This window comes from Megalops cyprinoides, chromosome 3, assembly GCF_013368585.1.
Source record: "Megalops cyprinoides isolate fMegCyp1 chromosome 3, fMegCyp1.pri, whole genome shotgun sequence".
Taxonomy (NCBI): Eukaryota; Metazoa; Chordata; class Actinopteri; order Elopiformes; family Megalopidae; genus Megalops; species Megalops cyprinoides.
In genome coordinates this window covers 25580931-25709838 of record NC_050585.1, presented here as the reverse complement: position 1 = coordinate 25709838, position 128908 = coordinate 25580931, and the positions used below count along the sequence as shown (strand labels likewise).

At 38.5% G+C, this 128908-nt stretch overlaps 2 protein-coding genes across 2 annotated transcripts; one reads left to right on the top strand and one right to left on the bottom strand.

Annotated features, from left to right (window-relative positions):
• Positions 1 to 9735: 9735 nt before the first annotated feature.
• Positions 9736 to 46921, bottom strand: gab3 (GRB2 associated binding protein 3). The gene is given in 11 exon segments (XM_036525317.1): positions 9736 to 10121; positions 13384 to 13503; positions 17179 to 17263; positions 18845 to 18935; positions 20740 to 21001; positions 21337 to 21392; positions 22227 to 22386; positions 22388 to 22682; positions 23991 to 24192; positions 37339 to 37642; positions 46712 to 46921. Coding segments are annotated over 11 exon segments (1764 nt in total). The 5' UTR covers positions 46784 to 46921; the 3' UTR covers positions 9736 to 10004.
• Positions 46922 to 54619: 7698 nt separating this feature from the next.
• Positions 54620 to 72744, top strand: smarca1 (SWI/SNF related, matrix associated, actin dependent regulator of chromatin, subfamily a, member 1). The gene is made up of 24 exons (XM_036523699.1): positions 54620 to 54785; positions 56143 to 56232; positions 56777 to 56943; positions 57210 to 57310; positions 60105 to 60205; positions 60361 to 60540; positions 61405 to 61560; positions 63561 to 63692; positions 64290 to 64358; positions 64559 to 64668; positions 64772 to 64998; positions 65590 to 65711; positions 66716 to 66868; positions 66957 to 67089; positions 67650 to 67798; positions 67894 to 68022; positions 68704 to 68814; positions 68923 to 69036; positions 70065 to 70187; positions 70662 to 70794; positions 70927 to 71045; positions 71238 to 71450; positions 72088 to 72198; positions 72358 to 72744. The coding sequence occupies exons 1-24, from the start codon at positions 54729 to 54731 to the stop codon at positions 72424 to 72426; spliced, it is 3069 nt and encodes a 1022-aa protein (XP_036379592.1). The 5' UTR covers positions 54620 to 54728; the 3' UTR covers positions 72427 to 72744.
• Positions 72745 to 128908: the final 56164 nt, after the last annotated feature.

Genomic DNA, 128908 nt, shown 5'->3' with positions numbered 1-128908 from the left:
CCATATTTGAAAGACAGTGTTGTATAGCAAAGAATTCAGTAGCTTATAAAAAAGTGAGCACGTTGTTTTTGTGAAAAGAAAAAATGGACTTCTTCAAATGTTTGATTGTGTCCACAAATTTGAACATATTGTCTCATGTAAGCATTAATTCTAGATTAGGGGGGGAAACTGTTGGATTTTTTTTTTTTTTAAGATTATGTAATTGAGATGGGGTGGTGTGTGTGTGTATGTGTGTGCAAATGTGTGTGTGTACTTGTGTAGTGGGAACAAGGGGGTATTGATGTAACCTCAGGGAGGTTATCAGTGTGAAACAAAGCACATACAATTTTGCTGGTATTTACATGCAAAATGCCTAAAAACTTTTTGTGAATACAGGCTACCTACTGTAATATTCCATTCTCCTGTCCAGGTATAGAAAAAAATGTGGAGTGGGACAGAAACCTCAGCCCCTCTCACAGGGTCAGGTCATCAGCTCATTTGACTGGTCCCTTGAACCTTGTATGAACATGAAGAAGGTTTGTCTTTTCTTAATGTATGTTTAAACTCCAATATTGCACATCAGAGAACTCATGCTAACTTAGAGTTCCTTTCTAGGATCAGTGGGACAGGTATGGGGTCAGAATGTGCGTGTGTGTATGTGTGTACATGGGGGGAGGGGGTAAGCATTTCTGTTAGCACTCCAGTTTGTTCCGATTTGTGCTCTGTTCTTTGTTCGGCTCACTGCTCTGGTCCTCAGGCTTAGAAAGGTTGTTTTTGTAATTTTTTTTTTTTTTTTTTTTTTTTGTCAGGCACAGTTTGTGAACACTCAAGCTTAGATGTCTATCTACTGTATGCAAGCAATCAATAATTACATTTTCTTTCATTTTTAACTGCACCTCTGCTGCATATGATTTTTGTGTAAATATGGAATAATTTCAGTGTTCATTTTAGTGGTCTAGATTTTCTGAAGTGGTTTCCAGGTATGTGTGCATCCTATCCTGTGAGTTGCAATTCAAGTTTGTTTTGTTTTGTACATGTATTTAAATCATTGCATTTACAATAAATTCTTAGAGCTATTTGAATCAATGTCTTGTACGTCAACTGTCTGCCACCTTCCAGCACAGATGTGTCATGTATGATGTTTATGTCTACACAGAATCATCTCCAGGAGTGAAACAGTTTGAACCACAGTGAAACACAGTGCTATTCCACCTATTCCTCATTCTTCACCTTGCATACCCCACGATGCCAAAATATACTTTTATTAAAGAAAATCTGAATGGCCCAGTCAGAAATGGTCAGCGACAAATTAGCAGTTAAGTGTGGAAAATTTGAAGAATAAGAATAAATATTATTCCAGAAGAACACTGTAACTTATAAAAATATATGTAGATCATCAAAAAGTTAGAAGCACAGATGCAGACATGAGAGTACTATTTTGCTTATTCTGTCAATCAATATTTCGCTGGGTGTAAGTGAACATCTGCACTTTAAACTATCTGTCGAAAGATACATTGCATAGACAGCTGTATTAATGACAGAAATGTACAATGGATGGGGATATTCCTGTTATGCTGTTATACCTCTGTCACAGAGGGCCAGGTGTGGTCACTCTGTAGGCAGGCTAGAAGACAAACAAGACCAGGCAAGGTGATTCCGCTGCAATTCCTGACTTCCTGAAGTCCACTAGACCAACCAAAAAAATATCAAATACAAAATAACTCTCCACATGAACATCAGCCTGTCTATACTTAAATCCTCCTCTTCAAAGCCATGGGAGCTGCCTTTATGTAGGCCCCCTGATAAGGCAACAGGCAGCAGCTGTGATGAGTGTTGATGAACTGCAGCTACTGCAATTGCTGTAAGTAGGGCTGGCGCTATCCATGGTCCTGCTGCACTCCTGGGGTCAGTTGCAAAAGCTATGCATAAGTTCATCTGCAACCTAATTGTAGTGCAAGCATTTAGTAAGTTCAAATTTACACATTACAGAATTAAAAATGTTGTATGATATGAGATGCAAGATGCTAAAAAGTTACACCAACAACTAAGGTGGTGGAGCAAAGGACTGTCAGTATTATGCAAAAGGCATGTTTTTCCAGTATGAAATGATAATCACAACAAGAATATCAACAATAACAAGGATATTTTGTTATAAAGAGAGCACCATGTCATAGAAAACGTTTATTAATTATTATGAATTCAGTTATCTCTAGTACCTAACTTGTCAGCTAGCTAATTAGAATATAGGCAACAAAGCTTGCTAAGTGGATTTAGTGTAGCTAGCTGGCTTGATAGATAGCCATGGCTTCATAGCTAGCTAGCTAACTATCTTCCAGTAACTACATTACAAAGATAGACATCACATCAACTTTACATGTACTGTGTAGCCAGAAACTATACTATGGCTTGTAAGTGATGGGTAGCTACTTATGGGTTAACCCAAATTACCAAAATTTCGTATATTAAACTAAGTACAATGGTAGCCCGTTAGCTAACTGGCAACATCTGCCAAACTGTATGCATAGTTATTACTTACCATAGACTATTTTAACATTTTACATATATAAATGCCAAACATTAAACCATTATGGCTAATTTTATGTAGAGGTACTGGTAGAGGTAGTGTTTTCCTAGTTAACTAAATTTACAGTACTTTCTAAACATGAGTGTTTATTACTCAACTGGATTTGAGGCGATGAACAGGGACCATGCCTACCCACTAGGACTGTGTGAAGTGACAGTATTCATAGGGCACATAGCTATTCTCGTAAGATACAGCTGTGTCTCTGCTGAATTGCACCTTAAAGTCTGAGTCTCCCCGTGTCCATACACCTCATGGCTATATCCCTCAATAACACACACAACACAAGTTCTCTCGTGGGTTAATTAATTTTCATTTATTTATGTACACATTGTGTACTGGTGCACTGATTAATATTACTATCTCTGTTTTCCAGGAGAGATACTTCGTTACAGTCATTGTTACAATGTCATACTATTGTGATTTTTGTGGAACACCAAAGGGGACAATGGATGCTTAGCTCCTGATTGATAAGACAAGATCTTTGGTTGATCATCTTGTTGCCTCTCAGGGATGCTAGCAGCCTAAGCAGCAACTGTCTTTTGGGAGCATTTTGGACCTCTTAGTGGATGGAACCCCCAGAGCATGCCCCACTAGCAATTACAGGCAGCCTGGTCTCTTGGGATATACCAGATAGATTACAGGGCCCAGTCAATCATGTAGAAGAATGACAACCATTGCAGACATGACCTACAAATACCAGCCCTCTCTTTTGGCCTGTCACTGGCACTGTGGACCTTTACCAAATGCATGGATGAAGCCCTTGCCCCATTGATGGCCAGGGTCTGCAAGTCCTATATCATTTAGTTGATTGGTTGCTGTGGTCACCATCTCAAGAGAGGATTCTGGAGTACATGAAGAAATTTCTCAAATACATAACCAAAACAGATCTCACTCTAAATGCGAGTCAGCTCAGCCCCTCTCAAGTAGTGACCTTAGCAGGGATGCACAAAGACTTAACTTGCATGGTCACACAGCTTCCCCAGGAGAGTGTAAGGAAAATCCTATGCTTCTTGAGCTAATCCATATTTGGCAACGTGGCATCTGTACTAAAATGCAAGCAGTTACTCTGCTGTCTTATAGCAGCTTCCTTAATGATGCCATTAGGTCACTTACACCTCCATCCGCTGCAGACGTGGTTCAACATCTACAGACTGTATGCAAAGTTAAACAAGCATCAAAAGGGTGTGAGCTGCAGCCCCGAGGAGGTGGTGTTTACCAGTTTTTTTTTTTTGTTTTTTTTTACAAGGGGAGCACAGCTGGCACAGTGCTAAGGGACTGGGAAGCCATCATATACTTGGGGACTCTTGGGGATGATATACTACTATTGTAGTACACTTGGTATCTGTCAGATTTCACAAGTTAACTTAGGATTGGGCTTGAATACTGTTATGCTCACACTCACTGGTCTGGGAGTGTTGTTAGCCTGGACTGACACTGTTGCTTATTGAAATGGGATGGATACACTCATGCTCTATTGCTGGAAATTGCTCTGGATAAAAGTGTCTGCTAAATGCATGTAATGTAATGTAATGAGGACAGACACCACCACACATCAACCACCATGGAAGGCTTGGTTCCCTGCATCTCCACACAACAATGGCTTGGGAACTTCTGTTATTGGCCCAAGACTGATTAGCTGCTGTAAAGGCTATGCATATTCCAGGAGTGCTGAATACAGCACTCAAAAACACAAAACAAAAACACCACAGCTAAGGGGCGGAGCACTGACACTAAAGTATAACAGTATATAAAAAAAATCAGTGCGCTGAAAAGCCTCAGTAGAACAGAGACCTAGTTTAGAGAAGTAATTTCAAGAGTTTGTGGCTTTTGTCAGCATTAAACTATGATTTAAAAGTAGCTTTTTGTTAATGAATAACTACAAGATGAGTAGGGTTTTGCACAGTAATTAATTGCAATGTATCCATGTAGGTAAATTTCTGACAACTGAAAGACTGAATTACAATCAGCTAATTCAATAATTTCATTACAATGGAACTGCATACCACTTGAACATGTGTCATTATGTCAGAATGTTACACTGTGGAACCACAATATCAGTACACCATTTTACATTGTTATTCACATGCACATTCTTATCTCCCAAACCTCAAATTATACTGTAGACCCTGAACAAAGCACACTTACAGTGCATAGCAAAGATACAGTTCAAATGATGAATGTAATCACAGTGTAATTACACAAATATGGGGATTACCTTATTTCTCATATTGACCCGAGTAAGTGGGACATTAGCACTCAGCTGCACCTAGGATGCCTGTCTCCTCCTGTGTCACAGCAACGGTCCTCGCTATGTAAGTGAGCAGCCAAGAGGGCTGTCACAGGGGGAGGTTTAAAATAGAAACAAAAGCCTCTCTGACTGACAGGAGCTGCCTCGGCAGGGAGATGGGTCGAGCTACTCTCTTTCAAGCCCTTGCCAGGAGATGGAGAAGCAAATCAGCCAGGGCTTTGATGACTCACAGTCCGTGTGTCTCTGCAGACATGAGTGCAAAAGAACAATGCAGCGCAAAATAAACCCATTATCACAAAGCTCTTACTCATGCCTGCTGTATGTTCGGCTCCATTTTTCACAGAGTGAACACAAAAGTGCATGAGGTAATTTTTTCTTTTTTTTTCCATTTGATCTCGTCCTTCATTTGAAGCCAAAGGATGTGAGTGTTAAGTAACTATATTAACTTCAGACAACTGTGCTTTGACATTAGATGAAATGTCTTTATTATGCAAAGGGGAATATTACTGGTTCTTAGACACATAGACATATAAATTCTTCCTGTTAGCTGGATTATTAAATCATTTATTGGGTCTACTGCTTGATTTTTTCCCTTCCTTTTTCAATCAGTGTTTTAGAATTGCTAATTGTACATTAGGCTCACCTCTTTGCACACCCTCTGATCGAAGGATGGGCAGATCCACCTGACATTACTGAGGTACTCTGCAAGCACCCCATGAGCCATCAGAGGCCACAGCGGCATAGAGACAGGGGAACCCTGATGACATACTCACATCTACCCCTGGTGAAACAAAGCGGACTTGCTCCATCATTGTGGGTTCCCAGTCACTGACAGCTGATAACATACCAGGATCAAACCTGGGCCATAGGGTTCAACCTGCACTTAGAACAGGAGCTTTAGGCAACTGAGCCACTAGTAAGCTTGCTAGCCAGCTAGCTCTTGGAATATTAGAGCCAATTACCTGGAATTGGTAGCCTAGCCATCTGGAAAGACTAATCCAGTTTACTGTTACTTTTTTATTATGAATAACATTTCATTTTGCTTGAAATCAAGAATTTTTTGTTTGCTGACATTAAGTTGATTAAGGCTACATTAAGAATTTGGCTAAAGACAGTTAAGTAATTAAATAAGAGAATTTTACTTAAAGCATCAATCTCCATTATATCCTTTCTTTATATCCTTTCATTTCTAATTCCACTATTCAGGTGCTTATCAGAATGAAATTGTTCTGGAAGGATATGATTCTAAGTGGAGTGCATGGTATTATATATATATAATACTTTGGAGAAGTCTGTAAGTCAACATTTGCTGCTGCTTCAACATTCAGAGAGCATCAATTTATTACCATCTTTATGAGCTCTTTGCCACCGCTGAAAATGTTTATAATGAAATGCCATAATTTATCATAATTTCAGTGTTCTGTGAAAGGAAGATGGATTTGACCAATAATTCACATCAACAGTCTAATTGAAAGAATCTTAAAATATTTTGCATTCAAAATATTAGTTTATAATGTACAGAATATCTTAATTATCATATTTTCTTTCAATAGAAAAAATGCATACCAATTATCAACACACAGTGATAATAATACCAATAAACAAGGCTAAGCCTTCTGGAAAGTAATAACTATTTAGATGCTGAAAAAAGATTGAGTTTGTTCACTCCTGACTTCCTGAGATTTAGGAACATTTTGCTCCTGTTCTTTGTCAAAAAGAAAAAAAAGAAAACATTATCCATTAAAATGAGTTAGTGAATGTTGACAACTGACTGGAAAGCAATCTCTTAATGCATTTAAGTTCTGAGTATTTACGTATTTAAGCCAGTGTTACATTGTTTTTCAATCTGTATAACACTGTATTGCATTAATATGATGGGGGCAACAGGACCAAAGGCTCTGTCACATCAAATAAACACACTCTCACTTATCTGATATGCCTTATTATTAATTATACTTGCAACAAGGGAACTGAGTATGTGGTATGTTGTGCATAAAGTCTCAATCTGCAAAATGTGGCAGAATCAAACTTTCTTTATTGTTACGCAAGTAACTAGTGATAAAATTCAAGAACCCATTGTCTGTAGGCTAAAATATGGAAAAAAAAATAATGTACACAGTTTATCAGATACTTTTATTATTATATAATGATTTAAACAAAAACAAAGTCCTGAGGTGATCACAATCTTATCAGCCATCTGTAATGCTCAGGATAAATTGCTCAACATTGCACAAAAAATTAACTTCTGTAAATTAATGACAAATATGATACAGTGCTTGATCAGCACAGTGCATTGATTTAGGTGTGTTTAATGCAAGTTTACACAAACTGAAATGGTATCACTGAGAGATGCCTTCACATTATAGATAGCTGGGACACATGAGAGGGATGGTATGTATTCGTTATGCCTAGCAATCCACAGTGAAGTGAAAAATAAACATAAACACAATTTCTATAAGCAACACTGACCCTTGCTGGCAAGTGTGCCTTAGCAGGGAGTTTCAATTATGAAACATAAATAAAGGACATCAAATAGCATGCATTTACAAATGCTAGGGCTAATCAGTTAGAAATAGTAGGCACAGTGTATTTATCATTATGCTTTGCATAATGCTCATCTCTGTAACCACTGAACCCATAATGTCTAATACAGTGAGTGACAGTGAAATAATGCTTACTTGAATTTGTTGGTCACAGTTAAGGATGAGTCAGTAAAGCTAAATACCCCTAAAGGTTTTGGTTGATATCATGTGCTAGCTCCTGACCTTCAAGGATATTTTCAAAAATGCAGTATGTAAGTCAAGCAAAGTTCAATTATCCAGTTTGAATACTCCAAAAATAATACTGTGTTACATACAGATGGGAAAGCAAAGCTTGCATACACAAGATGTTTCTGTGTGGTTACAACCATCACCCTTTGCTTCATGACAAAAAAAAAAGACCTTTAAACACTGCAGTCTTCAATGGCTTCCTGGATGTGGTAACTAATCATTAAAAGATCATTTATAAAAGCAAGACTTAGTTTTCTTCACATTTGAACAACATAAATTGCCTCATTCGTTTTATATGCACATAATTAATTAATAAGTAGATGTTTAGAAACTACATTTTGCATGTAGCTCACGTAAAAGTCAGGGTGCAGAATAGAAGTAACAAAAACAAAGTGGAGAGAAATGTTTATGCATAATATGTTTTCTTCAATATATCGAACAGATGTTTTTAGCAATGGCACATGTGTTAGTCCAGCATCTCCTACCTTTATCACACAGTTGTAGTTGTTCATCTATTTAAAATAGTAAATTCAGACTTTTTTATTCCCACCTCTCTGATATTTATTGCATGTATCACTGCACATATTTATGAAATAAATAAATTGTTCTCCATATTCAGTGGCAGTTTTGTAAGTATCAAATACCCTTCAAACATGATAAACCTGCCCCCAAGGCTAAACTAGAGAAGACTTGTGTGCTTCTCCATTAAGGACTTGTGCTGACACTAATAATGGGCTCGACTATGCTTAAAGTGTGACGTTACATATCATGTATAATGGACAAAAATGAAGGCTACAGTAGTGGTTCCACAGTATGGTGTAAGGACTACATGTAATAGTCCTATTATAACCATTTGAACAAAACATTTCCTGTTAAATAAATTAAAAATCTCACTGATTTACACAGGATGTGTATAGTAAAGTCAATAAATAAAAAATTATACTGCTATTGTTTTACAAAATAGTGCTTGCAGTGGCAAAGACATTTTATCTAATAATAATAATAATAATAATCATCATCATCATCATCATTCTGTGTTACTACAATTGAATATGTCCTCCCATTGAAATATTTTATGCATTCTTACAAATATGATAAAAACTGAGTTTTTGCAGGTTCCTCACAAGGTGTGCTATAGCATAGAGCTGTCACATTGAATGTGGCCAGTGAAGAACAAAAAAAAAATGGTCTAAACAGTCATCTGGAAAAATTTAATGCAGCAAACTGGATGAACTGTCCCTTCAGAGAGTCCATTGCTAGTTATCTAAATATTGTGCAAGATACAGATTTGCTATGCCTATAAGTACATAATGATAGTTTGCTTTCTGCTTGTTGTGGCCTGAGCTATTGATTGTTATTAGACCAGTGGCTGTCTGGATTTAGTTAGATCTTTATTCCCCTGAAGGAGGTCATTTTAGGAAGCATTATCTCTGTGTCTCAGATGTTTGTTATTCAGTGAGGAAATCGTGGGAAATACACATCTCTATTTAAACAGTACAGCACAGGTATATTAATATAAAATGCCACTGCAACCCTCGAAGCAAATGTTGCCAAACATTTTGTTGGTGATAACTAATCACACTGAATAGAAATGGCCATTTTGACAGGGAAAATGTTATTTCTCCCTGTGGATGGAAGGATCTAAAACCAACTGTTTCTCCACAGTTAAGTACATTAATCTAATCTTTTAATTTCTGGCAGCTCCTTGCCCACAGAGGTATAATGGGGGTGGATTATACTGAGCTAAAGCAGATCTGTGTTGAGAGACTTCCAATAATGCTGGATATGGAAGTGGCTGACGCCAGTTCCCAGATTCTTGTGCACTGTTCTCTTCCAAAATGCCCTTCACAGGGTTTCCCACACATTTACTATCCTAAATCATCCCTGTTTTAGGAAGAAATTGGATACTAAAATAACTGAATTAAACTACACTATGAAGTGAATCACCAATGTAACATATATGGCATCCTAGAATTTTCTCTGTGTTTCTTATTTCTTTGATATGAAATTGTAATGTGACTTTTTATACCCCAAAAACAATTAGCTAACATTGGCTTCAATATCTCATTAAAATATATGGCCAATGCATTTCAAAGTGCAATGAGTTGAAAACACAACTTATTGATCATGTCATTAAAATCACCTGTGGCATATGTTCTCCTGTAATACAATACTGAATGCAACTTAAATATTCAAATGCTTTGTATTTTTAGTGCAATTATCTCTGCATATCTCTGACTTTAGGGAAGTTGTTTTGTTGTTGTACCATAGTAATATTGTGAGAAAAATCGAAGAGTGGCACCTAAAACAGTGAATGGTTTATCGCTCTTAAAAATTTCCGAAATACAGCCTCATGCTGGTTATTTTTAGTGGGCTGTGTGGTCCAGTGATATTTTTTCCCTTCTGTGTTTCCCAGCATGCTCTACACTTTGGATTGACGGACATCCTTCCATTCCATTTTAGTGTTCTGCAAGGCCTGAGTCTTCTTTTCATCCACCTGCACATAGTCCACTCTGTGCTCATCAGCAAGAAAAGGTTTCTGAAACAAATCAGAAAATGTGCAATTTACTGTAGACTGCAAGAACCAAGCCAGGGAAATCTTAAACAAAGAGAAACACAGTTGTGTTTATTTAACAAGCATTGCATCCCAGGTGTGGCTATTGCATACCAGTTGTGGATGTCAAGATCAAGGGTGCATTTGATACACTCCATAAAATTGTTACAGTTTTAACTCTGAATAGGTGGTTGGCAATGAAATTGGTTTCTGAAAATCCATGTTATGAGTTTCATTGTTTCATTCTCTGTTGGAAATTTAATAAAATGCAATTCTCTAATTCCTTCTGATAATAGTTAGTCAGTTTTACATTTCTTGTAGTTTAATACTTTAATGTACTTGCCTCTGTGTGAAGAAAGTTACTTAAGATGAAACAAAGCATTGCATATCAATTCAATATTTTCAGAATTGTCTAAATAAAGATGCTTAATCCTAATAATATAGCTATGGACATTGATGTAGTATTTCCTGAACTGACAGTAACTATACTACAAATGCACTGTACTGCTACAGTATGTATAGAATATTCTCTCATTTGATACATGGGTGAGAAATGCCAGTGGTAGAAAAAAACTGGGATAACTTTAGGTACCATGTAGACAGAGTGCTCTGTGGAATGTAAGGATAACCAAAAAAGCATAATTAAGCACTGTTAATTTGTATACTATGATGCTCCTCAGGTGAGGCATTGGTTTCATCAATTTAATATTTATCTGTCTAACCACTTTAAGGTGATTGATAAACTTTTTTAAATTATTGTATGTGAAACTTATATTGGTTTATAAGGCAACACTTTGCAGTAACCTTTTGCATCTGTGCTATACATTTGAACATGTAGCTTTCCAATTCTTTTATATTCTATGAATTCAATATAATTTACAAAACTGGGGGAAACTGTCATATAAGGATCGTCCATGACTAACCAAAAATGATATGAACTTACTGTATTACGGAGATAATATTTAATATTAATACAACGTTAATGATAGATTGTCTTAAAATCATATCAAGAATATATCTGTTTATGGCTGTCCCCTCTGTCTCAATCCATGGTATCTGGCCCCTCTGTATCAATCCAGTATGTTTGTAGAACACAATATATTGTATTAATATAACATTAATAGTATGGTGATCACAATTAATCATAATGTAGCATTATCATCATTAATGTAGCATTAAAAATATTTGCTGCTGTAGTAGGCCCTTTTGTATGTATCCCATGCCAATATATCAATACTCTACCCAAGTAAATAACAATAAAACTTCAGATTCATCACCAGCACAGATATAAACTTCTACTTATAAACAGGTATTTGGTGTGTAGTTTCAGTGCTTCAGACTGGAGAACTCAATTGGTATTCTTGGCAGTGCATCTTCCTCCTGCCACTTTCACGTAAGCTGTCACACACACAGTGAGCTGCTGACAGCTCTGCCATGCAAGGGGTTCTGCTGTTTGATTCATTATAATGGAAATGGTCACTGCACTGCAATGTCCATTGTATTTGCTCATAAATAAGTGGAACTCAAAAATTGAATATGAAAGGCATACAAATGGCAGACATTTGAGCTCACCATCATAACTGCAATATCAATGTGTCTTCAAGCAAGAAATGATTTATTTCATGCAATATTAAGCATTTCTGCAATCAAAAGCCAGAAGCATTTACAGTGGCAAAACACCATGCAAATATTCGGAAAAGTATTAAAAACTGAGTACTTTGCAAGAAGGTTTCATAATTTCATCTTTAAAGGAGGTTAGTAGAAGTAATATGGCATGAAGTATTTAATTGGTAAAATTTCAAGTACATTCCTCGCAAACATCAAATGCATGGATTTTTCAACTGTGGAACGGTAGCATGCAGCACAAAACACACTATCGACTGATGCTGTCACATGTTATATATATATATATATATATATGTACAACACATGCCAGTGGCACTCCATTATGAGAGGGAATGCATGAACACTGATTAATTTGGTGAGGTGTGCCATTCAAAGTCAACCTCAGGAGCGTCTACGAGTGAGCCAGGCGGGTGAATGACTCTGCATAATAACTGTGATGTAGGAGGGATTGCATAAGGGCCACTGCGGGAGAATGTCACACGGGCGAGCCGGCTGACTCTCAGAGAGCAGTTGCCTGGATACGGCAGCAGCACACACATGAAAACCGGCTTCTCCTCTAATTTGATTACGTGGGAAAGGGATGAGGCACTGCGCTGCATGCGGTTGGACATAAATTGTGCAAAGGGTGACATTTTTATGAGTCTCTGCGTTTATGAAACAGATTTTTTTTTTTTTTTTTCATAAAAGGGTCATCCAGTAAATGTTTTGTAAGAAAATCTTATTTAATGAGGAATAACTGCGAGGAAGACCCATTAACCCATTTTCAGAGCTCTGAGGTTAATATTAACCAAAGGAATAGAAGAGTAGTTTTGTTCATGCAAAGACCAGCATGCAGGTGTATACTGAGATTGATAAGGTATGTAAACTGAGATTCATAAGATATGGAATGAATGGAAAAGTCATGCTGTTTTAATTCCTTTAAAACAAATTTTCCACTGTAGACCTTTGATAAGCCACCTTCATATATGAAACCATTAAGTGTATTTTTGTTGTGAAAAGAACAACACAGTTAACATCAAAAGTTTGATAAATATATCTCTTCTTTCAACATTTCAACAGTTTATGTGGGTTTTTTTTCCTGTAAAAGCATTAAAACACCTGATTGAAATGTTAATGGCATTGATTGACCCAGTTTAGCTTCTCTCTCTAATTCTAAGGTTGTATCTTAAATAGACCTCAAGGTCCGTTAGATTGCGACCCTTCGGGTGTTGAGCAGCCCTTGCTTAAGTAATGGATCGTGAGGTTTATTCTGATTGGAAGACATCCATAAGGTGTCATCACCCATCCTGCTTTAGTCCTTGTAGGGAAAAAAAATTATGACCTAATTATTTTGGTCTCATGGGTATTCTGTATTTGTATTTGCATTCACATTTATGTTCCCATGGATGAATGAAGACAATTTCAGTTGAATTAGATGGGGAAGCGCTCTGCTGGAACAAAAGCCCACAGACACTGCATTCCTGTAGGACCAGGGTCATGTGACCAGGCTGTAATACGAGATGCCCCAACATTGTTCAACAGTGTTAGGTCATATTGTGACAGAGGTGCTGCTCATGGTGAATTTGCTGGAAAGAAAGTACTTGAATTCTACCTGACCTGGCCTCTTGTTTTCTACACTCACCTTCTGCACAGGCGAAGGGGATGCCGAATTGAAGTCCAGTGAAAGGTAGTCAAGGTTCGATCTCCGAGGCCAGGGAAAGGCAGCACTCCCGTTTGCAGGGAAGAACAGCTGCCTGGACTCCTGTGATTAACGAAGACAAACTTAATTACAAATGGCCTATTCCTCCACTTGCATCGAAGAGCATGAATGATCTCAGACAAGGGTCTGATGTGTCTGTCAATGGCTGCACTTTGCTGAGTGGCTAAACCTAATTTTCCCGAGGTTAAACTCGCATAGACTGCGGCACATTCTGTCCTTCTTTCAGAGGAAGGTAAGAGCCAGCATGTTTAATCATTCATAAGGGCTCTGGGAAATTATTCCAAATCGGCTGTGTTCTCTGCATTCATGAATTTTACATTTCTGTCATGTTCAATTTAATAGAGGGTTTTACACCAGATGAGACTGACATGACAAATATTGGAAATATGAGGAAAAACAGAGCACTAACAATGTCTCTGACTTTTTTCTCCATTTTGCAGTGGTGCAATTTGCTGTGCAGGTCATTTAAAGGGGCACCAAGCACTGTCCTCTTTAGCAGCCGCAACATTGATCGGGCTCTTTTTAAGCTGAAGAGAGCCGTATTTGGCACTGGTCTTGCAACTCCTAGACAGGACATGATTTGTGAAGTGATGTTTTTGTATTTGTTTGACGTGCTTATGGGGGTTGTTCTTGGACTATATAATAAGGTGTGGCCAGAATTATTCTCCCCGGATAAAGGAACCTTGTGGTGATTGTGCCTATTTCTACATCAGGTAAACATTCAAGATCACCACACTCCTAGTGCAATATGCAGTCATTGCAGAGGGGATTTGGAAGACCAGCCCACTCATGCCAGCCGGAAAGCAACCAGAACCCAGAGGGAATGCCTGCTTTTTGAAATAGGCTCATTCAGGAGCTCTGTATTATAGCAGATACAATCAGTTCATCCACAGATCTACATACTTTGGTTTGGTCTAGAAAAGCGTCAAGCACACAAACTGGTCACAGCGGTTAGCAAACCTATCTGAGATGAAGGGAGGAGGATGGAACACAGATAGGTATATCGATTAGTTTATGATTAAGGGAAACAATACCTTTGTCAAGAAGGTGGAGTACCTTAGAACTAAGCCTGTACATTCTGGCTTTAGCCTGAAAACAGTCCACATAGGCAGACAAGGCATGCAACTCACAGACTGGCTTGACAGATGTAATCAACATAAGCAATGCATAGATAACCATTTAAGGTCAGCCTCATTAAAAATATGTTCAACCTCAAGATATGTCTGAGAGTGAGTCATTGATACTATGTCTAACTTTCAGATCGAGATCCACAGACTACTCAGTGGGTAAACATGTCATACTCTTAAGAAATAGTTTAGTTAAACATTGTTCTCCAGAAGACTACTCCACTTTTGGCTGACCTACTGAAACAACAACCGGAAAACATTTAAAAGTTGTAGGTGACAAGAAGTCACAGAGACATTCCTGCAGGAAGAATTGGCACCACAGGCATGAGACAACACATGGGGTTGCCTTGCCAAGCAGGGTATCAAAACACAAAGGCACTAAATCTGCACATGCACAAACATGACTCCATGTCTCATCCTACAAAGTCTTCCTCTTGCACATTAGGTGAGATATACTATGGCATGTACATCTTCAAAAGCATTGTAAAAAAATGAGTTAACCTGACTGAGGCTGTTGCTTATGCATCTTTCAGGATATTTTACTTCTTCATTTAAAAATGTCAGCCTCTACCTTGAGTGCAATCTTCTGGCATCTCTCAGACCGTATTCACTGATTACAGCAAAAGACAGACATGTTGGTTTCTGGGTCTCCTCTCTCACATTCTCTCTGCCGTGGTCTCAGCAAGGGTTGTTTTCCTTCCACTACAACTCATCTTCAGTCTATTGGGACTCTTGCTCTGTTGTTTGTCGCTCTGGTTTTTCAAGCGAGCCTCTTGAGCTGCCAGGAGGCATGTTGCTCCTTATGTCTTAGTTGCTTCCGAGCTGGCTAGCAAATTTATCACAAGGCTCCTCTAGCTGGTTTTGTTGCAGACTGTGGCTAACTAGGTTGGTAAAGCTACCTTAACATCAGCAGGCGCCTTAGCACATGGCACACAGGACAATAGGGGGACAGAAGGATGGCCATTCAAATCAAGTTGCTTCACACTTCACACTTGTTCTGTTACTGCTTGCTAGCTATCATAAACATAGTCAAAATTATGGTAGATAGCAGAATCTAGCTAGTCAGCTAAATAATAGCTGATTTCACAATCAGAATTCACCAGTCACAGAGATTTATCCCTCCATTTATACTAAGCATACTACAGTAAATGTTAAGGTCTAGTCAGTGCCTTTTAGCTAGGGGTCTGTGCAAAAACACTGCTTCACATATTACCATGGTTCAATGGAACTGAGGAACATGTTCACACTCCTGTATGGGATGCATGACATACAATTATGAATGTGAATACATATGCAAGATAGTATGCCTTCAAAAATTCTCTTTCGCTGAGGCAGCATCACTGTACTTTGTTGTCCAGTGGCTAGCTTTCATCCAGAGTAAAAGGTTATTTAGGTAATCTTATGTTACATCATCCAGAGAAATAGTCAGCATTGAGAGCACTGTTACACTGCAGGGGGAAATATCCCACAAGAGTGTCCCACGTGTATGGTGACCAAAAACTGTGGAGTGTGTTCTGTGTGTGAGGTTTATAATGGTTGGTGTGGAACTTTTGAAGAATGCCTCAGTTTGCTAAATGGACGTGCATGACTGGGGTAATCGCACAGGACTACAGGGACGTTTACAAATGGTTGTTGAGATTTTTGTGTTTCCTGGGGGTGGGGAATGGGCTCTGATCTTTATTTTCTGAGCCTAACTCCAACACAGTTAGTGGCAGCATGCACATTTGAGACACGTTGTGACCTTCCATTAAAGACTCCAGAGAGACATGACATTCATTTTACCTACTGCCAAAGATTCCTGCTAATTTCCATCACATAATTTGGCACCAGGAGCCCAATCTTATTCCATATGCCTTACTCTTCTTCAATTCCTCAGACTTAAATTTAAACGGTGGTGGTGTGTAATCTCAGAATAGAGGGGGCAGAAATGGGACGTTTGCTTAATTTCTCCCAATCTGTTTTAGTTTGTTTGGCTTGATTACCAATTAACCAATTATTTAACTGAATAATCAGAATAAATTGGCAGGTAATTCCCTTTCTCTAAATTGTATCTAATTGTTGTTGTTGTTTTTCTTTTGTTGTTAAATCCCGTCTCTGTTTGAATATCTAGATAAATTATATACTTAGACAGATTTATACTTTGTTCTCAATACCCACAAGCAGGCATACTGATAACTTAGAGACTAGTTAATATTATTACATGTATTTTGCAGTCTAAATGCTACTAGGAAATGGGAATTATTTGACAATGGGTTATTTGGCTAATTGACAAGTTTATTAATCAAGCATAACAAAAGCTGTTTGTAAGACATGATCAGTTTAGAAGCAAGATTTCTGCCTCCACTATTTCAAGCACACAAACTGAAATTTTGATTCTATTGCATTAAAAAATCATCCACTGGCTACACCAATTTCCCCTGTGTTTAAACAAATACAATCTCAGTCAACAGTTAGCTGGTTGAGATAATTAATGGTTCAGACAGTTATGGTAACTAAATTCACTGCAGATGCAGAAATTTTGATTATTCCACATAGATTTAATTGGAAAGAAAATGATTTGTGAGGTTAATTTCAAAACAAGTCCCTTTACCATTGGAATGCTGCTGTCATCTGGATCTCCTGGAATTCCCCCCATCACACGTCTTCTGTCCAATGGGGTACAATGAATCAGGCGGCTATGAATTTCAAACATACACACATGCATGTGCGCGCGTTTACACACACACACACACACACACACAGGGACACAGAGTAAAAAAAAACATACTCAAATAGGAATAAATTACATTATTATATCAGGTCAAAATAACTGGTAGGGGCAGGGGGGTTGGTTAAATTTGAAATAGAACAGTCAAGTAATAAATAAAAATAAATCTATGGTGCCAAGTATACTATATGGACACTTTCTGCTAAGTCTAACCAGCTGATCTGCATCAGCCTACTGTGGATCAGTGATCATGCTACCCTGACTTCTTTTGGCACAAACTTGATTAAATCTCATGTTCACCCCCTTCTGGAAAGTGGAAATGTAGCATAGTGGTTAAGGAGCAGGACTCATAACTGAAAGGTTGCAGGTTGCAACCTTTGCCCCACTGGGCATTGCTGTTGTACTCTTGGGCAAGGTACTCAACCAAAACTTGCCTTAGTGAATATCCAGCTGTACTGTATAAATGGATAACATTATAAAAACTGTAATTGATATAAGTTGTTCTGGAAAAGAGTGTCTGCTAAATGCCAATAATGTCTTGTAAATTACATGGCATCATATACCTATCACCTTGTATTCTCAAAGTCACCAATATCAGCATCCCAATTTAATGCAAGGTTAAGCATTTTTTGTTCCTTGAGGAATGGAGGACTTTCTGTACCTTTGTACACTTTAGATTTAATTGATTTAATCAGTCATTCTTTATGCACAACATTAAATTGCCTATTACACTAAGCCTCATGCCTAGAGCACTCAGTTTTTCTTGACTTAATTTCTTGCATGAACTTCAGTCCTCCAACCCCAAGAAGTTGATACAGTCTGTTGTCTAGCCACTTTTAAACAATTACTCAACTGCACCTCCCCACGCATCTAAGTTGAGGAATTAGTTAGCAACAGTTAAGGAGAAATGACAGCCATGTTTACATCTGACTCTGTCGCACATTGAATTTATTCAGACTATTTAGAACCACAGACAATGAGTGTGAAATGTTGTGCTACATGCCTCAGAGGATATCATTATATGCCTTTCACGTATTGGTCGCATTATTAAAATCAGCCTCAAAATCTTGCAAGCACTTCTTGATACCATTTGCAACTGAGGAATGATTCACAGGGGTGAGGTGCTGAGGTGCACTGTGTCAGCAAGGATGGCTTTCAGATTGTGAGGGATGGATTCTCCTTGTACAACAAATAAAATATGTGAAACATAATGGTCTTTCCTATCAGTTTATTCATCCACAACGATAGATATGCAGCCAGAAGTTTCAATCGCATGAAATACTGTATATTTGCTTTGGTGCAAGTAAGAGGATGTCCGCGGAAAATAATTCTGTTGCAGTTGGTTGGCCGATGCAGTTGCTCTGCCTTTTATTACATACTGTTCCAAAAGGAATCAGAGTTTATGAAACTTCTCACCTGCTTCAATTACAGACAGGGCTGAAAATTTCAGGAATTGTGTGGAGACAGAAGAAATGGCTCTGCTGGTCTGCTCTGAACCCACCATCTGAGTGTTTGAGATGGAGAAAGGCAATTCATGAGTTGGACTCACCCTGGTTCCGTCAGGGTCCTTGTCAGGGGGAGATGGGGGGGGCATTCCCGGATTGTGGACAGACCCCGCAGGTCAAGAGGTGGGGGTCTCGCTGCAAACACAGAAAAAGTTATTGTACATAATAATCAATTAGCAAAGCAAAGCACATAGTGCCATTTTCCATTTCCCACATTTTCCTCTCTGTGTAGATTTTTGCTTAGTATATGAACAATATGTATATATGGAATATATAATGAACAATAATAATAGAAAGGATGAAGGCTACCTTACTGTACGCAGCTGCCATGACCTTGAGGCTCCCAAAAAACACTGTGCCACAGTGCTGAACTATGGCATCTTCTGTTTCACATGTTTTTTTTAATGCATTAAAGTGATCAATTCACCTGATAAATCTGCAATGCATAATGTATGTGTAATGCATTTGCTGCCCACAATTTATGCATGAATTACATTGGAGGGCCAAGGTTGCCATGACCATAAACGTGTTCCACATGCTCAAAAGCGAAGGAAGCTTTCTAAAAATCAGTGTCTGTCTTAACAATGGGTTGTGGATGGGATTAAAATTTGATTTACAAGATCTAAAAACCACAGGAGGTTTTTATGTTTTTTACCACTGGAGGTTTACATGTTAACACATATTGGAACTGTTACAAAAAACACACATATTTAGGTAACCTATATGTGTGCATTACCCAGAATGTGTAATTTTAACATACATGAAGGCAGGAGTTTTCTGTACTATATCAGTACAATACTATAACTGTTATAATTCATTTTAAACTGAATATCATTCTATATGTATTCTGGTTGCCAAGCTGGCAGAATTAGTGGGGTGGGGCTGAAATGCTGCCATCTCCTGGCCACATGCAGCCTTCTCTTGTCCTCTGTGAAGGAAAAGGCTGCCTCGCCCAATCAGCCCAGTATAAAAGGAGCACTCTAACTGCACCTGAGCAAAAGGCACCAGAAGATGCCAGAAGACACCATAAAAGAAGAAGTCATCCTGTTAAGTTGACAACCAACCAGCTTAAAAGGAGAAAGAGTAGGTGTAAATGGCAAGCTGCCCATACACTGAAGTGTTGTTTAAACTCTGGGAAGTAAGGTTGTTTTCCCCTTTTTTGTGGTGGTAATTTTTTAATTTCAGCCTTTTCCCAAGTAAAAACTGTGCGGCTGTCTCTTGGGTTGCACTACCATGTTACCCATCCCTGCCATGGGTTATGTTGCAATACAACATGCATTTATCACTTGGTTTTAATACACCTTTACACAATAAATAAACAAATGATTGTGGTCATGTTGAATGCTTTCATTTAGATAATTTATCATTTTCAATATTTCTACTGTACACAGACATCTCTAACATGGCTCAATGTTTATGTGGTTGTGGTGGGGGTTTAATAGATTAATAGTCTGATGGTGTGAGTGGCATGTATTTGATATGTAACATGTATTTAGCCTGATTTCACCAGTACAGATATCATTGTGATTTCACACGAGTATGTGCATGTTTAAAACTGTCTACCTGCCTTTGACAGAAATCACCCTAACATGCTATTTAGACAAACCCAAGCCCTGTTCCATTTGCACAATCAAAGAAATGTTTGTCCCAAAACACAGCCTTTTTAATGGCACTTAGCCCGCGACAAATAAGGTCAAGTGCTTGTAGTGAAGGATGTCACAAGCTTTGAGTGATTGTTGAAACCTTCCTCCCTTATCATTAATGTGAAATCTTATGAGAGAAACAATGTGGTGTTGTTTTTTGCCTTATCTTCCTGATGTGTCTCTGATATATTTATCGGACGAGGACCGTAAAAGACGCAAAGACATCCGACTGCTCTTCAAACACATTTACACCCAACGTCACGCTGACAAGTTGCTGGGCTTTTGCTTGTCCTCACCTCTCCTGCGGGGCTTGAGGTCCCGGTTCACAGGAGGGGGCTCCAGGTCGACTGACAACCCACGCATGGGAGTGGGAGGTGGGGTTGCGTCGGCATTGCCGTTGGACATGAGCAGCTTGGTGGAGTTGGGGCTCATGGGGATGTACCCGTCTGATGCTGGGTCAAAGGTGCCGAGAGGAGTCGAAGCACCAGAGTTCATGGGGACATAGGAGTCTTCATTGGAGTCCGGCCAGCTTGGACTGTGAACAGTGATTGGGCGAGGCTGAATAAAGGAGACAGAATCCCAAACATTAAAAACAAGCGACATGTTCTTTCTGTTCAGGCCTTCTTTAATCCTGAGAAACTGTATACTATACCTGACAATTAAAGTTATGTTCTATCAGACAGACAATAAAGAATATATTCACAGAACATATTGCTAGCTTGACAGATACATAAATATAGAAAACATACAGAAACATATAGATACATAAATACAGAAACACAAACGACAGCTTTTGCCAGTTCTTTAGACAAAGTTATACATCCATTCTTTTCCACTGACATGCATGCAGATGGCATTTTAAGGGGAAAACAGCAATCTTGGCGATTTCTTACCAAATTAAGACTGAGTCTTTTGTTCCAACTTCTCACTGAGCTGCTCTCAAACTCCCCTAGAAATAAAAGCAACAATGGCACGTTTAATGTTTAATTTTCATCTTGATGCAGCACAGCATGCTTGGGTACAACATAAGTGCAACTAGGACCATTACATCTCTAACAAGCTAGAGCGCACAGAGGGGTTTTTAAAATAAAGTTAAAATTTGCATGCGCTTAGAAGCTAACAAATAAACTGTTAAGAACAGACAAACAATGTGTTCATTGTTGATGGTACAGTAAACTGGAGTCATGCCTTCTCTGATTTGCCTACAGTTGTTTAACCTCTCAAACACGTTCCCTGTCTGTACTGGTCCCTCAGTGGTGGGATGAACTCCAACGTGGATCAAGACAGCAGAATCACTGGCCGTCTTCCAATGTAGACTGAAGACTTGTCTCTTCAGACTGCATTTCAGTTCCACCTCAATCCCTTCTCCCTAACACCTGCTACTTGAAGTACTCACTGTTTATTCTATGCGCAGTATTGCACTGTGTTTTGGATTCTGTGATCTAGTGACTGATATATGGTTGTACACTTGGCTTTCCTTGTCTAGTCAGGTTGCACAAGTAAACTTGGGGTAGGGCTTGCATAGTGTTATGCTTACACTCACTGGTCTGGGAGTGTTGTTAGCCTGGTTTGACACTGTTGCTCATTCAACTTTAATGGACACACTTATGTTTTATTGTGCTGGAAGTCACTCTGGATAAGAGTGTCTGCTAATTGAATGTAATGAAATGTAATGTCGCCTGAGAATGCGTCTCTTTAGATTTCTCATTATGCATTTCAATCGTTATGATCTTGTCGGGGGTGGCTGAGACACTGGCCTGCCGGGCACTGTGTTCTGGCATACCTCTTCTGACGTGGTCGAGACCGGCTAGTGAGATCCTCCTCGGGATGGCTGTAGGTTGTCCCGCTAACAGCACCTCGCCGCTCCTCTGCACTGTGCAGCGGCAGCCGTCGTCAGTCCGACGCTCTGAGAAGCGGCTGGGCTTGGGGGGTCGAGGGGGGGGGCGTTTGCCCGTCGGTGCTCCCCTCCAGCGCCGGGGCGGAGAAAGGCTTGTCGAATTGGAAAATGTCCGGGCCGGCGTGGAGGGCGCGAGGGGAGGAGGTGGAGGAGGAGAAGTCGCAGAGCCTGTCCAGGGGCGTGGATGCACAGGGGGCGCTTAGGGGGGGCTCTGACACCCCGGCTGGGAGGAACGGAGAGAAGACGGGATTGGTGCTGAAGGGGGAGGAGAAGACATCCTCAAACGTGTTGTCTGAAGAGGTCTGCTCCAGGGACCTCTCTGAGTTTGAACAGCTGTTGCATCTGAAAGCCAGAAGCACAGATATGGATGCTGTAAGACACACATCAAAGACTGCTCAAGAAAAACAGTGAATTGAAAAACAGTGCTTTAGGTTAACTGACTTACTGGGCATTGCTATTTGAGAATCCATTGAAGATGGGAATGATTTATGCCAGTTTTAGCATATCTCTCATTTTCTGTGTCACAGCATACCTTATGAAGACCAGAGGAGAGACTATTTCATTGACTAAGCTTCTTCCTTTATTTAAATAAAAGAGGCTGATGGATCAATGCATTCTAAAGCTTTAAATGATCAATTTAGGCTTGTCATCTTGACTTTTGATCTGTGTCAGGTTCTGGCTTGCCTACACAAGTGTGATATTGTATATTTTACAGTTTCACAATTAAAGAATATGTGCCTTCTTGTTCAATTAACGATTACACACCAGAGATATCGGTGAATGACTCATGACATCCCTTAGAAAATGTTAACATACAGTACATTACAATTACACTGCATACATGCTCAATGGCAAAGAGGAATTAACAGGGGACAATGTCAGATGAAAATGATATATACTCCTATCAACTGCAAATGAAAGGACATAACCAACATGACACTTCAATGGGCCAGTAACTATTAAAAATGGTGTACATTGTATAATTCATAGCTTGTACCACTTACTAGCACAAACAATACACGACTTTTTTAAAACTACCTCCTGTTCTGGGTTCAAAAATCCCTTTGTAAAAACAAGCAAACTGGCATCTCATAGCTCTTGCTATCATGGTTAGTAAGTCAGGTCATGAACAATCTTTGCACTTCCAAAATAATTTGGCACATGTAACACCAGTACGCTGGTGGTGCCTGCATTTTATTAGTTGCCCAAACAGAAAATAATATATTGAGAATATATTTTTGAGAATAGACCTGTGAGCTCAATGAATAAATTGTAAATATGTAAATTATTGCCATTTTGGTATACTACAATCTATTTCTGCTTTGCATTAATATGTTTTAAATTTATTTGCAGCATATTCTTGGGATGAACAACATATTTCTCAGTATATTAAAATAGATTTCACTTTCATATGGGTGTTCAGTTTATGGCCTTTTTCAGGGGCACTTAGCTAGTTTACATTGCTGAAGGATTGCCTAATGGATTTTAACCTTTCAACCGTATGCTTTCCAAAACCATTGCAGCACACAGCAATTAAGTAAGCAGGAAAATAGAATGAGTATTACATACAAGACCATTAATTGCTTTTTTCACAGTCCCTGAAGATAAAAAAGCAAAGGGCAGTCACCAGCAGGCACTGGTCACACTTGCCTGGTGACGCTGGCCCTCCCGGTCTCGCACTGTGACAGAAAGAGGTAGTCCAGGGGCAGGCTAGACTCGGACTCACTGCGACTCTCTTCTGTCGTGTTGCCATCGGCGGCGAAGTCGTGGCTGGGGATGCGAGAGATATGAGAGGAGATGGCTGGGGAGGGCTGCTGGGGAGACGGGGTGTGAGAAAAGCTGTCCACTGAGTCTGGGAGGGAGGGTGGTAGGGAGGGAGAAAGAGCAAGAGGAGTGAGGAGAGAGAGGGATTATTTCACTTGAGGCATTGGCAGATTAAAGTGAAGCCCTTGTTGCATTGCAGTGTGTATCAAGTGTGTCCTTAAAACGACCGTCCGCGTTTGTCACTCATTTGCAGTCAGCACGTTGCTCATTTAAACTACTTTCTCATCCTCTGCACACACTGATATGCACAGATGCATGTAAACACATGCTTACTCACACACACATACACACACACAAATCCTGCATGCATGCACGCACACACATATGCTCACATATACACGTGGATACACAAACACATAAGCTCCCGCACATGCACATACACATACTTGCACACATGCTCATGCAAATACACACACACACACACACATTCATGTATGCCCATACACACAAAAACTCATACATGCACTCACAAACAAAACTGCGCTCTTGCATATGTGTAAGCTCACACACACACACACACAAACATGCATTCAGACATACACACACACACACACACACACACAGATTACAGACTGACCAGATGAAAAGTGATGGTTGAAAAAACTATGCAAATCTAACTTCAGGCCTGAGAAGCTGACCACTTCAAATGGCAAGGTCTAAATGCATCTGGAAAAGAGGCCAAACTGCTCGCTTTGCTCTCATTTTTTCACCTTCATCAGAAAAACATTTCATCAGTTTCCAGAAGAGGGAGGAAATGTAGGCTTTTGATCTGTATCACACATTCCATGCATCCATTATTCATGTCTGTTTGTAGCCAATTTAATATATTACTTATCCCCAGTAAGGGAACATTCTATTTGTTGTTCCTATAGTTATATTTGTATATAATGACCAGGGGTTATACTGATTATGGAGATAACTCTTAGAACACGATTTAATGCCACAGTGGTTTACAGTATGTTGTTGTATGATCAATAGTAGGGTTAGCAACCTTTTCAATCAGCCATTTGAAATGCTATTACAATAATGCATTTAGACACAACCCTACACAGATAATGTCTCAAAAGCGTACTGCTTTCTCTTAGGAGAGCAAGGGTGCTGGTGAGGTTTAACACCTTGTATGTAATGCTATAAAACATATTTCCCACACAACATAAAAATAACAAATTCAATGATAAATATTGAGATGAGTTGACATGAGTTTGTGACTCATGTAAATAGTGGACAGTAATGTTTATTCACTAATATTTAAATATTCATGAATATTTAGGGAGTAGACATTAGTTAGCTGGGAAATCTAAGGTCAAAAATTAAAAATATGTTTTATGATATTAATTCATACATAGTCTCCAACACAGCTTGCCCATAGAGAAATGTAAAATGGTGTTGACAAAACTGACTTTTTATGGGTAGCTGTCTGCTCATTTAAAGACAGCAAGAATTGTGGGTCTTGTAAGCATATCAATGTGTGGTTTATACAAGGTGACAATTTCATTGCTTGGAAACTGAGTGAAAAGACAGGCTTTACTCATTCACCAAGTCATCTTCTGTTGGAAGTTTGTGGGCATCATCTCTTTTTTCATGTTATTTTTCTTTTAGTTGTCTTACTTTTCAGACTTTTCAAATTTGAGGAACTGGGTGATTCTCAAAGTGGGCTGACCTGAATTTCTGATCAGAAAGTTGTGTTTTGAATAGCTACCAAAGAGCATAGAGATCTCTTAATGTTACAAGTACAAAACATTTTTTTTTACTATAAATATTCTCAAATACATAATTCTGTGTTCTAGAGCAGATGATGTAGTATCATTCTATGTTGTTCCACTCAATCATTGCTTGATTGCTGCAGTATGATGATAAATTGTTCCCATTCCTCATGAATGTGAAAATAATTGAAACAATACATAAATAATACTGTACATTTATTTTACTCTCTGATTCTCATATTAGGTGCAGTCATAGGAATCTTTTAAGTGAAGTTGCATACATTCTCCAGCAGAGGGTGCATAACAGCTCTGTGTAATGAATTTATTTTGTGCCATAGGTACCATGTAAAATCTGGATCATATAATTTAAAAAAATCCACTTAATATCCTTAGCTTTAAGTGCCAATGCAATCATCATAGTAATTTGCAAATGTATTTTGTCCCTTAAAGTGACTACTGTACATAAACACTCGTGACTCATATCAACACCATCACCCCCTCTAACCATGTAATGTAAAATGGCCACACCAGGCCACATCTTATATTACACACCACTTTCTGTTGCACACCTCTGTCTATGTTTCATTACTTCTCGTGACAGAAAACCACCTGTGAACAGTCAACTCTCTGAAACCCCATGAAGCGTTACTCTGAAAGAAGCAGCCTCACCTCTATATCTTGACTAGCAAATGGCATAAAGGCCTTGATAAAACTGGGTACTACCTAGGGAAACACCACTCTGAAAAATCCTTTCTGACATTCACAGACAGAAATGTGAGGGCTTAAAATAAGAAATTAATATATAATAGTGATGTAGGTGGGGGTATATGTGCGTTTTTCCCCCTGTTGTGGGAGTGAGCAGATTAATAAATTATGAACAAGGTAAAAGATCACCGTATTGCTGTAATACTGTAATACTGAAACAGCTATTGGTAGGATATTTGACTAAGAGAAACTGATGATGATGATGATGATGACGACAATTATTGTTATTACTACAGAGAGGGGAAAAAAGCTATATTTTCTCTGTTTCTCTCATTCTTTCAGTGTTACACATGATTCCTCTTGCCAGGCTCAAAGAGTAATGCCATTTTATTAAATCCAAACTGCAGACATGTTAGTGGAATAGACACTGTGGTAAGATTTAACACCTTAGGCCTGTGTTAGTTCTTCCACCTTTACCAGCAGGGACAGAAATCATTATGCTAGTGTGGTGCACTGGAAAATGTAACATCACAGGCTTGAAATCTCAAGGACCTGGGAGGCATTGGCTTTTTCCCTTTGTGGCTAGAAACACTTTCCTACGGTCAAATCATCTGAGTTTGCAACCAGATCCTGATTTTCAAAGTCAGCCATGTTTAATCTGTTTAAACAATCATATGTAATCTGTATTTCCCACTAGTATTAATGTTTTTGACACAGAGCTAATGTAGATCGTATCAATGCTTTGGTACAGATTGACCCACCCTAACCCTCCTCCTTGCTTTTTCAAATGGCACCATTTTAGTATTACATCCTTTCACTCTACTTAGAGACAGTTAATTTGGTAAAATGCTTGGTTTCTAGCCAGTAAAGAAATGCTAGTGAGCCTGAGCATGTCAAATATGTTGTGCAGGGACAGACTTGATATTAAGAGAAGCAGCATGATTTGCTGACCTGTGTGATTTGGTCTTACGGAGGTGTAAAGGTGTTAAGTGCCCTTGCATGTATATAAAAGCATGAACTATCCAATGCCAAGGGAAAATGTACCTATCTTGTTCGAAGTAGAATATACAGTATTTGAGGAAAGTGAATCAGGGGGGCTTCCTCTGGTTCTTATAAGAGCTCAGAAAACTACATATCAAATTACAAGAAAAGACAGTCAATTCACAAAACTGAAATTTTCATATCAAGTTTTGTGTTTAATTATAATTTAAATTTAATTATAAATTAATTGTAATTACAGGTGTGCACCTCCATGTGCACACACAGCTGCGTGTATGCATGTGTGTGCTGTTGTTTACGTGTGTGTGTGTGTGTGTGTAGGTATATGTTTAAAATGAAATAGAAAAACAGTGGGCCAAACTGAAATAAAACTATGCACAGGGAGTGTTCATTAATGTTTCATGGATTTTCTCCATGACCATGACCTGCCGTTAATGGACACTGATTGGATTACTATGCCGGTTCCCCCTGCACTAGGAAAAGCCCATGGGGAAGGCCCCTCACATACACAGAAAGCCATTAGGATCTCATCTGGATGCTGAAAGACAAACTGCGGCATTGCACCACGCTACATGACAATGTGACTGCCAGTCAGTGTTGATAGTGTGGAAAATCCACAGTAGTTTCACTGCAACTAAACGGCGCTGAGTACCCTTCAAATGAGTGACTCACTGTTTGTGGAGGGCTCGAGAGATTTGAAAAGCCGTCAGTAAGGGGGTTGATGAGGGTGGTGATGACTGGATTTGCAATCTCTCTCCCTCATACATAGTTTATGTGACTCGTACCTCCTACTCTTCATCAGCAGTTGCACTGAAGGTAGAATCTCCCACTCGCCTTATTCTAGAGCTATACTGCATTAGAAGAGCCTCTCACTGTCAGCACTGTTAGTAGTATGAAATTCCATTAAATGAAACCATTATGCCACTCATGGCAGTTTCAAAATAACTTATTTCTTTATGAGTGCTGAGACATGGATTTAGTCAAATGACAGTGAGATATTTGCTATCTGTATTGTCCCTATCCCTATTGTGTTAGCTTACTTCTTCTGGACTTCCTGGTCCATCGGCACAAGGCCTCCCTTTACTGTGTGATGACAGGATCCAACGACCAATCAGGAAACTGGGACAGCTGTAACCAGTTATGTTTGTCACTTGCCCCAAATGAGGTACAGATTGGCAACATTTTCAACTGCCCTGCATATGACTTTCTGTCAAGAAATGCTTGGGGGCAGACATAATCCAACCGAAATGCCTTTTTTGTTAACTTTGAGTAAAGAATTTAACCATGCATTGTCTCATTGTCTGTTTAATATTTACATGACATTATGAGCCTGGTTGCTGATTACATTCATGAAACATAGTCTGTAAGGACCAAAAAGGTAAAAATTGCTTAAATGTGTTACTCAGAGTTAAAGACAACAGTTGTTACTTAAAGATAAGATTCCTTTCTTTCGGCCCCCTCGCATTCAATTGCACTCACCTGGCTCTGACAAGACTAGGTTCTCTGGGCAAAAAAAATGGTTTAACTCCAATGTAAATCAAATTTCATGGGTTGCTGACACTGCTGTGAGTACCTCTGTTTATTCAGTTTTGCCCCTTATCAGTCCCCTTAGCATTTTATCTTTTTTGCTCATTTTTATACTTTAATTCTTTAACACAGAACAGTACAAAAGCTCTACATTTTGCATGAAAGGCTAATGTGGGTCACCAGGCTGGTACCCAGGTTAATGTTTATCCTCTGATGTAAATTCAACCCACAGCCACAAGCCACTACAGGATCTATTTTATTCATTTCATACTTGCAGGGCAATATGTGCAGCAATCCAGAAGTTAAAAAATACAAGCACACACCTCTTATTTACTTCTTGTTTTCACTGTTGTTATTGAAATAACAATACAGGGCCCACGGTCCACTCAGTGGGAGGTACTTCCTGTCAAAATGAAAACTGACACCCGAGCGTTCCCAAGTTCAGCCTTTATAACTGTGCCAAATTGATCTGATCATACAGAACATAATCGTGGATGACCAACTTAGCAAAAACGACTTTTAAGTTCAGGAGAAAGATCTATACAGGGACATATGTGGGTACATGCGACAGCTACCTAGATCTCCCATACTGTAGCATACTAGTGTATGAATCAGGGTAAAATGCAAGCAGTGTCACAAAGCAAAGAAAAAAATATTAACAACGTACTTTGCATTTCAATTCCTTTCATACTCTGACTAGACTGAATTATTATTATTATTTTCCCTTTTTCCCATTTACCTTTACCTTCACTTTTCCAGTGATATACAATAGGAAGTAAGAAGTAGACAAGTTTGCCTATTTGAGCTATATGTGATTTTTTGAGCAGACAGAAATAAGATGAAGAAGTCAAAAAAAAGTTATTTTGAAAAATGTTAGCTTTTAAACAACACAAAATGACGACTACACAATATAAACACGTCTGTCCAATTTTTCAGTCATTCAATAATATTTTACTTTTGTGTCATAACATTAGTAATTATTCCATAGAGCACAGAAGCTGTCATGGGAACGTAGACAAACCTGTGATAAAAGGGTGGTAGCACAAGATGTTGTACACAACCCACACAGGACCACAAATACCTGAAAGGCTGCTGTATTGAACCATGAATGTACATAGCATTAGGACCCTGAAATCACTTGCAGTTTTACACAGAAACTTGCAAGGTTTCACTTTCAGAAGCATTGAGGACATCATTCAACAAGTCCTCAACTGTGTGTTTTTTTTTCAAAATTATGTTTGTGACTTCCTTCCCAGCACAAGTAAATGCCATTGTCGGCCTTTTCTAAAGTCAGCATCATTGATATATCTGTCTCCAACCTGTCTGTTAAACAGTGCAATATGTAGAGCACTAGCAAATGTTCAAAAACTGTAAATAAAGGCAGGGATCTGTATGAAGTGGAGACTCAGTGCAGTTTCCTCAGAGAGAGTGTACCTCAAGCAGCCCACAGAAACAAAATAAAGAAGGTCCTCATTTAATTGAATAGGAGCTACATTCAGCCAATATAAATTTTCATAAGAATGTCTCAATTCTTGTGAAAATTTAAAGAACAAAGACATACTATTGAACACTTAAAACGATTATATGCTGCAGGTCATCACAAAAAAAAGTAACAGGGTCCTTCTGTGAACCTTGAGTTGAACCTCCAGTTGATTTTTTATCACTGTTAAGTTCTGTGACTTAGACAGTATCTATCACCACAGTCAATTTCCAAAGTCCAAGTCACCACAAGTCATTTCCTAAATTTGTAGAGATGGCAGTGTGGGTAAAATGGTGCTTACCAGCAGCAAAACAAAGTAGACATCCTTCATCCTTGCAAACCTAACCAGAGACATCAGGGTAATTCTGTATTTAACACAATATTGAGAACACAGGAATGTTCAGTTACATGCGCCGTCAGTAACAAACTGTATGGACTACACTGTTAAAGCTGTTTTAAGATAAGCACATGGATTACTCACTCAATCACTTATGGACCGATTCAGACTTGAGACGTGCATGCGTAAACCCTGCCTAAATCCTTACACGGAGAGTTGTGCACGTTATTACTAGGCACATTCAGATATGGGCTGTCCCCTCCGACCACGCTGACTACCGACCTAGTTAGAGGTCGACAGTGTAAAATACTACAATTGACCATTTTGTGGCGAAATGATCGAGATACTGCTTTCAGAGTTTCAAAGTGAGACATGAAGGAACCCACGGCCTCGTTTATGTGTTGATAGACAGTGTTTCCAGGCCTTTCGGTTGGAGATTCTTCTCTAAAGACGCCCCAAAGCAGTGGCAATCTCTGCGCAGTTAGCTAGTAAATTGCCGAGTGTTCGCCAGCACTTTCCTCCGTATGTGTTATCTTGTTATGCTGTGCGTGCTACGCCATGTCCTACGCTACGTCCTCCATGTAGCCAGCTTATTTTATCTGAAAATGCTCAACTAGCAAGTTAGCATGCAAATACAACTAGCATTAATGTTATTGTAACAGGCATTCATTGCATTTGAATGCTGTTGTGTTTGAAAGGGGTGTGCAGCATGTTGATTCAGTCGCAGTAACATTTGCTGCATTTGAGACAGTAGCTGGCTATCAAGGCTGCTTTGAATACAGACTCATACGAATGCTCATTTCGCGTCGCTCACGTTTTCGCCGCCCATTCGCCTCCTGCCATTGACTTTTCATGCGTTCGTGTGTCGCTCGTAAATTTCGAGTCGCGTTCGAGTAAAACGCAGCTTAACGGTAGGTGATAAATAAAAAGAAAGAAAAACAAAACTGAATCAAGCACACTGTGGAATTTTTCTTTTTGAAACGAAAACATCTGATACTGAAATTTTCAAATTAATTATTGTATGCTGAAGTATTTAAAAAGGCTCATCTCGGTCCCGGAACTGCAGTCTTTTCTGGGAGGTGTTTGCGCAATTTTCACGATTAGAGTGAGTGGTTTACAACAGCATCCTGCAACGAAGAATAGTAACTCGGCGAGAACACTTATCGGGCACCGTGCTTTGGGCGGTACTCTGTGGTTTACCAGGGCGAATTACATTTATTCACTGGGTGCAACTTTGTACCACCCTTAAATTAAATCTGAATACCCAGAAATGAAAAACACATTAGTGAGGTGCAAAAAAAAAAAAAAGCTGATGTTTAACTTTTAGCAATTATCAACAGCTTTTGTCAGTGGTTAAGCCCCCACAAAGATACAGGGACATATATCATAGTCTATGGAATCAGTTGGAGTGTTTACCTTATGTTTGTATAATGTATTGTATTTAGGAATAGGCCTATCTTAAAAACAGACCAGTAATTATTTTTTTTTCATAATTATGATTTCAGAAGTATGACTTGTCTATAGTTGTGTTATTGTATGTCTTAATATTATAGACTGCTATACAGTTGACCTAGATACAAGCCAAATGACCTTTCCATATTCATAACAAGAACCAAAAGAGACCCATAACAAGAACAAGAAAACCAACAACAAACAAGGAGACAATGGCCAGACTGATAAAGGCCATGCATATCCACTGTTTGCCACCCTACTTCAGATGTCAATTTAGGATATTTATGGAGAAGTACTGCAAAGCACTGCATAACTAGAGGGTATTAAATAGTAAATGTGTTCTACTTTTTTGTTATCTGTGTGTAATCTTGACTTTGGACCTAATCATTTATACTGTTTCCCTTCTCTCTTTCTCTGTATGGCATAATCTGCAGACAGCGATGTTTTGAATGTTCCAACCGCTCTTATATCAATATATGTAGCTGTGCTTCATAGACAGAGAACTGGCCAGAGCAGGTTAGGTAGTCTCTCAGTGCCCTGGTCTGACTAGCCAATCACTTTTACTGACTCAAATATGTGTGCCAGTTTGAGAGGTCTTGGGACAGATTTTGCTATGGAAAATGAAATTAATATGGAAAGCAAACTTTGCCACTGAAACAGGGGAGACAAAAATACTTTATATTACTCAGCTGTCTGTTAGTTACTTATTTTAAGTGATAACACTGTGGTAAAAAGATCCTAAAGTATTTGAATGTTGTATTATGAGTTCCACTGCTTCACTGTCTACTAAAGAAACATCATTACTGATAAACATTGTGCTTGTAACCCTATCCAAACACCTACACATTCACACCCATACTGGAACCAGGGGTCCCCCCCTCAACAGACAGAAACAGACACAGACACACACACACACACACACACAGAACTTAATGGTTTACTGCAAATATATGTCAGTTGCTCAACACATGAAAATACTGAGCAGTCATTTATCAGCAATAGTATAAATGTAGCAACAAACAAAGAACTGTCTAGCCTGTATGGAGGGGAAAGCTGGCGTGAACCACATCAATGCAATGCATGCTGGGACATAGACTGTTTTTTATAAACAGGTTCTTGTGGCTCTTGTGGTTGTGCACTGCTAGCTTCTGATTAGAACTTAATGTGTCAGGGGAAGCCACAATCCACACTAATGTTTACAAAAATGGAGAAATTTGTCTGAGCAGAATGAACATTTTACTTGTAAGCTCACAGTAATTCATCTGCAGAAAAAAGCGATAATGTCAATGTTTTTCAAGGTGACCTAGACAACTGCTTTTGGACAATGTTTGCCTGTAAACTATTACTAATATCTATGTGAATCATTATTACAGCATATCCACCTCTGCATAATCACCATAAATTAATCCTGCTGTCACAACACCTCCATCTACTTGATATTATGCAAGGGATAGAGCACTCACACAAGCACTGAGCAGTTCTTAATGTTTGTACATTATATGTGTCCACAAGTCACACCCAAAAGCTACAGAGATTATCTCTTGACAATGCTAGCTGCACTTTGTAATTAAGGTGTGCATTTACACCATTAAAATCTCTGGCCACCATGTCTGGGCTTTCATTTCCACCAGTGCTTTTCAACAACAATAATCAAAATTGTTGAAACAATAGTCAAAATTTTAAGTCCTCTGCATTTATAATACAGTCATATACATAGGTTTTTTGACATAAAATAAAATCAAGCAACCTTCCCTGCATGCTGTTCACCTGACACATGAGTGGACCTGTAAGAGTTAATTTTGAACCATTTAGCTGGAATTACATGACATAATCATTATTAATATACATGGCTACACTGTTTTATTCATTTTTGCTGACAAAGATACACAGCTTTACCGGTGCATGAAATTATCTGCGGTGTTTCTAAAAAGGCTGTAATTTAAAAACAAAACAACAAAAATGTGCTATCATTATTTGGACAGCATCAGGTGGAATTTTCACTCTAAAAATTAAACAACCTGACTCTCAATATTGACTCCATCAATTATAACGCTAGACTTTCCTGGGCATAGCCTCATTGTTCACATTTCAGGTCAGAACAACCTTGTTTGGGTACTTCAGAATGAACTAGCTGCAACAGTCCACCCTGATTGTGACACCAGTGCTCACAACAACAGCGTCTCCAAACACTGTTGCCCAGAATCTCATCGTGAGCCGAGAAGTAGAGTGCAGAGCCAGCAGCACAGGCCACAGCACAACCACACATCCATGTGCCATAACCTTGGGGAGCACAGAGCATTAAACATAGATCAGAGCATTGCACTGTGAAGCTTATTTTCCAGTTTATCTTTAACAAAATTTTTTGCATTAATTGGAGTGATGAGAGAAAAACTAATCAGTTACTCTACCAGAGCATCCCTCAAGTGGCAATATTACTGTGCATTTTGTAATTTTTCTTTTTGAAAATGGTGAATGCACATTAATAAGAAATTGGTGCATGCAAGGGGAAGCTTATATCACTTGCTATGTTCCTATGATTCCTTGCCCAACTATGCAAAGGTATTAACCTGGATTCATTCACTTCAGCACTTAGATTTAAAGAAAAGCTTAACAGTTAGGCCAAGCTGTGGATCCATATGAACAATCCTTTTCACCTTGACATTACAGTCAAGTCACATACGGGCTCACATACAGACGCTTTTGCAATGCAATGCACATTGCTACACCATCTGATGTGTAAGCGATTACATCATACCTGCAGCCCTTTAAACCTTTAGCTCGAGGTTGTTGTACGAATCTCTCCGTGTCCTCATGCCACTTACAGAGGGAGAATTCATTTTTGCCAGTGAAGTTTGATATTCCCATCAGACACACATGCCTAAGGCTGTTTCAGGCCTTCTGCATTCTGTGTAAATTTGAGTTTGGATTTTCATCTGAATTCTGAAAGACTTGTGGGGAATGTTAAAAGCCTGCACGCGCTCAAGAATTGGATAATGTGCTGGGAAAAGTAATACCAGCAAAGATGCATAAATCCATGTTTGCTGTGTCCACCTCTTTAAGCTGAGGTTGAGGACAGTTATAGGTGGTACATAACATACATAACATTTTTAATTTAATACATGTTGGTACATTTTAACTTCTCAATTTTCAAAATGTCTAATATGCCATACAATTAACCTGTTGTAGACAATATTCACTCAATACAGTCTACTTATTTTTCCTTGACCTGATCTTTCAGCACAGCGGGCTGAGATGTGCTTTTTGCTGCCATTCATTTGGCTAGTTAGGCAAATTACTCTGCATCACACTTACAGTCACACGAAACTACATACGGAAAAGGCACTACTATTTTCTGAGTTGCAGATACTCTCCCTCTTATTTTATTTAGAAGTATTTCACTTCTTGCTGTAAATCTATGAATACACTCAATGTGGCTTAAAAATATTAACTTTTACCATTGACCCGAGCAGTGTTTGGTACAGTATGTATTTCCAGGAAGGCTTTGACTATATGCTAATTAGGTGAGAAAATGCTGCCAACATGACCTGCATAGCTGCAACTACTGTATCAAACATAATACTTTTCATTTATACCAAGAAATAAAGTGCCGACAAGAAGATGAATTAACACCGTATGACAACACTTTCATGTTACCATAGAGACCATATCACCCACACTGTAAAATATGCACAGTGTATGGGTCCTTATATGGCAGCCATTATGCTGCTTGTATGTCAGTTTGTTGAATCACGGTTCCCCGTTAGACAGGAAAAGTGCAAAACAGGGAATTTAGAGTTGTATAAATATGTATTTAACATCACTCAAATAAATGGAATCATCAGTAAATGGAAGCATCAACATGCATCATAATTCAGATGATGGGCAACTTATATGTTCATCTTTTGTATCTGAGATACAGACTGGAAATCAGTAAAATTTTAAAAAACCTTTCTAATATTTAACTTTGACACTGTAACCTGAAAATCTATATGGTTCTGAAAAATAGGCATTCAGCTATAATGTCAAGTCTCATCAAACTGTAGTCATAAATGGCAGAGATCGTGAGTGGAAATCACTTGTGTGAAAGAAGGATGACCAATAAACATCATTCCAGTTCTTACTTTGTCATCAGGGCATAAAAAACAATATACTCCAATTGAAATAATTAGCAATATAACAATCAAGCAAAAATATTGACACATGCCTGAACGTAATCTATTTAATACTTATAAATTGAATAAACTGAATGTACCTTGCAATAATGACTGTACGACTGAATATACATAATATTTGGAGAAAAAAAATTGTGGATTGTGTTGCTAAGTGCCTGCAGGGATACAGGACTGGGTATTCCACAGTTTACACTGACTAAAATCCTAAAAGATAGGGAGAGCATCATGAAGAATCAAGGAGACAGATAATGAATGCAAACCAACACAGCAACTATGGCTGAGGTGGCGCTTGTCACACCAGGCAAGTTTCTAATCAAATAGATGAAATAGTGGCTCCCCTATAGAATTATAGTATACATTTCACTGACAACACTCAAAATTGTATTCTAATGTGTATTGTCCATTTTTAATAGTGATGCAACCTTTTCTGGCACAAAACAAACTTCTTTATAAACACACAAAAAAATATTATCTTAGAAATGCCTAAAAAGAGATTATTGATATATGTTATGAAATTAGTTTAGACATCTATTATATCTTATTTAATAAAGAAAAAAACCTATGTTCAGATATGTTTTGTTCTATGTACTTTGTAACTGGAAAAAAAAAACATTTAAAACATGAACATGCAATACTTTTTCATTCATTGGCAACTCGCTTTCATGAATCAATCAGATCTTCTTGAATGGACGTGCTTCTTAATAGCAGGGTGGACCATTTTCATGTAAGTGGAGTGTACTGTGTAAGTGGAAAAAAGACACTAGCAGTGCATTTGGCCGCGCTGTGTGGCTCCTCCTACCTGTTCCGTCATCCAGTGGGCCGAAATGACAGATCTGGCCGATGCTGCGCACCCAGCTGTTCATCTCCTCCTCGGTCTTGGCCACCAGGTAGAAGACACGGGAGGACGTTTTCACCACGAACAGGTGCTGGTTCTGGAACTCGCGTCTGATAAGCCGCACCTCCGTTTGCATCTGGACCTCGCACTCCTTCAGGTCGATGGTGCGGATGGGCTTCTTGGAGCTCTTGCTGCGGTAGTACTCCAGCACATCGGGGTCCCCGCTCATACGACCCCTGCGTAACACAAACCAGCGTTTCCTCCAAGCCTGGGAAAGGGAAAGAACGGGAGGGGAAGAGTCAGGAGCGTTGCCTCTGAAATATATGCACTACATTAGTGTAACAACTGTATTCCCAAACATGTGAGTGTGTGTGTGCACAATGCGTGTGTAATCCTAATCCTGGAAGTTTTTGACTGAACATGTCTGTGCTTCTGTGGTGTAACCGAGGGTAATCCCATTCAATCCAGCCACAGATGACTTTTAGTGACAAATGTGAAAGCAGTACTTTCTAAACTAAGGCAACCTTTTCAGTTAAAGCTTGAAATAAAACAAAAATGTGTCAAAAAGTTGTCCAGTCTTGCATTAATTATTTGAATGGATTTAATCCACCCTGTGTACATTATTAATTAGAATTTTATATTCCAGTCAACACTCATCACATATTATTAGGAGATACAGAAAGCACTTTATGAATACCAAAGTTCTTTTCTTTTTTGTCTTTAATTCAGGAAACAAATTCAAGGCTACACAGCAACATCCTAGTTCAAAGTATAATGTAAAGCCACTGTGATTAGTGAAAAAGAGATCTCAGTTTATAATTCTTCATGAACAGACAAAGATCACTTCATGCATATTTTGGAACAGGCTATCTGTTACTATTCACATCACACTTCCAACACACTCTGTAGCTGCTATGTCATATTGAGGTATGTTCAGATTCTGTGCCCCACCACGGTTTAAAGCGTGCTTCCCATTTTAGGTCAGTTTATGTCGGCAGTGTACCAGGTGCACAGCCAGAGGCATCTGTTTGGCTGGTGTCAAGGTGTGGAGGCAAGATGGGTGTGTGGAGCTGGGAAATGACGTAACATACACCTAGGGCTTTTCTACAGTGGCTTTGTTCTTTTCAAACAGTCCCCTTGGCTTTCATTTGACAAGTAGAGGACTAGAAAAGGTCAGCTAACGAGGCTTGCACTTAACTGACGCCTAACTCTTGTTCAGACCAAAATGAAAACAACAGCAAAGCCACCTTACCTAAAACAAGCTCTCTCTAGATCTGCCTTACCTTATTCCTGCTCCAATATGACACTGAATTTCAAGCTGCGTACCAGTTTAATATGTAACAAAAGCTAAGACAAGAGTGTGAGTATATTATGTATTCATTTTATCAGAATGTATCACTATTTTTATTACCTGCTCCCTGAGATTATTTGCATGCTCCATCTAGCATGCAAACCAATATCATGTTTATATAAGCAGTTCTTCTTATTTAATATGCAAAACAGATTTTTGTTTTGGATGTGTTCACTGGCAAAACTGACAGCATTACCTCCCTGTACATCAGGTATTCACAGAGACCTTTCTCTGGCTTTTGGTAAGGCTATTGTGGGGAACTAACCATATCATTTCCCAGAAGAGTAAAAAAGAGGAAGTTTCACTCAACATAGCACAGCTTGTGTCTGAAACAAAAACCTGTTTCACAAATAAATTGCTTTTCATGAAAGTTACAAAATCCACATTTATTCAGGCTTGTCTTAGCCTATTTATGACCATAAAACATTGCAAAATTGCACAAATCGTTATCTTCTGTATACTGTACACAGTTGTACGGCTACTTTTTCTCATAATGTAAAGCAGTTTTTCTTTAGTTTTTACAATATATGCATTCACAAATTGACATGTGCACAAAAATCATCAGCAGATGCATGAGAGAAAATGGATAGATAGACAGTTTATGCACACTGCTTTTTGCACGCTTCATTGTCCTCCTTTATGTTACAATATCTAAGAGTTTGGTCTTACAGACATTCATCATGCCAGACAAAAGAGCAAGTGTCTAATAAAAGGCTTCAATATATTACAGTTAACTTAAACGCAACAATGATTTATACAAGTGTAAGGCATTACACATACCTTGGTGAATTACATTACTTATACCTTTTTAATTTGTAACTTGACATGAACTCACGAAATCTTACGAAATCTCCATGATCAGATTGTTGTGCATTAGTGTCAGCAGTCACGCTCTTGGATTATTGTGCAATGTCTGAGAAAGCACAAAAACACAGGCCTTCCCCATTTATGTCAGTGTATGCAACTGTGTGCATGTATATGTACTGAGTACTAGAAACAAGTTAAGTATAATGTTAAAGATGATGTAACAATGACCATTAAATCTATTTCCATGCTGTAAAGTATAGTTAACTTTTGACAGAAGATGTGGTTCAATGTTCTGGCTCATGCCCTTAAGAATAACCTTACAATTCTTCTCATATCTAACCCACTGTTTTGGCAACAATCTCTTGTCAAAGTTCATGAGGTGAAAATGTCAATAATGGTGACCAAATTTTTGTATACAATGAGGAAAAGGCCTGCCAGAAGGAACAACATGGTGGCTTCCTCTCTGCCACCTTGTGTGGATTCTGTCCTTCTGGGTGTACTTTATGTCACTTTGAGTATATTCTGTCTGGCTCTGCATCTACTCTGTCATGCTCTGTATTTACTGTTTATTACAGGTGAATTCTGTCCTCACTCTTTGTTCCTCTGCACTTACTCTGAGTTACTCTGTATTTAGCCTGTGTTGCTCTGTGTGTACTCAGATAGGACACAAAAAATCAGGGATCAGCGTTACAAAAGGCACACATATCCATCTTGATATATTTATCAAACGTGACCTTGATTCATACTCATGCCTGTTTTTGCAATTAATTAATTTCTTATCTCCCTTATGCTACTTTTTATCATATCAAGCTTTGAGCTCATCAAAGCAATTCATCAAAATCATTAATATCCACCTCAAATGACCGGAGTGAATACTATGCTGCTTACTCTTCCTTTATATTGCACTCTTCACCATTAGTCCAACCCCCTACCAACATAGAGTCCAGCACTCCTTCACTGATCATCATAAATCTATGGTGGCAACCATACTGTCAGCCAATCTTTCTTTACAGCAGAGAAAAACTTAATTTGAGTGACTAAACTGAGTAAGAGTAATTCCTCCCTGATGCCCTGATGTCATACACCCAACATTTGTGTGCGTATGTGTGTGTTGATTTGCATTTCTTAATGTAATAAACCCTACTCCCACTTTACTAGCAGTTAACATGCATGACAAATGTACAAGTAAAAGGAGAGCTATGAGAGCTATGGCTGAAGTGGTTAAATGTGGGTGGTTTCTGTTTCACTCTTTAACGTGTTAACCGCAACATTGTTCTAACATTATTTTTAGTCTCCTGCTGCCCCGGTACAACTTCTGACAAAATGTGTTTCATAAAGGCCACACTTTGATGGGTTCAAAGACAGCACTTTGCATTACTTTTATTTCTTCATGATTCAATCATATTCATCTCCTGCTCAAATCACACACACACACACACAGGCAGAGAGGGGGGAGAGAGATCCATCCTTGGAATCATTTGCTTGCTCATTTAAGCTGCACTTCTTCTTTTATGCTAATTTCATGCAGCATAATAACTGACAAATCTGACTTATGTGAGCTAAGATATACAGTTGACATACATACCATCACTCACATTGTAGAGCTTTTTGGAAGGTCTTGGTAAGTCTTACACTGAATGGACACCAGAATGCTGTGTGCTTCTATCTTTAGTGCATAAATTTAGCATCCAGGTGTACACATGTATTATTAATCCCCTTCAAAGACTGCACTGGCATGAAAAAGGATGAGCAACATGAGCTATGAAATATAAAACAGCTAAAAAAAAGCTTTTTGTGAAACAGACTAATTATTTTCAATCAGTTGCAAGGTTTGACATTGATTTCCAAATTCTGTTTTCAAGATGGGTTAATAAGTTATGTAGCATTATAACTCTTGACTGGAAATATACCCAATATAGTTATATGTTGCAAAAATGGTTGTTGTTCTGAAAACAAAATAATGTCCACTAAATAGGGAATACTACCACACACACACTTATACACAATAGTGACTGTCTGTCAGTCTGCCTGTATTCTCCAATACCAAGGCAAAAACCATAATTTCACTGCTTACTGTACATTGTACCTTGGTATGTGACAAATAAAATTTTGAACTTTGAACATGCTTGTGAAGAATACTACACAGTAAGCATTGTTTAAGCAATTGTTTGTTTGTAGCATGGAAACTGGAAATTAATGCATAAATTATACATAAAATTCACTTGTGAATTGTTGTGAAGAGCTAACAAAAAGGGATTTTTTGAAACCAACAGAAAAAAACGGACTACCTTGTCTTGTTTTACCCTCAGTTTGCATGGATTCATAGTAAATACAGGCTTTACAACCAACAGTGTACAAAACTAAAGCAAACATTGTTGTTAGCTTATATAATACAGTAGTAAATCTTTCAACATAGATAGCTTTACAGTTACAATTTATAGATGATATTAAATAATATTAAAAAACATTTTTTTCTGTGTTATAATACAGAATATTATGTTCATTCCCCTTCATGCAACTCACTCGGTTGTAACTGTTATATTGTCATTATTATATTTTCTATTATATACTATTATATTTAGAGCAGTTGAATCCCCCCCCCCCCCCCATGAAACGATATATTGAGCTGACCTGGTATGGACAAGCATTTACAGCAAGCATGAAGACAAGACTAGCATAATACAATTTTATGAATTACCATAAGATAGAGTGAATCAGTTCTACAATGTGAGCACATTAAAATATTAGTATATTTTCAGTTATATAAGAAATGTTATAGTTTTAGAGGGGAATGAGAAGAAAATTTATGTTATGGGGTATTTCCAGTACTTAAATATCTATAAATACTATAATGGCAACAAACATCAGTGAAGCAGAAGATAAAAATATGTCTTCGAATACCAGTATATGATAATTAGCAGTAATACATATTCACCGCAATTAAGAAAAGATATCAATGTTCCAAACAAAAAAACAAATGAATACAAATCTATGCACACCTTAGCATTTATAAAACATCAACATTTGGCCAAAAAAAACTGAGAACCGCTCTGGTGTGAGTCAGTGACTTCTCCTGGTGAAACGAAACTCACCTCCTTACTATTTTAAGAATACAAGGATGATAACTAAAACAGCCTGACTGGGATAAGCGTTTTATACAGGCCAGCAATTTTATGACATTTTTTGAATATTAGGATGATATTTATTTAAAGGAATGGCCTTTCCTATTTCTTGGAGGCTTGGTTGAGGTGACTTTCATTGTGAGTCTTTCATTGTACTGTAGGTGTATAGGACTCGTATAAATACAGGAATATTGCGTGAAAGTAGACATTGGTGTTATATCAGCACCCTTTTTGTGAAGAAAAAAAATACAGCTCAGAGGTGACTGGGAGATGTGAGCTGTTTGTATTTGCATTGCAGTCACTACCAATTCCGAGAAACATTTGCATGCTGTCTGGAAGACAGAGGCTCCCCTGAGTCATTGTTTCTGAAGCCAATGTGGTATTAGGGCCTACCTCTAATGGGACAGAAAACATTTGCAATTTTACAGCTTTCAACAGCCAATGAGAGACAAACCAGTGGGAGACACTCAGCCTGACACACCAAATGAGTAAGGTCTCTAAGAGGGGAGACTATGTATAGGCTCTTCCTGCATGCTAAACTGAAGTGGTGAAATCACCATCCCCTACAAGATCGTTATACTGTTTGTATAACATACTACAGATGTCCTTTTTTGAGGTCCTTTGAATGGGTCTTACACCGTGTCTTAATAGAAAATGTCAGATGGCAGAGGCAGATAAAAAAGCATTTGTAACATCAGCAAAAAAAACTGCTTTAGGGTTATCACTGGAAAACTTTCCACATCCGCAAAGCTCGTATACTTAGAAATGTTGTTTCAAGGGAAAAGAGACATCTTAGAAAATGATGAGTTGCTATTACATGGTGGCTTAATATCAGTGATATCAGGGGAAACATGAACATACACACATGCACAAGTGCACATGTGGTGTGACATGACAAGCGGCAGTGTAGCATAGTGCATAAGGAGCAGGACTTGTGACCGAAAGGTCGCTGGCTTGATTCCCCACTGGGGCACCGCTGCTGTACCCTTGGGCAAGGTACTTAACCCGCAATTGCCTCAGTAAAATATCCAGATGTATATGGATAACATTGTAAGTAGCTCTGGATAAGAGCGTCTGCTAAATGCCAAAAAAAAACATGATAAACTTGTCTAAAATTGCTGGTTCTCAAATTGAGCTATTGAACTTGAACTGATGGGGAAGGTGAGGTTGAAGCAGGGACTCAAAGCTGTGGGAATACAGTTGTACAAAAACATAGAGGCCAAATACAGTATACAGGCATTGCAAAGTGTAATCTCAATATTACATGTCTCACATTTTCATATTCTTTCTCATTCAAGTTAGTAAAAATTCCAGTATTATAAAAATGATCATCATTTTAGAGGTCAACCAACTTTAACAACACCCTAATATAACTACTTCATTTACTTTATACATACTTGTAGACAGTACAGTAGTCTAGACTGATAATAACATTAGAGGCCCATACAATTTTGCAATGTAGCTGAGAACTGAAGAGGAGTAACGTTCCAGTCTGATTAATGCACGCTTTCTTCAGAACCTATAACTAACATGACCATGTAGCAGGCACAACCATGACTCATTATGAGGACTCTGTGAATTATTTCATGAAGAATGCAGATTCTTTTACTAAGAATGTGTCTCTGTTTCAGATAACTGCAGGTCACTGAGCCTGTAAACATGTAGCAGGAGTCATTTTGAAACAGTAGTGATTAATTGTGATTTTGTGTCTATCAATGAGATCATTTCTGGTTCAAATGGTCCATACCATTGAATTGATATATTAGAGGTAACAACCAATAAAGCTGAAAAATGTTTTTCTGGTAATTTTAAAACAATACATGATAACAGTAAATAAATGCAAAAATCAAAGGGAAACACTTGTTAATGTAACATGACCTTATAGAGTCTTTGACAGTATAGCTAGCTAGCAATGCTCACAAACAAGACATGCTCATTCATTTTCTAATGATCAATATACTTCCAAAGGTGGCTGGGCAACTTCCTTTCTCTAGACATCATCCCTGCAATTTCATAGCTGAAATCACATAGCTGATAGATCATGCAATCATCTACAGGTCAGACAATCAAAAACAGAAGCCAGGGAATGTTTTAAAATGCTCTTAATTGATCAATGTAAATGAAAAATAAATGGTATCAGAAGAATTTTAGGATATGTGTTAAAGTGAAAATAAAAATGCTTACAGGTCAATTATCATGTCAGCATTTTGATAACAGACAGGTAACATCCTAAGGAAGCAATTGCAAATCAAGCAGCACAGGATGTTTTTTTGATTATTTTCTAATTCAATTTAATGTTTATATATTACAGAGTACTTGTAGCACCTGCAAACTCTAATGCCCATGGGATTTCTGAGAAAACTGTGAGTTCAGTCTTTAGTCACTAAGGTCACTCCAACACTCAGCCTGGATTGACCACAGTGATTTTGGGCTGCTGTTTTTGAAAGCTTCCCAAATATCTAAATCATAACAGGTTTTACAAACCTCCTTGTCCTAGCTCATCAAGAGTACAAACCGTTCTTCAGACACCAGCTGCACATCTGACAGAAGTGAAACCCAAGCTGTGACAAGTAGATTTTTAAACATAGGTATATCATTACGTACACTAATACAGGTAACACAGATTTTTAAATAGATGTGAAAGTGTAGAATAAACTGCAAAAAAAAAATTATTGAAATTTAATTGTTTGTTTAATTTTCTGTTGTACATTCTAAGGCATGCAATTATATGCATAAAAGTGAATTTTATAAAATTATTATTATTATTATTATTATAGTTCCTATTTGGTACTTCAACGTGCTTGTGCTTTACATTATTGTGAAGTTTGGCAGTGTTTCCATTCGAGAGTGATCCTGATAAAAGATACAATAAGGTCTAAGGCCTGTGTACATGCATTTTCAACAGTGCACATTCAACGCAGGCCAGAAACTTCAAATGTGTCATTGGTAGCTGTATGTCCCAGTGACCTGGGAATGCCGGCAGAGTCTGTGACTTTGACCCATGGGTGTGCCTTCTCCTCGCAGCTGACCAGCGTTTCCTTGTGGGAGGGGGTGCCTCAAGCCTTAACTCTGGCACATTTTTTTCCTGACAAGAGCCTGTATCCTCTTGCACTGCAAAACCTTTTGCAAATCCACCCAACCTCCACCCTGTGACCCGTGTTCCATCAAAAAATACTGTCCTCTTAACAGCAAATCAATGCCTACCCCCCCTTTGAGAACTGGCCTTCCTTTTACTACTCTGCTGTTCAGAGGAAATACTAACACTCATCACCGTGTCTGATCGTTTCTGCCTGTAGGGTCATTTCTCAACAGCCTGGCTGTGATAGTGCTTCCTATGTTTTGCAACACACACCCAAATTTCACAGAATAACAGGCTGACAGTAACCGCACACATCGCAGCACACAGGGCCCCTTCCCTCCTTTAACACAGCACATAAACATATTGTGTGTATCTTATTGTGTGTGTGTCCACCCTGTGATTTCTACCCAATGTCACCCAACGCTTAGTAGAATGGAATAACAATGATAAACGTGCAGTGGAACTTGTAGTACGATCACACTAAGCTTACACAGCTGTTTATTTTCCCTGTATATGAATTTGTAACTATAAAATACATCAGACCTGTCTGAATATATAGAGTACAAATCATCTGCTGTGAAAGGAAAAATATATTCCTTTATATTCTGCTTTGATAATGAAAAACCACCACGTTCAGAGTGCACTTGACACAATGTCCCTTCAATGTCCCAGGCTGCCACGAATCAGAGGAGAGACATCAAGCAGGTCACTACACCATTTACTCAAAAAAAAATGAAACAGTAAATGCAACAGAGGTATGTATTTCAGCATTCCCCTGCAAGCTTCAAAAGAAACCGATTATGCTCTGGACAGCAGAGCACGGTTGTAGTGTTGATAGCTCTGAACAGTGAACACATCATTTGGTGCAGGAACTACTACTACTACATCCTGGCCAGAATGCATCACAATGACACATTACATATTTCCAACTCCCCGCCACCCACCCCCCAAACCTCCCTTTCCCGTTTCAGTACTCACATATCTCTTTAATTTCTTCTCAGGGGGAGATTTGATGAGCCAGCCGGTGCAGACCACATCTCCTGCACTCATCTTGTCGGCCGGGTGCCGGAGCAGCGAGAATCCAGCGTGCGTGCTAGATTGTTTCTAATGCTACTGCTGGGAAACTGAGTAGCACCAGTCAATTTCTGTGTTCCAGCGCACGGCCGTGCTAAAGGAGGAAGTCAAGCCATTGATCACACTGACAGAAAAGAGAGAGAGGAAGGGGAGAGAGAGAGAGAGAGAGAGAGAGAGAGAGAGAGAGAGAGAGAGAGAGAGAGAGAGAGAGAGAGAGAGAGAGAGAGAGAAAGAGAGAGAGAGAGAGAGAGAAAGAGAGAGAGAGAAATGCCCCCTCCCACTAATTAAAACACAATGCACTTGCACAGCGAGCACATGACTGGGATGTTTTATAAACAGAGGAACGAGTGAGTAGATGAGCCTCGGCCAAAAAGTGCTGTGGAGGGACTTTTGCGAGCCATCTGCCACTTAAGCCTTTCCTAGCATTGCGCTAGGACTACTACACACTCAACAATTCCAGAGGACTACCTAACTGTTTTTAAAAGCAAACGGCGGTAAGCGGAAAACAGCCAGGGCAAGAGAGAAAAGAAAGCTAGTGACTAATCAGCATTTCAGAGAAGTGGTGACCACAGACAAATGTGGAGAGATTAATCACAAGATGCATTGCACAAGACCTACAGCACTTACTGCTTACTTTACAACGTGAAATATACAGCAAAAACTGAGGGAAGGCCATGCGATTAAAGACAGTTTTCACATAATACAAAGGTTGTTAGTGTTACAGTCAATGCAACTGATTCCAGATAAAAGGTTTGTTTGAATGTTTTTGTAGATACAAGCTGGTATTCATGTTGTGGTAAATATCAAATTTGACACATTAAGAGACAAAGCTAATACCATATTATGTAATACCTAAGTTTAATCTGAATAAAACAAAACAAAACAAATTTGGACTTCACAAATTCCTTTTTAAAAGCTGGAGTAGTATGATGCATAGACAAAAATAAAAATACCCTGCATGATTCTACTTAATTAGGAAATTAATCCTTAATTCCAAATGCATTCCTTCAACACATGTGGTCTTGTCTTTCAGCTGTGAAACAGTTGGAGATTTTGTGGTGTAAATAGGTCGCACAAAGCATGAGCATGTCTGGAGACATTAACCAAACCGCAGAATTGAGAATCAGGTTCTGACTGGAATGAAGACGGAAAGACTTTGTTAAAAATACTAAAACACAAAACAACTGCTTGTGACTGTTGACCTTTTAGTGGTTTATGTATGACATGGGTTTGGCTGCGAACCATAACATTTTAAGTGGCATGCTGTTCTTCGTGACGTGCTACAGATAATTATTTTGGAATTAAAATGCTTGTAAATGCCTTCGAGATGTGCTGATGGCTTCATGAAAGCATAATCTCCCTTCTCTCCACCATCCAGACTGCCCATTTTTTCAAAACACCATGACACAACGGGCTCTGTAGTTGCCTTCACATAATATCATAATAAATCAGAGACAGAAATGCACAGGATCTATCTGGATTGTTATGACGCTTGCTTTTTGTACCAGCTGACTGTCATGGTAGATGCTCCAGGGTTACATTAAACTGCCCCCACCAATCATAGATTTAATTTGTTGTACTGTACTCACTGGGGCCAGGACACCATTGAAGCTTCCTGTTATCTCTGTCTTCCAAAAGATAAATTAAGGCCAGTGTGTCTTTAATTTCCAAATATATGACTTCTTTCCATTAGCAGCACTTGGATACAGCTGGACAACCCAAGCGTATACCTCCTAAAACATAGACTGCATCTCCATTACATTATTAGAGCATCTTCAGGTGCTCTTGGCTCTGGAGAGATATCAGATAGATCATGTTCTCTGCCTATGTGGTGTGGTGAGCCCCTCCTACTCCCACATAGTCAACATCTGGCTGGACATCTTCAATACTTGCTTTGATGTTCTTTTTGGACCAAAGTATGAGAAACATTTGTTTATGGAAATTTATATTGCATAAGGAAATACTAACACTTACCATTGTGTCAGGCTACTTCTGCCTTTGCCATCTGACAGTGTGCCATGAACATGCTTGTTTCTGCAAGACCATGGTCAGGCCACATCAATCACTATGTATCCAACTAAATTTTGAGCTGAAGACATTCAAAGATAGCAGCCAGGTGAAACAGCTCACAAGAAATACTACAATTTCTCTTACCGATGCATGTGTGCGTTTGTATTGTATGTGCATGTTAATGCAAATGTTTTGAGGGGAGCGGTTAGGCTGAGGTTTCAGACTTCAGAGGAAAGAGAAACAGAGTATGCTGACACATGAGCAAAGATGCAAACTTTTGTTGTACCCATTTCTACACCATGAGTCCAAAATACATAGATGGTAAAAAAGGTTTATTGACTATGGGAACACTGTAAAATCCACCTGTACCCAAAATGATGTCAAAACTGAGACTGCATTCTGAATGTGAGTAACAGGACTGTGTGACTATGATACTGAGAGTGTGAGCATTAACATAAACAGATGGGAGAGACAGGGAGCCATGTTCTCCATGAGAGGATTTATGCAGTTGTTCCATCAGTGTTAAAAAAATGTAGAGTTCCAAAATGTAATTTAATTCATATTAAATCTAAAGCTGTGGTGTAAGATAGATCTTGTGAAATCTGGTAAGGCAAAAACCGTGTTATTTTGTGGCTTTCTACAGGCTTAGAGGATGCAGAAACTGCAGCGTTTCAAAGTTAAGTATATATAATGTGATTTAAAGATACAGTATATGCTTTGTGGAGGAAGACAGGCAGAGGGAGAAGGGATGTGATAACCAATCTATGCATTCAAACAAAATCTTTCAGTTACATTCAAATAAATCAAGGGCAGGACTGATAAGAGGTCTGTATACAATTTCCAATTTCCCCACAGTTTACCTCCATGTGGCTAAGTTCAACATATGAAAGTGGAGTTATATTGGATACTCCCAGGGTTTAGTCTAAACAGCAGGAAATAAAACTTAATGAGAGTTTAAATGACAGAGGGTTTAAAAAGACATAAGTAAAGAAAACACACACTTGGATTTGTACATCCAATTTCAGTATGACATAAGCTTTTAGCAAAGTCTTCAGAAAAGAGATCACAAGTTCTCATGGCGGTGTCTGAGAAAAACGTGAAAAACGATGCAAGTGGGAAACTAAACCGATCGAGCTGTAAAAGTCAGAAAAGCTACAACCTTTTCTCTTGCTTGTTTTACTAAAAGCGACGTGTCTTTAATTCAGTAACCAAGTCGCTGCTGCCAAGTTCAAAAACGTCTACCACAGTTTACTGCATCAGCTTATTGCCCCATCAACTGTGAATTGAAACTTGCCCCCAATTTTATCCCAAACTCATCAATCACAAAACATATAAATTGTGAAAGGACTAAAGCAAATACTTTGGTTAAAATGTGCTGGCACTCTGTGCTGGGAATTATGACGTTTTTTGCTCCACCAAATTGTTTCATTCAAATCAGCAGGAAGACCTGTTTCAACAACTCAGTGATTTATTCAGCCAAGAAACGACTGGTAAACTGGTAAAATGTCTTCAGCTAGTTTAATAATTTAATAATGACATAGCTAAAAAAATAAATAAATAAATAAGGTAGTTGAGTGACAATTACGTAAAATTAGCAACTTGCTTCATTAGTGATTAGATAAAAATGTGCTAGTTTTTATTTAATGTTGGAATCTAAGATTTACAGCATTTTTAATGTATCATGGAGTCACCTGCTGGTCAGATAAGGAAATGCACTGAGCAAACAGTATCAGATTAACAGTCATGTATGGAAAGAACTGAACAAACTAAATAAACAGGAGGAACTAAATTAATCAGTAGCAAGCTGGCGAACTGCATCAAACCCACACTGTCACAGACTACAAGAACTGGTTGAACAAATAAACTGTACGCAATGAAAGAATCATTGTACTGGGTACTGATTCACTCAGTGGTTGAGGGCACTTATATTCAGCAACTAGTTCAGTACCTTGATAGCACCATGCCCCAATGTTTCTTCCACCCATGGTCATTTTTGGTTTTGCAGTCTTCTACAGGTTTACATACTGTAGTACATCTGGGGGGTTGCCTGAATGGTGAGTCAAATGAACAAATCTTTTAGACAACTGGACAGATACATACACTCCAACACAAAGATTCATTCAGAAAGATTTGTTTGTTTGTGTACTGCACACTGTATTCTTACTTTAGCATTTATGATCTCAGGCAGATTGTCCCCACATCTCAATCATGTGGAGGATTTGGTTCTTTTAGGCTCTTGATTCTTAAAAGCAGAGTTTCAAATGCATGGACGGAAATTATGTTTATGTATTTTTTTTACTTATACTTAAATGAGAAATTTACTTCATTGAGAAATGTGCTACATACTTCAAACATGGAACAAAAATGTAACACTGTTTCTACAATTCCATGGCAGTTTCAAGGTCCTTGTCTAAATTCAAAAATAAAAGAATAATGTGCCATTCATTTTGAGTATGTCCATAAGGTGTTTCCAATTTGGATTCATATTCCTCAGTTGACATTAATTTTCATTTTCTTGCAAGCGTCTTTTAGAATCTCAAACATTGAAGACTGTGGAATGTCCAATTTCTTTTTTTCCTTTTCGTTTTTGTATATTCACCCAACTTTCTGTTATCACCAATTGTACATTAGGCTCATCTCATAGCAAGCCTCTGCAATTGCTCGCAATGTAACAAGTGCAATATGCCAATATACATACATGCCAACTGTGACTGTCTTTCACACTACAAGTCCCACAGTGCACCAGGCCGCAGGGACTAGCTGTTGGGTGCATCTCTCTAACAGCATCTGAGCAACACATTGGTGCCCAAATAAGTCAAAGGGTGCCAAGAGTGGAGTGACAAGGAGACTTTGGCTGACATAACCACCCCTCCTGCTGTGGTGTGGCTCCCACTCAATGTTGGAAGATGACACAACCCAGTCCATACTGCTCACCCTCCTCTCAAATAACGAATTGTTCAGCCTCAGTCTTGTTCAAAAACCCCCTCAGATGAAAAAGCCTGTTCCAAGTCTGTTCTCCCAGCTTCTCCATGGTATTCACTTTAAGTCCAAATGGATTGGATTTCTTTGTTAGTTCCGATGTGCTGTGTTCAAGTTAACCTATAGATGTTGAACAACAATAAAAAAAGATTTCTCTAGAGTTCCTTGTTGATTAACAATCATACAATTTGTTATATTAAAGTCACTGTTCTGGTATGCAATGCTATTGATTTATCTAGTCTATGATGCTGTTTATTTCCAATCAGAAAATTTATTTTACAAAAAAATATTTTGATGTTGTGATGGTAATATTACAGATCTAACTGGGGTTGCAGTATATCATATTGATAAGGAGTAGGGCTCATAACCAAAAGGTTACTGGTTCCCCACTGGGGCACTACAGCTGTTCCCTTGGACAAGGTATTTAAAATTGTTATTTTGCACATTATCACATCATGCTATCCCTGTCACTTTTGTTTATCACATGTTTCTTAAAACATCCTTCTGTTTGTGAGTTTGATGTTAACTTACTTTCTCTTGGAGAGGACAAGACAAATTGTCTTCAGAAAACATTGCGACTCAATGTTCTTGAAGGATTCATGAAAACATTTCAACAATAAAACTGATTTTAGAACACCATGAACATTCCAGAAACGTTCTTCAGACCCTGAAACTGAAATTCATGGAGCAGCCATAAAACTAAGACAATTAACGTACTGGGGAGCATTTTCCCCAACTTTCAGGGAATGTTCTGGTAGCCAGATATTGTTAGCCAGGGCTTGTCGGCTCTTCTCCACACATACAGTTAGCTGTGTAATTTCTAACTTTAAGTAAAGTCAGAAGAGTTCTTCTTCTGTTTATTTGCCTGGCTAGCTTGCTATGGTCAGCACTATGAGACTAGACAGAAGGGGGGTGCAGAGGGGTGCAACTGCAATCCACAGGGGTGCACAAAAAGTCATAAATACTATGTAGACATTGGGATAAAAGGAGACAGCTGGGGGTGCACTGAGGTCCATCTGGGGGTGCTATGCACCCCTAAACACCTCCATAGCACCGGGCCTGGCCTCACTGTCTACCTTGATAAAAAATGGCTGGGATAGCTAACCTTAGCCATCAATGAATGAGTACATATGTATTTGAACATTGAAGATGTTTTCAGCCACCTGGGGGGTCTAGTTAATTACCAACCAAGTCAAACTGACATTCATACAGAACAGGAATAGCTACCCAGGAAAATCAAGGTTATCAACCACACTATAAAATCAAAAATACTGGGTTTTGCACTGCAGTATTTCTGAATCCTTCTCTTCACGAGCATGGTTTAAAGTTTGTGCTTGGCTGCCTGTTTGCTGCTTTGTTGCTGTAACTATGACAACTCTGTGCGTATCTCAAGAGTACATTACATCTCTCTGTACCCCACTCCACCCTGATAGCTGATAGCCTTACAGTGTTGCACAATGGTTTAACATCTGGTTGAAATTGGCCTAATTATAATTATAAAAGTCCTCAAAAATGTTGTTAGGAAAAATACAGAGCAAATTGCATTCTGTATCATTCAAAAGACCATTCATGTTTTGTATGTTCACACCAGTCAATACTCACCAGCCTCTGAGAGCTGCACAAACACCTACATTCTCACATTTATTTTACTTATTACTTTTAGTGCATATGGGAAAACAAATTGGTAGTCTACAAGCAATGGGACAACTTGTCTTTGTTCTGGACAATCACACTGGGAGAACACTGTATGTATGGTTGCATGGGCATATCCTAAAACGAAAACTTAGTAACATACTTGTAACTGGTTGTAGGCTACCTGCAGTTGCCTTCTTTCTTCACACCAATGTGTTCTGCTCCATTCCCTTTCACTCATTTTTTGAAAATACTAAAAGAGATCCTTTAGATTCAACCGAGGTGAGATGGTACAGTCTCAACTCAGTTCTGTTTTGTAAAATTTGCTTGTGCTTTCTGGCTTTCCCATTTCAAATTCAACTTCTCACATTACATAATGACACTGTCTTGACGAAAATGCAAATTGCATCTTTTTCTTTTTTATTTTTACTGTCACAAAGAAACTACCACATCCAGAGTCACAGCTGTTTCTCATTGGCAGAACCCTTTCACGAAATAAACATAATATCATAGATATCATGATCATCCCTGTAATAACAATGCTGAGCACCTCTGGATGCGTACGTATCAGAAAAACAAAACTTGTAGTATTGTGACATCTACAGGCTATGTCTATATTTGCATGCTCTGGTGCAGTACAATTTAAAAACTCCACATTTTCGTGGCGCAAGTCGCACGAAACTCCGATAAACGAGACTTCCAAAATGTCCTCTGAACCACACAACAACAACAACAACAACAACAACAACAATAATAATAATAATAATAATAATAATAATAAATTAAACATCAAATTCAAAATCAATACTTTTATCAGCTAGCATTCCTGCTAGATTAGCCTGAGTGGCATGGACAGATGTATGAATAGTTGCAGCAAAAATTATGTTCTGACATAACTGGCTCCTAAATCATAAGAGGCCCCTGAACTGTATATGCCTCGAAACAGACCAGGCGTTTCCAAGGTTTCTCAGATTCAAATTCAAACATATGTCTGTACTACAGAAAGAACCAGGACGGTCCAAAAACTACCAAACATTGCTCCAAACATTACCTGTACTGATACCGTTAGCTGCATAAGAGTAGCCTATTCTTTTTTTTTAATTCGAATATTCTGGTTGAACCTTTCTTGAATTCTCGCGGTATTACATTCCCATAATGTCGCGAGATTTGCAATCTAATGTGGAAGGGGGGCGTATGCTAGAAATGTACAGTGTGATAGTGACGTAGCTATCTGTTTTTCTCATTTTTAACTTACAGTATAATCAAAGTGATCCATGATAAAACAGTACATATTGACATAATGTCCGATGAAGAGGTCCCGTCCACCTCCCGGGAGCCTGAACCCGAATCGGAAGAGGTGAGGGATGAGTTTGCGCACTACGTTTTGCAGACAGCCTCCCTGAAAAAAACTATTAGACGGTGCAGAAGTTTGCTGCTTTTTGTTCATTTCGGGGGAATATGGCGGGAAGAAGGCTTGACACATCTGCATACAGATGTTACCTCACGTTATTGACCGTACATTTGGATAGGTTTTTGTGTCTGTAGAATTCTTATACAAATATTACAAGTATTCCAGTCTTAACAATTAACGTTGGCTAATGTTTAAATTAGCTGGCTATCAGAAATATCACCAGAAGTCTTGCAGCTTGTTGGCTATCGTTAGCTAGGCTGGCTAGCTGTTATCTTTAGCTAGCTAGCCAATGCAGCATTATCCACATTGCTGTAGGCATTAGCATGGCTAGCTAACACAGAAATACAGTAGTCTGGTAGCATGCTAGCTTTATGACACTTGTGCACAATGATGCTTGCTTGATCCACTTTATCTGCAAAAATAAGTAGCTGGCTGAAGTGATGTTCCACAAATGTATCCAGACATAAAAAAAGACCTGCCAGTCAGTGTTTTAACCAGCTGTCGTTAGCTGCATGTAGCAGCTAACTTACTACTGTGCACCAAGCAAACATTTTCAGTACATTTTGATAGTTAAACATTCTGTTTAGCAAATATGAGAAAGAACAGGTAACATCAGTCAAGCAAACCTAAAGTTTGGCTGCTGTCGCTTTGAAATGCTGAAGAGCTATGCCGGTAATTATCCAACTGTTACTTGTGCTCAGCTTCGCGCTTTCTCTTCACGTTCATTACGTAGATAGCTAGGTTATCTAGCTACAGTGAAATATCAAGTGTTGGTACACTCGTAAGCTAACGTTGCTGCGTTTGCTGGCTCAGTTTCCTAGCTGCCAACCAATTTTACTGAAAAGTCTGCAGAAATATTCGATAATCATGGCCAACTAAATAGTTTCTCGCTAGTGTCAGCAAAGCCACCAGTTAAACCACAGAAAGTGGTATCGTTATGTCAGTGGTTGGCTAACGGGAATCCCCTACCAACATTTTCGCAGCAAATAAGGTACAGCTATTTAGGTGGTTGTGTTACCTGCTGTAACCATGTGAATAATACTACTGTAACCAAGCAATGACTACAGTATCAGACAGATAGTGCTGTTCGGAATATCTGCAGTCCCTGCAAAACCTCTAGCAAAGAACAATCCGTACCATAACTGATGTCGCTACTTAGGTAGATAGGTGAGCTGTATTGCTTCGCTAAAGAAGGATAGGACGAATCCTCAGTAATAAAAACGACTGCTACTTAACGAGTTTATGCTGCAACAGATGATCATAGCATGAGTTTGAATGGTTGCCACTTGCTATCTGCATGTAGAAAGAGGACCCTCCATTTCTGCTGAAGCCTCCCCCCAAGGCAGCCACCAAGGCGGAGGGAGAAGTCGATCCAGAGTATGAAGAGAAGAGGGTGAGTTTTTTTTCCAGGTTTAAGTACATGCAGTACCCGGATCAGAAACAGATATGTTTTATTACCCCAAAGTTTTTAGGATTTGCTTCATCACCTGCCATCGTAATTTGTTTTGTGGGAAAAGATCATAAAGTGGCAGATTCTCAGACAGTGGGTAAGAGTCAGTTTGATCATAACTAGACGCTTAATTAAAACATTTAAATAACAATATAATGGTTTCAAGTCGCGTGTTTTTATGCTGCTTTGTTGACATTACGGTGGCGATTATAGTGTTGCCTATTGGTAACTCTGAGGTACAATGGAGTCCTTTTTCAGTTGAGGATGTACATTCTTAAGGTAATTTGTTCCTTTCCCTGGGAAATGCAATGTGAAAAGATTTGTGTTTTGGTGATTTTCACTGGAAGTCATCAGTTTGGTAACTATGAATCATGTGTGTTCAGACTACAAAAACACCCTGTAAAAGAAGCCTGTAAGAGAGGAAGTTGTGCATCATGCAGTAATGGTACTATAAGGCTGTCTCTTTTTCTCCTGTCGTCATCCTCAGAAAGCAGATCGGGCAAACAGGTTTGAGTTCCTGTTAAAGCAGACAGAACTCTTTGCCCACTTCATCCAGCCTGCGTCTCAGAAGTCTCCCACATCTCCGCTGAAAGTGAAGCTGGGGAGACCCCGTGTCAAGCAGGATGAGAAACAGAACCTCCTCTCTGTCGGAGAGTAAGTGCTCAAGCTGCGCAGCTCCGTTTGCGTCGCAGTGATGACAAACCCAGTTGGTCTCCCCCCGTTGTTTGCTTTGAGACTGGCTACATCTTCCCTCCCTGCTGGCTCTCGTCCTAACAACAAAGAGTAGTCCTATACTGTGGCACTGGTGTAGCTTTTTCCCATGCAGGAGACTGAGCTCAGAGCTGACTGTAAGAGGTGTGCTGACTGTTGCATAGCACGCTGCTGCTGGTGTGACACGCCAAACCCTCTCCTGCTTTCAGCAACCGCCACCGACGCACAGAGCAGGAGGAGGATGAGGAGCTGCTGTCGGAGAGCAGGAGGGCTGCGAACGTCTTGGTTCGATTTGAAGAATCCCCATCCTGTAAGACACTGCAAAATGCTGTAGCGTTACTGTTACCTGTCAAAACATTTCTCACCAGCCTCTAGAGCACTGGTTCTACAAATGGGGTACCTGCACCCACAGCTGTATTAGGGATATGTCTAGAGAGTGTGTGGGCTGAATTGTTTAATGGTAGATTGTATGGAGCACTACTCATTTTTCTTATTGTTTTTTTAGAACCCAGCAGATGAATCATGCCACATATGGCATTGGCCAGTAATGGAGTTTCATTTAACCGTTAATATTGATATTTTTACCACTGATCATACACCAATATTTTACTAGGCTGTTATAATGGTCATACTTGTAGCGTCAGCTGCTACTATTCTTGCAAACCCCTGATTATCTGGGAATGTAAATTTTTGTGTACTGAGGTTTGGTTTGGTGATTGTTCATTAATACGGCCGGTAGAGGGGGCTCAAAGTGCGTTTAGAGTGATGTGGTGAAAGCACATCGTGTACTCGCAAAAGTATGTAGGGCTAGCCAGTGTGGTGCTTCTTTCAACAGGGTGTGGCCCATTACTGTGTTAGCCTTCTTACAGCTGAGCTAGAAAAATTGGGCTTTATTATATGGTTTTAACATATAGTACTCACCAGTCTTACATTTGTGCCTGAGGGGTGAGTTGGCTTCATTCCATTGTTGTGATTTAGCAGACACTTTTATCCAGAGTGACATACGTAGATAACAGTCTAATCCATTTATACGACTAGATATTTACTGAGGCAATTGTGGGTTATGTACCTTACCCAAGGGTACAGCAGCGTGCCAGCAGGGAATCGAACCAGCAACCTTTCAGTTACAAGCTTTGCTCCACTATGCTACACTGTCACCCCTGGTTTCGTACAGTTGTATCAGCAGGGTACTTGTCTGGGTGCTGAAATTTTATGATTGTTGATCCTTCTCTGTGTGTATTATTGGCCTGCTGTAATTCAGCTGAAAAGGCAACAGCTCTTTACCTTATCATATTAGCACATTCCCTTTGAAAAAATCAAAAGGTGTTTATTCATTTATACTGCTAATGTGACATGTGTCAGGTGTTTTGTTTACCAGCCGTTTGGTCAACATGTGTAGGCCTAGCACTGTGGGCATACATTCCAGAAATATTTATGCAGATTTCCTTAATAATGAAAGTTAACATAATTTTCATATATGAAGTAACCCACCATTACAAGGTTATGTATCCCAGTAAAGTTAAGCAAAAAAAAAAAAACATGCATATATACTGCAGTCTTTGTGTAGTTCCAGATTAGTGTTCATTACAAACATTATTAGGAGTGACACTGACAAGTATCATAATGTGCGCTGTTCGTTGTCTTGTGCATTTGGGAAATCTGAGATGAAATGAATCAGAAGAACAGGAAATGTAAATTATGCCTACCGGAAATGCAGACAAGTGTCAAAAAACATTTCTCTCAAACATCGGAGTTTTAGGAAAGGCTGAACCATTTCTCCCTTTTGTCAATGCACGGTTAGCGGGTGTGAGTCGTAGAAATGCTAGGAGGAGAGCTCAAGCGGTTATTTAGCTTGTTAGATGTGCTCAAAGCTGTATTTTCCTACAGCTAAATGACAAGCTGTTTCATCTGTCTTTGTAAATATGTGGGGGACAGTTTTATTGGAGGGCAATTATGACATGGCTGACTATTGAAAATCAAATGCTTTTAGCCTTTCTGAGGTTGAACGAAAATTATTTTCAATAAAAAATAAATGAGGAGGAATAGTTTATACTGTTTTAGCTATTATGCAGTTTTGCAAATGCCCTGTCATGTTCTCTGACATGATTACCAGTACTACTACAAGCTCCTCTGGTTTTTATTTTTAGTAGTAACACTGATGGTAGTAGTAATGTTACCTAAAGCTTATCTGACAACTAGGGAAGAGCAGAAACACTGAACACTCGTAACACAGGTCGATGCTGCTTACTCAGATTTTTTATTTTTTGTGTGTGTCTGTATATGAAATATAACTTCACCTTAGTTTGGTTTAATTTAAACGTATTTGCTGTAATTGCTGTTTATGTTATTTAATTAATTCATTCATTAATTAATAATTCATGAAATTATTTTATTTCATTGCAGATTGGGAAATTAAAGGTTCAGAGCAGTTAATAAATTTGAAGCCATTCAGATTTGCTCATGTTTTTCCTGCTGCATTTCAGTGGTGCTCATCAAAAGGCAATATCTGCAGATGTATCGTAATCAGACCCAAAAGCGTGGTACCAGCTGTGCACTGGGTTGTTTTGTTTTTCCATAATATGTTTGTAAAATTTGTTAAACTGCTTATTGTCCAATGAACCTAATGAGAGTGCATGTGCGTAGCGCTGACTACACCCTAGCATAGCACCCCCATTCAGCGTTGGATTAAACACCTTATTCAAGTTAATTAGGTATTGCCAACATAAATGGGGTCAGTGCGGGTGCAAAGAACAACAGTTAATCTGGACAGAGTTATTTGTTACATAAAAAAGTTTGAAAGCTACTGCTCTTGAGCATGACATTTTAAAAACCCTATTTTATGCTTTGAAATTCTGTGGTTACTTTGAATCATCATAAGATAAATTCATGCACATGTTTGACTCATATTTTCGAGCAGGGGCCACAAAAGAGATCTTTTAATCATTCAGCAATTATGCACTTTCAGCAGCTGCATTCGGCAGATGGTTTTTAATGCGAGTACCCACCAGTATAATTATCGCACATTTGCAGAACACAGATAATGGCCTTAAATGTTAGGTCTGTATTGTTTTTTTGTAAATTAATGTGTTCTTATTTTGTTGTAGATGTAAAAAATGGAGCACTGAGAGATTACCAAATCCGAGGTCTCAACTGGATGATCTCCCTGTATGAAAATGGCATAAATGGAATTCTGGCTGATGAAATGGTAGGACTGCAAAAGCACTAAATGGCAAAAGTTACATCTTAATGAACTCCATTTGTCTTGTTGTTTTTTGTGTGTATTCTGCAGACATTTCCAGATTGTTCTGTTTAGTCTATGTGCCTTACTTAGTGCTGCTGCCTGTGTGTACCACATTGCAGGGTTTGGGTAAGACTCTTCAAACCATTGCACTCTTGGGATATTTGAAGCACTACAGGAACATTCCAGGACCCCACATGGTCTTGGTGCCCAAATCAACACTACACAACTGGATGAATGAGTTCAAACGCTGGGTGCCATCCCTTAAAGCCGTCTGTCTCATCGGAGATAAGGATGCCAGAGTAAGAGTCCCACCCTGTTCTGTTCTTTTCCCATTTGCTCCTGTGTTTTGTTCACCCTTTCCCCCCCCATCTGGTCTGTTCTTTTCAGCTGCTGCTTATAACTTGGAAGAAAACTTGCCACAAAGATCCCCTGTAAGATCAGAAAGGACATTCACTTAAAAAAAGGGAAAAAAAAGTCAGCAATAGTAAGCAAAAAAAGTCAGAGCAAATAACAAAGCTAATTAAGCTGCACATAAAACAAACATTACAAAATTACAGAAAGTACAGAAGTAAATATGAATAAATTAATCACCCTGTGCCAATCCAACACTGACACTTTGACCCAGGGTTTTCCCTGAGTCTTGAGAAAATCAAGGCAGTTAATGTCAGGAGGAAAAATTGAGTCATTCATCACTGGCCTTGAAATGACCGCTGATTCACTGTTAATTCAATAAACCAATAAAATGCATAGCAAGTTATGTGAAAGCCAGTTTATTGGATATATTAAAAACCTTTGGATGCATAAACATTGTAGTTCCCCCTTTAATGTGGTCATATGACAATGCAGTTCATTTTCTAGCCTACTGTGTCTACTGTATATGCACTGTCTAATTTGTTATGTTTTATTTTACAGAAAGGCTGCTTTACTGTTTTCAATTTAGCAATAACCATGAATGGCAGTTGTTTTTTTAAATGTTGATTTTAATTGTGCATCTGATATCTGAGCTGTATGATCAAAATTCATTTCCATTCTCCTTGAAATCTTTTTTTTTCCTTTTCAGACATTTATCATATAATATTCATTTTAGTTTGCAACATGTTATATTTCTTAATATTTTCTAAGAAAAAGATTGGTCACCAAGTAAAGTTTGGATGACTTTACAGGCCGCTTTCATCCGTGATGTCATGATGCCCGGCGAGTGGGACGTCTGTGTCACGTCATACGAAATGGTGATCAGGGAAAAATCCGTCTTCAAGAAGTTCAACTGGAGATACCTGGTCATAGATGAAGCCCACAGGATCAAAAATGAAAAGTCCAAGGTAGGAGACTGGAAGCAAGCCTGGGTTGTATCCTCTAGTTGAATACACACAATGCTTTTTTCAATTGACCCTCTTGAAGTTTTTGTGACGAGAGCACCAATCATTAATTCTCTTCTAAAATTATATTTGCAGATTGCTCAGTGTCTCGGTTGAAGCAAATGAAAGTTCTTTTGTTTACAGCTAAATAACATCGTTTTTACAAGTTTTATTAAAAAATATATGCTTAGTGTCTGTAGATATCTTTTCATGAGGCAAGCTAGTGCTCAACAGTTTGATGTTGTGTCAGTAGGAGCGTGCTTAAGGAAAAATTGACTAAAAATGATAAAAATTTATCACAAACTGAAATGCAATGAAATTGTTAGACAGCTAATTAAAATGAAAGTCAAAGTCAATAGAAACGGTAACTAGATAAAAGAAATTTCATTAATTTAATTATTCAGTTTGTTTATTATTCAGTTTATTTAATTGCATGTACATTTAATTAGTTAGCCATCAATGACTTATTTTATTTTATTTCCATTAAATTTAATTTGAACTAGGGATATAAATGGTACACATTTCTTACGGTCAATTAGTTCATGGCTCATATTATCCATATGTCAATGCTTTGAAGCTTTTGTTATGATTTTGCTGATATAAATTGCACCAATCTCTTTAATCTTTAACACAGATTGCGAGATGAACAAAAATAACAATATCAACAATAAATACAAACATATGGAGCCTGCTTGACATGTTTTTTTACCAAAACTATTACTTCAGGCTTCTGTGTGCACTTTATAGGTTAAAGTAAGCTCTGTCATTATGTTTCTTCATGACAAACCCCAGCAGAAGCAGTCTAATTGGTTTCAAAATACCGATGAAAAAGAAACTCAATTTATTTAGCTAAATAAGGTGTTTATTTTTGCAGATGCATTCAAACATATAAATATTGCATTATTTTACAAAAACAAGCTGTTTTCACAAAATAATGAATAGGCTTATTAAATAGGCTTTTCAGTATGAAAGGCCTCATAATTAACATAATGTGCATTTTGTCATTTTGCCACTTTAACTAAGTTAAAAACGCTTCACTAAAGTTAGTTAGCTAGCAAATGACGCTTACTGGCTATGCGGTTAGCTAGCTCATAATAGCATGTAACTACACTATTCATATTTGTAGCCAACTTGTTTAACATGATTTGGGTGCTTTAGAATCAGATTGTCTGCGAAAAGGATACTAACATTTCTTCACAGCAAACTCTATTAAACTAACCTAACAAGTTAGTGAGATCTGAAGTTGCTGCTGCCAGTTAAATGATGTGAAAAAAACTTTCCCCCATAACTCTGCTTAATCAGCCCTGGTTGCTTATAAAGGCAATGTGATTTATATTTATACTCTTAGATAGATGCTTTAAACATATTAAGTTCTATATTAAAACAATTTTGCCACTACACAAATTGGACCACATTGCAATATCTTCCTATGTTCTTCTTCTCCTGTGGATCTATTGACCAGGTTCAACCAACTTCAAGGGTACATTACATTAAACACCTAATCTAGCAACAATGAACTGACGTAATTAAATGAATAAGCCTCTCATTATTTCATACAACTTAATCATTTTACAGCAATGCCTGAATTGAATCCAAGTTATTTTTGTGTCAAAGCACTCAATTCTCTGCAGTCAGATGTGGTTACATGTAAAACATGTTGTCCATACAATAGACTACTTGTACACAAGTCTATTTTATATTTTATTATTTGTGTTACTTCCACCCATCATAATTCAGGTCATAATTTAGTGCAGTGTGGTTTTCATTATTCACGTATACAAGGATTAAATTGTGCCACTTAATTTCCATTCCATTATATCAACATACTGTTAGTATAACATTTTGTCAGATGTCCTCAAATATGAATGCAAGCCAGATGTGAAACTAAGCATTATACGCGGTTTACTGTTAAGTAACTTTGAAGTAGCTCTCCTCTAATCTTAGTAATGCTTCTGTTTCCCCAGCTGTCTGAAATTGTACGTGAGTTTAAGACCACCAACCGGCTCCTGCTGACCGGAACCCCACTCCAGAACAACCTCCACGAGCTGTGGTCGCTGCTCAACTTCCTCTTACCAGACGTCTTCAATTCTGCAAACGTATGTCCCAGTACCCACCAATCACCTGCTCAACTCCCACGCAGCTGATTCATTTTGCTGTAGTGTTAGGTAGCCAAACACACAATAAAAGAAATATATTCTTTTAAAGTTTTCTCATATATGAGAAGGTCTTCCCTCTGGCAATTATAACTGCATTTGACTGTTGTTTTTCTATACCTCGGTAGGCCTTCTAGTGTTACTTTGTGGATACTTCTGTTGTTCCTCTTGCTCCCAGAGTTCAGAGAGCCTCCGTCAGCCTTCAGGTGCTGTGATTCTTTTTAGCTCTGCAATAATGCGAAAGCAAGCCCGGAGCTAAGAGTTCCCCCCCTCCAGCACAGTTCTCTTCTCCTTTTGTGTCTTGTGGTTCCTCAGATTAGATAATGGATGCCACCTCTCCCAAGGCTGCCTGCTGATCAGACACATGGCGGGCGCCTTGTATCTCCAGCTCAAATGCTCCCGCACTGTGCTGGGGACCGAATCCCTGCTCACCTCATCAATGCACGGCGCACAGAGCTGAACGCTCGCTGAGAGCAATCGACGCGCTTTAAAACAAAGCACCGCACATTAAAAATGAACAATGTTTCGTTTGCCTCTCAGGACTTCGATTCGTGGTTTGACACAAACAACTGTCTGGGGGACCAGAAACTGGTGGAGCGTCTGCACGCGGTACGTCTCGCTGCATCCATGTGCTCATTTCAATGCTGCTCTTAATTATTAAATGCTGTGAGCTGACAGAAATCTTTTTTGTTTTCTTTTTTTTTTATTAAAGTGAAAGTAACCAAAAAAATCAAACAGTGGCACTGAGGTTTTCCTCTAAATTCCCCATTAAAAATGAAAAATGCCTTGTTTGTTGTGCCCCCGTCAAGGTGCTGCGGCCATTCCTGCTCCGGCGCATAAAAGCAGAAGTGGAGAAAAGTTTGCCGCCCAAAAAAGAAGTGAAAATATACCTCGGGCTGAGCAAGATGCAGAGGGAATGGTGAGTGGCTGGGCGTCCCGTGAGTGGCTGGGCGTCCCGTGAGCAGCGCGCGCGGAAGGAACCGGCCGCTCACGAGCTTTTCTCGCCCTGTTCTTCTGACCAGGTACACGAGGATACTGATGAAGGACATCGATATCCTCAACTCCGCCGGGAAGATGGACAAGATGCGGCTGCTGAACATCCTGATGCAGCTGCGGAAGTGCTGCAACCACCCGTACCTGTTTGACGGGGCGGAGCCCGGCCCGCCGTACACCACCGACACTCACCTCGTCACCAACAGCGGGAAGATGGTCGCCCTTGATAAGCTGCTTCCGAAGGTCAAGGAGCAAGGTGCAGGCCAAGATCTCAGACCAGTTTTCTCCCTTTTTACAATAGTTTTTGACCAGATTCCACCCACACCCGCATTTGCTTAAACAGGATTGTTCTCAGTTGTGTCTATTTCTCAGCAGTATTGCATCATGGCTAGAGCTGGTTGTCTCATACAGAGACAGAGCTTTGACAAAGAAGTGCCTTAATGCTATCCTAGATGTAATGCATAATATATTGGCTCTGAAAAAAAACTCTTAGGAGAAAAAAAAGATGAAAAAAAAAAGTTGGCTTGGAATAAAACCAACTGTCTTTTTAGAGTTAAAACATATGTTACATTTGGGTAATTAAAGAGTGAGGTTGCAGATCTTCATTAAGTTAATGCTTTTGTTGCTCACTGTCGTCCAGCCCCCTTTAAGATAATGCTTATGTAACATGTGGGTTAGTGAAGCTATGAAGACACTTCTGTATAACAGACCGCAATGTCAGTAATTTATCAGCAGTCATAGTCATATCAGCAGTCTCCTCTTCCAAGCTGTAAGTTTTGGCAGGCCTCTGTGGGCCCGTTCTCCATGCTGGCCTAGTGGATTGACTTTGAATTTTCTGTGTTTTTAGGGTCCAGAGTCCTCATATTCAGTCAGATGACCCGAGTCTTGGACATCCTGGAAGACTACTGCATGTGGAGAGGCTATGAATACTGCCGTCTGGACGGGAACACCCCCCACGAGGCTAGAGAGGTGCCGGAACCCATTCGCCTGAATGGAGTTTGATTCTAATGCAGCCAAGGGCCCCCATGGATGTCAACTGACAGTCAGCCACAGACAGACAGATTCTGCTTTATCTTGAAAACATTTTAGTTTACTTTGAAAACAGTTTAGCTAAACAAGTTATTTAATTGCATCACACTTCGCTCCAGTTTACTCTTTAAAACTGTGTTTGTTTGCAAAAATCGAAATTTGCCTTGTGTGGAATTCACTGTATTGGCTTCAAGGTGAGGCGTCATTTTGATTGTGAGTCATTTTGAAGTGAGTGTGTGAGATGATACTAATACAGATTTAAACAGGAGCCTGATGCCAATAAGGTGCAGCATACTGTTCTCTGTGCTGTTTCATGAAGTAAATTGCCTTTTCAAGAAACTTGTAAACCAACAATTACAATATTGTTCAACTCTGAATTAACTGGTTGATGGCAGTGTTTTGTGGATTGCATTTTTGGGCTTTAATTGCATGTTATACTTTTTATTTGTTTACTTGAGTGTGACATGGGGGTAAGCTTCAATAAATTCATATCATATGAATAACAGAAACAAGACAAGATACAAAATAAAATAGAAATACAAAATAATACAATACAAAAACCAGGTACAAAATAAAACAGATTACAAAATGTTCTTAGTGAATGAGAACATCAAGAGAACCATAGAGGTTCTTTGCAGAAGGGGAAAGGAGAAATGTAGAGGTGTACTGTTATTGAAAAATCTTAAGAGAGATGAGGGTGTTTAAATGTGTCTAATTGCCTTGGATTTCACTGCTACAAGTCCCATTCTTTTGAGTTGTTCTTAATTGACTGTTATTGTCCCCCATATAATATTTTTAGCCAGACATCCAATATATATACGGAAGTGCTGATCATGTTCTGTGCAAATGATATTGGAGTTAGTGGAGTGTGTATGTTCCAGCCATGTGACGACTGATTTTTGAAACTTGACTTTTTGTGTTGCATGTTTCTGTAATGTGGACAGCAAGCAATAGAGGCATACAACGCCCCGAACAGCACCAAGTTCATCTTCATGCTGAGCACCAGAGCGGGAGGGCTTGGTATAAACCTGGCGACAGCAGACGTTGTCATCCTCTACGACTCTGACTGGAACCCACAAGTAGACCTGCAGGCGATGGTTGGTAGAATTGCAGTGCACTCACCATTCACACTTTTGAGGGCCCCCAGTTGTGGATGGGGGTGACAAGATGTCTTGTTTTTTCCAGGACCGCGCACACCGAATTGGTCAGAAGAAAACTGTGCGTGTGTTTCGCCTCATTACTGATAACACGGTTGAAGAGAGGATCGTGGAAAGAGCGGAGATGAAACTGAGGCTGGACTCCATTGTGATACAACAAGGTCTTCAGCACTGTCACCTCACAGACTAGCAATAAATAGGTGGTCCATGACTGTGTGAAGACTGCTAATTAAGTTTCTTGCAGAAGCTGTAGAAAAGGAATGTTATGATAGACTGTATAAATAGTTGCACAGCCTTTGACTTCACAATATGGAAGTGTATCATGGAGACATTAAAGCATTTGGCGGTTCTATCCTTAGTCATGCCATGCACACGCCGAGGTTAATTTTTCTGTGAAGCACAGATGCTCCACACTCTAAATGAAAATGTGTTAGAAATATGGATTTTTTTCTTTTCTGTAGTTGTTAGCTATTACGATGATTCATTGTGAATAATCAATGTGCCAAATGAAGCAGAATTATATTCTGAGCTCTCCTGATGAGCAATTGATGCATGAAAATGCTGTCATTTAGTTTTTTTTATCGGAGATGCTGTCATATTGTTGTATTATCAACGTTCAGGGTAAGGGGCAGGTCTAATGTCACAGTAGTAGGTGCTTCCCAATTGTACTGGTATGGGCATGTCATCCATGCCACTTCCTAAAATACCGTGACTTGTCCAGGGAGGCTGATTGACCAACAGTCCAACAAACTGGCGAAGGACGAGATGCTGCAGATGATCCGCCATGGCGCCACGCACGTCTTCGCCTCCAAAGACAGTGAGCTGACGGACGAAGACATCAACACGATCCTGGAGAGGGGAGAAAAGAAGGTGGGCGGGGCTTCAGTATGGGGTGCAGTCGCTGTCTGAGCATGGAAGTCGGAAGGTCTCCTCACCTCTCACCGCTTTGTCTTTTCGCCCCCCAGACAGCAGAGATGAATGAGCGCCTGAAGAAGCTGGGAGAGAGCTCTCTCAGAAACTTCACGGTGGACACCGGGAGTGCAGAAACCAGCCTCTACAATTTCGAAGGGGAGGACTACAGGGAAAAGCAAAAGGTATTTTAGATGACTGAACAGTGTTTGTGCTAACTGGATAGCAATGTGAGTTAGTAGTTAAAGGGCCAGGCTCGTAAACCAGAGGTTGCAGGTTGGGGCCTTTCCATTACAAATGAATTCCTTCTATAAAGCTGTACACATAGGAAGTAAGTAAAAGCATAAGCTATGTAGGTCACCCCGGATGAGGGTTGTCTGATAAAGCAATAAATAACGCAGTGAAAAAACAAACTCCTGACTCACTGTGGTCATTAAACATCTCATGGCTGTTATCTCGCAGAGTAAGGCTGTCGCCCTTGCCAAACTCCTGAACTGGCTCTGGCAATCTGGCCATTATTGATCCCCCAGTTTAAATGGCTGCATGTATCCATACCTGACTACATCATCTGATGTATGCTGAGCTTTTCTGGCACAAAATGGCTCCCAGAGTCACTCAGGCAGATGATACCCATCAGTGTGTCTGCTGAGATGAACTCAATGCTATATGCAGGATGATCCTTGAAAGGGATCCTTGAAAGGTGCAATATAAATAAATATTCAATCATTCATAATGATATGTGCAGTGTATGTAGAAACTACATATTCTGTTTGCATGACATATGTATTTGTATATGAGTGAGGATACGAGTGGGGTTTGTTTTATGTTTGTGTAGAATACTTTATTTCAATTGTTCTGTCTTTCAGCTCAGCATGATGGAGTGGATTGAACCTCCCAAAAGAGAACGGAAAGCCAATTACGCTGTGGATGCGTATTTCAGAGAGGCTCTGAGAGTCAGCGAGCCTCGAGCTCCTAAGGTACGGTTTGTTCATAAATAAATCATACGGTAACTGCATTAGAGGCGCGCACTGGGCTGCCGAAAAGCAGAGAGAAACGTGTCCAAATAACTGTCTGAATTCAATTAGGCCCCACGGCCCCCAAAACAGCCCAACATCCAGGACTTCCAGTTCTTCCCTCCCCGCCTGTTTGAGCTGCTGGAGATGGAGATCCTGCACTACAGGAAGACAATCGGCTACAAGGTGGGTGTCCCAGCCCCCCCCCCCCCAAAACATTCAAGGCCACGGCCCTCATGTCCCCTCTCGCTGGCAGCCTGTAAATCCGAGGGACACCCAGAGTCCTTGGCTCTGGTGGAAAGTGGTGGTCCAAGCGAGCGCACTCCACAGCGGTCCCGTGTGAACGCACCCGCTCACGCTGCGCTGCCAAGGCGGACTGCTAAGCCACCACAGATTGTGTGGCGGTGCCTGGTGGTGCCAGATCGTCAGACACATATCCCCCCACGATGCCGGGTACCGCTGTACATCTGCTAAGACTGATAAATTACAAAGATTTCATACAGCCGTTTCCAGGACAACCAAACAATCCCACTGTTGTTGACTGTTTAACCATTTCAGGGTTATAATTACTTCTGTTATAACAGAGTAAATGAAACTAATTGAGAGGTTCGTTACATCTGTCATACATCATGTCACTTAACTTTACGGCATATTTGGCAGCTATCTAGCAACAGTATCAGTCTAAACCTGATGTTTACTGCCAAGCTACAGTGACTAGCTAGGAATCCAAGGTCCCTGTTGAAATCCTGTACAGAGCAGGTGATGGTAATATACACCAGTCCTTAAAAGTGTGATTCATTTGACTGTGTGATAAACTGAAAAACTGAAGAGGCTTCTTAATAATATTTTTGAAGCCAGACATATAGGGGAAAATAAAAGGCGTTAGTCTTGTCATATTTCACAACACTGTAGCGGACATATTAAGTTGAAATGAGGTTTTTTTTTTTTAAACTCATATGTCAAGTACACCTTTCCTGTGCCTTCTTAATCCTTTAAAGTGATTTTTTTCATTCTGAGTTCTTTGATTTCACAGCTCTGCCTTGATGTGTTTTCATTAGTATTGGTCCCTGACAACTCTGACTCTGTATACCTGATGCTTTTCTGAAATCATTCCACTGATAAGCAAAGTTAGCAGTATCCAGCGTGTTTTCCTTTTTGTTTGAACTGGTAGGTGAATGTCTCCGGGTCTAAAGCCCCCTTTGTTGTTTTGGCAGGTTCCCAGGACTCCAGACATCCCCAACGCGGCACAGGTGCAGAAGGAGGAGCAGAGGAAGATTGACGAGGCCGGGCCCCTCTCCCCTGAGGAGACGGAAGAGAAGGAGAAGCTCCTCACGCAGGTAGGAGTCCTGGGGCAGCAATGTTAAAGGGCACTGGAAATGTCTATCTGAAAAAAATGCGAACCCCGAGAACCCCTCCAACCAAATGCTTTCCCTGAGTCTGAGTTTGGAATGCTTATCGTTTCCTTACAGAAAGCACAACCACGGTTTTTCTCTTTAAATATATGTAGTCATATATCCAGCTGTATAAATGGATAACATTGTAAAGAACTGTAACGTATGTAAGTCGCTTTGGATAAAAGCGTCTGCTAAATGAATAAATGTAAATGTAAATGTAGTCAGCGATAATTATGGCTTTGCTATAGGGGCTATTTGTTTAGTATGGTATTTGTTGATAATGACAAATCTGTAGACCAGAAGTTTTTTCATGAATGCATAGTACTGATTGAGCAATTGCAAACAGTGGACAAATGTGTGAATGCTTTCCAGTCCAAGAAATATACAAAACAAAATATTACTGTTGCTGTTATGAAGGGGTTCACAAGCTGGAACAAGCGTGACTTCAATCAGTTCATCAAAGCGAATGAAAAATACGGACGTGATGACATCGACAACATCGCCCGTGAGGTGGAGGGAAAAAGCCCTGAAGAGGTCATGGAATATTCTGGTAGATTACACATCATTATCAGTTATTTACTATTGTTACTTTTTAATTTGACTTCATGTTTTTGCCATTCTACATTAGTGTGTGCATATGATATTTAACCAGTGTGATGCAGGTTCTTGGTGTGTTTTAAAGCTGTTTTCTGGGAGAGGTGCAATGAGCTCCAGGATATTGAGAAAATCATGGCCCAGATTGAGCGAGGTGAAGCCCGCATCCAGAGGAGAATCAGCATCAAGAAAGCGCTGGATGCTAAGGTACTCTGCCCCGCAGCTATAAGAAGGGAATCTGATTCCACAGATTTTCATCACATAATTTAAAATGACTGCAATGGCTCATCGTTTTCACATACTGTCTCAAGAAAAAGTATTCCATATTTTTTGTGTGTTTACAAGTTGTTAAGTGTTTGTTGTGGGCCATTGTTTTAACAAATGGCATTGCCATTTCAGATCGCAAGGTACAAGGCCCCGTTTCACCAGTTACGAATACAGTACGGCACTAACAAAGGAAAGAACTATACTGAGGAAGAAGACAGGTTCCTGATCTGTATGCTGCACAAGATGGGCTTTGATAAGGAGAATGTGTACGAGGAACTCCGGCAGTGTGTTCGAAATGCACCCCAGTTCCGTTTCGACTGGTTTATCAAGTCCCGCACCGCCATGGTATGCTAAAGGCAAAAAAAATTGTGCTTGTGTGTGTGTCTTGTATATTAACTTCTTAATGGTGTATTTCATGACTGCAACTATAATGTTTTGTGCAGTGGTCTAAATTGACTCCACTTTGTCTGTCTCAACATTATGTATGAGGGTTATTTGCAAGTGGATAAAAAATAATATTTTCCATAAATCATTTCTTGTCATCCTAAAAAAGTGGTTCAGTGGCAAAATAACCACAGGAAAGAGAAATATTAAAAATTCAGTTTTTGACATGTGGAATGGCTAGTGTCATTTTATTTTATTTTGTCTGTGTGTTCTAAAATTTGACATGTCTTAGTCATAAAGATCTCCTTCAACAATACAATTTCACTATGGTGAGAATACATCTTAAACCACCTTAATGGAAGGATTTAAGTATGGAGTCTTATGCTGCCCTGTTATATTGCTTGAACAAATTGTTTGTCTTTATGTCAGTTATTATGTAAATGATATTAGTGATAGATAGTATTAGCTGTCTATAATTAGATAAAAGATAATTGTGTAAGAGGGTAAATTATGCAGCAAAGCAAATACAAAATGTGATGAGCAGAAAAGAAGGGAAGAAACTTGTGCATGAAATTTGGAATGTTTTGTTTCTCTTCAGGAGCTCCAAAGACGGTGTAATACCCTGATTTCCCTGATAGAGAAGGAAAACATGGAGATTGAGGAAAAGGAACGTGCAGAAAAGAAGAAAAGGGCCCCCAAAAGTCAAACTGTAATTCTTTTTTATCAGACCATGATATCATTTTCAATACCTAAACAGCAGTTTTACAGGCAGAATTATCAAGCAATTATTGTGGCAATGGCTGTTATTACCCTTGACCACTGCATGAAGTGTAACTTTGCTGACTTTGTACCTCTTTTTCTTTTTTAGGTGCATAAAAGGAAGGCAGACGGACCTTCGGAGTCCACAGGACGTAAAGACAAAAAAGCAAAAACCTAAAGGCTCCATGTACGGTATCGCTTACACATCCAGTTTTTGTTTGGGGGAAAAAAAAAAACATGTTGCGTTCATTATAGGTGGCAGGTGCAAATTGTTGTGGAAGTGAGTCGCTACTTATGATTCTTACTCCATTTTGTATTCTGGTTGCAATTGTTCAATGCACTTTGAAACTTTACAAATTGTGTTTGTTGAATTGTTAATATTGTCCCATGTCTTGTTAAGTTAGCATGCTAAGAGAAGGGCCTTTGTATGCCTGTGTTTTTACTATTTTTTGACATATCAGAAATTGTTTTGAAGCTATATGCTAGAGGAATTATGCTGAGGGGGTTTATTGATTATCTTTTATTTTGTATATAACCCATTGCTTTTGCACTTACCTTTAGCACTTTCTTCTACTTCCCATTGCATTTTACTGATGCAGTCAAGCTCTTTTCCACATTAGATATAATCTCTAAAATGTGGTCTAGTGTTTCATTTCATTCTTGTTTTAATTATCAGTTCAGTATTATTAAACAAATATAAAACTGAGATGTGGATGATGTCCTATGGCAACACTTGTCTGTTCATTTGATAAAGAAAACATCTATTTGCATTTGTTTAGCTTTCCTGATGCACCTTTTCATGCTCTCTCGAGATGGTAAACATTAAAGAATAGTAAATACGAACATGTTTCTTTAATGGAAGGTGTGTTAATGCAGTACTATAATTATCCTTCATCATCTTTCAAAATTTGTCATTAATATATGTCATTAGCAAAATTAAAAATTAAATTTGCTCAGTTTTTCTCAAGTATGACAATGCCAAATGCAGGTGATTTTTTATGGTAACACTCATACATGTTTAAAAATTTCTGTTACAACAGGGGAAAACAGCAGCAGATCATTACCTCTTTTTTCTGTGTTCAACACCTTGAACAGCAGCGGCTTTATACAGAGGTCATAAGAGAGAGCTGCATACATTAAGCCGATGCTCCCACATCAAGTTTTCAGATAGATCTAAAGCCACTGAGTTTGCAATAGATCTTAGGCTGGCATTTCCTCAAATGCTGTAGCTTGAGCCTTTTGTCAATAGAGACAAAAGTGGTGGCAGAAAGCCTTCATACCTTAAGGGCTGTTCTAAAACATACTTACCTGTGAAGTATTAGTGGTTGCACAGCAGTTTAATAAGTAATTTTGTTGCAAGACAATATGCAGATCCTCAAATGATACATGTTGTGTGCATATGCTACAACATGACAGAAATCAATACCAGTGCATATGTATGCCTACACAATGTAATAAATTAAAGAGGGTTTCAGCAGAAAAAAAAAAAACAAAAAACAAAACACTATATTATGCAGTGGGTTGAATGATTTTCTTAGTGGTATTCTGTTTGCTTGCTATTTGCTATTAAATGTCCCTCTGTATAACCTTTTGATTGCATTTCTGAGCATATCGTAATGAGACTTTACGTCCACTTGGGGGCATTTTAAGACTACTGTAAAGCAGTAAAGGACACATTTGCCCAGCAACCATTTTCATTTGGAAGTGAGCTGATGAGCTCTGTAAATTATGCTTTTGTCTTATAATCAGAACAAGCAAATATTATATTTACAAAAAACAAGCAAAAATGTCACTTCATGGTACAGCAATAATGAGGTGTACTCAAACGAGAGCGTAGAGATTACCAGCTGTTGATGGGACTGCATAATGACCTTGTGACTTGTAAATGGTTTAGAAAAGCAGGACACACAAACAAGTGTGTCCGATAATTAGAGTTACCATTGAGTTTTATAACACGTTTGTGCGCAAGCTGAAATGACTGAAGAACAGTGTATTCCCGCAGTATATAAATTATGAATCCTGGAAATTGTTTAATCGGGGGAATCTGCATTTGCATGTGCTTTTTGGCCACTTTTGAACAAATTGATGTGGACATCATTAAAGTTGCAACATCATCAGGTTGCGCAAATCTCCAGCAAGTCTTATAGACCCAAGCTTTTTTGCTCGATTCAGAATCAATGGCTCTGCTAAGAAAGCAAGGTTGTTTTGGGATCTGTCTGCCACCTTGCATTTAAGTGGTTTTATTGAGGAGCCAAATGATTCTTCCACTTGCATAAAACAGAATAGGTATGAAATTGGCTCACGGTGTTTTGGAGGTTTAGGGATTCATTCAAAATGGGGGATAGTTCCTTTAATGCATATCAGGTTTTTTTGGTGGAGAGCATCATGAGCCCTTGTAATTGATTCTGAAAACATTCTATGAGAAATGGTTTATTATGATCATTATTATAATTGGCTCCATTGCTGGCAGCCTCTGAATGTTTTGCCTCTGTTAACAGTCTCGATTTGCCATTAACGTGTCAAGCCAGCCCTCCACCATCCTAACGGAGAAAAATCCAAGGTGAATTGTAATCTCATAAAAGAGCACCTCCAAAACTAAACAGTGGGAGCCATGCGACTTTACTAGCTTCATAAAACTCCTGTTCCATACTGTCGTTGAACAATGGACTATCTATAATTAAGAAATAATGAGATCCGTGGTGATTACTATCAATTGATTAGAAGGAGAGACAGTTTGAGTCATGACAGGCCTTCTTCTGTCTCCCTCGCAAATGCATGCCCTTGCTTTCCACTTAAAACCTGTGAAAAGATGTTTAGTCATTTTTAACACTCCCAATTTCCTTTTGGGCACTTTCAAAGGGAGAGAGAGAGATGACCTGAATGCTGCTGTAATTAGTGGTGCTGTCGTGTAAGGGCTCTGGGGAATATGTCTAAAGATTGAAGTGCACACGTGAAGATCAAACACGGTTTGGAAAATAAGAAATGTTACCCCTGCTCATACGTTATACCCATCATGTCATGTGTTGTTGAAATGCAGCCTTTCAGCGGAGCACTCATTCTGTGTGCGTTTTTGGATTGGTACAAGTGGGGGGAGGGTGTAGGAAGAGGCTCTGTGCTGTAGAGTGTGTATTTGGCAGACTGACCACTTCCTGAACGATGGGTCATAGCAAGGCCACATTTTTTGTGTTCCAGCTTTCAGAGCCATCCTTCCAGATGTCTCCTTTAAATACAAGACCTCTGGGGACATCCATCCTGTTCTTTGTTAGCCACAATAAAAGTGGTGAAGTAAGACCAATTGGAGGCCATTATTTAAACTTATTAAGTTAAATGAAGCACATCGTCCTGGGCTGAGAGCTGAAATGTCAAATTAACTTTTGAGTTTTGTGCCACTGAATAAGATAAGGGGTCCATAAAGACACGGGCTCACAGTATATCATAAGAATTGCTGCATTAATCACAGTGATAAATGTTTTGGGAGAACCAATACAATAATAAGCGGACCATAAATCTAAGAAAGGATGGAACATGTAACTCCTAAGGATGTTTTACTGGGGATACATTTGAACCTCTACCTTATAACTAGGAGACGCCTATCTTTCTGAATATTTAAAAGGCACTGGGCCCCTTTATGAGTTCTAAAATAACAAACACAAACAGGCAATCTCCAGTGCCAAAAAAAGACCTGAAGCGTTAGAAAAAATGTGACCTGAAGCAATGATTCCGCAGCATTAGAAAAAATTTCCTGCAGGACAGAAGGCCAATAGGGCATTTAGTAAATGAGGACAGAATACTCAACCAGTTCCACATGTGCCAATTCTTATGTGCACCATTGATTTTTAATGACGCCAGTATCTCTCAGCAGCATCTGTATCAACACCGCAATGGCAAGTAGGAGATGTCAGATGGTTTGTGGTGAAATGTTCTCCTTGCATTCTCGGCTGCACACGCTGATGAGTTCTTCACACGTCTGTGCCTCTGAATTTCTGAAGAGGGAAAATACTTTTTTTTCTCTCCCTCCAGTCTTTAAGCATTTTACCTAACTGTGCTTCAGGTCATGTAAACCAGCAGTCTAGAGTATGTCTCAAACTGTGACAGATCATTTAAACCCTCAGTGCTAAGGGTAATAGCACTGCCCCAATGCTTGCAACCCTCATTTTCTCTTATTCATGTGGGTTAATGTGGTTTTGAAGACTTTCTCCTCTTCTTCTGCACCGACCTTCCAGCCCTTTCCAAACAAGTTGCTCCTCTCTTGTGCTGTCACATTTAGTAGAAACCCTACTTCATCAGGAAGAAAGCCCACCTGAAACATCCTTTCTGTTGACACAGGATGTGATGATGCAAATTGAAGTGGGGTGTGTGAATGAATCCAGATGTCAAAACGAACCACAAAATCTGTAGGAAAGTCTTACAAACCTCACTTTGGGTAACGTTATTTTTTCCTTAACACATTTTCATAATTGATATTATTAACATTGAGTTATAAAGAAAAACTTGCTTCATACATTCATTACTTGAAGTTAAGGGCAAAATACATTTCACCTGGAGAAAGAGCAGAGCATCATATACCAACTTGAATGGTCACTGTAATAGAAACTGAAAATTTTGGTTGGTGAAAATGCACTAGGACCTTTTGTGTGATATACCCTCCCGGGCAAAAAAATGGGCCAAACCCAAAATGGCAAAACATTAAGCTTTTAATGGTCTTAATAACAAATAACTTTTCAGGAAATTAGCAACAATTAAACAAATAGATAAAGTAACTTAGTATGGGATAGCTTTCCCCTGTGATTTCTTTAAATGTTGAAGCCTTGAGGGTAAACTTGCAGACAGCTTTTTACAGAAGGAAGAGTCAATATTGTTCCACTCAGCGTTGATGGCTTCAAACACTTGATGAGTAGTTGAAAAACATTTCCTGGCTAGTTTGTGTTTAATGTGAGACCAAATATTCTCCATAGGGTTCAAATCTGGACTCTGGCCAGGCCAAAACATGAGCCTGATGGACTTGTTCTCAAGCCACTTCTTGGTGGTCTTTGAAGTCTGGGCAGGAGCATTGTCTTGCTGAAAAATAATGTCTCACTGTTTCTCTTTAGAAAACAAGCAAGTCTTTCTCCTGTACTCCAAAGCATTAATTGACATTTCACAGTGAAGCAGCTCACCAGTACCAGCAGCTGAAAAGGTTCCCCACACCATTACACTGTGGTAGAGATGCATCTTTGAAGACACCTCTCTGGAGCATCACCATACAACTCAAACCATGATTCATCACTCCACACAACTCTGCTGAACCACTATGAATCAAACTTTCTGCCAAAAACTTCATTCTGTCTTTGATGTTTTTCTCAGACAGCAATGGCTTTTTAACACATCTTTTAGACACAAAACCTGCAATAGACAACCTTCTGGGAATTGTTGTTATCGAAAGATTCTTCTGATAGTTTTTTTTTTTCCTGCTGTTGAGAACTGTACATTTCAGCAGGTGGTCATCCCTGCATGACATGGCTTTGGGCCTTCTAGATCCTTTCTTTCTGGCAACATCACCTGTTGTTTCAAAGTGTTGACCTATTCTCGTAATAGTTGATAGAGAAATAGGGATTTTCTCTGCCTTTAGGGCCTTGTAAATTTCAGAATAACTACAGATGGCTTGATGAAGACCAGCTATGTGATTTCTGACAGCAACCCCTGCATGATATTTTGCTTTTTTTGGAGCAGATTTTCCTTGGGACTCACAACACTGTAATTTCTCTGTTTCCAGCTTTCTCCCAAATTATTCACTACAGCAAAAATTAACAAGCAAATGGCGGCACAGAAGGTCTCAGGAGTGTATTTGTATAATTCTTGCTAATTTCCTGACCAATGATTTGTTATTAAGAGCTTAATGTTTTGCGATTTTGGGCTTGGCCCATTTTTCTTTTTTTTTGCCTATCTAGACATTTCTGGAACACTGGCAAGACATTATTTCATAGATGCATTTCAGATGTGTGGTAAACTAAAATTTCATGGAACTGTGTAAGTTATATAACAGGAACTGTGTGACAAATTTGAAATTGGAATTAATGAAGAGTTCTGGTTGATGCTTGTTTTTTGAGTTGCTACTTATCCCAGGTCTTACAGTGAAAAATTTCTTCTGCAGGCATATTTATATCACTAGGCATATTAGCAAGACTGTCAAGATGCTTTTGTTCACTATAAGATGACTGTAGCACTCACAGGACAATGTTAATGCAAACCGCAGCATCCTCAGTTGTCAAGCAGGACTAGGAAGTTGCTGGTTTTCGCTTTTCAGGCATCGAGTCCTTTTATTTCAACCAATTTCAATCATGGCACAGTCTGGGACTTTTCATTTCTCTCAGTTCGTTGCACAGTGCTACTGGGAGGCATGGCAAAAAATGTAAGTAATTTTTGAGTTCATACTTGCAGATTCCACTTTGGTGAATCTTGTTGTGTGTTGTTGGGAAATAACAACCTTTTTTTTGTTATTATCCTGAAATTGACTTCAAGTCAAGATTTTTTTTTTTAAGGCTCACGTGTGCTAGTGCAGCGCACTGATATGAAAACAAATTGGCCTGATGAGAGCTATACGCGATCAGCTCTGGCTTTTCATCAGCTGTCAGGAGCGAGGCAGGGCGACTCTCTTACACAACTACCCTTGCCTGTTCTCTTTCAAGCCAGTAAACAAAGGAGGCGGAAACAAGGCCCTCCTTGTCCCTTTAATAAGGAAGAGGTACTGCAGACAATTTCAAACTGAATGTGCCTGCTCTGAAGGAAACAGCCAATACAGTAGCTGTAATAGCCGCCGTGATTTTCGCCCACACCTGTGGAGGTGCTTGAATTAACCTCTATGCTCTGCCGCATAGTGATTCCACTACCTTGGGCAGGACATAGCCCAGACTCCTCATTATAAACCAAATTACTCCCAGTACAAGGGCCAGAATAATATTCCCACATATTATGTCTGTTAAATGAGCCATAAATCCAATCTCGCCATGTTATTTTTTTCAGACTGCATCAAAACTCACAAAAATATCCAAGGCCTTGCCATGGACAGAAGGACTGCCTATTATATTGAGAATGCAATTCTTTCTGTGGAGTGTTATTTCAAATGACTAATTGTCTTGAAAATCTACAATCATTAACATGTCATATTTGGGTGCCAGATAATCAATTTGTCTCCCTTTGCACTACATTTGCCACCTCCTTGGTAACTGGTGCCATGAAGTGCAAGATATTAATGCTTTGTAATACTGTGGCAGTGCCCTTTTATCCTCTACCTGCATGATACACAAAACAAGTATTGAGCTTTTTGTCATATTACTTCCTTTAATGGCAAATGACAAATTGTCGGGAAACACTCCCACTGTGAACTTTTCAGACCAGAACTGGATTTTCAATAAACTGTCCGAGTGATAAGTATTAATTGAATAACTGAATGCTGATAAGAGTTACACAGGTCTCTAAGTAGCATTTGCCATACTGGGTGAGGTAAGGCATCTAGAACTGTGACCATCAGCCAGCCCACATCTACAGTCCATGACTGGTATGCCAAATGTGAGATGAGTGACAAGTTATTGTTTTAACAGTGATGATTGGTGTGGCATATGACTTAGGGTGACAAAAATATAAATTTTTATGTATAAACTACTAAAAAGTTGAACCGCATCAAGCAATGCCACGGAAGTGTACAAATGCATGACATTATGATTAAATTATATTTTGTAACCATGTTTGGCATGGTTAGGCATTGAGTCTTAGGAATTACTTTGGACACAAGTGCAGGTCATGCCTTCATGTCAAAGGACTGTAGAAAGTAGCTATACCTAATCTGAGCAAAACTGCTGCAAAAGTTAGTCAAATCTGATAACAGTAAGCAATGGATGACAGTGAAAAGAAAGAACAAAGAAAGAACACCAAAAAATAAACTGTCAACCATTCTTTTTTGAAAACCTGTGAATATATACCTATCATGTGTTTAGACACTCCTACATAAAAACATAATGCCAGCTTCAGGATGTGAGTTCACAAGTAATAACTTATATTTCCTCCTTTACCATATGCTTTTTTCCAAAATATACTGTAGCTGTATCACCTTTTAACTCTGAAGCTTGTGTTAAAAGCATTGTGCTGAAATTAGTTTAAAATGGCTTAAGCTGAGGACAACCATTGTGTGTGTTTTAGAATAAGCCCCTGAAATGTGTGTACATTTTCAAATTTGAAGTCTATGCTACTTGGCCGGAGTTCATTTCCAGCTGGAGATAAGGCTCTGAGAATGTATTATTCCAGTCTGGACCGGCACTGTGCAAGATCCTGCTCTTGCGCACACAACAAGTCATCTGTGACCATCAGTGAGAGTCGGAGGAGAGCCCACGAATTAGTTCTCAGCAGAACACAGCCTGCTGTGTCGAGGAGTGGCCTCGCCAGAATTTACAATTCAGAGAGCCCGGCTCACTCAGATCTTAAAGACCCAATCGCGTCTGTGACAGAGCTACAGCTATGATGTTTGTTAAATGAACCATAAATCCAATCTGCCCATGCTGTTTTGAACTGAATCCAAACAAGGGGCGATGAGACAGCATTGCGCAAGGCAGTGCTCTCTGCTAAAGTTTCTGCGAGCCGCAAGGTACCGAAAGTCTCAGCGGCCCAACTCCGCCTTCTTTTTGACAAAGTGATGGAGCAGAAGGATTATTAACTCAGCTGAGAAAGGAAATATTTACAGCAGGAGGCTACTCCCTCACCGAGTGACAACTATGCTGTTCTCTGTGTGAGTTACAGTGGGGGTAACGATGGATGCTGTGTGAAAATTAAAAATTTAAAATGCATCTCTAAATGTGCTGCATGTACAACCAGCCAAAGTAATTTTGTTTGTTAGACCACAATATGTTTTGGTGATTTGTAAAAATTAATCTGGATTGTTTTGTAGTTGATTATTTAAACCTGGGTCTAGTTTCTTCATAGAGAACCATGTCAAATGTGATGGAGTGGGCATTTCTTAATGGGCTCTCAGCTGCAGAAAATCTACTGGCTGTCAGACACTTGCAAAAGGAAGATGGAATGGTATTTTAATTTAAGAGGTCAGTTTGTGTTTCTGTGTTTTTTGCAAAAACAGTCTACAATAGTTAAATTCTAAAAAGAACATAATTTCTGTAATTGTTGTAAAATGCTAGCTTTTAGTCAGAGAAACCCATACTTTTTAAACTGTGCCCTTTCATAATCCTGCAATACCAGAAGAACAGCTCAGTAGTATAAAATGTATCAATGTATCAAAGGTATTTTATTCTAAGGAACAAAAATACCATGAACAGTTCACTGAGTTGTTGTGCACCAAAACCATCATAATGCACTGCTGTAACTCATTTAATTGAGATAGGATTTTGGAGACCCTCACTGGTGCAAAAAATAGAAGCTTATCAGCATATGCTGCAGTATACTGAAGAAATATCAGAATGTTTAATTACAGCAGCTGCAATTTAAAAGTAAAAAAGACCAGAAACTAAAAATTAACTTAATTACAATTTTCTCTTTTGAGGTTGATTGTGTTAATTTGTATATTTATACCATTTGTTGTGCTGTCACCATCATTATTGTACATGCATTTGACACAGCTATCACAATAACTAGGTAAATAAAATACATTAGCAACAACAAGGGTACACATGTAAGTTCTTCCATGTATTCGGGAGATCACAATGCCCACATCTTAGCATAATTCATACATTTCATCTTGCTGTCGTCCTTACATTAGACCAATTCAGGAGAATATGGCCAAAAATACTACCAAACTTGGTTGACAGCAGGCTATAGAAACCATACAAGAACTTTTTTTTTCCATTTTATTGTGCAATTCACCCATTGGTGCAACATTAAAGACCTTAAACATCTGTTATTTTCCAATATTGTTCTTGTTAGCAGATGCCCTGCACCATTTCTTGTATACTGGCGTATGGACCACTGTGGGTAGCCAGCATTGTCTCTCCCACAATGTCTCTATCCCCCATGGATACTCCAGTGAATGAAACACCTGCTCCCTGTAATGTTGGGAACACCTTGGCTCTGGCTTGTATAATTACTTACCCTTTCTGATGCTTGTTTTCTTTGAAACAGAGGTAGGCTCTTGCTGGCTTCGCTCTTTCTTCCTTGTTCACTTCATTGCATGTGGAGACAGGGCAAAATTTCCTTTCCATTTTTCTGTTAGACTTTAAGGTAAAGCTTTGGTGATGACAAAAAGCCTCTTTTAAAAAGATCTACAGGTCTACAGAGAACACATTCACAGACATAGAAAGGTCAAGATGTTTGAGGCATCCATCACACATACACAAAACTGACTGGTCTTCTTGAATTGGAATAAAGAATATGCCTAAACAGTGTTTGTTGTACTAAGACGCGAGTATAAGAACCCTGCCCAAGTTTACACATAGGTGGAATGTACAATGAATAGCCCTAGGTAATGTTATTCTAAATGCTTTGGATTAAGATGCGTGCTTAGAAATTGCTATGTCAGCTTCAGAATGCTAATAAGTGCTCAGTGTGCAGGTTTGTTGAGTCCCTTACAATCCAAGCCTAAGCCATATCCATGTGACAGATCATGGATGTGTAAAAGACTAATACACCAAATGCCAAACACTGCATATGCAAGGTAGCTGTTAAATAATATCATACAAACTGATGAGTCATCAGGAGTTTGAGTTAAATATAGACAAGGATCAACAATATGGTAACTTTTAAAATCAACACACACACAAAAACATTTTTACACAAACAAAATGATCAAATTATATACTTATATACAGAGAAAATGACCTATAGAACCTATAGAACACAAGGAGACTGAAAAAAATGAAAGTGAAGTAATTACTTTCTTTAGTAGAAGTGCAGTGTTTCCATCTTCTTTACTTGGATAGGAATATTGATTTTTCCAGTGATGGTTATACAGAATGTATGGAAAAAATGATCAATACAGGACTGTATCAAGACAAATGAAATACATTGCACATTGTTATTTCTATGAAAAATTAAAAGTATGGTATTTTCATTTATCTTTGAAGCTGTGGCACAGAAAATGTACTGAGTGCTAATACCCTAATCTGCATAATGTCTCCAAAATGGACAATACAACAGTCTTAGCAAGTACTGCACATACCTTTTTTCTCCTATCTGCTAAATTATACAAGCTTACATACATAGTATACAAACCCTTTTTCACTGTTTATGGCATGTATTGGTTCATTAATTGCAGATCAACATATTTAGATTCTTAAAACTCATTCATTTCAAATTTACAAAGAGTTACATTTTTCAATAATTAATGTTTTTAGATGTTGTCTTTTATCATCAGATTATAATTAATTTGAATACCACTGACTGCTTGCTCCCTCAGCTGAGACACTGAAGAGGTGATTGTCTTTTGAGGATTACCATTTTAGCTGTATTCATTCCAAACTGCAGAAATATTATTATTCTTTGAATCAAAACAGTCCCTAATATTTGTTTTAATTTACCATATGAATTGGCTGTTCAGCTCTAAAGAACAAAACTCTTTGATTGAACTAATTATTTTGAAGTCGGTGGTTATCTCGCAACCATACAGTCAGTCGGCACTGACTCTACTTCAGAAGACATGAAAGAATAAACCTGATGTAAGGCAACTAGTAATTTTGTCACCAGTATGAAAAGTAATTAATTTATCTTTTGGTCATTCTGAGATATTGTATAATAGTTTTGCAGTGGTTGTGCATCATACTTTCATTTGACAACAACGTTACTTGACAAAATTAATGCAGTTGATGGTCTGTGTGTTCTGTTAATATGGAATGTCAGCACACTCATTTCAAAATGTGCTTACATTTACATTTACATTTACATTTACATTGCTTCCATTGTGATTACTGGTTCTGTGTCCTGATAAGACATCTGCACATCTGTTATGTCACAAAGGTGCTGGGTACAGTAATAAGAAATCAATAGAAAAAAATTAACTTGTATGATGTAGTGACACCACGTGCAAAAGCATGACAGTACTGCGTAAAACTGCGTAACAAACAAAAAAGAAAAAGGTCTACCTGAAAAACATCTCTGATTAAACACAGCTACATAAGGATCAATATCTTCGAAACCTTATTAAGAGCTACTATACTGTATAGTGCTAGTACCAGGATTTCTTTCAGCAAAAGTTAGTAACAACAAATATATTTTGTCAGTATCACAAGGAAAGTAAGGCCTTGTGCCAGGTCTTAAGATGGACTCAATCAAAAATGTTATCTCTGCGTGTATGGATGAAATAAGACAAGGTGTAGTGAAAGTCAGAAATCAACAAAGCATTAGGGAACAGGAAAATATGTACAGCTCCTATTACAGATAGGAAGGTATCCATCCTGTATGGCACAAGCACCTGTGTGTGGAGGGTTATATATAAATATTAAGATTCCATATTGTACAGGCATTGTGGTGACCAGACAAAAATAAATAAGTAAATACACATTTCAGGCCTCCATTTTGCAATAAAACCCAATTGGGAGCATTACAGAGTTATGCAGTGTGCGTTTCAGTTTTTTTTTTTCCCTGTTTTGCTTAAAGGCATCGTATTCTAGGAGATGTTTTGTTTACAAGACTGTTTTTCAGCAATAATAAAGCGATTGTCGTTTGTCTTTTCCCCAGTGTAATTTTGAGGCACTCCCGACCATCTCATTTCAAATTAAACGTTATCTGTCTCTGCTGGGTAATGTTGCATTAAACATTTCTCAGTAATAAATGCTAAATAAATAAATAAATAAATAAATCTGCTTCACTGATTTTGTCAGCGGTCGAAGTGCTCAGTCAAGGCTTCATTACAAACTTTGTTTCTTAGCAACAGGTCTTGAAATGGCACAGACTGCGATGTCTAAGGGCTGGCTGGAAGTGAAAACATCATGATATCATTTGTAGGGAAATTTTTTAATTGTGTCTCTATATACTAGGTTACATGTGGAAAACCTGTTAGCCTGAAAAAATATCAGCTTCATACATCACAGCTTCGCTACAGGCGATGTTTAACCATCCAGATGTCTTATTCAGAGCTTTAAACATGCTATATGCATGTCACTTTGAGGATGTCATTGATTCTGTGATGACACCCACATAAACAATATACGATTACCATGCAAGATTGATTACATTTTCAAAGAGGATATTTGTGCCCTTGCAGAATCTTTGATGTCATGGATCCACCAATCACCAAAAAACACAGCAAGCAAGAACTAATCGAACAAATGGACTTGTTTCCATTTTTATGGCAAATCTGTTGTTCTGACCCCAGGCAAAGCTGCAAAAATAGTCCATAACCTCATCCAGAATACCTTTCCACCACATGCAGACATTTAACTTGCAGTTCTCTGAACGCTGCTTTATGAGTCAGTTTTGTGAGTATAAATGTTTGTCTAATTTGAGTCAGACACAATGACGCCAATCTGCATGTTCTCCCCTGGGTGATATTTTAGCACTTCTCAGTGCAGTTGGAATTAACAGGAAAGTAATATAATTGAAGAGAAAAAGTATTATTGTGTAACAAACATGACCTCTGGTGACTTTTTCTTACATAATCTCTCTCTAAAGCTGTCCAGAAAAGCTGCATATTCCTCCTACCAGAAATATTTCATATTTAACCGTCTGGTTTTCTTTCCTGTCCTTCAGTAGAAAGTAGCATTGGATACACATGATCCCCACGTGTTTCTACTCTTCATAGCATTGCAACAATTATGAAAATGCTTAGCGTGGCCACCCACTCCTCACCACTGGCAATATGATAAATTAGTAGGTCCATAATTAGCCGGCTGTCATCGTGACTCTGCAGCTGCACGTCTTCGCCAGGACAGGTGATGTACTATACCGCTTTTTTGCAGCTTTCCCTACACAGAAACACCGCACTGTCTTTACAGGTGCTAAAGCTGCTTCGATATTTATTTCCCTCTTAAGACCTACCAGGAGGCTTTGTGTAATGATAGGGCTTATGCAAACAGTAGGCTATATGACTGTTCTGAATCAAATTAATGGCATCACAGCTGCATATATTTTTTGCCTGAATTGTACCCATAGCAAATTATCCTGATTGCGCATTCCAAAGGAAATAATTAACCGGATCACATTCATGATGTTTATGGCAGCCTTTCTGCATGTGTCAGCAGGTTTTTATCAGATGTTACTGAATAGATATAAAAGCAAATTACTGTGAATTTACATATTTGGACAGAATGAGGGCCACCAGCTGAATAATTCAGCAATAACATAATTTAGATGGGAAACATACACATATACAGACATTAATCAGATCTCTGTCTCTCCCTCTGTCTCTCTCTACAAATGCTGAAATACCTCTTTTTCAAAAGTAAAGGGCTAGAATTCCCACCTTATCTAATTAGAGTACTTACACAGAAGTCCTAATTGGGATAATTACAACCCGTAATCTTCCGTATTTCAGCAAAGACAGTTCCAAGTCATTAAGTACCTGTTATGAAATATGTTGATAAATGAATTGCAAAAAGGAAGATTCTGTCATTGTTCAGACTTATGGATCATTTCTTATTTAAGACTGAAATGAAAGGTGCCGAAGCATTAAAATGCCATACGTAATAAAATCCAAATCATCCTTTTCCCCCGGAGTTTTAATTGATGTAGCACATTTTGAATTTGAGTGCAACTTGCACTAATTTCTGTTCTATTAGTTAGTTAGTTGTCTGTTTTTAAATGACCACTACTGACCAATCAAATGGTAACGTTTCAGTTCAGGGGTCAGTTTTTTCATTAATATTCTTTGTTGGAAAATTTATCATTGGACAGGAAACAAGTCAGCACTTGTACTTAATTAGTCATAATTTTTGGAGAGTGGTGAAAATGGTATGAAAATTGGTCAGTTTTGTTAGGTAGGACCTTTGTGTGGTCACTTATCATTTTTAACTTTGAGAGGCTTTTTTTGAAATGCTGTTTATAGGTGTCACTTCAGTGCTATTTCTGTTCTGCACACTTTACAGGAGGAGTATCCTCTCTTTAAGCGCATCTTCTTTTCACAGAAAAAAGATAAATGACATTGGAGCCATCTCGCTTGATTTCATTTTCCCTCTGGCTTCACTTTAAAATGTGAACGGTAATCGAATAGCGCAGGGTCTGAAAAACAGAAAGCAGAGTGGCAAAAAATAACAAAAGACAAAAAAGCAATAGATAAAAACAAGCAGAGAAAACAAAAGTGGGGTCAGAGAGAGACTCTGGGTGACCACAGCGAGCTGGTGGGTGATGAGGCTTGTCCTGTATTGCCACAAGAGTAAAAACCTCTCAGGCTCTGGGGATGGTTAGTGCTCAGAGACAATGAGGCTGGAATTGGCAAGCAAATTATCCTTGTTCATCCACTTGAGAGCCATTAGGGACCTGTAACTACAGCGTCAGGAGGAAAATAGCATGCATTACAGAACACAAACATGGTGGCGGTGTCATCCTAAGGCTCAGGCGCGACGGTAAAGACTCTGTCTCTTCCTCAAGGGGGCTGTGGGTCTTTCCCAGGCCAATATTCATCATTGCGACCCGTAAATTAGGGCATCACATTAATTTAAGAAAATATTTACACCCAGCCAGAGCTGTGAAGACACGCTGTAGGCGACGTGCCAAGGAACAGCTGGAGGCTGTTGTTGAGAGGCTTCCTCAAGGTTAAATTATTGATGAGCTTTGGCAGTAAAATGGTGGTGGGCCATAAATATCCACAGTGATACTTCTGCAGTGATAAACCGTGACCATTGAGCGCTCCGGCGATAGATCATATCACAATTCACGCCGCTTCTTTGGGGAACCTCAGACCTGCAGTAGAATGCTCCATATATTTTCCTGTGACAATGCCTTCCAGTTCTGCATCATCACTCTCGAAAGGCTGCCTTTGATGCCATTGTGGGTACATTTCGCAGCCTGCAATTCGTTTCTGCTGTTTTACTGATGCTCTCAATGAAAGGTAACCATCTCCAGACCTTTCAAGGTTCTGCTCAATATGAGGAGCAGGGGTCAAGTATTTCAGATAAGAACAAAAAATTACCCTTCTGCAAGAGATGCTTAGCTTTTGTCAAAATATTTACTCTATTATATGTATAAATTACTGCTACTTTGAAATACATTTTAAATTAATGCACATTTTAACTGTTTCATTTATTTATTTATAAGTGTAAATATAGTATGAGTGCATATATCTATTTTAGACACAGTAACCTTTATGATATTAGCAGTTTCATACTTTTTCATAAGGGGTCATTGCACAGTGCATTGGGAAGACATATGCGGGATGTGTGAGATAAATGTAATATGTTAGGAGCCAAGTGTAAGAGTCATAACCTCTAGGTAGAAAATGACCATTGGGCCAGGCATGGTGTTGTGAAAACTTTATGTCTTTATGCAGACCATGAAACAAACACTAAAAACCACAGACCCAGTGTAGCTTTATATTTACACCCTTTTATATCTTTAATTAGTCCACAGTATGTAAAGAAGTGTTGCCATTTTTTCTTGAAACAATTTGATGCATACTACTGAACACATTGTGCAAAGCTTGTATTTCAAATGACATTGTATTGAATAGGACCTTGTGAAACCACATTCACTTTAAAGTGACTGCATATGAGGAATTTAAATTCAGCATCCCACAGTCACTACTGATCAAAGTTCTGAGGTAATATGGACTCATAAAGTTATGCTATTTCTTTGCCAGACAGTAATCTCTGATTCCTTGGGATTTTGTCTTTTTTTCCCGAGCCCACTTTGTCGTGTGGTTAGATAAACACACATTCAGTCACAGAAAAAGCTTCAAGCATGAAGGTTTGGTCCAAAGATGTTTGTTTAGACCAGTGAAATAATCATCAGTGTGTTCTCATCCTGATGAAAAGCCCTAAAGGTTATAACCTTGGTCTTTTCTGTGCTTTCAGGATGTGATTCTGAAGAGGACTGTGTCTGAATAAAAATAAATACAAAACTCAGGTCAGTTTAATGTGCTACTATCTTCTAATACAAAATCTCATATACCTTTTGTAAATGCCTCTTTTGTGTGTATAGGAAGACACTAAAGTTCAGTGTCAGTCAAATAAATGAGTGAAATGACTGAGAGCTATTCATTTCACTTATTTTTGAAATTATTATGCCCATGTTGTCAAATAATGGTATCCAGCACCTTGGAAATGCAGATGGGTTAAACTTTGATGAAGAGCCAGATAAGTAAGCAAAATAACCTTGATATATAACCTATAACCTCGAGTGTTTAATTTCTGGAATTATAATGCACTGAGCACCTGAACATGAGCAAGTCTGCATGAAATCAGTGTGCTTTCAAATTGCAAATAATAAATAATTGATACGTGATAGACGAATTGAACACAGTAAACATATTAACGTGAATTGAGCACAGAAATTTATCACAAAGTATTGACCAGATTTTTTCCAAACATGTCTTCGGTCAAAAAAGGAAATTCCTTAAATTTGACATTTTTTGCCAAAAAAAATATGTCATAGAACATGATAGACATTACACATTTGCTTGGAAAACACTCATACAAAGACCGACTTACACAGCTTACCTTTAAATATGAAGCTGGGTTTTTACTGACACAGGTCAGGTTAATGCACTTCATTTAGTTTATTTAACCTGCAGGCATTATTTTAACAAGACCTGTTCCTTAAATTCTACACCACACTGCCAAACAAAATATTTCGTCCCATTTGGATAAAATTCAGAAATCAACAGGAAACATCAGTGCTACATTTATATGTTTATTAGGGATATGTTTTATTTATGTTGTAAACTGAACATAAAAGAAAACAACATCATACTAAATAAATGAACTGTTATACCCCTGTAATTACACAGTTAAGTGTTTAGAAGGGTAGAACTGCAATATAAGCATCGTGTACACGATGTGTGTATTTGAATTATGTGTTTAGTCTGGGGTTTGGGCTAAGGGTTAGGTATAGTGTAATAGTGTGCAATTACAAAAACGTGTTTTACCTTAATGACAAGGTCACGCACATATGCATGCAAAGCCTCTATTCATCTATACAAATAAGTTCTTACCTTGATGATGAATCAGTGTATGAGAGCCATCTGTTTTGTTGAAGTAATTTCTGTAATTGACTTTCAAACTTACCTCAAGGAAGCAGGCATCCATCAGCTTAATTGTGATGGCTGAATCTATGCCACCACTTTCATTATGTGAAGGTAAATTGGAGTGATACCTTGTCTCCAACACACTCTGAAAGAAAGCTATTTTCCGTTTCACTTTCTGAGATGAGATCTTGAAGAGAAAGTGAAATTTTTGGTTTGGTTCTTTTTTCCAGGATGGCTTTTGAAGCAGCAGTAAAATCATTTTGGTGATTATCATTTCTGCCCCAAAAGAAAGTTTAATGGATTAATGGGACAAAGGAGTAGCAGAAGAAGAAGAAATACAACTGCAACCAGTAATTGACAGAAGCCTTGGCGCGGTACGGCCTCTGACCCAGTGCTTCACGTCGGTGGTTTGTTTGTTTTGTTTGTTTGAACTTTATCAAGAACGTATGTACTCTACCTGTGGAGCCAAAGACAAATTTCTACATTTGTGGACAATAAAGTCATATTATTATTATTATTATTTATTATTATTATTATTATTATTATTAATAGAGAGGTCCCTAATAAAATCTCATTATTATTTGTAAATGTTGTCAAAATGTGATTAGAATGTGGTCAGATTTATTTATTTATTTGTAACATAATTGTGACATAGGATAATTCTAATAATATGATCATTGTTTTCATATCATGGGTTATGTGATGTGATGTGATATTTAGCTGTGCTCATGTGGCCCATGAAGTGTGCATGAAGGGAAACAAAAACACATCAAGATGGGACTTTTCCTGATGGAAAAATTATTGTTGGGTCCTGTGAAGTATGTAAAATACTACTGAAACTCATGCATTGCTGGTAAGAGAGTAGATCTTAAAGTTTAAAGAAAAAAACAAGCTCAAGTTGTTCTTGTTTGCTAATTTATCTAGCCATCTGGGTAGTTTAGGTTTATCTCAGGCAGTAACATAACAATTTAACATTAGGAAGGTTGGCTAGCATGCATGTTCTTATGAAAGTTTCATTAGGGGCTCCTGAGTGGCTCAATCAAAGATCAGCCTCCCAATGTGCATATGTTGGCAGGGGATGCTTGTCTGTCCAATTTCATGCACCCTGTAATTTGTCTGGTGCCTATGGTCACTTAGCTGATGTCAGGAACATGTTCCTGTAATCCATTTGACATCAGTTCTCCTGTTGTACTGTGGGACTTGTAATGTGAAAAATAACTGTAGGCAGTGTGGTATACTAATGAGTGAAACCATGAAACATGGTTTGTAAACCAAAGGTTGCCCTAGTGACCTACTGCTATTGTACCCTTGGGTAAAATACTTAAGGTGAATACCCAGCTGTATACCTGGATAACATTTAAAAAACATGTAAACATGTAGCTTCTGAAAAGTGAAGCAAAGCTTTTGGACAGGGCTGATTTGTTGTCATAATGTCGTTATGGTTCAATGAAAGCCAGACAAAGCATTTCATTGGCTTCAACTGAAATCCATGGGAAGCCCAGTTTCCATATGTTAATTTGGACTGGACAAGAGGGGTCTATTTCCAGCTGTAAACACATGCAATGCAGCTTTATATTTGCATGTTTTTAATTATGTGATAAAAAAGGATCTTAAAGAATATATAAAAGAAAAAACAAAACATTTTTGATTAATTTTTAGAGGAGGCTTGGCTTCTGTTGCCTCCTCTGAGCAGCCGCCACTGGTTATTTTTGAGGTATCTCAGGGTGAGATTTGAGTTGCTAATATGCCGTCTTGGCTGTAGGGGGGCTTGAGGGAGCACTTAGTGGTGAGTTATTGGACTGTGTTTATTGGCTTGGTTGTGAAATGCATGATCTTTTATGGAGCAATATATCCTGCCACCGCAGATTGAAGCACATACAAAGCACATTCGTGAACATGACAATAATAGCATACTTAATGAGATCATAGTTGTTGCTTGTAAGCAGGAACAGACATGATTAATTTCTTCTGGGACATTCATAAAGCTTGTGTTTGTGATAAATAAAATGGATATAATCATCAGTGAAATGTTGTCATGGTTTCCAAGAGTGACTGCGCATATTGAGATGACTTAACAGCAATGGATACTACCTTTTATCTCCCTTTTTCCCATACACCCATTTTAAGATAAAATTTGTGGTACAAGTGATCCTTTCCTAACATCAGGAAATTTGTCCCCTATCATAGATGATGTGGGTCTTTCTAATTCATGAGACACAGGAGACAAAAAGTAAATTCACATCATGAGGGGCAAAATAATTTTTTAAATAATCTAACCATCTGATTTTTGACAGGAAGTAAGTTATTACGCAAATCTACTGAGATCTCACTTAATTAATTTTTTTAGATTATTTATTCAGTCACTGCTAATTGAGACAAGTGTGAAACAGGAATGCATGATTTCTATAGATCTTTTGAGGATTGTTTTCATAATGAATGATGAATTTTCTAATAAATTAATTATAAATCTTATAAATCTTATAATTAATCAAAAATATATCCAAAACTCCAACAACGAAGGCCAGACCAAAATAAAAATAAGTACAGCATTCATGGCCATGCTAACTGAGATGTATTTGATCACTAATTCCTGGTGCTTGAGTGTGGATAATGCATCTGTTTCCTTTGTTCTTTCCAGATCCTTAATTACTTAAATTGATCAATTATGTGAGTAAATTAATGCAGGTGACAGTGTACCCAAGGCGCTGAGTAGCTGATTATTTATGAAGAAACAAAAAATATGTAGGTCTGTGGTTCTACACGAACAAGGAAGCCAACTCCTACCCTAGAGCCAACTGCAGTTTTAATTTCAAATATTTCACACTGTACCTAGGATGCCTAAATTTATTGGCAGCTGATTAAAGTGAACACTGTTCACTTAAAAATGCAGTGACAGAAACTTAGTGAAAGATATTCTAGTTTTGAATGATGCAAGTGAGCCAATGTAAGTAATCAACGGCAAGACGTGTTAATGCATCTGTTACCACAGTGTACACATCCTTGCCTCTGTGAAAGGGAAGGGATATACTATGACCTATATAGAGACAACATTTTGGAGATGGTGATGAAAGAATTCACGAAGTAACTGAACTACACAAGAATGTTTTACAGAGGACCAGATAAACATTCTCAATTGTTAATTTCAATATCCAGATCTTAATTGAATTAAACATTTATAGTTGCAATTCAAAAAAAGCAGTTCACAAATAAAAACACATGCATCTGGAGGATGCACAGCAATTCTGTCTGGTGAAACGGTCTGAATCCTCACCACCACCACAAGAAGAGCCAGAACCTAATCCATGTCAGAGATTGATTTAGGATGTAATAACTACAAGGGTGTTTTCTGGAATACATTCTTGATGAATGATGTGAGTCTGTTCTATACAATACTGTTAAGATTACAGTATAACATCTTTCAGTTAAAAAAAAAAGTATTGTGTACAGGAGTGCAAAAGGTGGGATATGCCTGACCCAACCCCCTTTGTAATTTCCCCTTTTCAAAATGGAATTACCATTGTTTTATATCCGAGACAGAATTTAGGATGCAGTATGCTATAATCCACAATCCATCACAAGGTGGAGGTATTTGCCTTTAATATTGGTCAATATATCCATGGGAGATGAAAACCCAGTAAAACCGCTCAAAATACTGAGGCTGAAAATACAGAATCAACTTAAGTAACTTAAGTACAACTTAAGTAAATGGACAAAAGCCTTTTATCTAGCTTGCAGGCAAGGAAAAGACAGATACTAAAGGAGTTTCAACAATCTATTTTACATAATCAATCTTAGAGTTGCTTTTGTGTGACGTTTTTGCATATGAGATACCCAGAATGAGCAATGTTAGATTACCTTCCTAACACAAGCTAGTTCGCCGATCGCTCACTTGCAGGCTATCTCATGTAGCTAGCTAAGAGACTAGTGATGTTTTCTAAAATGCAAGAAAGTCAATATTGTTTAGACAGCGAGAATAGTTTAATTGATTTTGCTCTAGAAAAATGGAATTATCCTTTCAAAGAACATTGATTTTGTTTCTCAGCATCCAAATTATCATCATCAAACTGAGTCAGCTGATTGTGTCATATTTTGAGCATCATTTAGTATTAGCATTACAGTAGTAGCTAGCTAACTTGGCAGGCAGCAACTTAGTTAGCTAGCCAGCTAACCAGCTAACATTAGTGTTTCAAAACGTAGGTAGCTAATGAATTATGCTGCAAAGATTGTCACGTTGTGAAGGCTACAGACACTGATCTGATAGTTGATGAAATAACTATACGACATATTTGACTTCTTTGTATTTCTGCAGTCATGAGATTTTTAACATATTTTAGAGAGAGTCATTGTGTAATTGAAGCTATTTTTAAAAACTGATAATTCAGCAAGAAGTCCTCATTTTCAGAAGTAATAACATTTAAATGACACTCATCTAGGGAAATTAATGTATGTCTGGATTGCTGTGGATGCATATCTAGATATTTGGAATGGTACACTGAAGTTTTGTGTAATTGTGTTGTGGCTAACTTGTACATTAATGCTTTAATTATAGCTCTGGTGATAAAGTCTGTTTCCGATGCACATCTTTTGGGTGTGGCATTATTTAGCAATCATATAATTTGTAGTGTTAACAACAGTGTTATTCTTATATCTAAACAGTAATTCCCCACATTAGAGCATTACCACTTTTCAGGGACAGATGTGATGTCATAGCAAGAAAGCTTGTAAACACCAGCAGCAAGTTACTCTTTCTTTTTTCTTCACACCTTCTTTTGTGCAAATAGAAACATACAAAACAGATTGGTTGTGGTCACATTTGTGGTAAACTGTGTCTTATCATAAAGAAGATAACATTGCAAAGAAGCTTTCATATGTTTTCTGTTGCACTTGTGTGCTGTCAACAGTTTGTGTTTCACGGCACATCTTGATATGCTTTATCAGGTTGACTTTTAACTGACATAAACTAGACAAAATGAAATAAAAAATGGTACAAAAGCCTGATTCAAAGAAAAAGATACACTTGCATAATGAAATAGGTCATGATGAAAAAGAGTCTACTTGCTGCAGTGGGCTGTTAGAATGAAGATGACTCATTTTTGCAATATCAATTTAATCCAGAATACATTTTAAGAATGAAAAAAATTTTGGCTCATTTCTGAGAGACAACATGATGCAAATAACCTACTGAATTCAATACTAAAACAGGCATATTATTCTGTTAGAATGCATTTGTATCTACATAAGGTTTTATAAAAATAATATTGATTTTATAGTGTAGTAGTTTTTAATACAACATTTACATATGGAACATTTGTGATTGATTTATGAGAGGTAACACAAAGTGGTATGTGTGAGAATCTTCTTGGTAAATCTTCAAAGGTTTCAGAGTTTTCAAAAGCCTAAGACTGGGTAGTTGTAGCAATTCCTGCTGCCTAACTTGAATGGAAACTAATTAGCAGTAAACTTGCTTTAAGTGTATTTATGGATGTTTCTCCAGCTCTCTTCCAGGAGCGAAGGCCTTTGAATTTGTCTTTATTAGGATTCTGCCTGGATGATGAATGCTAGGTGCCAGCTTTCTATCTGCCAGTCGAAAATGAATCACTTTAGGATTGATTTGCCAACTGCTTTCTTGTCTCATGGTATAGTCTTGACAGAGGGTCAGACAAGATCCTAGAAGGAGAAAAAATAATCTGTCTATACAAGATGGAAAATGGAGATGGAAGAAAAATGGATATTTCTCAGCCCCGGAGGGGTCTTCCCCACACTTTCCACATTGTTCACTTGTTGATCAGCACAGGCACTGAGAATGACATTAAAGGCTGTGAAATACTCTACTGTATAGCAGCATATAGTACATTTACATAAAGGCATTAAAATCATCCAGAAATCATCATGATTACCAAGCAGATTATTGTTGTTCAAAACAACAGTCAAAGGCCTTGACCTTCAAAATTTGTTCTACAATTTATATTTGTGGTCGGTGATGGACCATGTTACAAAGCCAGTTATCTCAATAAAGCAGCTGTCCTTTAAACAATATGTTAAGAGTTGAAAATTACGTTCAATCACATTTAATGATAAGCATGACCTGATATGTATATAAAATGATTGTGTATAAATCATGTGACCTGATTGTGTATAAAAATATGTTTATTGATCATTACACTGTATTACACTGCAAAATATAATTAACTAAAAATAGATGGACTGCAAATTACTAATGGTGATGTCATTACTTTTTTATGAAAAAAGCCAAGTATTCAATAAATTCACTTTGCTTATGGAGTTTGAAAGCAATCAAAATTCCATAAAACGTTGATTGAGTATAGTGTACTCCAAAGCATCAGTGCTTTTCATTTCCTGCACTTTAATCATTTTGGAGGCCATATTGAATTGACCCATATGACATTAAATGATAAAGTCATTTAATCTGGGTTACACGTACTAAAACAGTAGTGATTTAGACCCTATGTGAATACCATGCAAACATGAAAGAGGACCTGGAATGTAAATGTATTGCTCTGCGGCATGGCATTAGACAATATTGCAGTATTTTCAGGTGTACCTCTCTTGCCATATTAAGATGAGCGGATACGACAGGTCTGATAACATGGCGAGCAGTTTGTCTTTTCCCAGCAGCAGGGCATCTCAAAGAACTTTGATAGTGAATGATCGAATCTGTCGCTGCTGTCAGTGGAAATTCTCTGCCTCCTGATCACCATATGTAAATATGTCAATGTTGATTTACATATTGTATTACAGCGTATTGATTCATTTAATGTCAAACAGCACCAGCTTTCTTTAGCTGCTTTACATAATGATGCAACACAAGAAGAAAATGATGAAATGCTAAAACCAGCATTGGTTTCAGGGTCCCTTTACAAAAATAAATTCCCAGTACCCCCCCCGCCCTTGGGTAATACATAGTGGACATTTAACTGACCAGGGCTGAAAGAGCATGAGAGCTAAAAACTCTGGGGCCTGATTAAAAAGTGAAAGCCACAAAATAAATGAGGAGTGACGTAAAGTCTCTCACCTTAAAATCATTGCCAGAGACTGGCAGACACTTTGACGTCCCTCAAATGAGATTCAGCCCTCTCTACCTCCGCTTTTAAAGGAATAGCTCATCAAGGATATCGTTATGCACGCTTCACAAGGTATTGCAGAAAGCGAACCTCTTTCATCCTGTGTGAACACAGCCTGGGAATGAACTACAAAGGGATCCCTGCTTTGAATTACTTTATGTAGAGAAAAAAAGAGCTAGTGTTTGAGGTGAAAGGGAAACATACTTGCCTCCACAACTGATGTGCATAAAAAAAACAAACAACAAAAAACCCTCACCTTTGCACAGTAATGTGGACATTCCAGCATACAGTTATATTTATTCCACCTGCTTCCCCACATAACACCCTTTGTTTTTGTTTCCCCATTTCAAGGCCCCCTGTGCTCCAAGGAAGGATACAAGCTGGAAGATAAAGATGCCGGAAAAGGGGAGCTGTCACTGAAAAAAAAGCCTGGTCTCAGAGACCTCCATACATCAATAAAATGGAGCCTTGAAAGGGCACCCTTCAGGCTGTGAGCCATGACCTCCAATTAATACCGCTTCAGTTTCATATCTAATCCATCTCATCCCAGACCTGGAGCCAGCCAGCAGGCATGAGGACGGCACGGCACGTGAAGTGCCAGGTGTTGTTTGTCTCCCCCCCCATCCCCCCCCATCTGCCCCCAGCCCCCCTACTCTCTGTTGAATGGCCTGCCGGAGCCTTCCATTAACAGATCGAATTATTGAAATTCTAGATTGTTGCACGGGACAAACACATGTGCACTCTGATCACGAAGTGACACAGCAAGAAGGCTTTTTTTCTCCAGCCTTGTGTTGGCCTTTATTGAACAAATGCATCAGCACCTCTCAGCTAAAGTGGTGTCACAATAATACAGGGGAAGACTGTAGTGTACAATAATGAAACCGTACAGGTCTAGGCTCTCTTTGTTTCTGGTTCCCCTGCAAAACACCTACCATTTACCATCTCTCAATACAAATAATGAGAGGCAAATAATATGAACAAATACTTGGCTCAATTAAATGCCAGGCTACTCAAAATGATGTTGAATATTGGTGCTAATACATTTAATAACCTATTAAGGCTATTAAGTTTTTCAAGGTACATTTGTGTTCACATGTCTGCAATGGTTCACACATTTCATTCATCTAGAATTTTGAAAACTTCTGTTTTGACTTCTCTCTGTGTCTCTTCAGTGTATCTCTGAATTTATTGGGTTCTGGCAGCAATACTGTTTTATGTAGGTAATTCTCATTAGCAAGTATGGTAAAAGGCAGTACAAAGCTGTTGTATACAAAACTTCAAGCTATACATACTGGTACTTCATGATGAACATAAACTTTTAAGCAATTTTGAAAAATGCTCATATTTTTGATCCCTTATGATGATCATGACATTGATTGATATGAATGTGAAGAAGTACTGATTTACATACAGTATTATGCACAAATATAGCAATTACATCCATTTACATACAGATGGCAATATATAATATTACTAATATTGTGTACATTTTGCCCAATGAAAGATCCATTCTGTGCCACAAAAGCAAACACACTTATTTTTAAGTAAAGTATAACACTATCCAGGGATAGTACTAGTAGCATTCTCATACTGATCTCATCATGGAGTGATATTAATACCTTGCATCATGAAAAAAAAAATCCAAAATGCCAATGTTGACATATTTTAACATTTTCACATTTTTTTGCAATTTTCCTGATATGCTTAGAAAAAAGTGCAAAAAGGTCCAATATGGGAAATAAGGCCAATCTAGCAACCTTGTGTGGAACATGTGTGCAAAGTTTCAAAGCCTGACAGATTAATTTATATGGGCCTTTTTGTAATTTAAAAATGTGGCTGTGGATTATTGCTATCTGACAGAGGCACAAAAGCTATTTAGTGCCAGAACACTAGCTCTTCATCATCTTAGCTGAACAGGCAAGGATTTATTTTGCCAATTTATTTTGGGTTGATCAGATGGCCAGATCTGAGGGTGTCAGAATATTTACGGAACTAGCAGGGACTGACAGTAGGCCTAGCAAAAGCACAGGGAGGGAGTGATGTGACTTACCTGGTGACTGTATACCCAAGTGCATCTCATCATGATAATCTGCCTTGATCACCTCTTCTATGTGTTTCATGGAGTGAAACAGATAGAGAGGTAGGCGAGGTGCTAGAGTTTTGTGAACTACTACTCGATTTGTAGCTTGCTCCTGGAATCTTCACCAATGAATGTGGCATGGTCCACTTGTTAGATGGTTAACTTGCTGATGTGTGTATCTTCCGAGGCAGTATGTTGTCAACATGTGATTAACACTGTGGAGCAAAGACAGCTGTTTTTGCTCCACAATCAACATGGATAAAAAATAATAATAATTGTTTTATCTTTTCTCAGTTCTCAGGTTTCATTCTCAGACCAAGACATTTTGTCTGACTTCAGGCAGATGCAAAACTCTCTCAAAGCCTGTCTTTCCTACCTTTTCCAGTTTCTCAATTTAACTGATTCAACTTTAAGTGTTAGTACAGCTGGATAGTACTCATGCAACAAAATACCTGAGGTCCAAAGTACAGAACAAGCTATTGGATGAGTTAAAGATACCATATATGAGGAATGAATGAGAAGATTCATGACATTTGTGCATGTGAATATGTCATTCAGCACCTTTCAGCTCTGTCACTTCTCTAAGGGCCCCACGTGACATTAAATTACATTAAGTCATTTTGCAGATGCTCTTACCCAGAGTGACGTACAAATAAGTGCATCACAATGCTAAGAGTAGTTATCGAAAAGTACTACAATAGGTCAGTAAATTACTGAGTTAAGTGCTAAACTAGTGTAGAGTGCTTTTTTAATATAAAATAGGGATAGATAGGATAGAGAGAGAGGAAGGTAGACTAGAGATAAAGCTGGAAGAGATGAGCTTTCAGCTTTCTCTTGAACGCACCCAGGGAGTCTGTTCTATGAATCTCAGCAGGAAGCTCATTCCACCAGTGTGGAGCAAGTACTGAGAAGAGGTGGGTCCGAGAGATGCTGCTCTTGTATTTTGGGTGCTTTTACTGGCTTGTAGGCTTTGATCACGTCCTGTATGTAACAGGGGGCTGATCCGTTGAGCCTTGAACTTGATCCTTGCTGAACCGGTAGCCAGTGGAGGGACTCAAAGAGAAGTATCACATGGGCTCGCTTGGGGAGGTTGAACCTCAGACGGGTTGCTGCGTTCTGGATAAGCTGCATTGGTCATATGGCAGATGTCGATATGCCGGGAGGCTAGCAAGCATCGAGTTGCAGTAGTCCAGACGTAACAGGATGAGAGCCTGGATCACGACTTGGGCTATGTATGTGCAAAGGTATGGTCTGATCTTCTTAATGTTGAACAAAAGGAATCTGCAGATCCTGGTTGTGGCTGCAATATGCTCCTTGAAAGACAGATTGCTGTCCAAGGTTACCCCTAGGTTTTTGGCAGCTGCAGTTGCCATTAACTTTGCATTGTCAATGCAAATTGAGAGGCTCCTCAGAGGAGACATATTTGCTGTACCCCAAATAAGGCCTTTGTTCAGCCTGTTTAAACAGCCCCATGCAAAAGAGCACATTATTATTATTATTCATTATTTGATTTAGTTTTGAATAAATGATGCCAAATGAAAAACTGAAGAGAAGTCTTCAAGAAAGAACTGGCTAACAATACCCATCAAAATAATAACAAATTTTTGAAAACCTAATAATGATTCAGCTTGGTGTGTTGCAGCCAAGTGAAGATGTGCTAGACAAACCCTGTCTGTGGCTCTGCAGAAAACCAACTGATTACATCATACACTGGCTTGAAGAGGACTAGAACTCCTAATAGAATTTAATGCACACAGGGTCAACACTCTTAGCTTGGCAGCACTACACAAAACAAGGTAGTAAGTACCAACTTTACAAACATGGGCATGGACACAAAAAAAACGTACAAAACTGGAATATTACATATAATGAAAAAGTCATAGCCAAGAAAAAGGAAACGTTTCTCCTCTCTCAAAAACAGTCTGTTGGTAGATGAGGGAAGCATACCCAAGAGCAGTGTACAAGTGAAGGATCATGCAGGCACACTCAATACCACTAGCCTGGACCTGGCCTGGGTACTTTTGCATCTTGTTCTCAATCTGCCCCTTGGGATACTAAACAAGAACCTACAGAAGAGTCAGACCCAGCCCTGAAGTGAAAGAAATACACTCACCTGTGTTCTCATTTTCCCATTTTAGCTCCTCCAGGAACTGCTGGCTAGTGGCATCTTGAACTTGAGAGGAGGAAAGCTCAAGCTCTCCAAGTACAGTAATATAACATGTACACAGCTGAACTCTTCACTTCTGCTGCCGGTCTCAGTCCAGTTAAGTACTCTTTGTCCATTCTGTTAAGTCCTCGTTCACTACTGCACAAGGGAACCAGTGGAGTGACCATTAATTACATGTGTTATCAATTTCTTTTCAGAAGCAGAACATGACAGACCGCAAAAGCTACAGTATATGGCAAAAAGAACTAGTCCACTGCACTGCATCTAATCCTGTTGAACAGAAGTTAATAGCCTTGCCTTGAACAAAATAAAAACATTCACCACAGCACATGGAAAAGGAGAAAAACCAAACAATAAACCAAACAAATCAACACCAGGCATATTGGAAAAAAAAACACACTCTACTTTTCTGCTGCTGACTTTTCAACTTGTCATTTACAGTGGGTACTTTTTAATGTCTCATTCATGTTTGGAAAGTATTTCCTTTCCCAAAAATAAAGCTGTAAATAAATGTGATACAAAGTCCCACTGCAACAGCATGGCCAATTCAAAAGTGTATGTGCTACTCTATTCAGTTAAAATATGTAGTATAATAAAAACCCATGATATCTGCTAGACTGTGCACACATAAGGTTATGCATACCGTATAAGGAAACAAGCTGGATGTATTTTACTAAGATGTTGGGCCCCTGAGTAATATTATGTCCAAATGAAGCATCATTGTGTTGTTTGCTTGTTAAGGATGTTGCTTTGAAAATGGAACTTCATTTTATGTTATCTATTGTTGTTCAAAGGATTGTCTAAGTTTTAATGTTTTGGAACTCTCAAAGCTGCAGCTTTGAAATAAAGAGGACATTTGATGATTTCCCCCCTTTTTTCCTGTATTGTCATTCCCCCGGTGTAACACATGATTACTGGCCAGCCTCATTTGCCTTTATTTATTACTGTTAAGCCTCTATAACCCCCCCCCGCCACCCATCCTGACTCCCCACCCCTGCCCCAAACAAACACAGACACACACACACACAGACAACTTGATCTTGGCTGTCCAAATACCAATCTTTTTGTGTTTTGGCCAAGCCTTCAGACATTCTCTTCATCTAACACCTGGCGCCCAATGTGCCATACTGACACATGCCAGCCAGCTGGCTCCAGGTCTGCTTACAAACCCAGGAGAAGACAGACATATGTCTATACCCAAGTTTGGTGCCAAATCAAATACAGACATTGTGTTAGACAGATGTATGTGGGTGGATGTAAAAAATGAGAAATTATTTTAGAATTGAAATCTATATAAATATAGAATTTTCTATATTTATATAGATTTTCTACATAAATATTTTTTTCAGATTTTCATCTCCTGTTTTTGGATAACAGTTGCCTCCTCAATCGCATGTCTGCTACATTAAATGGCAGCAGTGTGGTGTGCCAGTCCGATTCTCTGGTAGGCCACTGCTCTTATACCTTTGGACAGGTAGATAATCTGAATTGCCTGAGTAAATATTCAGATATATGAATGAACACATAAAAACTGTAAGTTATGTATGTAACTCTGGGTAACAGCATATTCTCAGCTAATGTCTACTGTCTCACAACTTAGAGTAGCACAAAACATATGTAGCCTCTTCCTGGCAAGGTTTCCACTGTACCACTAATTTAGATGTCTCAATAATAGACACTGCAGTGGAAACTCATTCAGGTTTCTGAGAATTCTTATATAGCCATCTCCCCATCTAGCCACAATAGAGCACACTACTAATTAATTTCTTCTGTATGTTATATCCCAAGGACAGAGCAAGCATCTGTAGGCCTCTGTATACTTTCAGAAGCTTCCATTAAACTTTAAAAATGCAGAATATCAATGAAGATTTGTTCTTATTGGATTATATTTAAACATTGCCTATTTTTTAAGTTTTTTCTGACTTGTGACCTCATACTGTGGTATGATGTGTTGTGTGTTTGACTGCAAACTGGTGATGCAGAGGAAGTGTGAGCTACAGGTTTTAAGTACTGATTCAATGTGGATTTGTATTTGCATAACTCACTCTAAGTCTATGTGAAGTCAAATCAGCAACAATATTAACCTTCGCAATTATTCTCATTCCTGTAATGGCAACTCTGTACTGGATCTCAGAGCATGTTGGCCACCAGCCAATAAAAGGCACTGTTGCTGATTTACAATGTAAAGGTGACCAATGGTGGGTTTCAACTTTTCAATTCAGTTACATTTCAGGCAAAGTTGGTAACCTTTTATCAAGTCCATCTGTTTGACAGATCGAATGAAAAAAAATATGCCTCACCCCATCATTAAACTCGAGGAAGAAGTTAAGAAGAGAGGTTATGAAGGAAATAAAGTAAAGAAAAATAAGAAACTTAAAAGGATATGCATTTCAGTTACTATGAGAGATCACTGAACACTTCAAGGTACTCTACCCTATCCATAAAGAAAACAGGCTGCTCAATAAATGTAATGTCTTAAAGTATACATTGAAAGGCAGCTATATAGATACTCTACACTAACCCCTTGAATCTTCTGATTTTCGGTTGGCTACAAAATGACAAAGATACAGAATGCTAACATCCGTCCCCTACCTGATTTAGATGTGCTCACAGGGAGGCGCCTTCAAAAGAACAATAAATCATAACATAGACAGATTTATCATTTAGCTAGCACAACCCTTAAGACATACATGAAGGATCTGCTCTTATATGATATTTGGTGTCTCTGTAACTACACCTCAGTGCAGAAATCATTATGAAGGATAGATTACTTTCTGGTCAAAAATTCAGACATCCCACACAAATCCCTCACATATCCCAAATCGTTTCTCAGCATATCCACTGCAAACCTCTCAGGTGGTGCCTCAAGTCTTCACTGTTAACCAAAATTCTTTGAACACCTTCATTCGGGGGGAGTGGGAAGTCTTTTTAGAAACTATCAATATCCCAGAATGCTTACCTTCTGTACTTTGGGAAAGAGCAACAGCTTAGTAAATCTCATACAGGTATGCTTCTCATAGAAAGAAGTAAAGAGAAAAAAGTAGATAACTGTAGATAACTTTAAAAGAAAGAAACGGAGACAATTCACTTAAAATTTGAAGAAAATTGCAATAATTTGCTGCAGATTAGACATAAATTTAACATAAAATAACAGAGGGAACTGATTTTCAGAGCTTGTCTAAATTGGGCAGCAAATTGAGACACCTATCAAAATAGCTAAAGAAAGAATATGGAAAAATGTGTTACAATTATTTTTAATGGAGACAGAAGCATCACCTCTGATTTAAATAGCGTTACCTTTTCCTTCCTATTATGCTAAATTCTACAAACCAGAAAATGAAGTTGCCTATTCACACAAACTGTACACGCTTTCTTAACGAATACCAGTCTCCCCACCCTTGCACCAGAAGATGTGCACAAACAGGTATTCCCTCACTCTCTCAGAATGAACACCACTAAGCCCTCTTAAGACCTGGTCTTGATGTTTTTTCTGCAAAATTTGTGCACACTTTTGGAATCTCACCAACTTTCTTTAATATGATCAATGATATTGTCAATGCAGGCAATCTTCCAGAAGACATGAATACAGACTTGATCTCGCTAATATGTCAGCACAAATGCAACTTAGTACATTGGCAACATCAATCGATGACAAATGTGGCTGTGGTTATATTGGTGCAGAAAACGTACAACTATATGTATCCCTAGACAGAAAAGTAGAATCTGGACTCTGAAGCTACCTTTATTATAGAAGATCTTGAGAAACCTTCATTAAAAATATCTTTCATTCTGCATCCAAAATATATTTTCACTTAGTTAAAATTGAACACCTGTAATAATGCAAACTAAAGTAAAACTTGAACTTGATTTTTTATCAGTTTAACTTTTAGGTTATTAGCATTTTTAAGTTTTATCTCTGATTACCTAGAATGACCAAAGCCAATGAGCAGCAAAAGCATAAAAGGTTCCTGATTTTTCTTCAAAGGCTATGTCAGAGGCTGACAAAACTGGTGTGGGAAGCCCTTAGTTTGGTTCACAGTTAGGACCTTTTTAAGATTAACTTGTCTGTATGGACCCCTTTCAAGACTCGCCAACAGCAAAGATGTACACCTGAAAGCATCAGGCTCTCTCTGGGGCATTTGAATGGTGAGGAAAAGTTTTAAAAACAGCAGGCTGGCAGTTAATGAGTGTGTGAAAGGTGAGTGGAGGTAGGGGACAGTATGGGGTTACAGAAAGCAGGAGGAAACAGTGTGGTGTTGGACTAAGCCATTGGACAGGCTGTTTTTGCTTTTTTTGCTGTTTTTGCTGTTTTTGTTTATTTCTTGTGAATTTTTATGAACATTCGTTTAAGGTTTTACAATAAAGGATCAAGAACATCTCTGCTTTGGCACATGCAGCAGAGAGCCATAGATATCATGAAATATTTAGCTTTAGTCTAAGATTGTTGAGAGATCAGGAGAAGAATTTTAGCAACTCTAAATCCTCTGCAATAATTACTCGTCTAAGAAATAAACCACCCTGGATCTTACCACCAGTACCAATACTATTTGATGATTGGAGTTAGAACACATCTGTTTCTGCACGGTTGCTACAAAACTGATTGAAAGCATTAATTTGTGTGGAATACATCAAATCGATAATATAGCAAAATGTTTATCTTGCTCAGCAACCCTCTAGATCTAACTATTACAAGTCTTTTATCTGGTCAGATATGCTGAGTGGATGTAGCAAATTAACTGCACTAGGATTTTATTGGTTTTACCTGCCAGTTTACATGCTCTCTTATGGTCCCCTGGGGGGAACATATTTTATTTTTGCCACATTAAAATATTTACAGGGATAAAGCACTTGAAGTTGTAGGCAGACTGATATACTGCAATGGGGGGTGGAAGTATTTCAAACCAAAATGTAAGCATAAACCACCAGGAATGATGTAGAATTAAATGTAACCTTTTGACCGGATATTTATCAGTGAATGGACCCTTGTTTGTGCAGTGCCAAATGCAATCTAAAGCCTTTTTACTATTCATGGACCTTGAGTAAGGAATTCTCACTTTAAATTTATGACAAAGATCACTTTGTAGAGGGTGCAATCCACAAACACAAGGTACTGCAGTTAGAGGGGACTGATATTTCATTATTTGTACAGTTATGCAGGTAAACTAATGGGAAAGTTGCCATGAAATTGTCATAGGTTCACATTTTCCCCTGCAAAGGAGATATGGTAACATTATGTTTAACAATTGTGGCAAACCATTAAGTAGCTGTGGAAAACATCTGATGAAGTTGTGGGGAAACATATTTTAAACAGTTATGGCAAACTTTATGGATACGTATGATGATATAGAGGAGAATAATAGTGTCTTTTTCACTTTTTAAAAAGTGTATTGAGGGTTTTTTCAGCACAGTGAGTCAGGACCATGGTGTACAGAATTATCTGAAAGATGACATGCTTCAGTGCACTCTCCCTCTGTACATCACAACAAGCCTAACTAGTCTTCCCAGGAGGGGAGGGTTTCCCATCATGCCCCATGGTGACCATCTATTGTAAATGGGAATCATGGCAATACAGCACTGTAGCCACTCAAGGTTAACTTATAATAGAATTGTGATCCATTTATACTCATGTTGTTTGTATTCATGATTAGTCACTTGTCTTAAGATGTTTTTAAAAGTCATGTATTATAGAGAACACTTCTCAAATTTAATCACAAAATTATTATATAACTACTACTCCTGAACTTATTTGTTATTTTCATGTTACAAATATTTAAGTATGATGTCACTGTCAAAGTATACCTAAGATTTCAGATAACCACTGCCCTGTTTACTTTTTTTTTTTAACTAGGACACTGTCTTTGATATCAATATCTCTGGAATTAGGGTATTGGACCTACCAAAGAACATTTCAGCGAGCTAATTAGTCAGTTAGGATTTTATTTGTAAAGAATGTGCATATATATTTATTTTATGATCATCGTGAAATTACAGGGAGCACTCTAAGATGAGTTTACACAATGATCCACACTGTCTAACTAACATTTATTCTTAATGAGGAGGATGGAGGGATTAGGACACAGAAGTGATAGAAATGAGTATGCTTGACACAGAGAAAGAATGTCCTAAAACTGATACCACATACTCGAGCCATTTCAAAACGCAAGAGTTGGGGAGGGTCTACACTAGTGGTGGCTGCTCAGAGGAGACAAGGAAAGCCAAGCCTCTTCCAGGAGCTGTGAGATGCCCCATCAACCGCTGCTTACAGGAATCTACCACCAGTCCCATCAAGCACTTCATGGACACAGATGAATATCAAAATTACAATCTTTAATAAACAATTTATTAATCATACATAACATACACAGCATTCCCTCCCTGACACCTTCTTCCCTACCGGGGCCTAGCCTGTGCTACGGAGAAGCACACCCATTTGCACACAACACTCAACCTCCAAGAACTCATCCAGCCCTACACACCAGCCCGACCCCTGCGCTCAGCAGCAACTGGACGCCTTGCTCCCTGCATGGTCAAGGCAGGGGGTGCTCGTTCTGCCAGACATCGGCGTTTCACCTACATCGCTCCCCAGTGGTGGAACGAACTCCCGGTCTCGCTACGGACAGCTTCTTCACCCCAGTCCTTCAGACGGGGCCTGAAGACGCACCTCTTCAGACTCTACCTGGACTGACCCAGCACACAATTGCTGCCCCCCCCCGCCCATCAATGCTGTCGTAAATTGCTGTGCTTTTTAAATTGTGCTTTTAAATTTGTCTGTTGTTGCCGCCTTTACCCTGACGCTCATTGTGCCGTTTGAAGTTGTTGAAGTTTGCCGTTTGAAAGTGTATCGTATTAGTTGCCCTATAGGCTGTAATTGTACAAATCTGATAGTACTGCGTCCTCAAACAGACCTTGCTCTCAGCTGAGAACTGTCTCATTGTGGAACTGCACACATCCTGTCCCCGTACTGTCGCTGTACTTACTGTATGCACTTTTGTAAGTCGCTTTGGATAAAAGCGTCTGCTAAATAAATAAATGTAAATGTAAATGTCATGCACTGTGAATTTATTAGCTTGTTTTATTCCCTCCACCATAGCACACACTCACCTAAGAATATAATAAGGAAAGCTCCTCTACCCTGCACTATCCCTGAGTGAAGCCTACTACACTACAGCTACTGGTTACAAAACAGCCGCAGACAACATGCAGAGCAAGACACAACATATAAAAAGGGATGGTCTCTTGCCCAGGGAAGTCACCAGCCAGGAGAAGACCACTATCAAAACAATAAATGGTTCAGTAGTGGGCCCCCGTCAAGACCCACAGTCTCCTTATCTCTCCTGCCGCACCTCTCCTTTTCATGGGATACGACCAGTGCACTGCTGCGTGGCCTCCCTGCCAACACTGTGCACATGTGGACTGGTAAATGCACTGAGCACTCTGCACTGAGACCCCGGTGGTCCCACTCATACGAGCAAGCACTGGTCTACAAGCTCTCCTCATCTGGATAGGTAGTTAGCCTGTAAATGTGCAGCCTTGCTGTCTCTCTCGTCTTGTTTCCACTGCTGCTCTACCAGTAATAGTGAAGAGCCAGGACTCCCCCACACCATCCGTCAGGCAGCACGGTTCCTCTGTTCACCCATCGAAAACCGTTCTGCTACATGCATGAATAAGGAAAAGAACTAGAAATTTGCTCTGTAACTGCAGCTAATCAGCTATATTACCAGCTTGCTATTTTTCCCATCTTTTCTCCAGCTTAAAAAAAAAGCTGTTAAATAAAGGGATGGCTTCGACTCCCTGCTGCCTAACTACCTAACTAGCCACAGGTGCTAAGCATCAAGGTGAGCAATTCCCCCAGTCACTGCACCTGTACTCACTCCCCACTTTCCTGTCCCACAGTTGCCGACACCCGGCGCTATGGGGGTGCTTAGAGGTGCTTATAACTTTTTGTGCGCCCCCCCCCCCAGGATTGTAATTGCACCCCTGTGTATTTTCTTCTGATGCCAAGTCTGCCAACACCTCCTTTAAATATTAATCAGTTTTTTTTCAGTTTTTGAAGTATTCCACCTCTTTTTTTGTGTTTTTTTACCTTTAGTTTTATTTAGCTAGCTAATGTCTGAAGGCAGGTGAACTCATTGACTCAAGAACTCTACACAGTCACAGGGATGTCAGACTTGACGACTAAAGATGGATGTCCCTAATTAAGATGCCGGGAGGCCCTTCAACCATGTCTACAGAATTTCAGCAGACATAGACAGGAGTTACACAGACTTTTCAATGCTTTCTGGTAAAAAAGGTTACCCTCCTCTTACCCTGATACATTGGTTAGTTGTTGTGATATAGTCCATAATGTCAGGATTTGCTGATTCTCGTGCATGTTCATATGATCATGCATTGTGCGGCTGTTCGGTTTCACATGTCTGTCTTACTTTTTCTGTTATGGTGAAAGGTGGACTGGCTTCAATGGAAGGCGACCTTGTCTAACGATGTTCTTGGCAGTCACAACAGCCTATGGCTCTGTGCCTGGAACCACAGCCCCCTCCATTCTCAAGGTGAGTTCCTCATATTGTCTGAAAACTCAAAAGTCAAGCTCTTCCCCCTGCCCTTCTATGAACGCCATTTATGCAAGGAGTGCTCTTATTTTTATTGTGGACTTTTCCATCCTTTCCATTAACAGCTAGGTTTGATGAATATCTGCTAGCTAGCTAGCTATTTTGGTTAGCAGGCTAACAAGAGTTAGCAAATTGCCTACAAGGCTGGAAATGGAGAACACTGTGGATTGGATTTTAAGTGACTTGTTTCAATCCATTAGTTATGAAAAAAAATCACATTAAATCAGAGTGTAGAAGAAAACGCGCTACTGATTTGGTGCAAAAGCCAGGACATAGAAATTGATATTTCCAGTCCTGCGGGTATGAGAAGGTAGTGTGGCTTACGTAGCATGGATACCAAGCAAATATCCTGTTTACGCTGTCTGCTATTCAGGCCTGCATGTGGCTGTCTGACATAATCAAGAACATCATTCCTCCATAATTCTGACATCTTGCAAAAGGCTTGAGAATTCAAAACATCATGTCAATATAAGTACTCAATTACATCCGCTGGGCAAGATATGGGTTTCGCATGCAGTAGACGAAGGTGCTTGTCTTTAAGTTACTTCAAGCACAATGAAACATAGTTCTGAAAAACAGTTCTGAATCTGTTATCAATGCCTCCTCCTTACTGGGACAACAGGAATTGGTTTTAAGAGGATATGATGAAGGCAAAGATTTTGGCAATAAGGGCAACTACAGGGAATTAGTGTCAAAGCAATTTTCTGGTATGATGTTCTGGTTGGGCATTTTGAATCTTCAGGTGTATTATCACATCAGAAACAACCCAGAATTATCTAACTGAGGAGATTAAGACTTAAGTTGACACAGATCCTTTTTTACATGGCAGATAGATGAAATGACTGGAATTGCCTGTTACTTTCAGCTCTCCAGTATCATACGTTATGTAGAGGTTATGCAAATCATTCAAGAATGTTTACTTTTTCACATTTTGGATGATTGCAATTATAAATTAGTGTTACCTTTTTGGATGCAATTTACCGTATTTGTTTTTATTGACAGTGGGCAGTTTGCAGTAAGAGGACATATTATATTTGAACACCTATACATTTCTCACATTACTATGGTTAAGTAGAATAAGCTATTTTGTGTTAAAATATAAAGAGTTGAATTGTGTGTTACTGTCCTTCATCAGCAAAAGCTTTTCCCTGGCATTTCACAATATACAGGAACATGGCTATGCAAATATGATTAAAACTGATTTGAATCATAAACAGCGAAATTGTATTACATTGCATTTGTTGCTTAGTTGATTGTAGTAATATCCTCCCCCCAGAAATCACCAAGACTAACCATTTTAGAGTGATTTGACCAAAAACTTTATTGCGGACATGTCCTCAAATGCTAAATGGTCTCCACAGGTCTACACAAATATAATCTTATTATTTATATTGGAAAAAATCCATATGCTGTCAATTCAGATCTTATCTGAACCACAGCAGAGTACCAGAAAAGGCCTGCTAAATGGAATCCTTTTTTTTCTACCAAGATGTCTTTTTTCTTGTTGGGACATATTTTCCTCATATTTGTGTGTACATCCAATTCTATGCTCATTACTTCTGTTCCCTTTGATTCACATCAATGTTAATAGTGCTATTACAACACTAACAAACAGTACATGCTTAAATACCAACAGCCCATATTTAGTTATAGTTCACTGTAATGCAGTCTGTCTCTGCTAGCTATATATTTTCATGTACGGCCATCAATCATAAGCAGATATTTTAGGCTATATGTAGTAATACTAAAATAAAAAAGCCACCTGTCTAAATTAATGGATTATTAGCCAGGTTATATGAGTTTTCCAGGAATATGGTACACACTACATCAACAATGTTCAGTTGTGACGTGCAAGAATTAATGCTGACTCTGAGACATAGGGCAAGACTGGAATGCATACTATTGACAATACTGATCATCTTGTTTATTTGCATCCAGGCAGTGAAATTACTTGAATTTGAAGAGGACATGTTTTTGATAACATATATGTCATGGGCTGAATCTGTGGACTATGGCTATGGCTATTCTTCAGCCTTGTCATGTGAATGCCACAGAAATTACATGCCACAGAACAGTTCAAATTACAGCATGCACTATGGAAAAATAAATTGCATCATGGATGAATTCAAACTTACTATCTTGATGGGGCTTGGTAGGATACTTAGGGATATGAATATGATTACTGTACAACAAAAAGGGAAACACTAATTTCATAATTTCAGGATATAAATATTAGGTTTATAGTTCCTTCTGTTATAAGTTCTGATATTCACTAAAAGGATCACTAAATATGGGTCAGTTTTTGGTCAGTTTTATTTTTTTGGTCATTTTCTTTGGCTTTCAGCTAAAATGTAAAAAGGAAACATTAATTACTGTCCTGTTCCCGGTGGATCAAGATACCTGGGACACATCAGGAAAAGGGGCGGAGGCATGTGCATGGTCATCACATTGTTATATCATTCCATTGATATAGTCAAGGGAAAATGTACTATACTATTACCAAAAATATTTTTTAGTATATATGCCTATATGTTTTTCTAAGCAGACTAAGCAGAAAAGAACTGACCACCATATCAAAGTTAGTACAGTATTACGTTGTACTTCAAGACAGTTTATAGTTTATTGCCTTTTTTAATATTTTACATGCCTTGGTTTGATCAAAGGTAGAGGGTTTTGTGATAAGGATACAAAAATCACTCACAATGTTAATTCAGGTGCATCACTAGATGAGGCTAGTTCATGCCTTAGGTGAAGACAAAGGGTCTTGTGTGCCTTGGACTTGGCAGAGGGGCATTCAACGCAAAGCAGCTTGCACTAGTTTGCATCATCACTGTTTATTCTTTTCTTTTGAACTACTGCCTGCATCCTGTGCTGCCAGAAAAATAAACACTATATTGACCTTGACCCCAGCTTCTGGCTGTTTTTCTTTTCCATGTTTTTGAAAGACGCATTAAATATACTGAAGGGACAAGCACTGAAAAACTACGAGGCACTGGCCATCCTGCACTGCAGACTGAAGCCTCACCTCTACAGACTGCGTTATGATGTGGACTAGGAACGGAATGTTCAGGACAATGGTTGCACATAGTTAACATCAGAACCTTTTAACCTTTGACCTCACAAAGCATATACAAAAATCCTGCATATGTCATGCATAACACTTCCTGGTTATGCACCTGCATCTCAGCCCCCCTGCTGAACCAGAACTCATCTTTCCCATGTACATGATTTTACATATTGCTGTAGGGTGGTTTGTGTGAATGAATGTATATAGGAATTTAGGCACTTATATATTAGAGAATTGTAGCATGTGTGCATTTATGGTGACACAGCACTGTTTGAGGGACCGACACATATTTGGGTGTGGTTGGTCATGTTCTCTGTATTCCTTCTTTATGATCTTGTTCTGTTAGATGCACTTTGTACTCTCACTTTGTAAGTAGCATTTTAGAATAATTTGTTCTGCAAAATTTAAAAGTTGTAAATGTAAAAAAAAAAAAAAAAAGGTTTACAGAGGCAAGGTAAAACAAATACCTTCCAGAACAATGTGGGAAAAATTCATCTGTCATAGCTGAATAGCTGTGAAGCCTGTTTTTTTCAGCTCAAATGAGTGAAAGTACTGTTTACAACAATATACGCATGACCTGGAATGTCTGTTCTCTTGCCCCATACCCTGGTGCCTTTCTTTAACAAGAAATTAAATAACAAAACCAATGCTTGAAATATTTCTTTAAACCATGAGGTCTTTGTTCCCATCCTTGCAAACATGACTGCCAGCAGTTCAATGCTGAAACAGTACACATTTGATTTCAGCTATCAATCTAATGATTTAGAATGCAGTTAGCACACCTGACCTCACATCCTCAGATATTCAAGAAAAGAAGTCTTTTGGATTGATGGGGGGAAATGACATTTGTCCAGGTACCAGTTTTAAAAATGTCACTGTAGATCCACTAATCAGCTAATGCTATACAGCCATTCATGTCCTTTTTGGCGGCTGCTTTGATTCATCTACCACAGGGATGAGAACTCACAGTAATGCTTTGTTCAAAACCTAAACAAACACATAACAACTGACATTTACACATTCACACGAATGCTGAAAAGCAGCATTTCTGTATCAGAATGTATGAATATATGCAAAGGAGACAGGGCTCAAGCCTCTGTGACTCCTCCATCTGTACGGGTGTGTCCTCTCCCCATCCAGAGTTTACTGCTGTTTGACAACAAGGCCTCAGTCAATCACGCACTGGTCCACAGGAGCCAAAGATGGCAAATGCGTCACGTATCCATGGTGATGGCACGCTGCAGATGCATCGGGGAATATTGAGTCAGAGCGTGAGATCAGGCAGGAAATACACAAGCCAATACAGCATGCAGACTTACAATTAAACACAATTGCTTAGTACACTACAGACACTTTTGTGTTTGCATATAAACTTACAGCATTTGTATTCAAACCAAAAAAAAAAAAACAACTCAGAATTAACCCACCCAAAATAAACGGATCGCTTCAAGTTATAAAGCATAGCTGAATCACAGCTGTCGAACACTCCATCTTTTTTTTTATATCTCCATGATGAGACAATGGGCTCATTAGAAACATGACAGTATGAGGTGTAGACTGTGTAAAGACTTACTTATCAGCCTATTTGTAGTCAGTTTGAAAGTCAGAGTTGGTTTTTTCAATTCGCCCAGCGACAGCCTCCAAGGATTCTGCACAGCACAAATGTCATCATGCCTTTTCAACACAATGGAGCGGCTGGCATGCTGACATTTCTGGCTGCCAGAATTATTCTTTCATTCATGCATTCCAAGGCGGGAACCGAACGGGGTTCCATTTTCCAAAGCTTTATTTTTCTCGCGCTATGTTTCAGGAGTCAGAAGTGGAGGCAGCAGCCAAAGAATGGCAAAGCCCAACCTAAGCATGTCAAAGCAAAATTGCATTATGTGGGCCAGGAGGACCCATTCTCTCTAAAATATATGAAATGACTGCTAATGCTCTGTCATTGTGTTTTTTTCATTAAGCGAGTGAAAAGAGGTATTATGTGAAATGGGTGGTTATTGTTTAACTGGTATTTCTGAAATTACTGTCTCATCTTATTTTCTTTCTATTCTTATTCTGTTGCGGTCATAGAGGGATAGAAAGGCCATAATCATCGCCAGAGGAAAAAAAAAAAAGACGTTTTGTGTCGGGCAAAGTGCACCTGGACATTTTCTCTTGTTGACGGTATAAAAAGGTTACAATGGAGCCATTCATCATGCCGGCGAGATATGGCCTTATAAGACCTATATTTTGAATATTCTGTTAGACCCATTTTCTATGCTTATTATGTTACTATTGAGGGATCGGACTCATATATGTTTGGTCATGAATGGCGCTTTGCTAACGGTAAAAATATTAAAAATACATTCCACTTTTTCCATCGATTTTATAGTTCACAAGTGTGATCCCATTTTAATGCTGGAGACAGATAACATCTCACGGCAACATGCTGAATGTTCAGCAGTTTCTACTCACTTTATAACTTTGATTTATATATACATCTTATAACGTAAACATATGAATCAATACAATTTTACAATAATAATCCATCAATTTTAGATGAGAATCACTATAATTTATTAGTTTAAAAATCTATTAAATGGCTAAATACACTGTTATTGCCCAATATTTAGTTACTACAGTAATGACAATTTCAAGGTATGGAATATACTGTATCACCTTGTTTATATTAATGCATTAAACACTGAATGAAAACAATGCATGACAAATGCATGCAACAGCAATTAGTGTTTTCTCAAAAAGGTCTCTGGCAGGAGAGATTAACTAGAAATCACACAGAAAAAAATAACATCTGATAAATGATAATGCAAGTGGAAGATATATTAATTACCATAACATAGAAATACTGATTCATTTCAGTAAACTGTGGAATAAACCGGATTCCTAATAGTAGCAGTGGCCAGTAGAAAATGTACAACAGAGCAACTGATTGGCACGAAGATGAAGATGATTAGAAGATGCAACAGAATAAAAACAAATTAGACCTGTCCAAAGATATGGCAATGAGGTGTGCAGAATAAAGGATACATAAAGATCCAAAAGGGAGTGACTGGACTGGAGAAGACATATGTTAGGAGAAGGGAAGACAGGCGCATGAAGCACTTAGAGGTTTTTAACTGAAGGGAAAGGGGAAAGATGGATAGGCTAAAGACAGGGAGGTCAGCTTCAGGGGATGATTTTGCAAGAGAGAAGTTCAGATTTAGAAAGGTTCACTTTAAGACGGTGCATATAACCAGGCATTAGGTGTCTGATAGAATCACTGCAATCCAAGAAGAAATCGGAAGGGGGGAAAGATGATAATAACTATGCATGATCTGGACTGAAATGATAGGGGAAGCAACGACTAGAAGCCATGGGGAGCAATTGTGTGGTAACTAACCTCACCACCAGGGGGCAGGACAAGAACAGGACCAAACAGTAATGACGACTGAGGATATAAAGATATGGGTTACCTTGCGAATTGCACTCTCACTCCCTGCTCCCCTAAGGATGTCATTTGAAGTGCTCGCTGACAGAGTACGGATCAAGGATCAGCACTGGAAAGCCGGTAAGGAGTGAGGGAAAGGTTTGAATGTGATCACCATGGGATAACATCTCAGAGGTGTCTCAGAGAGAAGGTAGGTAAGAAGGTAAAGAGAGTAAGGAATTAGGATTTACATATGAAATAACTCAGATCTTACCAAAGCAGGCCTTACCAAAAACTGTACTGCTGTACTTTACCTTTGTCATACACATGAAAGAACTGTTTTAATGTTATATAAAGAATGTAAGGGCAATGCATCGTGATTCCTGTGCACAAGAGACTCTTACCATTAATCCCTTTAATTGAGGCCTACAGTGTGTCTGAATTCAAGAAGCTCTTGAGGTGGACTCAGAAAAAGGAAAATGATGTGAATTAATGGTGCAGAGTACTTGAACGAAGAAGGCTGTCTCTCGCTTGCTGGAGTCAATAATGCTGTTATAAGTAAGCTTGTGCTCTGGTAGAAAATGAGAGGGATCAATTTCAATTTAGTCCTACAGTAAAGGAGCCATCATTAGATTGAATGGCAATAGTTAGCCCCACGAATCATTAGGGTCCTTAGGGATCAGCCTGATTCATTGATACCAAATAAAGGAAGGATTCATTAAGGGGCAAAAAAGTGTGTTCTTCTTTAATGACACTCATGGGAGAGTATATGACAATGATACACATTTAGAGTCATTTTAACACATAATATTCTTGTAATTGCTTTATAACAGTCATTCATCATAAGTGAGACAGGAAAGACTAACTATTGGAAGTGCATATAAACCAGTATTTAGGGCTCTACCATCATGGTTAATGGCTGGTTTACATATACATCACATAAACATCATAACAGAAGAGGCTCATATTTGCACAGAAAATTCAATATGAATTGGATCGATCTGGCTAAAAGCTCCCCAGCTCTCTCTCTCTCTCTCTCTGTTCTGTCTGGCAGGATCCCTCTACCAGGGCGTGCCCTGATGTTCTCCAGGCAGCAGCTGCCAGAGCAGGAGGTTCACTCTGCTCCCCATCTGCGGCTACCCGCCCAGGCTGTGATCCGCAGTGGTCTCGGCTGTGTACCGACAGGGAGCCCCGCGGTACACGCTTTTCAGGTTGTCAGTCTGACCACACGCCACATCTCCAGCTGCTCTCCTGTTTCACGTCTGGGGCTGTGTGCTGCGGTTGGTAACTGACATGCCTCCGAGGACAGTCTAGGGGTCACATTTCGGTCAGGAGGCATTATCGATCCCCAGGGATAAACGATTAAAAACAATGGCAGGAAAACACATGAACATATTTACTCAAAAGAGATGTCTCATGAATTCTAAAATCAGGTGTGCCTGCCACTCCTCCTTTAATAAATTGAGCCATTTGATGACAAACTGCAAATTAGAAAAAATGATGGAATAAGGATCTGGGAAAGATTTTCTATGAAAAAAATGTAAAAACATGTTGACAGGTCCTGCTCTGAATGTAGCTAAATGAGATATATTTTCTTTCATTCACTCAAAGATTCCCAGAGACCCAGAGAAGGATGGTTAGGCTGACAGTTTATGAAAAGCATTCAGTTATTCTTTTTACATCTCTGCTATCCCAGCCAGTTACTGACTGTAGACAAATTTATACTGAGGAACTTAAAATGCAACTTTAAAAATGCATGTTACTCAAATGATTAAAGCATCAGATGAGAGCACCAATATTGTTCAGAAACAGACTGTAAGGAAAATTTCAGCCTAATCCACAGTTTTTCAAAATGAGAACCAAGGACCCATGAACTACACCTTCTTTGTGTCGTTCTACATGTTTTGAAACAGAGTCTCCACCATGGCAACCAGTCCTGAAATCAGCTAATCACTGCCTATACACCTGTCCTGTTTGCTTTTTAATGAAACTCATATTGACATATGTTATTTACTCCTCAAATTTCAGTGAAACTTTTTTTGAGTAGACAACTTGTCAATCAATTCATACATGTCCAGATGAGTGAAATAACACCAGAGGCAATGGATATTATCTACATGAAATGTGAAATTGGGCAACGAGAAGACAGAATTTACAATGACTAGCAATTCTTTGGTCATTTAAAAACTACACCTTTTTAAGTAATCTGTGTTTTAAGTAAAGTAAGCCATATCCTGGATGTAGCACATTTTTGAAATATACTTATTTTTGTAATATTACAAAAATACTTTCATGCTATAGTTTAATTTTGAACCAGCTCTCAATGAAAACTGGCAATATTCAAATCAAACATCTTAGCCATTTTAGCATAATTTCTGCTGAGATTTTACGCACCAATTCTGATCATGACATGCAACAAATTGCAACCACAGTTGTGAAAATCTGTGCTGTAGTTTTTGTGAATAAAACAACACAGCTACTAGAAACTTTGACTGACAAGGGATGAGGAAGCTTTGTCTTTGGTCAGAGAGTTCATGCCATTTCTTCTCTCTTGGTCACTTACAGCATGTTTACGTTCCAAAGTGAAACTTTTAGATAAATTTCAAGACTCAGGCTCAGTGTCAAGAGCTGAAGAGAATTTTTATGAATACAATCCTGGTTCTGCTTGCAAAGGTTCAGAATCATGTCACCTAGGATGGAAAGGTTTGTCTGACTGGTAGCTAGTTATATTGTCCAGAGTGTAAAGTGGGGTGGGATAACTGGATAACAAGTGCATGGAGAGATTGTGGAGAACAGTATAGAGGGCAGAGAAGATACTTGCAACTCTCCAAATTCTAAAAAGCAGGGATACAACTCATCTGTCTTTTTGTGGAATGGTTCTTCTTAAAGGGTTTACCCAAGTGAAAGGCCCATAACAAGGTCTCCTTCAACTTGTTCACCCCTAAATCCTCTCCAGTACATGTTCCACTGCATAATGATTCTAAAATGTAATGTGTTGTTTACCAACTATTATATTCACATTAAATATAACATTTGATACAAGTCCAATCTTTAAAATCTTTTAAAAATTTAGGAAATTGATTCTTAGAAGTGTGCTTATACTTAAAGTAATTCATACAAGTGATTTAAAAGCGTATGTACAGTGCAATTTGCCATTGAGAAGCAATGTTTAATACTGACACTGCAGGGTTAAAAAATCAATAGCATCAACTAAAAATTGCGCTTTGCTGAGCCATCAAATGATGACTCCTACACAAGGAAACCTCCACTTCCCACACACTGATCCTAGTGAAGTCAAAGTATTGGAAGCAGAGGCCTTTCATAATCACCACATGAACTCTGAGCACTCTAATCACCATATGAACTCTGAGACACAGATTATATATACTCTGTGGGATGCAAAGCATCTGTGGCAGCACATCAGCTTCTGTTGGAGTCATTTGAACAGTTTTGCATTTTCCAGATGCTGGATGTCCAAATCCAGGTTTTCAATATTCATTGTTTGTGTGAAACATGCAAAGAAGGAGAGAGATGCACTGCGGGTTGGAAAGCCCTGCACAGGTGAAAGGAAACAAGTCAACCCTTTTATCTGACTGGAGTATCAGTAGAGACAGTCCACAACCAAGGTCTAAATGACTATCCTGGACACAAGAGTTCTCTTGTGCATTGTTGGTTTTAGTCATAAAGCTCTAAAGACTGTCACGGAAGCATAACAATTCGACAATGCTTAGGTAAAAGAATATGAACAGGAAAAACAATACTTCTGAAAACATGCTGCATTTCACACTAGGTAAAAATGAATTCTGTAATGTAGACTATGGGGCACAGGAGGGATGTGAGGCATATGGCTAATGCTAGGTAATGCTATTTGGCTAGCTAAATTTGTTAGATCCAGGAAAAAGACAAAAAAGACATTTTAGAATTACTTACAGCATATTTTTTAAAATCAGTTACTATGCATGAGTTGTGTCATCATATTTTATGTTCTAAAAATAATTTATTTTTGACTTACACATTGCCTTATGTAACCAGCTGTTCAAAAAAAAAAAAAGAATGAAAAAGTTCTCAAAAAACTGACAGGGAAAATAGACACTGGTGTTAAAAGTTCAGTGCCAAAATGATAAAGAGAGTCTAGTTGACCCGATCCTGCCAAAAACTCAACAAGACATAAAAATAAAAGGCAAAAAAATATGACAAGACCAATTCGACTTGGATAACTTGGCTCCATTTTTACCTCCATCCTAGTGGGTGCTAAACTACAGGCATAACATGTTGTACGCAGTGCATGATAGTTTGAAGCTGACAAAATTAAAATAGAATCAAGAGCAGCCAACTGGTTGTGAAAGGAGGCAGTTTTCTGAATTCAAATTACATCAGATGGGTTTGCAAAATGTGTTTGTGAATGTGTGTGTGGTTTGGGGGTGGGGCAGCAATGTTTTCAGATGTCAAGGGGAGGCTCATTTGAAAGAGCATTTGAACACTACTGCTTATATGCATGTGCAGTGCATGTCTGCAAAATATAGTGCTGTAGAAAACAGCATGTGCCATGCAATACAATAAAATATTCAATTCTCCATAATGTAACAATGAAGACACAGGCGTATTGAAATGTGGCTCAAACATGCTGTACTATTGCTATGTGGCTTCATTTTGATATCAAACATGTTCATGGTAGGCTCATTTTGGAAGTTTTTTTTTGCTGACCCACAGAGAATAACTACTTTTGTATGTTTGTGTATTAATGTTTTTGTGTTCTGAACATCTTGAGGAACTACACATAGATATACATAAGTGTAAATATTAGGGCTGTCAACATTAGCGCGTTAACGCTTGTTCGTGATTAATCTGGAAACTTTAACGCGTTAATGTTTTAACGCAAATTAATCATATTATCAAGTTTGAGCACAACTTCCTTCCGTAATTCCAGCACGGATATTTACCTGGCTGAATTACTGAAAGGCGTGGCAAACGCAGATATGCTGAACGGCAAATTTCGTTTTAACCCTTTCGCATGTAACTTATTTGTTATGGTATGTAGCGCGTGTGTTACCTTATATGGTTCGTTATGTTTTCATTTGCGTTACTAAGTTTCTTATAGATTTCAGTTAGCATTTGCTATATTTTTTAGAGTTAAATTGCTGTTTCCTCAAAACTAAAATTATCTAGAATTTTTCCAATCTAGTGTTCTAATCACACCAGTTGTAGCATATGCGCTAAATGGCTAATCACACCGGTGTGGCCGTACGTGCGAAAGGGTTAAAACAAAATTTGCCGTTTAGCACATCTGCGTTTGCCACGCCTTTCAGTAATTCAGCCAGGTAAATATCTGCGCTGGCTTTATGGAAGGAAGTTGCGGTCAAACTTGATAATATGATTAATTTGCGTTAAAACATTAACGCGTTAAAGTTTCCAGAATAATCGCGAACGAGCGAGTTAACATTGACAGTCCTAGTAAATATAAATAAAGAGAACATTCTGCATATTGTGAGACTGTACATAGGTCCTCTATGGTCACAGTTGGCAAGATGTCCCTATCACTCAAATTAGGTTTAAAATGGTGGCTAAAAATTTACGCAAATGGTGACAAATAAAACTTAAAAACAAAAAACATCTGTAGTCCAGAGCCTTGCCTTAACTGGGAAGGAGTTCCCTGCTCAGTAATCTGCTGTGATGAACCGTCTACCAGATAAGAAATGGGTAACAAAACAAAACCAGACATGCATGGCGTGTCTTAGGGTGTACTCACACTACACGATCCGTACCGTATTCGAGCACGTTTGACCCCAAAGTCCAATTCGGTTGACTAGTGTGATCGCTCCGTACCATGCCCGGGCACGGTATGTTGAACCGTGCCTGGGCCTGCTTGAAGAGATGAGCTCGGGCAAGATTCAGTTGGACTTGGGCACAATACACATCAAGTGTGATCACTAACCGTGCCCGAGCACGGAACTCGAACACGACGTCAATGATGTGACTGTCCCATTTAACAAATATATCCGTTATAGCAACAGTTAGCTGGACATCTGTTAGTTAAACACCCAGTCATAATAAATCCTTTAAAGCATCATTTGATTAGCTAGCTGACTTCCTGAAATATAACAAGCTGGCCACCTCCAAAATGATCTTTGATTGGTTAGTTTTGTAGATCTATACCTAAAAATAACTCTGTTGATCCCCACATTAGCTTGATTACTAGCAAGTGAAATAAAACTAACCATACTTTACGTGTTATGTCTCCCTTTATGAACTATGACATTTGCTTGTGAAGGCTTTACGTATGCTCCATAAAGCCTTTATGAGCAACACTTTGTTTAACGTGTGACCGTAATCCTTTTCCAAAGAGTGGTATGACAGTGAAACAGATCCTTTGGAGCAAACGTTTCTAGCCTGCCCTTAATTCCAGGCCATAACTTCCCTTGTTTCCCTAATGTGAGTGCTTATTCTCTGTGTCTTCATATCCCTAGGTCTGAGTTTATTGAATATAGCCCACCTCATTTCTTTTTGGTTATGTTTCACTTAAAGGTGCTCTATAGCAGTGTATTTATATTTCCATTAACACGTCCAGTGTAGTTACTGTTTAATAATAGTATGCGATTATAGTTTTCTTACATACAGTAGAACCTCAGAGATCACAAAATATTGGGACCATGGGTTGTTCATATCTCTGAAATGTCTGTAACTGAGTGAAACTATTTGTTAACTATCTCATACATGCATACAGTGAGTTTGCAGAAGGGCCTATTTGTAAATTAGCTACATGAAAACATAACGTTCAGTAATTTTTAGCAGCATGAAGTAACATCTATAACATGCTATTTTTCAGATCATTATAAGCATGAAAAATAGGCTTTAATAATCCAACTCCCAAACATGGGATCAATTCCTCTGTCTGTGTGTGTGTGTCCAATTGTGGACAGCTGTAATCAAAATACAGTAACATTAGCCTATTCAGAATGAAAACTAACTGCACAAACCAACAGTAGCTAGGTTTAAAGTGCCCCTCTCTCTGGCTTTATTGTTGCATACAAAAGCTTTACTTTTTCTGTGACAACTGGACCACTGATAAGGGTAGCTATCAGTGGCTCTTACTTGGGAGAACCACAAATGCATTGTGTTATCACTGTTCCCATCCTCTGCTTGTGAGACAATTTCATCAATTCTAACATGATTTTATCCTGGTCCTTTTTGATATCAGAGATGCTGGCTCTCCCTATGTTATACTGTACATAGTGTTAGATGGTGCTATGGTGCTAAGTCCTATTGCTCTCTCTACTTTTGTTATCATTTCAAGTCCATTGACATTTATGCTTAGTTGTCACTAGACCTATAACAATTGCAGAATTTCTCCTGCTGAGGTACATGACTCCTGTTGTATGATGCTCTAGATAAACAAATGTAACCTGTAAGCCTAGGTACTACACGTTCTTGAGGTTAGTGAGTTGTGTTATTGCAGTCATTTGAAAAGGGGGATTGACATGACAAGGTCTTTCCCAAGGCTATAATTTAAATGGTAGCTAGCTCCAGACAGCGCACAGTGATGAGAAATAGTGATGAGAAATGAAGTTGGAACCGTTGGATCTAAACACTTTGCTAGTTAGCAACCAGGCAGAGGTCTGAAGAGCGGAATATTACAATCATCTGTCTCTTGCAATGACAAAGCTGGTGGAAATGACCCAGGACAACCTACCCATTGGTGTCCATGTATCTCAACTACACAGATGCCTTCATAAAATTCTCTCACACTTAATTTTTAAATTGACCATTTCATATAAAGAATTAACAATATGTTCTAATATTGTAATTCTATGGCTGGTTTTGTTTAGCTTTATTGTTGTTCTAACTTTACCCGATGAATAAAGTGAGGAAAAAAACATCAACTCTGAACTAAGCATACTATGATGTTTTTTATTTTCTTGTATCTGCTCATCTTTCATGCTTAAAATGAGTATCTTGTAACCACATTCTGCAATGAGGACAAATACCATCAGGTTTGCCAGGGAAATTTACATTTATTTACAGTACGCAGCTTTGTATGACCCATTTTAAGAGATATGCAGATCCGTAAATAAAGTAAAAAAAAAAAACAAACGCTTAGTGCCCATTGGTGAGAAATGGCCACATAGTGCTGTGATAAGCATTGCACGCTTCCAAAACATATAAAATGTAACATAACAAATCTTATGATAAAACCACACAAATAAAATGAGTTATGCATAATCGGTCACTGCTGACTTTGTGGCATAATTAATGTGTGCTTGAATGAACCTTACAAAATAGCCTTCACACTAAATTAGAACTTCTCTATTTAGGAAATACTCTGAATGAATAAGGGCATGCACCATACTATAAATGAAAGAATGGATGGCTTTTGTTTCATAAAATGTTTAAGTTACACAGCAAGTATCCTTCTACAGGGAAACATATAAAGGTTACATATTACATAATATCACTTCATACAGGCAGACAGATATTTCTTAAAGAAATTCAGATTAATTGTCTTGCTAAAAAGCACTATATTAGTACTACAGTACCTGGAATTTGAAGCCCATTTCCCTGGCTGATATTCCATTCTGTCACTCTGTAATTTAGATATACAAAAATCTAACATTTATATCCAACCATACATCTATTATGACACAGTAGCATTTATTTAAATACTGAATTTTGTCTCATGTCTTTACTGATGTGTTTTGTAAGGTACCACAATGATCAGCAGTCACAAGCAAAAAAAACATCAAAGTTGTTATTCAGCCAACTTAAGGTTGATAATGCAAAATAATTTAAATAAATAAAAATGCTCTTTCATCTCATTTCCTCTGTGATGCAAGTAACGATATTCATAATGATAATAACACTGTCAGTTTTGTGTTCAAACATTAATTATAGTGTTTGCTGATTTGAAAATGCTGGGGAGCAGGTCTTAAGGTTATGCAGACTTAGCTAATGGTCTGGAATTCCTGCAATAACCCGGACAAGGATCATTTCCACAAACTAATTGGATACACAAACATTAAAACAATTTTAGCATTTAAAAGGTTGCTTCTGTTTGTCCAGTGAAAAGGTCTGGGTGGAAAAGATGAATAGATTTGCACTTCACATTCGAATGCCATGTGCATGAGGAATACAGAATTTTAATTTAGATTTAATAAGAAATGTATAACTGAAAGGGACTAACAGATATGTCTGGCATATTAAAGCCAGTGGGATATGATTTGAAATGATGTCATTTTTATCAATATTTTATTACTAGGCAGACATAAAATCATCCGCATGTAATTGCTTTTTCCTTACTCATATCCAGTAGTAAACACCAAATACATTATGTGAATCAAAGTCAGATACAGTCCAGAGTAGGAGTTCTGCACAATAATTGATCAATAGATACGAGAAAGCTCTTTAATTATGATTTCATGTATATTGGCGCAATCTGAATTAATTTGCTTGTAGCCATGGATTTGCTCAACATTTGGCAGGTGTGCAGGAAACATCAATTCACTCATGTTTGGAAACATTGTCTTCCAGCTAGATGTTTTTGTTTTGTGATCAAAGCAGAAAGCTATGTGAAGGTGAAACTAGTGCCAAAACTCTGAGTGGTGTACAGGAATTTTAAAATGTGTTGCCAGGTGTTAACACAGATGTACTACTCATGGTACACCCTTTTCTCTTCTGTCCCCAGATCCCTTCTCTTTATTTCTTCCTCCTATTAAGTTGGATTAAAAGCAAAGTTACGGCTCACAGGCTATTGCTTCATGCAGAATCCCTGTCCCTATAATTCCGAGGGAGACACCCCAAGTTAATAGGAGATGCAATGCAGTAAGGGGCAGATTCAGACTTCAGGGCACTGAATATTTTTTATTTGCCTCACTTAAGGATTTTTCAGTTTTTGCGGTTCAGACTTAACACGCATACCCGCTTATGTATTAAAATGGGTGGTACAAAGCTGTGTTCTGCGAATAAATGTATTTGTCTCCGCTGCCTTTGTCATTGCTAGAGACAGGCGATTGTAATACTTTGTTCTCCAACACCATTTACAGTGCATGCTTCCAAATTTCAGACAACAGAAAAAAAAATATGTTGTTAAAGAAAGTAAACATTCCACATTTCCTTGATAGACAAATTATCCAGGGTTATCAAATGGGGTGAATTGATTGAAATGTAAAAATAAGAATATGTCAAATGGAAACCAAGTTTTCTATGTTTATTTTGCCTGGACTTTGCCTGTGTAGATACCAACAATGCTGTTATAGACAATGGCCACTGCAGGTGCATGACTTATTTGACCATTTCCTGTGCAGTACAGTTGCCGAGAGAAAAGAAACTTAAGTGTGAAGTCAGAATATGCGTTTCTTGGAAAAAAAAAAAAAAAAAAATTAGACACGCTCTTTTTTTTTTTTTGAGCAGCACGGCCTCATTTTGGGCACACATTTCCCACATAGGTACTTAAGCAGCCCATGTCTGAATGTGCTCAGTAGTAACAGAGGTACACAACTCTCTGTGGAAGTCCATATCTCAAGTCTGAATCGGCCCAACAGTTATTGATTATTATTATTATTATTATTATCGGCCCAACAGATTATTACCCTAGGTCTGCTCACAATTGCAAAAAAAAAACAAAAGGTATACTTGATGTGTGCATTGTGTGTAATTATGCATACTGTGTATATATACATACTGAAGCCTGATGTCGGGCTGGCCTCTTGCTCACAGAAGGATGCCTCTGAACTGGATGGTCCGTTTGGAACAATATAGAAGTCAGTGGAGTTAGGCACCAGATGAGAGATTGAGCGATTGAAGCCTTTCAGAAACCACCTAGCTGAAATCAGCCTCTCCTGTTGTTTTTCCTTTTAAAGCCTTGCTGCTGGGTAAACAGCACTGACAGCATGAAATCCTGCAGCCAGACAATTCCAGCCTTCAACAGCTGCTGATGTTGAATAAGGAAAAAAACACTACAACATGTGAACCAGCACCTACTCCCACTTCATAAATTTGAATGGATAGATTAATTAATAAATAATCAGTTATTTTCATTAGATTTCATTTTCATGCCTTCTCAGTGTCAATATGAAAACAAACATTAATTCATATTAAATATGTTACTTCCATTATTACTGTTACTTCCACTTTATACTTCAAAGCATTACTATTAACCCTTTTGTGAGAGTGGAACATCGGAATAGAATGTGTAGTTACGACTGACGCAACAATCAGCATCTGGGTATTTCCACAGACATTATCTCAATGCGAGCTATTTATTTTTGGATGCAGATATTTAGACATAAATAGACCTACCACCTGTATTTTTGCATAATGTGTATTATTCCATTTCTGGAATACTGAGTGCATTCTGATATCACAGGATGATATTTGATAGCTCTGGGGGTTACAGATATTTAGCACTTACATGTGAAAGAATTCATAAATGTAAAAATATATTTTTTATTTTGCAATTTATATGGAGAAATTATTGCTGCAAATAATACGCAAAAACAAAAGATAATGCCACACATTAGAGAGAGAAATGCTTCTGCACACCGGCAAGTGTTTTCAGATACATCTTTTACTGGTATGAATAGTTTACTATTCGCATTCTCGCATCACTGACTGGAATGTGCAGACCTTTTTTGTTTCTCACAATAATGGTCTCCCTGCCAATTACTTTTAAATATCAAAAATTTTTAAGTGATGGAAAGTGATGATTTTCACAGCTTTATACCACATATTGTGCTCTATGCCAAATGTAAGAGTTCTGACTTAGCTTTCGTTTGTTTGATTTTTTTTTTTTTTTTTTTTGGAGTGCAGGCTTAGCGTGCCAAAACTTCTTGCACCCTTTGACGTAATGCAGTTGGGTGCGGCCTTTAAATTTTGAGATCCCAGTCGTATCTCCGGTTGAAGCAATGTAGACCTCAGCAATGACAGTTGTTATAGCAATGGTACTGCAGGCTACCTCCTGGTGCTCACAAGTTCTGTTGATGGGTCTCGACTTTTTAAAAGTTTAAAAAACTGCCTCATACCTGTTATGCTGATAACATAATGCAGGGTTTTTCCTGCACCTTAAAACATGAATTTGCCAGTTCTAAACCCAAAACCACCGATGGCTATCAAACTTCCTTCACAGTTTTTTCCCCAATTAGGCTATGTTCCCTTTGCAAATTAAACTTTTCTGCAAT

Coding starts and splice junctions, on each gene's coding strand:
- smarca1 (XM_036523699.1), top strand. CDS start 54,729: ATGTCCGATGAAGAGGTCCCGTCCACCTCCCGGGAGCCTGAACCCGAA. Junction 63,693..64,289: donor ACGTCTTCAATTCTGCAAAC/GTATGTCCCAGT, acceptor TTTGCCTCTCAG/GACTTCGATTCGTGGTTTGA. Junction 67,090..67,649: donor CTCCATTGTGATACAACAAG/GTCTTCAGCACT, acceptor TGACTTGTCCAG/GGAGGCTGATTGACCAACAG.